The sequence below is a fragment of the Bos mutus genome, chromosome 19 (genome assembly GCF_027580195.1).
Source record: "Bos mutus isolate GX-2022 chromosome 19, NWIPB_WYAK_1.1, whole genome shotgun sequence".
NCBI lineage: Eukaryota > Metazoa > Chordata > Mammalia > Artiodactyla > Bovidae > Bos > Bos mutus.
In genome coordinates, this window is record NC_091635.1 from 6,100,802 (window position 1) to 6,221,806 (window position 121,005).

General features: G+C 54.5%; 3 protein-coding genes and 1 long non-coding RNA gene across 11 annotated transcripts; 3 read left to right on the forward strand and 1 right to left on the reverse strand.

Annotated features, from left to right (window-relative positions):
- Nucleotides 1-35,040: 35,040 nt before the first annotated feature.
- RPL38 (ribosomal protein L38) lies at nucleotides 35,041-39,110 on the forward strand. Of its 3 annotated transcripts, none has more exons than XM_005889632.3 (5): nucleotides 35,041-35,124; nucleotides 35,339-35,372; nucleotides 35,522-35,582; nucleotides 38,275-38,397; nucleotides 39,036-39,110. In XM_005889632.3, exons 2-5 carry the CDS (start codon nucleotides 35,370-35,372, stop codon nucleotides 39,059-39,061), a joined length of 213 nt encoding a protein of 70 aa, XP_005889694.1. In that variant the 5' UTR covers nucleotides 35,041-35,124; nucleotides 35,339-35,369; the 3' UTR covers nucleotides 39,062-39,110. The 3 variants fall into 3 exon arrangements, with proteins under 3 accessions (XP_005889694.1, XP_014331841.1, XP_014331840.1); XM_014476355.2 differs by having other exon boundaries at nucleotides 35,102-35,140; XM_014476354.2 differs by having other exon boundaries at nucleotides 35,121-35,216.
- A 3,278-nt stretch (nucleotides 39,111-42,388) lies between these two features.
- On the reverse strand, nucleotides 42,389-48,528 carry LOC138992055 (uncharacterized). 2 transcript variants are annotated; one of them, XR_011467860.1, is made up of 4 exons: nucleotides 48,370-48,528; nucleotides 47,325-47,462; nucleotides 45,331-45,453; nucleotides 42,389-42,826 (listed from the first exon to the last, which is right to left on the reverse strand). It is a non-coding gene; the product is annotated as an uncharacterized lncRNA (long non-coding RNA). The 2 variants fall into 2 exon arrangements; XR_011467861.1 differs by having other exon boundaries at nucleotides 46,861-47,462.
- Nucleotides 44,825-80,481, forward strand: TTYH2 (tweety family member 2). Of its 2 annotated transcripts, none has more exons than XM_070389020.1 (14): nucleotides 44,825-45,004; nucleotides 53,288-53,460; nucleotides 57,079-57,190; nucleotides 62,365-62,585; nucleotides 66,725-66,820; nucleotides 67,356-67,428; nucleotides 71,126-71,195; nucleotides 71,693-71,748; nucleotides 72,195-72,287; nucleotides 72,489-72,581; nucleotides 74,089-74,231; nucleotides 74,886-75,068; nucleotides 75,520-75,624; nucleotides 78,691-80,481. In XM_070389020.1, exons 1-14 carry the CDS (start codon nucleotides 44,876-44,878, stop codon nucleotides 78,815-78,817), a joined length of 1,674 nt encoding a protein of 557 aa, XP_070245121.1. In that variant the 5' UTR covers nucleotides 44,825-44,875; the 3' UTR covers nucleotides 78,818-80,481. The 2 variants fall into 2 exon arrangements, with proteins under 2 accessions (XP_070245121.1, XP_070245122.1); XM_070389021.1 differs by having other exon boundaries at nucleotides 44,827-45,004; nucleotides 75,520-75,598.
- Nucleotides 80,482-85,264: 4,783 nt separating this feature from the next.
- On the forward strand, nucleotides 85,265-115,968 carry DNAI2 (dynein axonemal intermediate chain 2). 4 transcript variants are annotated; one of them, XM_014476352.2, is made up of 13 exons: nucleotides 85,265-85,421; nucleotides 89,516-89,709; nucleotides 92,172-92,333; nucleotides 93,936-94,057; nucleotides 98,862-99,004; nucleotides 99,968-100,081; nucleotides 104,886-105,025; nucleotides 106,276-106,398; nucleotides 110,012-110,235; nucleotides 111,557-111,692; nucleotides 112,275-112,421; nucleotides 113,235-113,462; nucleotides 115,291-115,968. In XM_014476352.2, the coding sequence occupies exons 2-13, from the start codon at nucleotides 89,527-89,529 to the stop codon at nucleotides 115,417-115,419; spliced, it is 1,851 nt and encodes a 616-aa protein (XP_014331838.1). In that variant the 5' UTR covers nucleotides 85,265-85,421; nucleotides 89,516-89,526; the 3' UTR covers nucleotides 115,420-115,968. The 4 variants fall into 4 exon arrangements, with proteins under 4 accessions (XP_014331838.1, XP_070245124.1, XP_070245123.1 ...); XM_070389023.1 differs by having other exon boundaries at nucleotides 89,519-89,709; XM_070389022.1 differs by having other exon boundaries at nucleotides 85,265-85,408.
- Nucleotides 115,969-121,005: the final 5,037 nt, after the last annotated feature.

The window sequence follows — 121,005 nt, forward strand, 5'->3', positions numbered from 1 at the left end:
CCGCCACCTTCTTTTCTCTTTGCTCCCACGAACCTCTCACCTCTCAGTCTGCCTCCCCAGCTTTCCCCTTAGTTAACGAGACAGTGAAGAAAGGAGCAAAAATGCGAGGCGGTGGAGCGATAGCGACTGGAATTTCTGAGCTCCTTCAGGGCAAAGGTCTGAGAAACTCAAGAGCACTGGCGGGGTGACGGGGCAACATTTGAAACTGGGGCTGTAGGGAGAGTTCTGAGATGCATGTTGGCCATGATTGCATCATGAAGCCAAATTGCAAGAGTCCGACAAAGAAGGAATCCCTGTCTCTGGGTGTGGGGACAAGGATTCAGGGAGAAGCAACAGGGAGAGACAGCTTTGCAGCCAACACGCCTGGCTTCTCTCTAACCTCCCCTCCAAGTGACCACAGGCAAGTTACTCGGCATCTCTAAAACTCAGACCCCTCATTTAGGAAAATGGAACAACAATACAAAACTCACATGACCGAGGACTCTTGGCCGCAAGTAACAGAAACACTCAGACTAGTTGAAAACCCAGAGGGAAATCAACTCTCCTAGAACACAAGGAGGGAGGTTTGGTAGTTTCCAGGAAGAACAGACTGGGGGCCTTTGCACCAACGGTTTCCTGTGCCTGGACCACTCCCCTCCCACCCTGCCCTGCACCATACCCTCCAAACTTGATTCAAGTGACTGCTCCTCCTGTCTCCCAACTCATAGCTGAAAAGTCACCTTCTCTAGGACAATCCACCCACTGCTCTATCTAAAGAAGCTCTTCAGTTGCTCCATACCCATCACTTACTTATTTTTCTGCAAAGAACTTATTATAATCAGTACTTTTAAAATTTGTTTACTTGTTTATAGTCTAATGCTCACCAAAATTTAACCAACTCTACGCCCAGCCAAACTACCTACGGAGGAAAAATAGCACCTGGGGCATCCGAAAATTCAGAAACTTCACCTCTTTTTCTAAAGAAATGACTAGAGGAAGTCCTCTAACACAGTGAACAGGATACTGAGGAAGAGAGAAAAAGCAAAACTCCCAGTAAAGGAAACCCCCAGATTCTGGTGGTGGATGTCACCCACAAAATCTTTAAGAAGAGCTCAATGTTGTCTAAGCAATTGAGAGACTTAATAAGAAACCAAAAGATATTTATGAAATGATGAGGAAGGTAACTTTTCTCCCCAAAAGAACTTAAAGTGTACACTTAAATACTCCAAAAACTAAATTGTGTTAATACCAAACAATCATGACCTCAATCTAAGCATGATTTCAAAGAATTGATGGAGAATACAAAAAGATACCCTATTTGATTTCTTGCGTTTACTTCATTTGTTACTTATTTATCTTGGCTGCGCTGGGGCTTAGCTGTGGCTCTCGGGACCTTCGTTGCGGCATACGGTCTTCTTAGTCGTGGCTCTAGTTCCCTGACCAGCGTTCAAAGCCAGTCCGCTTGCATTGAGAGCTTGGAGTCTGAGCCACTCGACCAGCAGGGAAGTCCCCGGTCTATTTGATTTCATTGTGCGTTTCCTTTACGTTTGTGCACATTGGTTGTGATATAAGAGGGAGAGAAAAGAAAACACAACCCCTCTGTATTTCCTAGTTCACTGGGGAAAACAATATTTACTTCATCACCAACACACAAAGGCTGTTGATTAGATTCCAACTTTGAAGACGAATCTGTAGATAAAACCAGGGTGACAGATGTGGTTAAAGAACAGAATGTAAATGTCATCAATTTTGACAACATAAAAGTAAAGATAAAGCTGGCAGAAGTTGGGACGTTAAAAGGAGTGGGGAGGAAAGGAGATAGGAAGGATAGGAAACAAAATAATATCCTCCCCTTGGGACTTCCCTGGAGTCCAGTGGTCAAGACTCCGAGGTTCCAGTGCAGGGGACGCAGGTTCGATCCCTGGTCCAGGAACTAAGATCCCACATGCTGCACGTGACCAAAAAGTAAAAAATAAAATAAATAAATAAAATTCTCATCTCACAGAGTAAGCACTCAAGAATTACCATCTCATGTTAAGAGAATAAGAACTGGGTATTTTAAGTGTGTACTTTAAAATTGTGAAGGTAACTAGTGTGAGAAATAAATATAATTACCAAAAATAAAAGGAAATGGGTGGGAAGAGAAAACTACTACATCTTTCACAGTAGGGAATCAGTACAGGTTTGAAATTAACAAAAACAAAAAAGGAGAAATATTACTGTATTAGAGATCAATCAAGACAACAAAAAAAAATAGTGGTTGCCTTTGAAAGATTAAACTACACATGCGGATTCCTAGGAAGTTCTTTACGATCAGTTGACTGAAAAGAAAAGAAATCGGATCTACTTACAGATGGTTCTGCGTGATACACTGGCACCAACCAGAAGTGAACAGGGCATGCCCGATTGACAGTAACTCTGAAAGGGATGCCCCTGGCGGTCCAGTGGCTGAGAGTCCAAGCTTAACACAGGGGTTCCAGGTTCAACCCCTGGTCAGGAAACTAGACCCCACACATGGCAACTGAGAGTTCACACAACCCAGCTAAAGACCTCTCGTGCCACAAGACCGAAGAGCGTGTCCTGCTGGGCATGAAGAATCTAGTTCCCTGAAGCGAAAGTGAAAGTCCCTCAGTCGTGTCTGACTCTTTGGGACCCCGTGGACTATTCAGTCCCTGGAATTCTCCAGGCCAGAATACTGGAGTGGATAGCTGCTCCCTTCTCCAGGGAATCTTCCCAACCCAGGGATCAAACCCAGGTCTTCCACATGGCAGGCAGATTCTTTACCAGCTGAGCCACCAGGGAAGCCCAGAAATACTGGAGTAGGTAGCCTATCCCTTCTCCAGGGGATCTTTCCGACCCAGGAATCGAACCAGGGTCTCCTGCATTGCAGGCAGATCCTTTACCAGCTGAGCCACCAGGAGAGTTCCTTGACCAGGGATGAAACCTGGGCCACAAGCATTGGGAGTGCAGAGTCTCAACCACTGGACCACAGGGGAAGGCCCTCCCTCACCATTAGAGCTCACAACTCTCATGGAACTTTTACTTCCTGTCCCCTCAACTTCAGACTCTACAGATTTCAAGGCCCTTGGATCCAAGAAAGAAATGCTCCCACGAGAACAGAATAAAGATTCCTATGAATTAGAAGTTGAGACTGACACACGATCATTCGCTTTTAAATAAACAAAACAAGAAGTTTCTCTCTCTCTTTTTCTTTTCCAACCAGGGATTGAACCCGTGGCCCCTGCAGTGGAAGTGCAGGGTCTTAACTGCTGGACCTTCAGGGACGTCCCCAGAGAGCCACTCTTCTAATCACCAAGGAGAACGGAGGTTTCTGCTACATGAGGAGGACCAGGAACCCAGGAAATTCTCCGGGTTCCGAGTAGGCTACCCACTCCAGTAGTCTTGGGCTTCCCTGGTGGCTCAGCTGGTAAAGCATCTACCTAGTACTCCCATGTCTAAGAGAAGTACCATGAATACGGAACGGGCGGTGGGAAACAGGTTACAAATATCAACTACGGCCTCACAGAGACAAGAACTGTAGAAACCATGAATCTCTTCTTCCTTGATTGTTACCTATCGACCTGTTATGTATTTGTGAATATTAACTAATTTCTTTTCTCTCTCCTTCCTCTTTTTGATTTTCTAAGAAAGATGGTGATTCACTTTTTGTTTGGTCTTTTTTTTAATTATTTTTTCTTGAAGTATAGTTGAATTACAAAGTTGTGTTAATTACTGCTATACAGCAAAGTGACTCAGCCATACATGCATATTCATCCTTTTTCACATTCTTTTCCATTATGGCTCATCACAGGATAGTGAATATAGTTCCCTGTGCTATTCAGTAGGACCTTGATGTTTACCCACGCTGTATATGATTTTTGTATCTGAAAATCCCAAGCTTCGAATCCAGCCTTCTCTCGTCTCCCTCCCCCTTGGCAATTACCAGTCTCTATGTCCCTGATTCTGTTTCTGTTCCATAGGCTTATTTGTGTCTTATTTGGTCTTTAAGTTATAGAATATTCAGATAGGATTTTGACCATATTTGAAGGGTAATCAACCTCACTCAGAAATGATACCATGACTGTCACCCAAAGGTGGATATAATGGCTGTTAGGGTTTTGTATCTCCTGTTTTCGAGAGCAGGCTTCCCAGGTGGTTCAGCGGTAAAGAATCTGCCTGCCAATGCTGGAGACACAGGAGATGCAAGTTCCATCCTTGGGTCGGGACGATCCCCTGGAGTAGGAAATGGCAAACCACTCCAGCATTTTTGCCTGAAAAATCCCAAGGACAGAGGAGCCTGGTGGGCTACAGTCCATGGGGTCACAAAGAGTTGGACACAACTGAGCAACTGAGCACGTTTTTGAGGACAAGTTGAGGGTCTTTGTAAAAAGATAGCTGCACATGGCAAGGAAAAGGCATAAATCTCGTGTTGTCATCATTCGATGGATTCACATGTGTGTGGAAGGCTGTGGATGCTATGTAGCCAAAGGGATGGACTGCATAGGTCATTAGGCTATTGTCTCTCAACTCCAAGTTCATCCTTCTAGACTCGGCGTTGGGATGGGACTCGGGCTGGGACTTTGCACCTGCTCTGCCAGCTGACTCCCTGTTGGTTTCTGCCAAGAAAAGAACCAGAGAGCAGCCGGAGGGCGGGAGCGGGGAGAAGGGACGCACTCTGCCTATCTTCTCGTTCTTCTTGTCTGCATCCCTCTGTCAACAGATCTCCACCCCAGCAGGAGCAGTTCACGCCAGTATCCAGTTTTTTATGCCATGAGCCTCATCAAAGGGCCCTTCAAACACTTCAGTACCAGTCAGCCAGTGCCCCTGCGCAGAAAAGTCTGAGCCCAGCTCCGTGCTACGCCTTCTTCAAGCTTCTGGGGTCAGATAAGCCCAGCCTCCCGCCTGTGTTCCGCAAGCTGTAGGACCGACAGCTTCTTTCTGCAGCTACTATATCCATGTTTTCTTTTTATCTTTTCAGTCTTACAATTCATGTTGAGTTAATTCTCTATATTAAATCTCTGTTAAAATAACTAAGGAGGTTTCAATTTTCCTGATCAGACCTTGACTGGTAGGGGCCGACAACTGGAACTTTCGATTATAAGCCTCCTCCACAACCAGAAATTTTTAAAATTCTGAATAGGTACTACTTCTGAGTAATCTGTTAAATTCAGTGCTATAACTGTTGTGAGAATGCAGCAACAGAAGATCATCTGAAAGGAAAACCACCTCAACCTCAGATGGGTTATGGAGGACTCCCTGGAGGAAGTGACATCCAAGCTGAATGTAAATAGTGAACTGGGATTAACCAGATAGAGTGTGGGATAGTGAATCAGGCGTAGAGAACAAAAGGCACATTCAAAGGGAGGACGCAACACGGGCATCGTGTTACCTTCATGGAAGAGTTTGGCTGAAGTTCCTAGAATGACGAGACCACAGAAAGACAAATATCATTTATATGTGAAATCTAAGAAAAGTTATACAACTGACCTTTACAAAATAGAAACAGATTCACATATATAGAAGACAAACTTATGGCTTTTCCTTATGGAAAAGGGGGTAGGAAGGGATAAATTAGGAGTTTGGGATTAACATATACACACAATTATATCTAAAAATAGATAACCCACAAGGCCCCACTGTATAGCACAGGGAACTGTCTCCAATACCTTGTAATAAACTACAGTGGGAAAGAATCTGATAAAGAATAGATCTGTGTGTGTGTGTGTGTGTGTGATCACTGTGCTGTACACCTGAAATTAACACAACATGGCAAATCAACTATACGTCAATTTTAAATAAATAAATACAGGTTCTTAAAAAATAGAATGTCAAGACCTCTGGCTGGAAGGGTGAGAGGGGGTCCAGTCAGGAGGGTCTCTATACGTATCCCTGGTGATGAGTTGGGACATTTTCCTGAGGAGAGCATTAAAGAGCTGTCAGAGGAGGGGCATGATCACATCTGTGGGCCACAGGCATCTCCAGTGTCCTTGCACTGACCTTGAGCCCCTGGCCCTTGCTCTTAGCCTCGTCACAGCCGGACTCAGGACTGAGCTCCAGATGGCCCTGTCCCCCCAGGCAGGCCCTCAGAACACATCTGCTCTGGGCCTCTGCCCCGAGAAGCCTGGTGAGAGCGCTAGTTAGCTGATAAACTGATTCACAGTGAAGTGTTAGCAAATGCGCAACCGGTTGATCCCTCCTCGGGGATATTTCCATTTTAATGGAGGCTCAGTTGACAAATATTTACTGAATGGTCTATTACAAGCAAGAAACCATGGGAAGCTCCTAGGGGGAGTCAGGGCTTGACCTAAATAAATCAGTCTCTAATGATAAAACTTGAGTTCATAGGAAACATACTGGAGGCAGCAGATAACCTTCCTTATCTCTGGTTAAACCACAGCAGTACCCATCTTGGTCTGCCCCAAAATGCCCCAGTCACCCTAACTCCAACTCCTTCTTCCACTTGGGGCGGCAGAGGTTGTTTAACTACCGCCACCCTAAGTGGGGCTCAGAATCCAACCCTGCTTTATACTCTGGGATCTCCAGGTCTCCCGAGTGCTAGGCTCCAGCCCCCTCCATTGCTCAGTCTCTGCAAACCTCTCCCCGCCCCACCCCACCCCTCCTTGGGCACACCGATGGAGGGCATCCTGGGCTCCCAGCGCTACACCAGGGCTGCAGGACAGGAAGCAGGGGGTGTGGAAGGATGAACTCCAAAGAGGGCTGACACGCAGCCTGCGCTTCAGTTCAGTGTCAGAAGGGTCTCCTTTGAGAAGTGGAGCCTCTCGGCCTGGCCCTCGTCCGCCGACTTCTCGGACAGCAGACCAAAATCAGAAAGGAGGATGGGAAACCGGATGAGAGGAGGAACGCCAGGAACGGTGAGCGGGCCTTTCCCAGCTGCGGCGCTCCAAGTCCTCTCTCTCACCCCCGCTCACGGTCAGGCCGCCCTCACGTGTCCCCGGGTTCATCCTCCCGTACCTGCCCCCCTCCCCAACCCCACACCTGCACTCTCACCTGTCTGCAGCTCTTGTCCTGGGGACACCAGGGAACTGGGAGTCAGGACCCCGGGGGTCTTTCGACCAGTTCACTATGTCTCACCCAGGGGAATCCCTGCCTAAGCCTTGGCTCTGTTCCCTGGAGTCTTCCTCCCTGTCTCTAAAACAGGAACAATCCAGGCACCTTAATCTTGGCTCCATCACCCCCGCTCGAGACCCCAGTTTCCACCCATTAAGAAACACTGACATCTAGTGGTCATAGAAGGAACCTGCAGCACAGACTCACCCTCCAAGGAGAGGGATGGTAGAAGTATCTAGAAACAGAAAGACCACCCTGTCCATCCCACGTTTCCCACTGCAACTTCCCTCCCTCTCCCCTCAACGTGCTCCCAAGGTCTCCAAGACAGCCTGAGCTTCAAGAACCAGCGCTGAAATGACCACAGGGTGCCTGGTTCTTGCTAGAGACGACCCGGAAGCATCCTGGGTGGCAAGGGGAGAGAGACCTTGGATAAAACACGCCGTGGATTATCCACTCAGCGAGTCAGAGGAGCTGGGTACTAGCCAGATTCCAGGGGCCAGTCACACACCCCGACCCCCCACTGCCACATCGGTGAGGGCCCCGACAGCAAGATGGATAGAGGCAGCTTTCTGCCAATCATTCACCTGCCAGCCACTCCATCATGTGGACCACAGATGCTTACTCAGCTCTCCGAGGTGCCTGGCGTCATACCTGGCAGCTGACTCTGTGTGTGTGTGTGTGTGTGTGTGTGCGCGCGTGCATGCATGGGCTGGAGGGCAGGTGTGCAAACGAAGGAGAGGATGTACACAGCATGAATCACACAGACAAGCAGGTGAACCATCAAATAATCCAAACTCAGTTATTCAACAAACGCTTCCTAAATTCCTGCAGTGCACCAAGCACAGGGAGCCCCCAGGACTGCAGGGGGCGCCCCCATGGACCACCCGGCAGCTACCGGAGCCTCGCTGTCCCCTCACCCCCAGCATCTCATTGAGGCAGCCCCCCTGCTCTTTGTCAATGCAAGACAACTTCGCCACTGTCCTTCACCTCTGCCTGCAGTGCTTAGCACACAGGAGGTGCCTAATACATGCTTATCAAAACCATTCATCCAGTCCAAGCCCCTGCCCAAAGCAGTTGTTGTTGTTTAGTCGCTAAGTTGCTAAGACTCTGCGACCCCATGGACTGTAGCCCACCAGGCTCCTCTGTTCACGGGATTTCCCAGGCAAGAATACTGGAGTGGGTTGCCATTTCCTCCTCTGGGGGATCTTCCTGACCCAGGGGTTGAACCAGACTCTCCTGCATTGGCTGGCAGTTTCTTTACCACTGAGTCATGTGGGAAGCTGCCCAAAACGGAGCTCCCTCCTAACAGCATCGCTGATGGTTGCTCACACAGCCCTCCTCAATACCTCTGCTAATGGTTATTCATCCTTTAATATGTGTTGTGTTAGGGCTTTGTGGCAGGTGGCAGAAACGCAGCTCAGACTCACTTGAGCAGAGATGGGATGGGGAGGGCCTTGCTCTGTCCTTCTGCAGCTAAGCTTGCTTTGCTCCACGCAGTGGGGTGGAGATGGCCAAGGCCCTTCCACACACGTGCGTTCCTAGCTCAGGGGCTCCCTCTCCCTCTCCTGCTGATGCTGAGGAACATCTGAATCTCTGGGATGACTGACAGCTCAGATCCTCTTGTTCCCTGGATCCATTCCCAGAGCCCGGGAGACAGGAGTGATTTCCTCGGGGGTTCAGGTCTGCCTCTGGAGCCAGGCAGACGTGAGTTCAGGAGGGGGTGACAGGAGAGTTTCCCAAACAGAGGAGGGTGTGTTACCAGGGAAAGGAAGCGGGAGGAGCTGTAGGGGTGTAGTTTATTGAACAGTGTCTCCCAAAACCTTTGGTTCCACCCAGAACCTCAGAATGTGACCTCGTTTGGAAATAGAATCTTTGCAGATGTAGTGAAGGTGAGGACTTGAGATGGTACTGGATTAGGGTGGGCCCTGAATCCCACAAGACTGTCCTGTATGAGACAGAAAAGGACCCCCACGGACACAGAGGGATGAGGCCAGGGAAAGACAGAGGCAAAGACTGGAGTCACGCGGCCACAAGCCAAGGAACACCAGAGCCCCCAGAAGCCGGAAGAGGTAATGAAAGATTCTCCCCCAGAGCTTTCAGCAGGAGCCCAGCCTCTGGTCTCTAGATCTGCAGGAGAAGCTATTTCTGTTGTTCTAAGCTGCCCAATTTGTGGTCATTTGTTAGTGCAGCTCTAGGAAATAATATGGGCTTCCCAGGTGGCACTGGCAGTAAAGAACCCACCTGCCAATGCAGGAGAGGTAAGAAACACAGGTTCAATCCCTGAGTCGGGAACAGCCCCTGGAGGAGGGCATGGCAACCCACTCCAGTATTCCTGCCTGGAGAATCCCATGGACAGAGGAGCCTGGAGGGCTACAGTCCACGGGGTCGCAAAGAGTTGAATATGACTGAAGTGACTGAGCATGCAGGAAATAATACAGGAAGAGACGCCAAGAGATGCCCATCGCCAGCCACTGGGTGGGGGGTGGAGCAGAGCGCAGATCACTTCCCAAACCCACAGCCACTGATTATGGTTCTGCTGCAGGAGCCACGGGTCATGCGACCCCATCCTCAGGCGTGTGTCCAGGGTGAGAACATGCAGAGGCTCCTAGAGGTGTTCTGGTGTGATGCCCCCATCACCACCCCGCCTGGACGTGTGAACAGACCCAAGATGCTGAGCGAGCCTGCCCGTTCCGGTTGCTTAAAGCAGGGGTCCCCAACCTTCGGCATCTAATGCCTGATGATCCAAAGTGGAGCTGATGTGCTAATAACAGAAATAGGGACTTCATTGGAAGGACTGGTGCTGAAGTTGAAGCTCCAATACTTTGGCTGATCTGATTCAAAGGGCCTATTCATCGGAAAAGATCCTGATGCTGGGAAAGATTGAGGGCCATAGGAGACAGAGGTAACAGAGGATGAGATGGTTGGATGGCATCACTGACCCAGTGGACATGAGTCTGAGCAAACTCTGGGAGACAGTGAAGGACAGGGAAGCCTAGCGTGCTGTAGTCCATGGGGTCACAAAGAGTCGGACATGACCTAGTGACTAAATAACACCAAGGACTTCCCTGGTGGCCAGTGGTTGGGACTCTGCCTTCCAATGCAGGTGAAGGTTCAGTTCCTGTGGGAGAGCTAGATCCCGCCTGCCTCGTGGCAAAAAAAACCAGAACACAAAACAGAAGCAATATTGGAATGCATAAGACTTTAAAGATGGTCCACATAAAAAATACCTTTTAAAAAATAATAGAAATAAACTGCACAATAAAAGTAATGCACTTGAATCATCCTAAAACATCCGCCGCCCCATTCCTGGTCTGTGGAAAAGTTGCCTTCAATGAAACCAATCAGTTAGTTCAGTTCAGTCGTTCAGTTGTGTCCAACTCTTTGCAATCCCATGGACCGCAGCACACCAGGCCTCCCCCGTCCATCACCAACTCCCAGAGTTTGCTCAAACTCATATCCATTGAGTCAGTGATGCCATCCAACCACCTCATCCTCTATTGTCCCCTTCTCCTCCCACTTTCAATCTTTCCCAGCATCGGGGTCTTTTCAAATGAGTCAGTTCTTTGCATCAGGTGGCCAAAGTATTAGACTTTCAGCTTCAGCATCAGTCCTTCCAATGAATATTCAGGACTGATTTCCTTTAGGATGGACTGGTTGGATCTCCTTGCAGTCCAAAGGACTCTCAAGAGTCTTCTCCAACACCACAGTTCAAAACCACCAATTCTTCAGCCCTCAGCTTTCATTATAGTCCAACTCTCACATCCATACATGACCACTGGAAAAACCATAGCCTTAACTAGATGGACCTTTGTTGGCAAAGTAATGTCTCTGCTTTTTAATATGCTGTCTAGGTTGGTCATAACTTTTCTTCCAAGGAGCAAGCAGCTTTTAGTTTCATGGCTGCAGTCACCATCTGCAGTGATTTTGGAGCCCAAGAAAATAAAAGTCTGTCACTGTTTCTATTGTTTCCCCATCTATTTGCCATGAAGTGATGGGATCAGATGCCATAATCTTAGTTTTCTGAATGCTGAGTTCTAAGCCAACTTCACTGTCCTCTTTCACTTTCATCAAGAGATTTAGTTCTTCTTCATTTTCTGCCGTAAGGGTCGTGTCATCTGCATATCTGAAGTTATTGATATTTCTCCTGACAATCTTGATTCCAGCTCGTGCTTCATACAGCCCACCGTTTCGCATGATGTACTCTGTATATAAGTTAAATAAGCAGGGTGACAATATACAGCCTTGATGTACTCCTTTCCCGATTTGGAACCAGTCTGTTATTCCATGTCCAGTTCTAACTGTTGCCTCCTGACCTGCATACAGATTTCTCAAGAGGCAGGTCAGGTGGTCTGGTATTCCCATCTCTTTCAGAATTTTCCACAGTTTATTGTGATCCACACAGTCAAAGGCTTTGTCATAGTCAATAAAGCAGAAATAAATGTTTTTCTGGAACTCTCTTGCTTTTTTGATGATCCAATGGATGTTGGCAATTTGATCTTTGGTTCTTCTGCCTTTTCTAAAACCAGCTTCAACATCTGGAAGTTCAAGGTTCATGTACTGTTGAAGCCTGGCTTGGAGAATTTTGAGCATTACTTTATTAGCGTGTGAGATGAGTGCAATTGTGCAGTAGTTTGAGCATTCTTTGGCATTGCCTTTCTTTGGGATTGGAATGAAACCAGTCCTTGGTGCCAAGAAGTTTGGGGCCTCCTGGTTTACAGGATTTCTGAATAAGGGGAGGATCCTTCAGTACAACTGATACACGATCTACCTCTTTTTTAAAAAACAATCTGATTAGGAAAACCTGGAGCTTCAGTAGTTATTGCCGAGAACACTGGAATTATCAAGAAATTGGATGATTCTGGGTACATGCAAAGCCTTGGAGACACAGCTGTCAGGGTTTCGGCCTCAAATTCTGACAGGGTCAAGAGGATGTAAAACCCCTACAAGGCCTGTTCACCCTCCTCCTTGGTTAATTGTCTGAAAGTTAGAAAACGCAGTCACCCTCGGGCTTTTTCTTCTCCGGCCTGAAATGTCCATTCCTTGAAACATCTTTCTTTCCCTGCTAAGATTTCCGGGACCTTCAAAGGCTAGTTGGCAATGTGCTCATCCTCCCTGTGGGCGGCAGGGCAGGACCGCCCTCCAAGGCATGGGGGAGGGGTGTGCTGGGTCAGACCCTCCCTCCACCTTCTCCAGCAGCCCCCAGCTGCAGGAGCTGAAGTGACCGTTGCTCAGGCAAGCCCAGCCTCAGCTCTCAAGCCTCTAGAACCTCCTCCCAGCCCTCCCAGCGTCCTGCTGGATAGAAATTCAAAACCACCAGCAGGAGTGGTTTGCTTGAGGCCCTGTGATCTGCACCAGGTCCCCTGTTCCTGGGACTTTGATGTGCGGACTCCTGGCCCCCACCTGGGAAGCTGGGAGGAGGGAAGCTCCGCGGAGCTGTCCCCGTCCTTGTTCTCAGCCCTGGCAGAGTCCAGTCTGCTTCTCAGATGATTCGGGGGCCTCCCAGCAAACGCTTTGAAGCCTCTTCAAAGGCGGCGGCATTGTGTACAGTCACCGAGTGGCAGAAAGGCCTTGCACCCCCGGGCCACGTCCAATTACCGAGCCCCGCACAGGAGCGGCCGCCGCTCTCCCCGCTCTAACCCAAGTTAGAGGGTTCGGTGTCTCGGGAACTGAGCCAGGGCTGGGAGCCCTCAGTCTCTGGAAAGCCCCCTTCTGCGCCCAAGCTCCCCATCGCCGCCCCCACCCCACCCCACCCCCACCCCCAACCCTCCAGGACAGGAGAAAGGGAGAGGCCGGTGCCGGGAACTTTTTCCAAATAACAGCGAGCTTTAGAAGGATCGGGTCCCGAGGAGTTCCGGTCCGGAGTTCAGGGCCAAGCAAACCAAGGCGGCGGATCTGATATTTATAAAGCGCCTGCGGTGACCACGTGCTGCCCGAGCTGGCACTGCCCGGGATGCGAACATGCCCAGCACAACTTCCGCTCTCCCAGCTTCTCTCCTCTACGCTGCAGGCTCCGGGCCCCTGCGCCCCCTCCCCTGGCACCCCCGGGTTCCGCGCCCTGGGGGAGGGGCACAGCTCAGTGCTTCCCCGCAGCCCCGCTCAGCTCTTTCCCCGCCCTGCCTGCTGTCTAGGCTGCATTCCCCCAGATTCTTAGTTAAAAAGATGCTAATGCTTTTCTTCCATCATTTCAACTTCTCCCATCATTTCAACAGATGCCTGCAGGGCAAAGGCCCCCAAGCCTCCCTCCCCCCATCCACCCCCTAACCACCCCGCAGGTTTTATTCTGCCTCCCACCCCACTCCCCACCCGTGACAGCAAAGGCTGGTGTGAGACTACTGGGCCAGCGAGAAGCCCTGAAGCGATCGCTGGCCCACCCACCCCTTTAAGAACGCGAGCCCCCTTCCCCAACTTCTAGCCTGGTGACTTCAGACCAGGGGCTGAATCTCATCAACAAGAAATTTGAAGCCATTAAAATACAATAAAATAGAAATTAAATATAATCGCTCCGTAAATTATAACTAATTGAAACATCAATTGTAATTTTTATGATCCGCATTCTGAGTGAGTGATGCCTGGAGTTACAAAATGAAAGTTAAATGACGGTGACGGTGGAGGTGTCCTGGAATGCCCCCCGCCCCCCAGATTCCACCCCCTCCATCAGCCGACATCCTTCCCTTCTCTGCCAGACTCCACCCCAAAGTGCTATCTTCTCGAAGCTTCCCCCAGGGAGCCTCAAGCTCTCACATCCATGGAGGTCTCAGCTTGCTCTTGTTGGCAGTGTTTTCTGTATACGGCCCCTGTATGCTCTTTTGTTTCCCTGAAACCCAAGAAGACCTGGGTCTCCTCCATCTTTCCTGCTCCCCCATGGTTGGACCAGAATGTCAGGTCCACCCAACACACGTCTGGCAGTCAGATCGCAAGCATGAGAGTGCCAGAAAGCCCAGATTCTGTGATGCTCCCAGACCTTCCTCATGTCAGCCACACTATGTTAGACTCATCTGTCCATTCCCCTGCCTGTCTGTCAGCTGGGCACTGGGTTCCACAGCACCAGGGCCAGCTTTCCAACTGCTGATCTACCCAAGCAGTGCTGTGATGGGGAAAATCACACCAGCGAGGGGGCCCTGCTACGCTCGGTGTCTCCTCCCGCCTCCCTCTTTGCCTCCACAGGTTCATCCCTCTCCATCTGCTGCTCCATCCACTCCATCCAGGCACCTGGAGGGCACAGTGGGTGCAGGGTGAAGACAAGCAGATCTGCATTCAAAGCTCCTCCACAAAGTAGCAATGAGGCCGCGGACAAGCCACCTTGCTTCTCTCAAAGGCTCCTTTTGTTCAATAGTAACTTCAAGACAATAACAATACCTACAAAAGAGCTCTGAGGGACTTCTCTGGTGGGCCAGTGGCCAAGACTCCACACTCCCAGTGCCGGGGGCCCAGGTTCCATCCCTGGTCAGGGAACTAGATACCATGTGATGCAACCAAGAGTTCAAGTGTTGCAACTAAAGATCCCGCACGCCACAGTGAAGATCAGAGATCTCCAGTGCAGAAACCAAGACCCAGAGCAGCCAGGGACACACGTGTGTGTGTGCGTGTGCTTAGTCACTTCAGTCGTGTCCGATTCTCTGTGACCCTATGGACCACGGCCCGCCAAGCTCCTCTGTCCATGGGATTCTCCAGGCAAGAATACTGGAGTGGGTTGCCATGCCCTCCTCCAGGGGATCTTCTGGACCCAGGGATACAACCTGACTCCCCTGCATCGGCAGGCAAGTTCTTCACCACTGTGCCACCTGGGAAGGCATATATTGTTGTTGTTCAGTCGCCCAGTCGTGTCTGACTCTGTGACCCCATGGACTGCAGCACGCCAGGCCTCCTTGCCCCTCACCATCTCCTGAAGTCTGACCATGTTCATGTCCATTTCATACGGGAAGCCATGTATGTATATATACCCTGAATTGCTGGATCATATAGGGTAGCTTTAAACATAGGGGCCATATGTTTAATTTTTTGTTAATTTTTTGGCCAAGCCACACAACATGCAAGATCTTAGTTCCTTGACCAGGGATCGAACCCATGCCTCCTACAGGGGAGGCACAGAGCCTTAACCACTGGACCACTTGGGAAGTCCCAATGTTTAACTTTTTTAGAAACTGCCAACCTCTTTTCCCAAATGGCTGCACCATTAACACTCTGTAAAAGTAATATAAAAAGGAATTATTAGAAAAATGAAATTTAAATAACTCACCAAAAGAAATCTAATTTCTATTACTATTAAATCATCAGCCATAAAATGTCTTTGTCAACGGCTATGAAAGTTTCTACACGCATCCTCTCGAGGTCTGCACTTACTTGCTGGTGGACAAGTAAGGTGCTGTTCTCAAACTGGCACCAGCCACAGACTACCCTTGTCTCGTGGCCACACTGTCCCCAGGGGTCCTCACGGCCCCCTCCCATGTCCTAAGCCAGAACATCTCTTAGCATGAAAAGAAGAGCCTTTAATTATCATGCCAGGACACGAGGCACCCACCTGGACAATGAGGATGTGTGGTCCCTCAAACAAAGGACCTCGGAGGTTCTACAGAAAGGAGGTTCTACAGAAGGGACATGAGAAAACGGAGACAAGAAGATGGTGAGCACTAGAGAGGTCTGAGCAATGGGCCCCCTCCCTGGGGGCCAGCTGCTCCTCTGCTGGCCCTCAGCCTGTCACCCTCCTGGGAAGGCACATTGCGGCCACTTTCTTTAAGGGGAGAAGGCGTCACCCAGCTGAGCAGAGCCACCTCCTGGGCAGGTGACCCTCCTCAAGTCTCATCTATACGGCTGTTTGGGATGTTGGCCCCACCAGGTTCCAACAGCCTTGGCCAAGTTTTCAGGACCATGGACAGCACAATGCTAGTAAAGAGGGGCCCCCTGGAGGCCCCTCACTTCAGATGGGGACAGGATCAGACCATGTCCTTTAAGAGTCCTGCAGACTCTCTACCCGAACTGAGTTACTCTCTGTACCCCCAGTGCCCAACCTGGCAAACACTCCATGAGCCAAAGCTTCGTGGCTTCTCAGGGGCTGGCGGGAGCCAGGAAGGCAGCCAGGGAGTAATCTTTCCCTTTCCCTGATAAAAACTAGAGAAAGGAACCATGAGAAGCAAAACCTGTAAAGCCGGTGGCTCCCCGTGTTCCTAGGCTATGGAGCAGCAGGGTCGCTCTGGGACTGAGATTTGTGATTCCTGGTTAAATGCCAGGTTTAATGGGCTTGCTAGGGTTTGTGAGTCCTGGTTAAATGCCAGGTTTGATGGGCTTTAGGGGAAAATGTTTTTTTGTGAGCAGTATACGTCTCCCTGGTGTCTGCAGTGGTAATTTCTTCTGTGGGACAATCTCTCCTTTACATGCTCCTGGCCAGTGGTGAGAGGGGCTCTGGACAGGGGTCTGATGAGTAGATAGACCACCACAAGTTATTTTAGGGTAAGGGTCCAACAGGCATCTTGCATTTCTGGTAGATGGGCTGGGTGACTTCATCAGGTCAAAAGGTCAGACTCCAGCCAGGCTGAGACATGCATAAGTCACACTTCCTGCACGGCCTCCCCAATCCATTTCCGAGAGCTCTCTTAGCAATGCTGACTGCATGTTTATTTTTCCTTTCCCAGCCTTCACACTATTTGCTGACATTTGGGGCCAGATCACCCGGAGTCCATCCTGTGCACTGGAGGGGGTCGAACAGCATCCCCGGTCCCTACTCACTCTCCTCCCAGGTTGTAACCCCCAAGATATCTCCAGTCACTGCCCAGTATCCCTGGGGGAGGGGAGAACCAGTGGGTTAGCCCGCTGATAAGGTGAACTGCCCGGTGGCCAACAAAGCAGAGAATGGAGGATTCAGTGTGCTGGCCCAGGGATCCTGGCAGAGATGCTTAAATCGTACCAGAGACAGGGGGATAAAGTTTAGCTCAGGAGACCCCAGCACCTGTCAGCCTCACCCAGGATTAAACAGGAACTCAGGAATTCACAGGAGGTCAGCCACAGGAAGCAGATGGCCCTGAGTGGCCTCAAACCAGGGGCAGAATTCACCCCCTGCCCCACGGAGATAAGAGGAAGACACCACTTGCTGGAGCCTTCCTATGGCAGGGATAGGATTTCAATTAAAGTGATTAGCACTGTTTGTTTAGACTCCACAGCTGCCTGCAACCCACCTGGCCTTACTGTGAGTTCAGAGAAATCAAGGAGCGGCGTGGGGGGAGGGGAGGCAATTCAGCCCAAATTGAAAATGTCCTCCTGTAATTACGAGATTGGAGAATATCCACTGAGGGGATCAATAATGGGAAATCTAAGTACTACTGTGCGCCAAGATTACAGTTTTCCAATCGCTCCATCTTGGATTTTAATTTTCTCTCTCATCATCACGTCGCCATAAGCGGAGATCCCACATAGCCTAACATCCCAGCTTGAGAGAGGTGGGCCAGGAGGCAGGACCAAAGCAGGGTTAGTCCAGACACGCTGGCCTCTCTGCGTGAAATCTTTATGGCTGCATAACAAATTACTCCAAATGTAGTGGCTTCAAACAAGACACATTTATGACACTAAAGCTTCTGTGGGTTGGGAGTCTGATCACAGTCTAGCTGAGGCCTCTGCCGGGGTCTCACCAGGCTGCACTAGAAGTGTGGCTGGGACTGGGGTCTCCTCTGAGGCTTGGAGTCCCCTGACAAACACACATGATGCTTGGTAGGATCCATTTTTCCTGACAGCAATAGAATTCCTAGCAGCTTGCTTCTTTAAAGTCCAGCAGGAAAGGGGGGGCCTCTGATTTCTGGTCCCTCTCCCTGATTAGATCAGGCCCACCAGGATAATCTCCATTGTGATGAACTCAACGTTAACTGTTTAGGGACCTTAATGACACCTGCAAAAGTCCTTTGCCTTTGCCATATTCTGTGGGTGAGAAGCAAGTTAGAGGCCCCACCTGCAGTCAAGGGAGGGGAATTTTGAAGGGTGTGGGTCACTGGAGGTCATCTGAGAATCCTGCCCCTCACATCTCCCGTTGGAGTGCCTCGCCAAGCTCTCCTCCCCCAAAGGCATAGAATCAGGCCATGGGAGGGTGGCACAGCCTGGTGGACCCAGCAGCCAGCCATGATTGAGAGCCTCCCCACTTGGGAGAGGAAATGGAGAAAGCAATCAAAGATCTGACACAATCTGATGCCAGTGCTTGTCTCCTGGTCTCTGGTCTTCTCGGTATCCCAAGCCCCTGCCAGGATTCCTGGCTGCCCTGACCTGGGAGCCCTGACTAGCTACCTTCCTTCTTCCCAGGATGCTGAGCACAGGAAGAGATGCAGGGAGCTCCTCCAGGCTGGATGGGGACAGGGACCTGAGATTTGGGAGCCCAGTCAGCATTCTAACAATTTCCCCACATTTCTGCTCCTCATGTGCCCCCTTCCTCCTTCAGCGCCCAGCTTAGACATCACCCTGGGTGAGTCTCGACAACCCTGCTCAGGACCAGCGTCCATAATTTCACCGTACTGATCTGCCCTTGACCCTTATGCTTGAGTCTGTCTTTCATGGTGGCACATATATGACTTAGGATTAGTTTCAGCTAAGTAGGAAAAAAAAAGTAGGAAGTCAAGAAACACCTGGAGTAACAAGCAAATTTGGCCTTGGAGTACGGAATGAAGCAGGGCAAAGGCTAATAGAGTTTTGCCAAGAAAATGCACTGGTCATAACAAACACCCTCTTCCAACAACACAAGAGACGACTCTACACACGGACATCACCAGATGGTCAGTACTGAAATCAGGTTGATTATATTCTTTGCAGCCAAAGATGGAGAAGCTGTATACAGTCAGCAAAAACAAGACCAGGAGCTGACTGTGGCTCAGACCATGAACTCCTTATTGCCAAATTCAGACTGAAATTGAAGAAAGTAGGGAAAACCACTAGACCATTCAGGTATGACCTAAATCAAATCCCTTATGATTATACAGTGGAAGTGAGAATTAGATTTAAGGGACTAGATCTGATAGACAGAGTGCCTGACGAACTATGGACGGAGCTTCATGACATTGTACAGGAGACAGGGATCAAGACCATCCCCATGGAAAAGAAATGCCAAAAAGCAAAATGGCTGTCTGAGGAGGCCTTACAAATAGCTGTGAAAAGAAGAGAAGCAAAAAGCAAAGGAGAAAAGGAAAGATATAAGCACCTGAAAGATATAAACAGAGTTCCAAAGAATAGCAAGGAGAGATAAGAAAGCCTTCCTCAGTAATCAATGCAAAGAAATAGAGGAAAACAACAGAATAGGAAGGACTAGAGATCTCTTCAAGAAAATTAGAGATACCAAGAGAACATTTCATGCAAAGATGGGCTCAATAAAGGACAGAAATGGTATGGACCTAACAGAAGCAGAAGATATTAAGAAGAGGTCGCAAGAATACACAGAAGAACTATTCAAAAAAGATCTTCACGACCCAGATAATCATGATGGTGTGACCACTGACCTAGAGCCAGACATCCTGGAATGTGAAGTCAAGTGGGCCTTAGAAAGCATCACTATGAACAAAGCTAGCAGAGGTGATGGAATTCCAGTTGACCTATTTCAAATCCTGAAAGATGATGCTGTGAAAGTGCTGCACTCAATATGCCAGCAAATTTGGAAAACTCAGCAGTGGCCACAGGACTGGAAAAGGTCAGTTTTCATTCCAATCCCAAAGAAAGGCAATGCCAAAGAATGCTCAAACTACCCCACAATTGCACTCATCTCACATGCTAGTAAAGTAATGCTCAAAATTCTCCAAGCCAGGCTTCAGCAATATGTGAACCGTGAACTTCCAGATGTTCAAGCTGGTTTTAGAAAAGGCAGAGGAACCAGAGATCAAATTGCCAACATCCGCTGGCTCATGGAAAAAGCAAGAGAGTTCCAGAAAAACATCTATTTCTGCTTTATTGACTGTGCCAAAGCCTTTGACTGTGTGGATCACAATAAACTGTGGAAAATTCTGAAAGAGATGGGAATACCAGACCACCTGACCTGCCTCTTGAGAAACCTATATGCAGGTCAGGAAGCAACAGTTAGAACTGGACATGGAACAACAGACTGGTTCCAAATAGGAAAAGGAGTACGTCAAGCCTGTATATTGTCACCCTGCTTATTTAACTTATACGCAGAATACATCATGAGAAACGCTGGGCTGGAAGAAGCACAAGCTGGTATCAAGATTGCCAGGAGAAACATCAATAACCTCAGATATGCAGATGACACTACCTTTATGGCAGAAAGTGAAGAGGAGCTAAAAAGCCTCTTGATGAAAGTGAAAGAGGAGAGTGAAAAAGTTGGCTTAAAGCTCAACATTCAGAAAACTAAGATCATGGCATCTGGTCCCATCATTTCATGGGAAATAGATGGGGAAACAGTGGAAACAGTGTCAGACTTTATTTTTCTGGGCTCCAAAATCACTGCAGATGGTGACTGCAGCCATGAAATTAAAAGACACTTACTCCTTGGAAGGAAAGTTATGACCAACCTAGACAGCATATTCAAAAGCAGAGACATTACTTTGCCAACAAAGGTCCGTCTAGTCAAAGCTATGGTTTTCCAGTGGTCATGTATGGATGTGAGAGTTGGACTGTGAAGAAAGCTGAGCGCCGAAGAATTGATGCTTTTGAACTGTGGTGTTGGAGAAGACTCTTGAGAGTCCCTTGGACTGCAAGGAGATCCAACCAGTCCATTCTAGAGGAGACCAGTCCTGGGTGTTCTTTAGAAGGGCTGGTGCTGAAGCTGAAACTCCAATACTTTGGCCACCTCATGCGAAGAGTTGACTCATTGGAAAAGACTCTGATGCTGGGAGGGATTGGGGGCGACAGAGGATGAGATGGCTGGATGGCATCACCGACTCGATGGACATTAGTTTGAGTGAACTCTGGGAGTTGGTGACGGACAGGGAGGCCTGGCGTGCTGCGATTCATGGGGTCGCAAAGAGTCGGACACGACTGAGCAACTGAACTGAACTGAACTGAGGCACTGAAGCCTAAAATAACAGGATAAAATGTTAGAGATTCATTTCCGTCTCCCACTGCAATCTAGATGTTAGCAACCCAGGACTAGACCAGAAGCTCTGTTCTGCAGAGTCCTCAGAAGCCTCAGTCTATCATGTTGCTCCTAACTGGCTGGATGCAAAGTCTGAGACAGCTGCTCCAGCTCCAGCCAACAGCCCTACAGTCCAGCCAATCCGAAGGAGGGAGGGAAGAAGCGCATGCCCCCTCCCCTTACACTATTTCTCCTTACACCCTGTTGGCTATAAATTAGTCACATGGCCACAGATAACTGTATAGAATGCTGAAATGTGATGTTTTTATCTGACTAGCTCTGTATCAAGGAAGAATGGTGAAGGGATGGATAAGAAGATTTCTGGAAATCTCTGTTCTAACTTTCCTGTCCCTCTTGTGCAGTCTCAAGCATGGGATGTTTCTTTTTGTATCTGAATCTTTACCCACCCCTTCAATAGCTTAGCCAGTATTCTATACCCATTGATTCTTTCATTGAACACACTGTCCATCTAAGCATTTATTCACCAGTTCATTCATTCATTCCCCAACAAATTCTCTCCCTGAGTACTGGGCACATGGTCAGGACTCAGGAATATGGAGACGGAAACACACACCCTGCATTCAAGGTGGTTTACAAATGAGCAGGGAAAACAGCCAAGGAAATGAAGCATTTTAACACCCTGTCATAGGTGCTACGAGATTGTGCAAAGATTGCCCTGCAGACAGCATCTGGGGCTGCACTCAAGATTTCCAAAGGGGGATGACACCCCATCTGAAGCTTAGGAAAAACAAACTTTATCAGGGAGCAGAAGCAGCTGGCATGCCAGACCAAGGGAAGGCAGATCGAAGCTGTGCCCTGTCCGTGGTGCTGACCCCCAGGCCCAGCCAGGAGCCCCCAAAGTGAGGCAAGCCAGTCCCTGCTTCCCATGGCTCAGCCACTCTGGTGGGAAGGTGGATGGCAGTGGCGTGCCACTTAGCTCCACACTTCATTTCTGTAACGACCTTCCCGTCTCCCCTCTCAGTCTCCCTTGTCAGCCTGTGACCATTAAAATCCTCATTAGCAAACGAGATTTGGATAGACTCATTAAAATGAGGGATGGGCCCGCGGCACAGCTGGCTGGGGCAGTCAGAACTCCCCTTCTCCCCCTCTGCTGGGAAAGTGCACCTCACATTCTATGCACCCCTCCCCAGATCCAGTACCAGGCTAGAACAGACCCCCCTGGGGTTATTCGAAGGACCAGCCTAAGGGGAGGCCAGGCCTCAGCAGACCACAAAGAGCCTAGAGCTGCTGACTCACCCGCCCACCCAAAGCACCCAATCAAGCCTGGGCTTCTGCCAGTTGAGACTGAAGCTCAGCCTCCCGAACACACGACATTCGAAACCCCTCCCAGGGACTTCCCTGGTGGTTATGAATCCGCCTGCCAATGAAGGGGACACAGGTTCTATACCTGGTCTGGGAAGATCCCACAAGCTGCAGGGCAGCTAAGTCCGTGTACCACAACTGCTGAAGCCTGTGGGCCCTGGAGTCCGTGCTCTGCCCCAGGAGAAGCCACCGCAGTGAGAAGCCCACATACCGCAACCAGAGAAACCCAGGCACAGCAACGAAGACCCAGCACAGCCAAAAAATACAAAGAGGTAAAATAAAGTTCAAAAAACCCTCCCAACCCCATCTTGCTCCTCCTCTCCTGTCCTCTCCATGTGGCCCCTGCGTTTAGGTGATGACCTGCTGACCTGATGGGTGGTCTCCTAGAACCGGCTCTGACCAGTTCATGGGAACCACTCTCTCCACATTCAAAAACTGACATCACGTCAACAGCCTGAAATTGACCATGGCAGGAGGACTGACACCGTGGGAATCAGCACATGCTACAAATGAATGACTGATTTCGTAATTTAGGTCAGAAAGCCAGATTTCAATCATTTGCCAGCACACCCCTGTAGGAAGGCTCCAGAGCATGTCGGCCACTTGCACATCTGCCCATCTCGGTGTGGGCTGTTCCCTCTGCCAGGCTGCCCCCTACTCCCTGGGACGCCCCTTCTGTCTCTCCTCTCTGCCTGGGGTGAGACCCCAGTCATTTGCTGAGGCCCCAGGAAGATTCCCAACCCCCTTCCTCCAGGCCCCTCCAGCACAGGGATCCTCCACCCAACCTGGATTTCTCACCTTGTCTTCTATCCTAGGGGTCATCTGGTTCCCAAAATGCAAACCAATTCAAAGCAGCTTCAAGAAAAGGTAGAAATCTGTGTGCAGGGGAGGGGTGAGCTTCACAGGACCTGGAAGAGAACGTTTAGCTGCTGTCACAGCCGCGAGGAAGGTGTCCACCAGCTCCTCTTTCTCCGAAGCTCCTGTCCCTGACTCCAGCGTTCATGCACCCACCTTGGCTTCTCCCGAAGAGGCTCCCCGGGCCCCCGGTTTGGATGAAACCCCAGACAATCAGCCACAAAACAAACCAGAGGCTCTAAGCTCTGGCTCCAAACCCAGGATTGTCCCAGCTTGGCCCAATCATCCGAGGCCTTGGGGCAGGGTCACATTGTCATGGGGAAGAGGGAGTCACGTGGCTGCTGTCTCTTTAGCTGGGAGCTGTGGGGCCAACTCAGAGCCGAGAAACTGGCCCACCTCACAGACTAGCGGCCAAGGCCGTGAGGACAGGAGATGTGTTGATTCATCTCGAGACCCCCCAGTCCCAGCACAGAGCAGGGGCCCAATACATATTTGTAAATTCAAGCAATCACCTCAATTTGAATCCTTCTCTCAGCAACCTGTGACCCACTTGGTCCCTGGAGAGGGAGGCAAAGGGCTTTGAGGAATTCAATGGGGAAATGCTCCAAGCTCAAGTAACGAGGCGTCCTTTTCCTTCAGTTTCTGGCTGTGTGACCTTGAGCAAGTGGCTTAACATCTCTGTGCTTCAAGGACCTCGCTTGCAACACAAGGACTGTGATCTTGCCTAATGCGTGGCTGTGGTGAGGATGGTGGGACATGGTGGTCCCACAGCAGCTGGTGTGCCACCTGACACTGTGTGTGTGTTAGTCGCTCAGTCGTGTCTGACTCTTTGCAACGCCCCGGACTGTAGCCCGCCAGGCTCCTCTGTCCATGGGATTCTCCAGGCAAGAATACTGGAGTGGGTTGCCATGCCCTCCTCCAGGGGATCTTCCCAGCCCAGGGATCAAACCCTGTCTCCTGCATTGCAGGCGGATTCTTTACCACTGAGCCACCGGGGAGCCCCTGGAGCTTCTGTCCTGTTCTACCCTGAACCCACAGAACAGGGTCCCCCACTGCTCTCCCATTAGGCTTCCTCTCCAGGTCTGATGTGACTCCAGTCAGCCGCACACAGCGCCTCTTCCAACCCCACCAGGGCCCTGCTCCCAGAGGGGTAAGTCCGCATGGACACCCAAGGGCAGCCACTCCCCCCTACTCCCGCCCTGCCCCCAGATCTCCCCCAAAGACCTCACCTGCTGTCCTTCACAAGCCGGCTGCATCTGCCTTCCTCCACCAACAGGAGAGCAGTCTGCCCTGCAAGGGCTGAGGGGGAAACTCTGAACAGGAAAGAAGGAGGCAGAGTTGGGAGGACCCAACTGCCCTTCGGCCTTCCCCCCACTTCCTATCACCCCCGTCTGGGAGGTTAACTTTCCAGAGACCACAGGCTACTTCTCGGGGAGGGATGTGCCGTGCTCAGTCATGTCTGACTCTGCAGCCCCACCCCATGGACTGTAGCCCACGAGGCTCCTCTCTCCATGGGATTCTCCAGGCAAGATACTGGAGTGGGTAACCTTCTCCAGGGGATCTTCCCCGACCCAGGGATCGAACCTGCATCTCCTGAGTCTCCGGCATTGGCAGGTGGGTTCTTTACCACTGGAGCCACCTGGGAAGCCCATGGGGAGGATGAGAGCAGAGCAAAGGGAACAGCCCGTGTTACCTTATAGGCGATCCAGAGAGCAGGTAGAGGTGGAAGGAAGGCAGGGCGGACAGGGTCGTGTCTTGGAGCTGGAGAACTGGAGAACGTGACGAGCAGCCAGGGCCGCCCTTCCCCAGGCCTCAGCCAGGAAGGAGGCTGGTTGGGGCCACTTCTGACTCCATCCTTCCTGCTCCAAAGGTGCTGTGATTTTCGCCACGTGGGAGGCCTCTGGCGGCTCCCCAGCCTTTGCAAGGAAGCCGAGGAGACCCCGGGAAAGGTTTCTCACCGCAGAGACCCAGGTCAGTTTGCTCCTCCTTGCTCCCAAGCAGGCAGTGCGCCTCCCTGACCCCTGGGATGGAGTCTGCTGCTGCTGCTGTTGCTGCTAAGTCGCTTCAGTCGTTTCCGACCCTGTGCGACCCCAGAGACGGCAGCCCACCAGGCTCCCCCGTCCCTGGGATTCTCCAGGCAAGAACACTGGAGTGGGTTGCCATTTCCTTCTCCAATGCAGGAAAGTGAAAAGTGAAAGTGAAGTCGCTCAGTCCTCTGACTCTTCGTGACCCCATGGACTGCAGCCTACCAGGCTCCTCCGTCCATGGGATTTTCTAGGCAAGAGTACTGGAGTGGGGTGCCATCGCCTTCTCCGGGGATGGAGTCTAGATTCGCACAAATCTTGTTTCTAAACTGGCACACACCAGAGGAGACAGGAAGGACAGGGGCACAGAGACCCAGTTCTGGCTCTGAAGCGTGGGGTGCGGGCCCCCCGGCCGCTTCCAGCTTCCTCTCCTTCCTCCCAACTCCGGCTTCCTGCGCAGGACCCTCTCCGCTGGCGCACACTCCGGCGCCCTCGCGTCCCCGTGGTCCCCTGACCCCTCGGGCCGGCTTCCAGCCGCAGGGCGGCCTTGAGCGCTCTCCTTAATCGCCTCACCTTGGGAGGCAGTGCAGCTCTCCGCAATTGCTTCTGGAAACGCGGTCACCAGTTTAATTGGCAGAACGTGTCCTGGGCGATGGTACCCGGAGAAGCAGCCTCGGGCCTGCCTGTTTCTCGGGTGGGCGGCTATGCATGCGCGCGGCTCACCCGCACGCGGGAGGCTCACCGGCCAGGGTGCGTCTGCGCCTGTGGATGCCAACCTGAGCCTGCAGACGTGGCCGGGCTTCCGGGGACCAGGGAGTGCGGGGGACGCTGGGATGATGGGCGGGACAGACGGGAGCAGGCTGAGCCCCAGGGACTCCTCTGCCTCGGGGCCACGGAGGAGCCGGACGGGGAGGCGGCCACACTGGATCACTGGGCCCCCGGAGGCCTGCCGCCCACGGACTCCCGGTACCGTGAAGACAGGCCATCTGGTCCCTCCAGGTCGGAACTCCACCCTGCTCCGGTCCCGTGGGTGACCATGACCTTGTGGGGTTCGGCTAGTGGGGTGCTCTGGGGGTAGATGGGAGGGAGGAGAAGAGGGAGATGTGGAGAGAAGGCAGGACAGCAGGGGGAGGAGGGACGGGCAACCAGTCATTGCTGTGTTGCTTCCGGTCAGGGTCTGGAAGCATCCAGAGGGCTCCTGAGTTCTACGCCTGAGACAGCTAGTTCTGGGAAGGATACACAGACTGCCCAGGCTCCTACAGGGGTCACCTCCAAGGAGGGGGTGATGCAGGCAGCCCTTGGGGCTCCTGGGAGGAGGGGTAGGAGGTCAGAGACTCTGAGGTTGAGGGGAAAGCAGGCATCCAGCAGGCAGGTCCATGGAGATCCCCCACCAACCCAAAGGACCCCCACAACCCCCCGAGGCTCAAAGGTTATCATTCACTGCATCTGGCTTCCCCTACCCCCACACCCCAGTCTAGCCCAGCCTCCACCGCCCTGTCACTAACACCGCTAATACTAGAGGGCCCCGTGCTCACCCCTCTCCCCCACCACGAAACCCACCTTGCAGAGGGGGCCAAGGCCCTGCCACCCCTGATGATAAGGGTCTCCAGTCAGTCACACCCAGGATGCTCTCCCAGCCTGGTGATTTATGGACTTTAATTTTCGCAGCACCTCAGTCATGCCCCCTCTTTCCCTCTGGTCTGTCAGGGCGTTTGTCTCCCACCCCTGCAGTCCTTCTCCCCCTCCCCCCTTTTTTTAATCTGAAGCATCTGTCTGGAGCATCCTGAGATGGGACTGTCTGCAATGCTGAATGCATTACACCGCTGACAGCTCTATTGATTTTCTCTCTCCCGCTGCATAATGCAAGATATATACAAGCCGATCGGCCGGGGCCCTGTCCCTTACTCTGAAGGGACTGTGCCCTTTTTTCTTCCTCTGTCTCATGTGCCCCTCACCCCTGGCACCCGCTGATGTATAGGAGGGGCGCTCGTCCCTTACGCTCAAGATGGATTCTCCTCTGCCCTGATATTATTTTCCTCACTGCTGGTGGACGCTGTCTAATCTATCCTTTTTACGGTAGCAGGTTGGACACCGTGGAAGCCGTTCACAGTGTAAAGTGGAGGGTGGAGGCAGGGGAATTGAGGAGGCGGCATCTGTCAAACTGGCTGGGTCCCCTCTGGGCACCAAGCGGGTTTCCCCAGGGGTCCTGCCTCACCCAGATCCGGGGCCGCCCCAGCCCACCTCCTCTTCTCCGGGTTGTGGGGCTCCAAATCCACTGACAACTCTGATTTGTTGGCTGTGCTGGATCTTCCTTGCTGCGGGGTCTTTCCTCTCGTTGTGGTGAGCGGGGCTACCCTCGAGTTGCGGTGCGTAGGTTTCTCACTGTGGTGGCTTCTCTGCTTGCAGAGCACGGGGTCTAGGGCACGCCGGCTTCAGTAGTTGTGGCTCCTGGGCTCCGGGGCACAGGCTCAGTAGTTGTGGCATACGGGCTTGGTAGCTCCATGGCACGTGGGATCTTCCCAGACCAGGGATCGAACCCGTGTCTTCTGCATTGGCAGGTGGATTCTCTACCACTGAGCCACCCAGGAAGCCCCATTGGCAACTCTTGACTCACACTCAGCTCACAGGCCCAGAGCCAGCTGCTGGGCTAAGCACATGCTGGTATGGTTTCCTCTGCCGACAGTTGTGTGGACTCCACCCGTTCGGCACAGGGACTGGGAAGTCTTGGAAGGATTCATATCCCTCCTCAACAGAGACTGAGGCTCAGAGATGCCAGGAGACTGGTTCAAGGTCTCTCAGTCAGACATAGGATTTCAATCCAAGACTGTCCGTCTCCAGGGACTGCTAAGTCGCTTCAGTCGTGTCTGACTCTGTGCAACCTCATAGACGGCAGCCCACATACTATCACAGCACTTCGTCCAGGAAGACCTCCTGGATTGAGGCCACCCAGTCTCATTGTTTCTTTTGCTATTATTGCTCATTGCTGTTCTTGTCCCCCCCCCCTTCCCCCGGAACATATTAGCAGTGAGAGTTTGCTCTTGCTGGCAGGCTGCTGAGCGTGTTGGGTGGGTTCTCTCAGCTGTGAATGGGCACCATTGTAACTTCCTCCGGGAGGGTTTCCCTGAGCCCAGCCTGTCCCCAGCCTGGATCAGACTCCCACAGTCCCCATCTGGTCCCACCGTGAACGAGAAGCACTGACTGCCTTATCTGTGCCTCTCCTGCTAGTCTGTGAGTTTCTAGAGATGGAGACAGAGAGGCAGGCTGGATCTTATTTCTGTGTCTTCACCACCCGCCTGAAGGAGCTGACAGAAGGAGCTCTCTAAAAATGGGTTGAATCCATTTAGTCAGTCAATGAGCTGTCTGGGCAGGTGGGCGTCTGCTCCCTTAAAGGCCCCTTAACAACAAGCTCCTTTTCTGCCTTTTCTGCCTCCTGCCTCCCCCACTCCCTCACCAGACCCCGTCCCCACACGAGGACTCCCACTGGAAATGGCCCTCCGGCTGCCGAAGAAGTGAGCGCCATTCCTAAGGGTCAGGGCTTCCGGCCGATGGGCCTGCACGCGTTCTTGTGAGTGACTACATGCCCACACCCGTCCTTGCCAGCTGGCCAGAGACCCACAAAGAAGCAGTAGAAGAAGATGCTGGACCTTCGAGCATCCCAGGGCAAGGACCGGGTACCTACAGTGGCAGTGGCCACTGGGTGCAAAGACAGCGGCCTGAGCACAGGGGTACCTGGCCACAGGTGCAGGACAGACATCACTACAATAAAGAACATCCTCTCGGTTTTGTCCTTCTGGTCCAGGGGCTCTGAATGTGCAGCGATGTTTCTTGCTCCCCAGGGACGCGGGACAGTGTCTGGAGATGCTCTTGTCTGTCACAGTGGTGAGGGTGCGGCATCTGGCAGGTAGAGGTCAGGGAGAACCGAGCAGGCTACCTATTCAGAACTGCTCCCCACCCCCACCCCACCCCCAGCAAAACCAGAACGATCTGGTCCGAAAGTCGGCAGTCTGAGTTTGAGAAACCCGGTGCCAGTCTGACCGGCCATGCCTTATGACTTTTAGCACAGCAGCGGGGAGAATATTAAACCTACATCCCGGGGCGGGGGTGAGGGGGTTGGGGGCGGGAGGACCGGAGGTTACCCTGGACTCTTTGAGGGTGGAGGAAGGGAGAACCCTGCATTCCTTTAGCCATCTCTGGTCCACAGCTGCCCCCACCCCCCATAAACGCACCAGCCCCGTGCCCACACCCTGCCTCTTTCCCTCCCTCCGCGTCCTTTCCCCAAGCAACCAAATTCAGCCAGAGGCACCCTACGCTCTCCCCCCGGGGCTGAAAACCTTTCAGGTTTAATAAACAAACCCCAGCCAGGATGGTTTAAAGGCCAGCCCTGCCGGCAGCAGACGGCATGGTCCTCTTGGGGGCCTCTTGGAAATTATATGAGATGGTAGATATGAGAGCACCCCGTCAGGTATGAAATACCATACAAATATTACCTCTAATTTATGTAAGTGCTCTCAGCCGGAGGTTTTAGGATTCGAGGCAGAAAACGCCCGGTTCCCTCCCTTTCCATTTCCAGTCACGGCCTCAGCACCCTCGTGCGGCCACTGGTGGGAACTACACCCAGGGCTGGGCGGCGATTTTCCGATGGAGGGAGGCAAGCAAGATGGTTCTGATTCTCACTGAGCCACTGGGGCTTCACAGCAGCCCCGTGAGAGAGTAGAGGGAGGTAGTGATTCCGACCCCCTCTCCCCGCTCCCCCCCCCCCCCACTCCTTGCTTTAGAACAAGCGAAGGAGACGAGACTGGAAGCAGGCACGGGTTTTTGCAGCATGATGTCTGCCGTGGACAAGCCCAGCCTTGCAGAGCAGCACCGAGTGGGAACGGCCTTTTGGGGAGCGCCCCCCCCACCTCCTCCTGTCTCCCGGCTCTAACAGAAACCATGAACTACCCCACGGGCACCCCCAGGAGGACCGTCGTGCCTGCGGGCACAGCCCTTGCTGTTCGGGACTCAGGTTGAATGAAACACCAAACCCCAACAGCCTGGTTATTCCAGAGCCTGGCGCGGAAAAAGAGTTCGCGCATGCGTGCTCAGTTGCTCAGTCGTGTCCAACTCTTTGAGATCCCATGGACTGTAGTCCCCCCAGGCTCCTCTGTCCATGGGATTTCCCAGGCAAGAATACTGGAGTGAGTTGTCATTCCCTTCTCCGGGGGATCTTCCCAACCCAGGAATTGAACCCATGCCTCCTACGGCTTCTGCATTGACAGGCAGATTCTTTATCACTGAGCTACCAGGGGAGCCCCATTAAACGCAATTTGAATGAACGGAATGAATTGAAGGAGAGAAAACGTGGAGGCCTGGGAAGGTCTTTCAGGCCTTCAGATCACACCATGTGTCATAAGGGCCTCTGCCCACCGTGCAGTCTGTGCTGATTTCTTGGCCAGTCCAGATCTCCTTCCGATGTGCCCTGGAAGCTGCACAGGCATCTAAATTGGGCAGCCCTCAGGGGTGGCCAGACCCCACTAGGGGTGGAAGCTGTGTGCCTGGCCCGCTGGGGCAGGGTCGAGGAGCCCTGAGGCTGGCAGGATGATTGGGGCGGCGGTGGCGTGTGGCGGCAAGGGGAGAAGTGAAGGCTTCCTGCAGCTCTGGACGCGCCCTCCGTCCACCTCCAGCCTTCCGACCAAACGGCCACCCCCCTGGCTGAGACCCTCCTCCCTGGGCCTTGGACACTGACAGTAGCCCTCCTCATTCTCACGGCCACCGTCTTGGTCGTTCCAACCCATCCTCCACGCTTCATGACCAGAGTGACTCGGTAACAGCAACCTGGGCCAGGCTCTTAAATCCAGGGGCCTTCATCTCCTCCGAGGTCCTCCCTGGGCCCCTCGCAGAGTTCAGAGTATCGGCATCACCAGGCAGGTGTCTGTCGAATGCAGCATCCCGGGCTCCACCCAGCGACACAGGCCGTCTCCCAAGACCGGGGCTTTGGCTCTCGTTTCCACTGTTTCCCGTGGGGCCCACCCTCTCGTGAACGAGGGAGCCTTCCCTCCGGGCTCCCAGCTTCTACTTTCAGCGGTGGCAGCTGATGTCACTATTTGTACCCCTTGGGAAGCTGGAAAAAGCCTTTGGTCCTTGAATACAGGTGTCTGTGTGTTACTGGACATTTATGGTCTTTTCTTAGGCAATTCAAGAGGCTGAACATCTGTCTCTGAGGTTGCTGCCAACAGGGAGGTTCAGGGACTTCCCTGGTGGTCCAGCGGTTAGGAACCTGCCTGCCAGTGCAGGGGACACGGGTCCGGGAAGATCCCACGTGCCGCGGGGCAACTAAGTCCAAGGGCCACAACTACTGAGCCCACACTCTAGACCTTGTGCTCCACAGCAGAGAAGCCGCCCAGTGAGCAGCCTGAGCATCGCAGCTAGAGGACAGCCCTGCTCACCGCAGCTAGAGAAAAGCCCAAGCAGCAACGAAGACCCAGTGCAGCCAAAAATAGAATTAGTTACATTTAATTTTAAAAAGACCATGGGCTCAAGTCCCAATCTGAATTGCGCAGTTTCACTGCGATATTTATTATTTAAAAAGTGTGAGGGTGGGGTAGCGGGGTTCAGCCCCTCTCCCTGCCCCCATGCCTGTCCTGCAGGTCCTGTGGAGGGGAGCAGCACCAGGCATTCATCCAACAAATATTCCATGGACCTACTATGTGCTGGGCTTTGCTTTGTCCACATTGATGCTCCCTTCTGTCCTCCCTTTTCCCCTTCCCTAGCTCTCCATCCCTCTCGACATCCCATCATTCATTCATCCAACCACCCCCATCAATCCACCCACCCTTCATATAGTGAGTGATCTAGATGGATGCTGCGTCCGTCTTAAGGATCATCCATGGCAGCTCTGAGCAACTCTGTAGCTTTATGAGCACTGCCTTTGGAGAGTTATCGGCAGCACGCAGAACCTCATTCTCGCCTTTATTAAAAATTTTTGAAAATTGGTGCAGATGTATGAAAAGTTTAACACTGCCGCACAGTCTATGCAGAGGCGCGTGGGAGTATCTACCACACGAGTGACGGGTGACAGGAGGCAGAGATGCAGGGTCCCGCCCGGAGGAGGGGGAGAGCTGAGCGCTGAGGATGAGCAGGACTTAGTATCAGAGGGGAGGACCCAGGCAGACGCCTGGACTCGGGAAGTGCGCATGGGAAACCCGCTGGCTGGGCTGAAAAGGCCGGTGCTTCTGCCCGAGTAGTAGGGGAGAAAAGCCCAGAAAGGCAGCAGTGCGAGACGGAGGGGGCTGTCAGGTCAGCCTGGTGGATCTGAGAGTGTCTTTCTCGGGTCCCTGGCGGCTCAGACAGAAAAGAATCTGCCTGCAATGAGGGATATCTGGGTTGGATCCCTGGGTCAGGAAGGTCCCCTGGAGGAGGAAATGGCAACCCACTCCAGTATTCTTGCTGGAGAATCCCATGAACAGAGGAGCCTGGGGCGCTACAGTCCATGGGGTCGAACAGAGGCGGACACGACACTGAGCAACTAACAGTTTCACCTTCTCAGTTCAGACCTGAGGCATCCTGACCTTCAGATAATCTCAAATTAAGCCCCTACCAATTAGCCTTTCGAGTGGTTAACACCCAGATGCATCTGTAGTCACAGAAATACAGTCTGGCTTCTTTTAAAAGGCTCTCCAGCACAATTAGAGGATCTCGCGATCTCCCAGGGGCAAGAACTGCAGGTTTATCTTTCCTTGTATCTCCAGCATCTCTAGGAAGATGCTCAACCTGGGCTCGTCTAATGGGAGGAAAGCGAGGAGGGAGGGAGGTGAGTTCAAAGTGAGGTTCATGGTAAAGGACTCCTTCTCTTCAGGTGGGTTGCTCTGTAATAAGGCCCACAGGGCAATTACATTCTGATGTGCAGTTATTAAATGGGAGGGGAGAAACAAATATAATAAAATGTAGACATTTGTAAGGAGGTTAAAAATAAAATTAAAGTGGAGGATAAAAATAAAATCGATAACCTCAGGCTTCCCGGAGCCTGCCACTTCTCTAAGAGCTGAGGGTAAATTTGTGCCGAGAAAATAAACTGCCAAGGATGGGATGGAGGCTGTGAGGGAGCAAAGGGGCAGAGAGAATGCTGCCTTCCCAGAGCTGCCAGTGTTTTGCAGGTGCACACACAGCCTCCGGAGGAAGCGGTCAGGAGTCTGGGAGTGTGTGTTCGAGTCTTGATGTCACCTCTCCCAGCAACTGACAAGCCTTCATTCTCCCCTGGGTAAGACTGGGGTAAATGACCAGGCCACCCCTCACCAGCACACCCGAGGGTCACAGAGGCCCTGTGGGTGAAGTGCTTAAGGCAGGGGCTGCCCAAGGAGTATTCCACAGAGGTCAGCTATTCTAGGTTTTAACTTGCTTTTGTAGTTCCAATTATTCATTTATTGCTGCTCCACCAGCAAGTGGGATCGTAGTTCCTTGACCAGGGGCGTCTAACCCACATCCCCTGCAGTGGAAGTGCAGTCTTAACCACTGGACCACCAGGGAATTCCCAATGGTACCAGTTCTTAAATGGACTTCCCAGGCAGTTCAGTGGTAAAGAACCAGCCTACCAATGCAGGAGCTGTGAGTTCAATTCCTAGGTCAGGAAGATCTCCTGGAGAAGGAAATGGCAATCCACTCCAGTATTCTTGCCTGGGAAATTCCATGGACAGAAGGAGCCTGGCAGGCTACAGTCCATGGGGTCACAAAGAGTCAGACTCAACTGAGTGACTTCACTTTCACTTTCCTAGAAAGAGTTTCTAAAATATACACAGGAGAGTCCCTTCAACCTGAATATTCATTGGAAGGTGATGCTGAAGCTGAAGCTCCAATACTTTGGCCACCTGATGTGAAGAGCTGAGTCATTGGAAAAGATCCTGATGCTGCGACAGATTGAAGGCAAAAGGAGGAGGCAGCAGAGGATGAGATGGTTAGATAGATAGCATCACCGACTTAATAGACATGAATTTGCCCAAACTCTGGAGAAGGCAATGGCACCCCACTCCAATACTCTTGCCTGGAAAACTCCATGGACGGAGGAGCCTGGTAGGCTGCAGTCCATGGGGTCGCTAAGAATCGGACACGACTGAGCGACTTCACTTTCACTTTCCTGCATTGGAGAAGGAAATGGCAACCCACTCCAGTGTTCTTGCCTGGAGAATCCCAGGGACGGGGGAGGCTGGTGGGCTGCCGTCTATGGCGTCGCACAGAGTCGGACACAACTGAAGCGACTTAGCAGCAGCAGCAGCAGCCGGGAGATAGTCGAGGACAGCAGAGCCTGGTGTGCATGCTCATGAGGTTGCAAAAAGTCGGACATGACAGGAGAACAACAACCCTTCATTTAAATGAAAAACATCTCTGCCTAGATGCCCAAGTGCTGCTGCTGCTGCTAAGTCGCTTCAGTAGTGTCTGACTCTGTGCGACCCCATAGACGGCAGCCCACCAGGCTCCCCCGTCCCTGGGATTCTCCAGGTAAGAACACTGGAGTGGGTTGCCATTTAACACAGAGGCCTAATGAAAGTAGTTGATAATAAGTCCTAACACAGGTCTTCAAACTGGGTCTGAAATAAAACCTAACAAAGGCAAGGAGGGATTTGGGCGGAGGAATAGAGTCAGTCAAGAGTCGGGGCAGGGAGGCGGCCCGCTGCGTTCAGGAAGCTGCACTGTTAATCTAGGCCAGAAGAGGGCAGAGAAGCAGTCATGTGAAGGGCAAACGCCTGTGTGGTTTATTGACCCTCTGCAGACACCGTATCCAGCTTCCTCTGGGGCACGGTTTAATTGCCCGGAAGCGGAAGTCTCTTCCTTTTCCGCTCTCTTCGCTTCTCGCCCTTTGACGTGAGTCTCTAGTGCCGTACGTGGGGAATGGGGTAGTAATCTGTGGTCATCCTCGCCGGGTGTTATCTGAGGACCCCAGTCCTGGGTTGAAGGTGTTGCGGGGGGAGGGTGGGGTGCGATGGGGCCGGCATTTCGGGGGCACGGGGCGGGGAGGCAGGGCCGCCGCCAGTGCCCGCGCCCCCGTTGACGCCGCCAACGCTTGTCTTCCCTGCAGGTTCCGGTCGCGCGCCCCGCGCCTCGTCGCTATGGTGAGTACGACCCCCACTTGGGGCTCTCCCCGGGGGGCGCAGGCAGGACGGTCTCTGCGAGGGTCTTCAGGGGCCTCAAAGGGGCTGCCGGGGTTGGGCACCCCAGCAGATGCGTCTCAGCGGCTGATTGCCTTCGCTCTCTGTTGCAGCCTCGCAAAATTGAGGAAATCAAGGACTTTCTGCTCACAGCCCGCCGCAAGGACGCCAAGTGTAAGTGGGCGCCCTGGACGGGAGGCGGCGATCGCGGGCTCCCGGAAGCCCCCGGAATGGCTGGCGGGCGCCGGGCGGCCGCTTCTGCCCTCGTCTGCTGTCGAGGTTCGGGGGTCTCAGCCTGTCTCCCATAAGACAAGGCGCTTGGTCCGGGGTGTGTTCTCTTCCTTCCTTGAGGAGGGTCCCCAGGGGTTTTTTGTATCCTGGTGTGTGTTGGGTACTGTGAACGGATGTGAAGAGCTGACTCGTTGGAAAAGACCCCGGTTCTGGGAAAGACTGAAGGCAAAAGGAGGCGACGGCAGAGGATGAGAGGGTTAGATAGCATCACCGACCTAGTAGACAGGAGTTTGCGCAAACTCCGGGGGACAGTGGAGGTTCCTGCTGGGGGGACGTCGGGAAACTCAGGTTTCACAAACTCGGAGTCAGTGCGGGTGTTGGGTTCTGGGCCGAGGACAAGCTCTGTCACAATGAACTACATCATTTTTCTTCTCCGTGTATTGGTGTCCAGGTTTATAAGCGAAGGGGAAGGGTCACTGATAGGAGACACACAAAGCGGCAAGGCTTTGATCGACACGTGCCAGCCCCAGCTGCCCGCGTGTTCTCTCTTTACCCTGACTGTGAGAGGGAGTTCTCTCATCTCTTTGGAGGGGGTTTGGGGAGCTGGTGGTCAGCACTGGGTTTGGACTGGGGTGTGGTGCAGCTTTAACACGTCTCTTTTGGGCTGCTGCTTGCAGTTTCCCTCCCTTCCCAGATGCGTCCTAAAGGGAGCTGGGTAACTTGTGCAAGCAGAGTGCTCTTGGCCGGACAGATTCAGGTGGGCTACGGCCCTGAGGTCTCTGATGCCCTGTCTCAGTGGTGGGGCGCAGCGCTGGCTCACTGCAGAGCCTTTTGGGGATTTGTGGGGGGCGAGGAGAATTGTAGTTGTGTCCCCGTTACCTGTAACAGGTACTGTGGGAGCTGCAGGTGACCACGTGCTTGTATTTTTTTATTTCCAGTCACGTGCAAAGAGAAACTTTATCAGGTCAGCTTTAGTCCAGACCAGGGAATTTGCGGTCACTTACTGGGTTCAGAGGCCAGCTCTCCAAGTGGGTAACTCTGACCCCACCATTTCCTCTGTAGAAGAGGGGGTGGTCATTCCTGTCTCACAGGATTGGTGTCAGGATCAGATCAGATGACCTGGTAGAGAATTTTAGCACAGTGAAGAGATGACACCAGATCCATCAGACTGCTTTGCATTGCTGTTAAAATGTGACCTGTGAAAGGAGGGGTCAGGTTCCCCTGGATATTATAAGGTGCCCAGGAAGTCTTTTTTGGATAAACTTAAATTGTCTTCATGGCTGTAATTGTAACATAAACAACGCAGAGTTCACCATTTGGGGGTGTGCAGTGCATGTACTGGGTTTGTATTCACACTGTAGGGCAGCCATGCTTTGTGAGAAATTCTCATCTTGCAAAACTAAAACCCTGTAACCCATTAACCAAGAGCCCCCAGCCATTTTACACCAGGGACCGGTTTTTCCACGGGCTTGGGGAGATGGGTTCCACCCATCGCCCACCTCCTCCCGGGCAGCCTGGCTCCTCACAGGCCTTGGGCCAGTGCTGGCCTGTGACTCTCCCTGCAGCCCCTGGCAACCACCGTCCTTGTATCTCTACTGCTGTCTCTTCTGCTCTGACCACTGTCAGTACCTCACATAAGTGAGATCGTGCAATACTTGTCCTTTCATGACCACCTTAGTTCATTTAGCGTAACGTGGACATTTGGGTGGTTTCTGCCTTTGGCTCTTGTGAATAATGTTGCTGTGAGTTTTGATGTAAAATCTCTCTTGTTGCTTTCAGTTCTTTTGAGTATATTCCTGTAAATACAATTACTGAATCATATGTTGTTGAGTAAACATTTTAAGAGTTGCTTAGTCTGACCTTGTGAGAGTTCAGTTTATAGGTGTACGGCAGCTGCTAGGGACAGCAGTCTATTCAGCTTTGAGAGGAATGTTAAGATAGCAGGATAGGTTGGTTTGAATAAACATCCACAGTTCTGATTAATATATTAGAGTGTGAGCCGAGGCAGCCGGTGCCTTGGGCAGGTTCGGGCACAGTTTTGCTTCCTGTGACATGCCCGACCCCTTCAGCAGTTACTGGCAGAGATGGAGTTGCGTGTCATGTGGCTAGGTCAGCCTGCGCCATGGGAGTCAGAACGAGCAGTTTGATGGGTGCCAGACATGAGTCACCTGGAAGGGGCTGTCTTCCCGCCTGCAGAGTAGCTCCTGGCCTCATAGAAACGCATTGACGCTTGTACATAATCAGATTGTTGGCTAAATTTCAAACTGCACGCTGTTGAGCTTGGGGCACACTTGGGGCTCTTTATTGTCCAAGCTGTGGTCCTGATAGAGAATTTTAAAGCCATATAAGGTGGATACTGGATGGTCTGGAGTGTATCACTGTGCCAGATGCTACTTGTGTTACAAATACAGACCTTAACTCAGGTTCTAGAGTATTGATACAAGGGAAATGTAGATTTCTGACAGTGAGGTCAGAGGACGGTGGGGGATCTTATTTTCTGCTTGATCAGAGGGACCGCGAGGGAGGGGAGCACAGCGGTCACGGGTGCTGCTTTGTGCAGAAGCAGCAGACAGCAGGTGGACTGTGCGACGTCTCTCCTGTGACACAGTCTTACTACTGCTCTGGTCTCTGGTAGCCGTCAAGATCAAGAAAAACAAGGATAATGTGAAGTTTAAAGTTCGATGCAGCAGATACCTTTACACCTTGGTCATCACAGACAAAGAGAAGGCAGAGAAGCTGAAGCAGTCCCTGCCCCCCGGTGAGTAGCTGGAAGCCACGGAGGAGGGTGCGGACGGCCCGCGGGGGGGGCCGTGTCAGCGGGCATGTTTCCCGACTTCTCTCCAGAATTAGGAGAGTCCCTTCTGTGGTTTGTCTAACTGTCTGCTCCTGCCGGTGGTGTCACGTAGGCGGTTCTCAGAAGTCAGACCCAGAGGGAGCCATGCCTTTCTAATACAGCATTGTGCCAGCTGGCGCTCACTCCCTGGGCCACTCATTTCATCCTCACCATGGCCCTGCAGGGTAGGGAGCTGCTGGGATTGATGGCCCCCCTTCTCACTGATTGAGAAACTTACTGAATACAGCAGACGATGCGGGTGGATTAAGCAGAGGGGCCATCCTGGTGGTGGAAGGCTCAGCAGAGCAGCTGGGCGCTCAGAGCCCAGCCAGGGTTCCACGGGCCACGTCCTCACAGTACAGGTCACCAGCGCCGCTGCCTGGGTGAGAGTTACCTGCGTTTTTATTATCAAACACTGACTTAATGTTTGACGCAGACCTTCCTGGTGGGCTTAATTTCTGAGCTCTGTGAGCCCTCTTTAGCCCAAGTGCCAGATCCAGACAGGCAGCAGTGACTCGGACGAGTCGTTTGATTGGCTCACGTTTCTGTGTCTTTGCCTCTAGGTTTGGCGGTGAAGGAGCTGAAATGAACCACGCATGCTGCTTTGAACTGTATTAAAATTTTTAAAATTCTCAGAATGGCCTTTGTCTTTGAGAACAGGGGTGGGTGGGTGCTAACTTGCTGATGGCTTCTGGCGGGAATAGCACAGGGGTCGTGGCTGCTGCCTCGTTACCTCCCCAATCTTGGGCTGTGATCCCTCCCAGGGGTCAGTTAAGCCATCTGTTTTTTTAAGTCTTAATTTTGAAAGTAAGGAGTAATAGGCAGTTAAAGAAGTCAGATACTGATGGAAATAAAGCCAGTCTCCACTCCTGAGATTTAAAAGTCACTAAAGTAAAATAAGCTCCCCGGTGATGAAAATGATAATTCAAAGGAGTTGATCAGCCTTCTCAGAAGTGGCAGTAAATGAAGCCGGCTTTTCCTCAGAATCCTCGGGATGTGGACGGCTTTTGTTTCTGCCATGTTGAAATGTGGCGCCACTGGAGGAGGGGCCCTTCCCTTAGACTGATGGGAATGGAGGCAGAGTGCTGGGAAGGCAGGCTGGCGACCGCCACTCGGCAGCCCGAGAGTGGGCTGTGGTGGGGATGCCTCTGTGCCAAGGGCTGGAGGCTGAGGCGTCCCACAGGACCTGTGCCGGGCACCTGTGGAATAGTATCAGACTCTGTTTTCTGCTTAAAATGTGTGCTTGAAGCACGTGGCCCCCCTCCTCTGGGGGGAAAGGATGGGGTCCTGTCACTGAGGCAGGAGGGGGTGTGGAGGCGAACTGCCCTGCCAACTGGCAGACACCCACTAACCACATGCACAGGTGGGTGTGTGGAATTTTTTATTCCTCCTCCAGACCTGGGTTCTCAGGCACAGAAAAGAAAAGTCATTCCTGTGTGTTTACTAAGTAGAGCTCAGGAGTGGTGCCAGCTGGTCACCAGATGAGCGCAGCTGGAAGGACTGTTTAGGTGAGAGTTTCCAAGAAGGAGCTGAGAATGGAGGTGAGCGGGTGTCAGCCCAGCGACAGAAGCCCTGGGAGCCAAGAGACCGATGTGAAGTCCAGAAGACGCTTAAAGGGAGGAGCCGGAAATCGGACCCCGGACCCCAGGCAGTGGAGCAGTGGCTGTGAGGGTGGAACATGCCTGCTGGCTCCGGCGTGTGAAGGTCCAGGTCGTGTGGCAGCTGAGGTCCCAGCCAGGCCTGGCTCCACTCCCTGCTGGCTTGCTGGTCCTGATTTTTCACGTGCTTTTTCCATGCGTGGCAAGTTGAGTCAGTTGTGTCCAGCTCTGCGACCACATGGACCGTAGCCTGCTGATGGTGGTCCCATCCTTGTCAAACTTTGATTACGTTTCAGAGGTTTATTTTTGAGTTCTGTCACTGCCTCACCTCACCTGCACGGTTCCCAGTCCCTGTGAGGGCTCCGTACGCATCTGTCTGCGCATCTTGGTGTCAGAGTCGCCAGGGGAACAGTCAAGCACAGAAGGGACTCAGGCAGGATCGCCTTCAGCAAGGGCTGTGGGTCCCCTGTGGTTGGTGGGTGTCTGCCAGTTGGCAGGGCAGTTCACCTCCACACCCCCTCCTGCCTCAATGAGAGGACCCTCATCCTCTGCCCCCAGAGGAGGAGGGCCACATGCTTCAGGCACACGTTTTAAGCAGAGAAAACACTGAGCCTGATAAGATTCTGCAGGTGCCCTCATGGGTCCTGTGGACGCCTCAGCCGTTGGCAAGGAGGTATTCCCGCCACAGGCGCCGTCTCGGGCTGCCGAGTGGTGGTTGCCGGCCTGCTTTCCCCAGCACTCTGCCCCAGTTCCCGTCAGTTTATGGCAAGAGCCCCTTCTCCAGTGGTTTTAGAGTCCTGAGCTAAAATAAAACTGAGGGCCTTTCTTGGCGTGGTGTTCCGGGCGGGCCACAAGGTGGCGCCAGAGTCCGGCAAGTGAGGGCAGGAGGCCAGAGACAATCTGGACCGGGTTTACGTTGATAACATCTAAGGGGCCAAGTGCCTGAGATGCCTGGCGGTTTCTCTCCTGGGAATTCTGCAGCATGTGAGGTAGTGAAGCGTGTGTTTTGTGTTCTTCTGGGAGAAGTGCCCTCCGGGGCTCTGGTTGTGACCAAACCCAGATGGGGCGCCTTCAGCGGCTCCCGGTCTTGCCAGCCCTTTCACCATCCCAGCTTCCCAGGAAGAGGGCGGGTTTACCGCTTGGGCTCCCTTTGTCCCCGCGCATTGTGCAGAGACCAGCCCCAGCTCCTAGGATACAAGCCCCGCCGGCATTTGTCTAGAGAAGGCATCCTTTCACGCTGTGGGTCCCAGCCCTGGCCTCTGCCTCCCAGCCACTTGGGGTCCTCTGTAAAAATTCACTCCGAGGTGGCCAGGGCTGAATCCAGAGATTCTGTGTGAGTTGGCTTGAGGCATCGCTGTGTGCTGGAGCCCTCGGGTGCCCAGGGCCCACCACTGCCCTGCTGAGGTCAGCCCACAGCTTGGGTGAGCTGGTTCTGGCCACACTAGGTAAATGGGGAGTGGGGTGGGCAGGAGGGCTGGTCAACCCAGGAACGAGTCCCCGGGTGGGCTCACGCTTCCTTTCTGCAGTGCCGCTTCTCTGGAGGCCTCTGGTCTGCTGGTGCAGACTGGCCAAGCAGGTTTGTGTTCAGGATGCACCCCGAGGCTGTGGTGATGGCCTGAGGGCCAGCTTCTGCTGTCAGCACCAAGGGTGGGGTGCAGGCCCCCCTTCCACCGCCCGCCCCCGCTCTGGGCCCAGCCCCCGCTCAGGACAGGTGGGCTCACTCTCTGCCACTCACAGGGAGGCAGACCCCTCCCCCACCCCTCTCCCCTACGGCACTTGGAGTTCACAGTTGCGACTCTAATCTTCTACAGGAACAGCAAATCCTCCTAACTTCCGGGTCAGGGAGGCCAGGAGCAGCAGCTGCAGCCCGGGGAGGGGGGGACCGTGTCTGTGGCACCAGGCAGTGCCTATCCCGGAGGTCCCGGCCTGTGAGGTCACGCTGCTGAGTGCCAAGGGCCCTCCAAAATCGCTCCAGGTGTCCGCCTTCCTCAGCGGCCAGCATGGCTGGTTCAAGACCAGATCCCTTGCTAGGGTCCATGGGGCCGTACTGGCCCACCTTGCCAGCTTCTTTCTCTTTTTTTAAAAAAACTATAAAGCAAGGCTAGCTGAGATGCAATTTACAGTGAAATTCACCCTTCTTGGTATCCAGTTCTGTGTTTTGTACCGCTATGGAACCACCACTGCAGTCCAGAGAAAAGATTCTCAGCCCCCCAACCCCAGTTCCCTCTTGCACCCCAGTCCTTGGCAGCAGCCATGGGAGTTTTCCAGCATCTCCTTGTCACTCCCCTGGTTGAGTTTGGACTCACTGATTGATCCCTCTGTGCCCTGCGGTCCTTGGGCCCTGATCTCACCATGTACTGTCCCCGTGCTCAAGAGTCCAGCCTTCTTCCCAGGATGCCCTGAGTTAACTCCTTCACATCCTTCAGCTCTCACCTCCTGTCATTTTTCAGGAAATGTCCTTGCACCCCAGATTTAGTCCCATTTTACAAACCAATGCTGGGCTCTGGAGGGCACTTGGGGGTGGGGTGCGGTTTGTAATTAATCACTGTGTGGGATAAAGGCTGCCTCCCCTCACGTTTAAACCAGACCCCATGCAGGCAGGAATGTGTGTTTTGCTCATCAGTGTATCCCCTAGAGCAGAGAAGGTGCTCAAAGTTTGTTGAATTAATGAAAGGAAATCCCAATGACAGGAACGGTGCTCCCCAGCATCGAAGATGGATGGCTGCAGTTCTGGGAACCTTGACCAGGACTGTGACCTGGAGGAGAGAGAAGTCTCAACTACTAAACAGGGCTCCGTCTCCCAGTCCTGGATCTCTAATAAGGGAAGGGGTGTGTACTGTACTCCCCTAGCAGTCAGTGCGGGTCACCCATGGAGTTTCACCTTCATCCACTGGTTCCCCAAGCCAGAAACCTAGAGGTCTCCCCACCTCAAACACCTCACCCCACCCCACACTACCACTGATCAGACTGCCAGCAACTCAAGCCTGATCTCAGGACCCCCCCTTCACTCCCCTACTTCACTGACCTCAGACAGCCCTTACCCAGCCTTGGACCCTGTCCCAAGACTTACCCTCTCCTTCTGGCCCCGTGCATCCTGCAATCACAGAACGCTGTTTGGGTCCTGGGACCGCAGCCCATTTCTGCCTGCGAGGCTCTGTTGGACCTGGGACTGCACACCCCCACCCACCCCCAGCCCCACCCCGGCATCCCGATGCTCTGACCCTGCTCTGCCTTCCTCCAGAGCACCGCTGAGCTAGCGCCTGTTCTTCTGTGGGCACCGCTACCACCTGCTGCTAAACCACAATCCCCGCCCAGCCAGACTTTCCATCAGCTTTTGTTCTCAGACAGAACAACGTCTGGCACCTAGTAGGCCCTTGGTTAATTTGTGTCTCCCTGGGAGGTCTAGCCCATCCTGGCGCTCCCAGGCTCCCTCCCCTCCCCCAGGCTCCAGGTTCTCTCCCCCGGGAGGTCAGGGCCCTCCAACTAGCTCCTTCTTTCAGCTGGGACCCGTTAATCATTTGGGCAGATGACCTGGGCGCTCCCAGGGCAAGACCATGTTTACAGAGTGGACACTCAATCCCGGATGAGAGTGAATTTAGAACTAGTGACCCAGGGACTGGGTCCCTTCAGTCCAGTCCGCAATCTGTCAGTTCATGCTAAGTCACTTCAGTCGTGTCCAACTCTTTGGGACCCCATGGACTGTAGCCCGCCAGGCTCCTCTGTCCATGGGATTTTCCAGGCAAGAATACTGGAGTGGGTACCATTTCCTTCTCCAGGGGATCCTCCCGACCCAGGGATCGAACCTACTTCTCCTGTGTGCCTCCTGCATTGGCAGACGGGTTTACCACTAGCGCCACCTCTACCCTCTAAAAGCGCCAGTAACGGTCAGCCTCGCCTTTCTCATGCCGTGACTGCCGGTGCATTCAGACAGTCTATATACTTGATTTGATGATGTGACCAAAACCCTAGGGACCCAGTTCAGTTCAGTTGCTCAGTCGTGTCCGACTCTTTGCGACCCCATGGACTGCAGCATGTGAAACCCTGTCCATCACCAACTGCCAGAGCTTGCTCAAACTCATGTCCATAGAGTCGGTGATGCCATCCAACCATCTCATCCTCAGTCATCCCCTTCTCCTTCTGCCTTCAATCTTTCCCAGCATCAGGGTCTTTTCCAATGAGTCAGTTCTTCCCATCAGGTGGCCAAAGTATTGAAGTTTCAGCTTCAGCATCAGCCCTTCCAATGAATATTCAGGACTGATCTTTAGGATGGACTGGTTGAATCTCCTTGCAGTCCAAGGGACTCTCAAGAGTCTTCTCCAACATCACAGTTCAAAAGCATCAATTCTTCAGCGCTCAGCTTTCTTTATAGTCCCAACTCTCACATCCATACATGACTCCTGGAAAAACCGTAGCTTTAACTAGACAGACCTTTGTTGGCAAAGTAATGTCTCTGCTTTTTAATATGCTGTCTACCTTGGTCATAACTTTTCTTTCAAGGAGCAAGCGGGGACCCAGAGACTGTTGTTAAGAGACAGATTCAGAAGCCTTCTGGGGGCTGTTTTCGTTTCTTCCACCTCTTTCTCCCAGACTTGGGCCAGGACAAATTCCAGATCAAAGAAATGCTTCGGGTTCTGGGGCGTGAGCCCTGGTGGCCCCAGGGTGAGCCCGGGGCAAGGGGCCGCCCTGGAAGGGGTGGGGTGGGCCCGCGCTCGGGGGGGCGGGGCCTTATCCTCGGCTGGGCGGGGCCGGGCGGGGCGGGCGCGCGTCCCGGACCGACCGGCAGGCGGGCGCACTCGGGCTGAGCCATGCCGGCGGCGCGCGTGGAGTACATCGCGCCCTGGTGGGTGGTGTGGCTGCACAGCGTCCCGCACCTCGGCCTGCGCTTGCAGCCGGTGGACAGCACCTTCAGGCCCCGCGATGAGAGTTACCAGGAGGTGAGTCCGCGACCCGGCGCCCCAAGTCCCCGCACCGCCCTTTCCCGCCTCCCAGCGCGCCTCGCTCCGCGCGCCTCCAGACCCCACACCCCACCCACCCCACACTCTCTCCGCAGCCTCTTCCCGCGTCGCCCTTTCCCCCGCGGGTCCTTGGCCCACAGCCCTCCCGTCTGGGAACTTCACGGGCCTGGACAACTGGAAAGATGGGAGTTAAGCCGGTCAACGGCACGGGGGGAAGGGCGCTTCCTGCGGGGCGGGGGTTGGGGCTGAGCGCCCAGGGAGAGGGCAGCGCCGCTCAGGGGTCGGGGCTGGGGGTGCATTGGTACCTGAACCCGGTGATTCTCGCGCGCCAGCTGCGGGGGGCGGGGGCGGGACGGCGGGGCGCTCCCCGGGGTTTCTCTCCTCCTGCCGGGAACCAGACGCGCTCTCGCTTTCCGGGTCTGTGCGACCTGGGAGAAGTTTGGGCAGAAACTAACTGGAGTCTGCGGGTTCGTCCCCGCGGCAGCCCTCCTCCCCAGCCCCTTCCAGCCCCTCCGCCTGGGCCCCTCCTGGAAGGCGACAGACCCAGAGGAGAGGGGCGTGGACCCGCAGCCTCATGTGGATAAGCGGGGGAAAGAAAGTGCCCCCTCCCCAGCACCCCAACCCCTCCTCTGTACAGACACACCTTCTGAGCCCTGGATTTCTGGGGTCTGGGCGGCTTGGCCAGCCTCTTACCCCATCCCCGCAACTCTGCCCTCGTCCCGCTCTGCTGGCTCGTCCCTCCCCGGTTTCTGCACCCCTAGGGGGAAGGGGGTGCTCCCCTAGGCTTCCCCGCCCAGACCGAGTGCAGAATCTCCCAGCCTGGTCAGGTCTGGCCCAGCCCAGTTCAGCCCCCGAGGCCAGGCTGAGTCAGTTTTCTGTCGGGTCAGAGAATCCGCGGCTGGGAAACCCAAGATGGGGCCCGTTTGTTTAGACCTGTGCGCCAATCTGGGGACTTTGACCCCCGGCGGGCAGTTTCTCCACAATGTACGCGTGTGGGGCGGGTCCGGGCGGAGCCGGGCCGCGGAGGTCAAGCTGGCAGTCAACCGTTCGCCTCTCCCCCACCAGGACTTTCTCCTGCAGGGTCCCGGGGATCCTGGTCCAGTGCGGTGTGCAGGGCACCGCTGACGGGGGAGTCTAATAATAACCCCTAGCGTCCTGTCACCCTGGGCCCCAGGTCGATGGTGGCTGCCCTTCCAGAAGCGGGAGTGAACCCGGCCCCCCTTCCTGCTGCTGGACGGGGAGCAGTCGGCCAGTTTGGCTTCCCCAGCTTGCACCCTTCCTGGTCTGCGCGCCCCCCTCCCACCCCCTCCCTGAGCCCTGCCTGGGGAAGGCCCCTGGCTCCCTGAGAATGTGGTCGCCTGGGGAGAACTCCAGGGAATCTTCCGCTCCCAGTGAATGCATGGAAAGAGGCGGATATGATTTCAGAGACAGCTGTGTTGCTTGCAGATTGTGTGTGTCTGTATGTGTGTGTCTGTGTGTGTGTCTTTATGTGTGTGTGTGTGTGTGTGTGTGTGTGACCCCATATCTGCTTGTCCCAAACCCCGCGCCCCAGATCCTGCCCTGGGGTCTCCCACCATAGCTTTCTCCTTTCCCCTGGAGGAAAAGTAAGCTTCTGCCTGGGTGGAGATGACCTTCAGGTGTGGGGAGGGGGCTGGACGGGACAGACAGCTGCCGTCTGGCTGTCCTGGTGGGCCTGAGCCTGCCCCACCCCGCTTGGTCCCCTGGAGAGGCAACACCCAAGCCAAAGGGACCGACTCACAGTCCCTGTCCCTCTCCTCCCCGTGTCAGACCCTGGCACTCCAAGGGGCATCCCCTTCCCCCAGCCTCACCCCCACCTTCCTCGCCCTGCTTGGGCAGCCAGAGGGCCCTGCCTGGGATCCGAGAGCGGTGGGGCTGGACAGGACTGGACGGGAAGTCTGGCTCTGGGTGTTTATTTCCGCCGGCTCCCGTTCTGGTAAGTTCCCCTGGTGTCTGACCACAAGTCTCTTCTGGAAGTCCCCTTCCTCCTGAGCAGCAGTCACTGCCCACGTCATTTAGCACCATCGATTGGGCACCTCCTGCTGTCGATCACTCAGCACTCAGCAGACTCCTGACCCCTGTGCCAGACGTGGGGTCACGTGCTAACCGTGCCGCCAAGGCCTCCGGGGCTCAGCAGCTGCGTAGCTGGGAGGGGGCTGTGCGTTGGAATCCACAGTTTTGCCCCTTACTGTGTGACTACGCAGGTGTCTGTACTTCCCGGAGCCTCCCTTCCCTCTTCTGCAAGTAGTAAATAAGTTGTCCTTTGAAACATGGTTAGTACCTAGAGGGTTCCCTCGCACATGGTGGACCCAGTGACGCAAATCATTACGGACTGGCCTTGATGTTCAACATCGTGTCCAAGTACAGTGACGCGTGGAGGATGCAGACAAGGATCCTCTGCTGTCACGATCAGGAAGGCCTGAAAGACACGTGCAAAGGGGGCTGCCGCTCATGCCCCGGAGGGCCAAGTGAAGAGTGCCGGCTTGTGGTACAGCGTGTGTGTGTGCTCGCGTGTGGGCACCCACACACGTGTGTACACACCAAGGAGTAAGTGGAGCTGGGAGCAGGCAGTCAAGATGAAGGACAGCTCGGGGGAGGAGGCGGGCTGTGCTGGGGATCTGGACGAGCAGGTCGCCTGGTGACGACCCGGACATCCTGAGCAAAGTCAGCCCCAGAACTTCCTTGAGGAAGCAGGTCCCCCCGACCCCACTCACTTTTTGGGGTCTTGGGAGCTGCCATGGAAGCCCGCTGGTGGGTTGATATTTCTACCCCTCCCTGCCAGTGGACCAGACCCTGAATCCTCACCCAGATCGCCTGGGCCCCATCCACCAGGCTCCTGGGGAGGTGGCAAGCCCCAGGCCGAAGGGGCCCGGCTGGGCCTCCAGCTCCAGGTGGGGAAGCTGCCGAGACCCTCCTCACCGGGTGAGACGGCGTGGGGATGGAGCAGATCCCGGCGTCAAAGAGCTAGTGAAAGGACCTCGTTTAGTGGGTATAAAGCCTGTGGCCAGTGCCGGGTGCTTCGTAAGTTGCCACAAGCCCCGCTTGGCATAGAGGAGGCCCCCGCCGGCCAGGTGTCGCATGGGCAGAGTTGGGGAAAGGGCCCTGACACTGCCCCCAGCTGTGTCTCCCCAAACCAGCCACCCCGGTTTCCCCCTTCAGCGGCCCCTTCACCATCCATCCCAGAGAGATGGGAGAGCAGACACTGAGGACCCGGCGCCTTTGCGAGGCTCACTGCGCCCCTGCCGCCCAGCAGGACCCCCCTGCCTGTTCCCTCTCCCACCTCTGCTCTCCCGCTTCCGCTGGCTGGCCATTGTCCAGGGACTTACGTGAGGAAGCAGAGGAGACATTCTTCACTTTTTACACGTATCTCCACGTGTTAACTCTGGGCAGTCCTGTTCATAGGCTCCGCAGAGTCTCACACACTCCCAGGGGAGGGTTGGATCCAGAGCTATGGGGCTCCCCCAACTTGGGGGCCTTTCTCAGGAGGAAAGACCTCCTGAGCCCTCTCCACCCTACCCCCCCCCCCCCACAGTATTTGAGAGGAGCCAAAGGATGTGGAAGCCCCATTCATCCAGCGTGAACCTTGAGTCATGGTCAGCAGACACTCACGCTGCCCCCACCAGCCCAGGAGGTGGGGGAGCTTAACCCTTTCCAGTCAGGGCCTCGCCCTGCAGCTCCCCGCCCTCTGGCCTCACCCCTGGGCTGGCACACTCTTCATCTCCTGGGGTCTCCAGGTGAGGGGTGCTCAGGATGTTGCCCCCTCCCTCCCCTGCCCAAGTGCAGAAGCCCCTGGGGGCTCAGCTGCCACCTCGGCCTACCCAGAAGGCCCGTCGGTCACTGCTGCCCCCAGCTGGGGTCCTGGGTTCGTGCTCTGGTTTCTCGTTACAAAGTGACAAACCAGAACGAGTGGTTGCTTGGTTGATAGGGCGAGGCCTGAGCCCTGATGCGGGGGCCGTGGGGCCGTGGGCTGGCTGTTGGGCAGCTCAGGGAGGTGGTGGCCACAGGGGCTGGGAACCTGTCCTTTCTTGGCTCCCTCAGCGCAGGAGGGCGTGTGAGTCGACTTCCTGGCTTCCTGCAGACAGGACATCCTCCCTGTAACACCCGGAGGTGTGTAACAGAGACCTGCAGAGTCTGTTAGGAGCAGAACTGTTGCCTGTTAAAGGGTGGCAGGTGATGGGGGGAGAAGGTTCTGCCGGCTTCTCTTCCCTCCCTCCTTCAGCCCCTCCTGCCTCCAACCTTAACCCTAACCCTGGGCTTCCCAGGTGGCTTAGCAATAAAGAACCTGCCTGCCAATGCAGGAGACTCGGCTTTGATCCCCGGGACAGGAAGATCCCCTGGAGAAGGAAACGGCACCCCACTCCGGTATTCTTGCCTGGGAAATCCCAGGGACAGGGGAGCCTGGCGGGCCACAGTCCATATGGTCGCAAAGAGTCGGACACGACTGAGTTGCTAAACAGCCCAAACCCTGATGCTAGCTCCTCTGCCCCTGCCCTTGTGCTCCCAGTGCCCGAAGAAAGTTCTGGAAGAGAGCTGCTAACAGAAGGGCCTCCAAGTTTGGATTTCCCAGGCATGGCCTCCCCGGGCTGGGCCAAAGCAGGAGTAAAAGAATTGAGGCCAGACGCCCAGCTTGGAGAGGCCCCTCCGCCTGAGAATCCCAGGGCCCTGCCCACAGTACGGAGCTTGCAACAGGTCAGGGGGCCCCAGTGTGTTGTGAGGGGTGAAATGGGGGAGCAAACCCAGGGGTAGGGACGGGCTGTGGTTTGGAGACACTCAGGTGGCACCGCCCCAAGTCGTGATTACTTCCCGGAGGTCCTGCTGTGCCGGATGGGGGCCCGTGGTAGAGTCCGTGGGTTTTCCTGTTTGTGGGGAGATCGAGGGTGAGATTGTCTAGGGAAGCTGGGAGGAGGTCTGACTGTTTGCGGGTCTCTGATTTATGGAAAAGGTTTATCCGGGTTTTGTTTTGTTTTCATTAGGAATAACTTATAGAGAAGTGTGTTGTCTTAGTAAGTGTACACTTCAGTACCTGTATGTGCACGTGTGTGAGTGTGGTATGAGACACCACCCCAGGCCACGTATATCCCTGACCCCCCGGGAAGCTCCGTCTCCCTTGATTCCCTCCCAGAGGCAGCTGCGTCTCGGGCCCCTGTCCCTGCAGATGAGCCTCTCCTACTTCGCGTCTTACGTCAGTTAACCCGCACAGCCCCTGCTGTTCCGTGTCCCTCGTTTCTTCTGTGTCGCGTCTGTCACGTCCACCCGATCACTGGCTGTCGCTGCCACTTCCTTTTCACGGCTGCACAGTATTCCATTTTGTGGCTCTAGCACCTGTTAGGTGTCAGGTCTCTTGTTGGTCAGCATTTGGGTTGCTTCCGATGCTTGACTCTTACTGCAGTGTTAGGCTGCGGTGAACAGTTGTAGGGGGGCGGCGGGGACACAGGCCCTCCTTTCTGCCAGGGGAAGGAGAAGGGTTGCCGGCTCGAGGGGTTTGCACACTGCATAGCAGTCTGGAACTTGTGATGGGGATCCTGGGCTCTAGCAGAGGGACCCCGGGCCTGCAAGGGGGTGGCCAGGACAAAGCGTGGCATTTACATCCACCCCTCATTCAGGGGACGCTCTGTATATCGGTGCTCTGCTAAGTGAGTCTGAAGGAAAGGGTCGGCTGTCGTAAGCAGTTCGAGAAAGTCTGTGGACACTACTCGGTGCTTCCCAGACTTGAACGGGATACAGCCCCGCCGGTCATCTCTTGGCGCACTTCTGATTCACTGGGGCCAGGGTGGAGCTGGAGATGGTGCATTCTGCATCTCAGAAGAGGTCAGTGCTGCAGTGTTGGTGAACTCCACTTTGAACAACAAGGCTCTGAACCTCTGTATTTTCTTGGGCTCCAAAATCACTGCAGATGGTGACTGTAGCCGTGAAATTAAAAGACGCTTGCTCCTTTGAAGAAAAGCTATGACCAAGCTAGAGAGCATATTAAAAAGCAGAGACGTTACTTCGCCAACAAAGGTCCATCTAGTCAAAGCTATAGTTTTTCCAGTGGTCATGCATGAATGTGACAGTTGGACTATAAAGAAAGCTGAGCACCGAAGAACCGATGCTTTTGAACTGTGGTGTTGGAAAAGACTCCTGAGAGTCCCTTGGACAGCAAGGAGATCCAATCAGTCCATCCTAAAGGAGATCAGTCCTAAATATTCATTGGAAGGGCTGATGCTGAAGCTGAAACTCCAGTCCTTTGGCCACTGATGTGAAGAACTGACTCATTGAATAGACCCTGATGCTGGGAAAAATTGAAGGTAGGAGGAGGGGACAGCAGAGGATGAGATGGTGGGATGGCATCAGCGACTCAATGGACATGAGTTTGAGCAAACTCCAAGAGTTGGTGATGGACAGGGAGGCCTGGCATGCTGCAGTTCATGGGGTCACAAAAAGTTGGACACGACTGAGCAACTGAACTGAGCTGAAACCCGTGTCTGTCCTTGACCTTCTTCCCCATGGCCCGGGGCCATAGGGCCTCCAGTGAGCAAGCGGCTTGCCTGGGGGCTTGTGCTGGGGGCCAGCAGTGTCAGTTGCCAGTTGCATCCAGTTCTTCTGCGACCCTGTGGACTGTAGTCCGCCAGGCTCTTCTGTCCATGGAATTCTCCAGGCAAGAATACTGGAGTGTGTAGACATTTCCTCCTCTGGGGGATCTTCCTGACCCTGAGATCGAGCCCCGGTCTCTGCACTGCAGGCGGGTTCTTTACAGTCTGAGCCACCAGGGGCCCGGCAGGGGCGGTCCTTCCCACAGCCTCCCGAGGCCAGCCTCCCGGCTCCGTGCATGGGACAAGCCTAATGGTCCAGGCTCAGGGGCCCCTGCCCCTGCCACCCCAGGAGGACTTCTGCAGGGGGACGCATGTATTCAGGTCCACTGGGCCTTCCCAACTGCCTGGAGGAGGAGGGCTCGCCCTCCATGCTGCTGAGTCGGGAGGGTGGCAGGGCAGGTTCCTGGCAGTGTCTGTGATGCATTTACGCCAGGTGGAGGTGAGAGCCACGCTTTGTCACAGCCACCTGTCCCACATCCAAGTGGGCCGTCTCCCCTGTCCACTTCTGGGCTGTCCCCATCACTATGGCCATTTGTCTGTGATGCTCGGGAGCCTGTCGGTCCAGGTGACCAGCAGAGCAGGTGCCCCTTCTCCCTTTTGAGGCTCCGCCCCTTCCTGCCAAGATGACCTCAGAATGCAGGCCTCAGCCTCCAGGTGTGTGCATGCTCCAGCCTGAGACCTGTCTCCTCCTCAGACCGGAAGGATCCCAGTGTCTCCCCCAATCTGCCCATCTCCTCACCGCGACAGCCCAGACTGGAGTGCTGGAGATTCCCAGCTGGGAGCGACGCGGGGGCACGTATGCAGCAGGATGAGGCCGTCGGCTCAGGAACCTGACTTAGAGCCAGGTCCAGCCCTGGGGCCATCTGGTGTCCATCTGGCTGAGTCAGGAGACTGGAGGGCAAGGAGTAGGGGGCTCCGGGCCTCCTGGCCGACAGCAGCCCCCTTTGTAGGACCCTGAGGTGTTCGGTGGGCCTGAGACAGCGTCTTCTCCCGTTCAGGATTCTGGGCTTGGCTGCCACCCTTGGCATCTGGGGGTCGCTGTCCCTTTCGGGGTGCGGTAGAAGGGACCTCCACAGGCACATCTCCTGACATCTCCCACTCCCCCCGCATGGAGTTAGCCTCTGGTTGGGAAGGGACTCCAACTCCTAAAGCGAGACTCAGAGGGGGCATACGCCAGGACGTCTGCCCCAGGCCCCCGCTCAGCTTCTGAGACACCCCGCCCAAGCCCCTGCCTCCTCAGGAGGCCTCGGATGCTCCGGTGTGTGGACGTCTTTCCCCTTGTCTCCCTCGGTCATACCAAGCATCGCCCCCAGACCTCAGGGTCTGGGGACAATTCCTTCTTGTCTCTTGAGTGACTCAGAGCATCCATTAGGCAGGGTCTGGTCCTTACCTTTATCCAGGTATGCATGCCCCAGATGGGGGGCCAGCCTCGAGCCACGCCTCCTGCCTCCTCTTGTCTGGGGTCCTCTGCCCCCTCCCACACCTGAGCTCCATCTCCCCCCAACTCCTGGTGCCCGAGGGCAGGGCGCTTTATACAGAGTGGGAGCGTCAGTCCTGGGAGGAGGGCGTCGGATGTACAGCTCAGTCGCGGTTTCCGCAGCCCCGCTGAGCTCGGGGCCCTTCCCCGCACCCCCCGGGACCCAGCGCTGACGCCCGGCCTCTCCCTCCTCAGTCGCTGCTGTTCCTGGGGCTGGTGGCTGCCGTCGGCTTGGGCCTGAACCTCGTCCTCCTCGCAGCCTACCTGGTCTGCGTGTGTTGCTGCCGGCAGGACGACGCGGTGCAGACCAAGCGCCCCCGCTCCTGCTGCGTCACCTGGACGGCCGTGGTGGCTGCGCTCATCTGCTGGTGAGTGTCCGTCTGCTCTGGGCCAGGCGGGGGCACGGAGGTGGGAGGTGGACACAGCGGACGAAAAGTGGCCCTGACCATCTGGGTCTCGCCCCTGGTCAGCCCCTTGACCAGGACACCCCTTCCTCACCTTCCACCTCCAGCCCCACCCCATCATAACAGACCCTGGGTGGCTCATCAGCTGTCTGCCCACGTGGTCGTGCCTGAGCTCCGGGAACCTGGGTGGGAGAGCCTGTCTCTGGGGTGCATGCTGTCCGCTTCCTCGCCAAGTGGTGGGAATCAGATATCCCGGGTGGTTATGGGAAGCTCCCTAGCATCCCAGGCCGCCACCCCTGGTGTGAGCCTCTCCAGCCCAGCAGGGAGCTCCCTGGGCAGTTGACCGGTGGCAACTCCGCTCTCTGCATCCCATCCCCTCCCAGCTGCCGCCCTGGATCTGCAATCAGAGTCTGACTCCAGCCCAGATCAATTCCACCTTCTACAAGATCAATAGCTCTTAGCACCCTCAGCCAGGTCTTCTCTGCTCCAATAGTGAGAATCTCTGACTTTGTGTCAGAGTCAAGCTACTGCTCAAGAAGTGACCCCACACACGCGGGCCTTGTTTTCTCATGAGTTGTATTTTTCGTGTTTTCTTTCTTTTTTAAAAAAAAATTTTCATTTATTTATTTGGCTCCACTAGTTTTTAGCTGAGGCATGTGGGGTCTAGTTCCCTGACCAGGGATCGAACCTGGGCCTCCTGCACTGGGAGCACGGAGTCCCAGCTCCTGGACCACGAGGGAAGTCCCAGGAGTTGTTTTTCCTTGTTTTTGTATCTACAGAGATTTTCCCCAAAGCCTCAGGCCCACCTGAAGCACTCTGGGGGATGGTCCTGCTGGATTTGACCCACTGTCTCCGGACGGGGGAGGCAGACACGGTCCAGTGAGCCTGGGCCATGAGGATGCCTGGGGGCTCGTCCCCGGCAGCTCACAGCCCCCCAGGGCTGTCTTCTCTCCGTTAGATCATGGCCACCGTCTGTCCTGCCCGCAGTGTGGGGCTGCAGGGCGGAGGGATCTGGGGTGAGTGCAGTGGAAGTCAACAGTCTCTGGAGATCAGAGCCAGGTCGGAGTGAGTTGAGGGAGAAAGGCAGGAAAGCGAGTCAACGAGAGCAGGACGGGGAAGGATCCAGAGTGAGGCTGGGGGGATGAGGAGGGAGCGGTCTCGAGCTCTGACGCCGGGCTAGTGCCGTTAAGGGGGTTCAAAGCTGGGTGAACAGTTCTGGGTGAATGCAGAGTATCGATTTACGCGCTGGTTCACCAAAGTATAGCACGGGTGCATGCGTGTGTCAGACCCACGAAGCAGATGGGAACCGTGTTTCAAAGTGCACATTGCAGACCACACTGATAACAATGGGTGCAGCGTGGACCGCCCCCCTTCCCCTCCAGGTGATTGTGCCCTGCGGGCCGTGGACCATTTCCTGAGACACTGAATTAGCGGCCAAGGGCTCCCTGGAAGGAGGATTCCGTAACAGCCTCCCAGGGGTTCCTTCGCAGGTCCTGTCTCTTTCAAAGAAAAAGGATAAGTGTAAACACATGTAGCTTCACCCCCACCCCCGAAACCAGTGTTGCGGATGAAAACTCAAGGAGGCTGTTGGATGACGCTTCGGAGGACCCCCAGTGGTGTGAGTCAGATAAAATACAATCTGTGACAGAAGCAAGATTCGAGATGATTTGCTCAGGCTGGAATGTTGGACCAAAACCAACCAGATGAAATTTCACGGAGATGGATTTAGAGTTCTGCCTTTGGTTAAAACAAAATAAAAGTCAGTACAGCACTAGAGCAAGGAGGAGCACCTGGGCTTCGCAGCGGTCCTTGGGGAGAAATCCAGGGGTGTTTGTGGACCACAGGGTCAGTGGCAGGGAGGCAGGCCCCTGGGGCATTAGCCCCAAGCTCGGAGCTGGAGGGACCGCCTGGGCTTGGGAGCGCCACTCAGAGCACCAGCCGACCAGATGAGTTGAACCAGATGTCGACCAGGGTCTGGAGGACACGCTTGACTGGAAGAGTGATGAGGAGGGTGATACAGAGCCCCATTCAGATGTCCAGCAGGTCATCTTGCAGAATTGGAGGCTTGTTCCAGGCTGACCCCGAGGACAGCCAGAAATCAGTGGGTGTGTGGTTTTAAGAAGGGACTTTCTGGATCCCTGGTGTTCCAGTAGTAAAGAATCCGCCTACCGACGCGGGGGAGATGGGTTCCATCCCTGATCCAGGGAGATCCCGCCTGCTGCAGGGCAGCTATGCCTGTGCGCCACCAGAAAGAGAGGCAAGGAGTAGGACTTTCTAGAAGCCAGAACTTTTCAGTAGGATGGGCAGCTTTGGAGGGGGTGGGGGGCGGGGAAAGGATAGAGAACGGAGGGGAGTCCCCAACGCTAAGAGGATTTCGGAGAGGCAGGTGTGATTTCACGAGACTTCAGTGGTCCCATAGCCATGTGTGTCAGAGTCCCCTGGGGAGCCTGAAAGATACGGATTCCTGAGCCCCTCCCTGACTTGTTGCCAGCATCAGAATCCCTGGGGCCCAGCCAGCAAAATCTTCCACCCTTTGGAGCCCCAGGATAGAGAACGGGAGTGTTTTCCCTTGGGCTAAACAAAACGTGCTGTAAGACTAGTCGGTCAGGCCAGGGCCCACTGGCCCAGAGCCTTTCCCTCATCTCCTGGCCAGCACACTTGCCAGAAGTTTAAACCACCCCTTCTCCCCTACCCCCAGGAAAGAGTCCCTCAGTTGAAGTCAAACACCCGCTCTAATGGATGCTTAGAGCCTCTTGCATCATAATTGCCAAGACCTAGTGATGCTGGGAAAAACTGAGGGCAGGAGAAGAGGGCAGCAGAGGATGAGATGGTTGGATGGCATCACCAACTCAGTGGATATGAATCTGAGCAAACTCTGGGAGATAGTGAAGGACGGGGAAGCCTGGCGTGCTGCAGTCCACGGGGTTGCAGAGAGTCGGACATGACTTGGCGACTGAACAACACCAGTAAAAGCAACCAAGATGCCCTTCGGGAGGTGAACGGCTAAACTGTTTTCATTCAAACAATGGGTTATTATTCAGCTCTCAAAGAAAAATGAGCTATCAAGCCACGAAAGGACATGGAGGAACCTTAAATGCCTATGAAAAGGCTGCATACTGTATGATTCCAAGCATATGACGTTTTGGAAAAGGCAGAACTTATGGGAACGGTGAACACGTGAATGGTTGCCAGGGTTTGGGGGTAGGGGAGGATTAGAAGGTAGAGCACAGAGGATTTTGAGGGCCGTGGAACCACCCCGTGTGATGCTATAATGGCAAACACATGTCCTTATACTTCTGTTCAAACACATGAGACTCTACGGCACCAGGAGTGACCCAAACGCCAACTGCGGACTTGGTGACAGTGGCTTGTCCTCATAGGTTCATCCGTTGTCACAGTCGTTCCGTTCTGGTGGGGGCTGTGGACGTCAGGGAGTCTGTGTGAGTGAGGGGCCGGACCACGGGGACTTCCATATACTTTCCATTCACGTTCACTGCGCAGTTAAAACGGCACTAAAAAATGGTGTCCTGGAAAAAACCATCTCCTCCGGGGTCGCCTCTAACTTTGGGGTCTCGCCCACAGCGCTGCGGTGGGCGTGGGTTTCTATGGAAACAGCGAGGCCAACGACGGGGTGTACCAGCTGCTCTATGCCCTGGACAACGCCAACCACACCTTCTCCGGGATCGATGTGCTGGTAAGGTCCTGGCAGCCAGGCGCGGCCCGCGAGGTCAGCCTGGTCCCCACAGACGCCCCGGTCAGATCTGGCCAGCTCGGCTCCAAGGGGGTTGGACGCCCCTTGGGGCTGCCACTTGATCCCGCCAGGAGCAAACAGGCCATTTCTGCTCCCCAGGCAGGGGTGGGGGTGAGGAACCAAGGAGAAAGGCGGATGGGGCCTGGGGGCGCGGGATCGAATCCTACCCACCTTTAGGAGACCTGTGCCCAAGAGGTTCTTGAATGTAGATCAGCCCCGGCCCCCCGACACACACACAGTGGTTTTTATCTGCTTATTTATTTTTGGCTGCGCTGGGTCTTTGTTGCTGCACGGGCTTTCCTCCAGCTGCTGTGAGTGGGTTTCTCTCTTGCGGTGTCTTTGCTGGTTGCAGAGCATGGACTCCAGGGCCCACGGGCTTTGTTCAGTAGCTACAGCTCCCGGGCCCTGGAGGGCCAGCTCAGCGGTTGTGACGCTCCGGCTTACTTGCTCTGCAGCATGTGGGGTCTTCCCAACCCAGGGATCGAGGGACTGCGCGACCGCGTCCCCGGCCTCGGCAGGCGGCCCCGTTCCCACTGAGCCCCCAGGGAAGCCCCCCACGGTGTTTTCTGTGTTCACTCTCAGCGCTGAGTACAGAGCGCTGTGGGTCGGGTCCAGGAGACGTCAAGGGGAACACGCTTCAAAACCAAGTGCAGAGCCCTCAAGGCCAGCACAGTGCGCTCCGGGCTCTGCTTTCCAGGCGCCGTGACTGCAGCTGGGGGCTCAGGGTGAAGGACATGCCGGAGGAGAGGTGGGATTTTTAGCACAAGGCAGAGGTCCACTTGTGAGCCTCTGGGCGGGGAGGCAGGGTCTTCCGAAAACACAGCCCTTGGCCCCCTTGCGTCACGTTCACGCACCAGGTCTCTCCAGCTGATTTCCCAGCAGCCCCAGTGTCCCAGGAGCCAGACTCTGGAGCAGTTTTCAGAAACGCCAGCCGCTCTACATCCACCCTGGGCCAGGTCCCCAGCAGAGGGGTGACCTCAGCCAATGGCCGACTGTGTCCGGCGGCCTGAGCCACACAATCTGACCCCGACTGGAGCGTGTGGACTTCATCCCAGTGCTGCTGGAAGAGGATTCTGGAGGAGGGACTCGACCCCATCGCACCCCCCTCCCTTAAGCTCCGCTAAGGCCTTAATCCCCCAGCCCTCCCGGGACAAGCTCCCTTAAAGAGACAGCTGTGCTGGCCCTCGGCTGGGGTGGCTGGCTGCTGGCTGCCCTGGCTTTGGCCTCAGATAAAGTCCTTCTGGGAAGCCAAGGGCCACAGGCCAGACCAGGGGCCCTACTCTCCTGCCCCATTCCTTGTGTCTGCTGGGACCCATCCCTGGGGACCAGGAGCTAGCTGTCTGGACCCTGGGCTGGGGCAGCTGTAACAGGCCAAGAGTGCGGTGGGGTGGAGAAGCTGGCGGGCCGAACGCAGGCTGACCAGCACAGGGGGCCCTAGGCACGCCCTGGCCTGGGGCGGGGCTCACTCCCTGGGGCCCCCACCCTCACTTCTGCCCCGGTGTGGAAGAGGCTTCACCCACCAGCACCAGAACCCCGGGGGGAAGAACTCACCCTCCAAAGGAGAATCTCTGGGGAAGCCCCGGAGCCATGCCCTTCACTGTCTGACCTGTGACCATGGGAAGAATGGCCTGTGGCTCCCCAGGGACCGAGGAAGAAAGTCCCTGAGCCATCCTGATGGGAAAACTCAAATTCTTCATGTCTTTATCGCCCAGAGATGAGCTGGGACCGGGACCTCCAGGCTGGGCCCCTCGCCCCATGCCGAGAGTGCCCCAGGGCCGGGGACACTGCCTGGAGAGGCAGCCCCCTGTGCTGGGCCTCCAGGGCTGGTTTTGCCCTTGGGGTGGGCTCCCAGGACCCCTAGTCCCAAGGCTCCGTGGAGACAGCAGATCTTAGCGGGCCCCCAGATCTGAGAGGTGAAGGCCAAATATCAGATGAGTGACGGCTGATGAGATGATGCCTGTGAAAATGCCTGGTTATCTGCAAAGAACTCTCCAAGTGTTGGTGGGGGAGCTATGCTAATGATGCTATTATTATAATTACTGTAATAATATGTATCACTGTCATTACCTTGGAAGAGTGGGAGCTTTGATGGGGGCTGGGGGTGGGGTACTCAGGAGAGACAGGTCAGGCAACTCAGACCTGGGCCAGAGCAAGGTGGGCCCTGCCAGGCTCCCCTTGCTGGAGCAGGAGCCCCAGATGTGCACCCTCCCAGCCTGAGGGAGCCCTGCGCCACGGCTGGCAGCAGGGTCCTGAGTCAGCCGCACATACTGATTTGGGGGGTCAGAAAGGGTCGCTAGGGATGCCTTGGGTGGATCCTTTCTCTGGATGCAGTGACCCCATCTGGACCTCACCCAGGGCACCTGGCATGCCTCTAACCCATTGCTGCTCAGTCACTCAGTCGTGTCTGATTCTTTGTGACCCTGTGGACTCCAGCCCACCAGGTTCCTCTGTCCATGGGATTCTTCAGGCAAGAATACTGGAGTGGGTTGACATGCCCTCCTCCAGGGTATCTTCCTGACCCAGGGATCGAACCCTCATCTCCTGGGTATCCTGCATAGCACTTCATTACCATCAGGGAAGCCCACTGGGATCTCAGCTTAAAACCGCGGCCCGGGACTCTACCGCTCTGGGAGCTCAGCTGGCTCGGGTTTGAGCTGGCAGCCAGCCTGTGGGCATGCGTTTGGGTGAAGGAACTGAGCACAGGGAGGTGCTATGGCTGCCCCAGGGTGGGGAGCTGGCACATTTCAGAACCCAATACTGGAGCCCAGGGGTCTGGTCTCAGCCCTTCCCCTCCAGGCTCTGAGATGCGGGCCCTGCCCCCAGCCTGCCTAGGCTCCACCCCTTCACCTCCTTCTCTGAAAAGGAGCTTCCTCTCAGTCAGAGATTTTCCAACTTGAGCTTGAATCAGAATCCCCTGGAGGGCTTGACAGACACAGATGGCGGGCCCTCCCCCCTCCCCAGACTCTCCGCTGAGAATCTGCATTGAGAATTGGTTCCCAGCTGATGATGCGAGGCCACTGGTTCAGGGTCCGCAGCTGGAGAATGCCTGCTCCATCCTCCAGGGTAACAGCTTCCTCCACCTGCTAGCTTGCCCCTGATTTCGCCCCAACTTGGGGAGCTGAGCCAGCCCCCTTGATCTGAAGAGTGTCTCTTCCCCGTGGGAGCGCCTGTGCCATCTCTGAGTGTCCCCCACCCCTGTCTCCCTTCTGGGAGCTCTGGGATGAACCTCTAAGGACTGGGGGCAGAATGGGGAAGGGGTAGATGTAAGTGGGTCAGCGCTGTAATTTTAATTTTTTTCTGTTTTGTTTGGTTTCCTGTGGGAAGACATCAGGAGGAAAAGAAGGCCTGGCAGATGTTTGCTGGCTTGTGTGTGTATGCGTTGTTTTTTTTTTTTTCCAAGGAGGAATTTAAGAAGTAGAGAAGTGAAACATTTTAGAGCTACGGAAGGGGAAAGAAGTGATCTTACAGGAAAAGTTTACAGAGCATTTTTAACAGCCTTGTGGTCTAAAGTGAGTTAGGCTTCATAGAGGAACATGGAAACATCACGCAGAGCGGGTTTTGCTGCCGGCATTAACGTTTATGAAGACTGCCTTTGGATCAGTGGCTGCAGAGCGCTTGTCCGGTGACCTTACTGAACTGAAAAGGAGCGCTGATCCGGGTGAGGGTCAGCTGCTGGATTTACTAACGCGTGTGCCCGGCATCTCTGCACTTTGGCATCTCGTAGCTGTTAACCAGGTTGTAAGGACCAGGAGCAGGCCAGAAAAGGGAATAAGCTGCTGACGCTGGAAGAAGCAAAATGCAACAAAGGCGGCCATTCTCTTTTGTGAACCAGGAACTCCCAGCACAGCACAGATGTGAAAGGCCCTGGAGTTGCTGTCCAGCCCCTCTAACGCCCAGAAATAGCGTTTGCTGCCAGGAGTGAGGTCTAATCGTCTCTCCGTGCAGCTCTCACCCTGGGAAGTTTCTAAACATTCTTCTGGGTCCTTTTGTTTTGTTGTTTGTTTTTTTGGCCCCACCGCAGAGCTTGCAGGATCTTAGTTCCCCAATCAGGGGTTGAACCCATGCCCTCAGCAGTGAAAGTGCAGGGCCCTGACCACTGGACCTCCAGGGAATTCCCGCTCTGAGTCATTTTCCTCTTCCTTGCAGACCTGGGGAGCTGAAGGCTGCCTGGACGATTAGCACACGCTCCCCGTTTCCAGCCAGTTGTGCTTGTTGGTGAAACGTGACAGTTTCAGAGCCACCAAGCCCTTCCTCCCCTCTTGCCAACACCCAGGCTCAGAGCAGGATTGGGGGGAAGGTGCTTGGAATTCTTTGGCTGGGTCTCAGGGCCCTGCCAGGACCCTATATCTGGGCTGTTGAGAAGCATCTTTCCAATCCTTGTGGTCTTTGTTTGCAAGCCCAGGACAGTCACCGCCATTGACCTTCCTCTCTACTTCTGAGCAGAGAGATGCTTCCTTCAAGGTCTGCTCAACTCCACGCAGGGCAGACGTGGGGGCCCAGGCGGGTGGTGAGCACAGAGAAGGCACCGGTTTCCTCCTCCTGTCACGTGCGTGTCCCGGCAGCATCAGATCTGCCTGTATCATTTCAAAGTCCCATTGTTACGAACTCGGGTTCAGGACACTGTGAGCTGTCGCTCGCTGTACAACAAAGCCTTTCTCTTGTGAGATGCTGAGAAAGCCTATTGTGGGAACCAAAGGTCAGGTAGCAACGGAGGGCTTCTTTGGTTTAAACGTTTTATTCCTCACCCTCAACAAGAATTCATCGTCCAAAATGTTTAAACTTGGAAGAGAATCTTCAAGGAAGAAAAATGGCTTCTCTTGTTTCTTTCCCCATCTGGGTCTGTCTTCCTAGGAAGGCACTGGGTCTCGGAGGCCGGGTCCTGGTTAGGACTAGATCGGGCCTGTGCCCCTGATGGAGGGACCCTTGGGCTGGGTGGGTAGGGGAGGCTCTGCCATCCATTCTCCACCTGGACCGCAGCCTCATGACTTCAGGACTGGCGGTACCTGTGGAGCACTCATTGAAGGCCAAGTTCTTCCCCTCCAGTTTGAATCAGGCCGTGTACCCACTCCAGCTTCCTCCCCACCAAGGTCAGACTCTCAAGCTCCGCCCCTCCACAGGTGTCGGGAACCACCCAGAAGATGAAGGTGGACCTGGAGCAGCACCTCGCCCGCCTGGGTGAGATCTTCGCCACCCGGGGCGATTACCTCCAGACGCTGAAGTTCTTACAGCAGACGGCGGGCAGCATCATCGCCCAGATAGCAGGGGTGCCCGTGTGGACGGAGGTCACCGAGGAACTGACCGAACTGGCCAACCAGACCAGCTCTGTGGAGTACTACAGGTAAGGGCCCCCGGGAGGGGCACCCCAGCTCCCTTCAGCAGAGTCAGCATCTTGGGCTCCAGCAGGGAAGTGCCCCCGGAAGGGCTCACTAAGCCACTGTCTGAAATCAGAGGACACGAGAGCTTGTGGAGGCAGGGAGTGCAGCCAACCTGTACACGCAGGCACTGAGCCCCCCGGAGGGACGGTGACGAGCCAAGATCTCAGGCTCCACCTGGCCACCCACCCAGCGCATAGCAGGAGCTCTTCCAGGACCAGCATCCTCAGGGCTGAGTGAAGTGCAGCTGGTTTACGGGTTCCTCGCCTTCTCGGATTGAGGGGCCAGGGCTCCTTGCACCTGCAGACCCAGCCCCCGAGGAGCGAGGGGTCGGGGGCATGGCAGCGCCTTTGGCAGCACAGAGCCTTGCCCGATGGCAACTGCTTAGCAAGCTCAGAGATGCCCCCAGCCTCAGAGATGCCCAAAAGCGGAGCGACAGGGGCTGCAGGGAACCACCCCACCTTTGCCATATCAGGTATGCAGACTCACTCCTGCGTCCTCAGACCTTTGGGGTTTCGTTTACATCTCCCCTGCCTCCCCATCACCCGAACCCCATCCCAGGTGAAGGCAGTGGACACAGGCCAGCTGAGTGGGGATCGGCTGCCCTCCGTCCGCACGGAGGGTCTGGGGAAGGTCACTCTGGGAACAACCAAGAAAGGCGGCGGAGTCCAGATTTAGGGGGCTCCCAGCGGAGGGGTGACGCGCACGCACGGCGTACACATCCTTGTGCATCAGGGCAGAGCGCCTGGCTCAGGGGCGCGGGGGATGCAGGAGCCCTGGGAGCAAACATCTGTCCTTTGGATGCCCCTCGCCCTCCCCAGTTTCTTGCCTCTGCTTCAAGCCACCGGCAAAGGTCACAGTCTCCACCACAATGCTGCACAATTTACTCTGAATTCACTTCCGCTTTCTGAGAAAGCCCCACTCCAGGCTGAGCTAACACTGACCCAGAGAACATGCCCCTGGTGGCCTCTGGACCTCCCCATCCAGGGCTCTCTGTTCCCTGGGGTAAGAGATGGCCAGGCCTTGACCAGAGGGAGCTCAGGAGGCCCCCAGTTCTGGACAGTGCTCTGCGTCCCTCCCCTGCCTGCCCATCCAGCCCCCGCCCTCCCAGACGTCACCCAGATTTTTATTCTCTTGTGTTTTTTTTGGCTCGTGTGTCCCAAGTAACCGAAAGGAAACTGCTGACTCTAAGGACTAGCTGTGACCTCTGACTCCAAACAGTGGCATCTGATTAGTCCCATGACACGAGGGACAGTCAGTGCCTGAGCCTCCAAAACCTTTTTATTGTGGAAAGTGGTGTCCGTTTCGACCCTGCCGCTCTCCCTGAATGGACCTAGCCTGGTCCGTGTGTGAGCACTGCACTGCGTGTGTGCTCTGTCGTGTCCGACTCTTTGCCACCCCATGGCCTATAGCCCGCCAGGCTCCTCTCTCCATGGAGTTTCCCAGGCAAGAATCCTGGAGTGGGGTGCCATTTCCTTCTCCAGGGAATCTTCCCGACCCAGAGATCGAACCCGGGTCCCCTGCTTGGCAGGCAGATTCTTTACCACTGTATCACCGGGGCAGCCCTGAAAGGAACCAGGCTCCCTTGGAAAAATGTCTGACTCCAGGTTTGGGTAGGGACTGTACCCAATGAGTCTGGACCAAACTCTCATACCAGAAGGTACAATTAAGACCAAAAAAAGTCATCCAGAAGGGACTCACACAGGCTCTTGCCTCTCCTGCATTGGCAGGTGGATTCTTTATCACTGAGAAGAAGTATACCTTGGAAGCCTTGTATACTGAAGGGCTTAATTTGGGCATTTTGAGAATGACCTTGGTAAAATAAGCCAGAACATAAGCATCAAAAGGGCTTACTTTTTCAGATGATTTTATAAAACCTTGGGGTAAGGTGGTGCTAGCTGTACAGTGTCTGTCTCAGTGAGGGTGATAGAGAGGGCCTCCTGGAACCTCGTCCCCAAATTCTTCCCCTCGCTCAGGGCTGCTTCACGGTGGGCACCTGTGGCTCCGGAGCGCTGCTGACGTTCTGTCCCTTCCCCTCATCTGCCATTTGTTTCCTCCTCTCGAATGAGCCGCCCTGGCACAAAAGCCTCGTTTTATTCTTCATGAGCTCACCAGCCCCAGGGCCCCGGTCTCCTTGGGACCAGCCTCCCCACCTTTGCTTTCCGGATGGTGCTGGAGCCCAGCCACTCAGCTGAGCAAATTCTTCTTAATACTTTTATACAAGTCCTGGCTACGTGTTAGAGGCAATTAAAAACCCAGAGACTGCTCTCCAGAGGTTTCAAAGGGTGTAACAGAGCCAGCGCATCCACGCCGGATGTGGGAGGAGCCGTGGCCGCAGGGGCCCTTGTGGCTCCTGGGAGAGCCGAGTTCTTGCTTAGAAACTCATCCCCATGTCAGCAGCCAGCTCCTCTAGGGAAGCGCATCCGCCTTGCAGAGCTGTTTCCAGGAAACTTTTATAACGCGAGGAGGCGGGGATGCCGAGCAGGCTGAAACATAATCTTAGAGCTTCGTGATCGTGGAGCTTCGACTCAGTCCTACCTCGATTTCCTGTCAGTGTGCCGAGTAGGAGAGAGAAGGGCAACAAGAAAACTTCAGCTGTGAAATGGGAAGCCAGGATTTTGAGGGGCTCCAAGTGGCTGGCCCTATCTCTTGTGGGAAGACTCGGAGAGTCTGGAATCCCTGGGCCAGCCTCTTTTCCCCCTGACCTTGGTTTTCCAATCTGTAGAATGGGATTCCAGCGCTCGATGGCCCCAAGGTTCTTTTTATCTATTTAATTTTTGCCTGCACTGGGTCTTCCTTGCTGGGCTTGGACTTTCCTCTCTTTGTGAAGAACGGGAGCTACTCTTCATTGCGGGGCGCCATCGTTAAAGATGCGGGCCTCTTAGCTCTCTTAGATCCGTGGCTGTGATCCATCATAGCTACGATCCGTGGCATAGATCTGTCAGACCTCGCCTGGGCTGACTCTGTGTGTGCCTTCTAGAAGCAACAGGAACCAGGGTCCAAATACATGCCTCCCAGAGATGGTTTAGACCTGCTCTGTCCATGGCGTGGCCACTGGTCACGAGTGGCTGTTGGAACAAAGGCTATGAGGAGCTTCCCTGGCGTCCAGTGGTTCGGACTCCACGTTTGCTGCAGGGGGTGCGGGTTCAATCCCTGGTTGAGGAAGATCCCGCATGGCCCACAGCCAAAAAAAAGGAAACGAGAGGGTAGGTGCATGTATGTGTATATATGAATTACTTTACTGTACACCAGAAACTATCACATCATTGTAAATCAGCTACACTCCCATATAAAGTACAAGTTAAATTAAAAAAATAAGATAAAAGATATATATTGTACAACATGAGGAGTATAGCCAATATTTTTATAGTAACTATAGATGGAGTATAAGCTTTAAAAATTGTGAGTCATATGTTGTACCCTGGAGAAGGAATAGGCTACCCACTCCAGTATTTTAGGGCTTCCCTTGTGGCTCAGCTGGTAAAGAATCCATCTGCAATGTGGGAGACCTGGGTTCAATCCCTGGGTTGAGAAGATCCCCTGGAGAAGGGAACAGCTACCCACTCCAGTATTCTGGCCTGGAGAACTCCATGGACTGAATAGTCCATGGGATCGCAAAGAGTCAGACGCGACTGAGCGACTTTCAAAAAAATTAATACATAGTACACCTGTAACTTACATAATATTGTATAGCAACTATACTTCAATTCTGAAAAAAAGAAGAAAAAGTAAATGAAAGGTGAAATTCGTTTCCTCGGTTGTATCGGCCACGTTCTCAGCCACACATAGGCAGCCACAGAGAGTGGTCAGTGTGTAGGTGGTCCGTGTCCATCACTGCAGAAAGTTCTAGGAGACAGTGCTGGTTCAGACACTCAGCCGGGGGAGGGAGGGTGACTCCTTTGTCCAAGCACAGGCCGGGATGCAGCCTCCGGAGCCCCAAGGGCTGTCCACCACACACACTGGCTTCGTGCTGTCCGGGGCAGGGCTGGCCCCCGGGCTCATCAGCTTAGCCGCCGGCTATGGGCAGTTTGTCCTGTGAACAGTCCAACGGGCCAGGGGCCCCGGTGGGCAGCTCTTCCCTGACTGCCCCTCCCGCCCCGCCCAGGTGGCTCTCCTACCTCCTGCTGTTCGTCTTGGACCTGGTCCTCTGCCTCCTGGCCTGCCTGGGTCTGGCCAAGCGCTCCAGGTGCCTCCTGGCCTCGTGAGTAGCCTGCCTCTGGGTCTGGGGGAAGAGCTGGCCAAGCGTGGGGAGTGACGGTGCCGCCGTCCAGAGGGATGAGGGCCTGGGGGGCCGGGGGCGTGTGGGCAGCAGGGGCAGCCTGATGCCGCCTCCCTCCCCCCTTCTCAGCAGCCGGCCCGGGGCCGGGTGGGGGCGGCAGCCACCATCCTGCCGTCTGGACACCAAGCCAGGGGTGGGCTTTCCCCGCTCCCAGCCCTTGCTTGCCTCCAGGGCCTGACTGTTCCGCAGCTGAGCCGTTAGAGCCGCTCAGCTCACGCCCTTGCTGCTATCTCTTCCCTTGGGGACCTGTGCCCCGGGCATCGGTCCATATCCCTCTGCCAGCAGTTAGGGCTCAGGCTGGGGCTGCCCTTGGGGCCGCCAAGGGAGTCTAGAGGGCCAGGGGAACAAGGTCGTAGCCAAGAGGAAGGGTCCCGAAGGCTGGGGGGTGGGCAGCCACCAAGGGACCCCCACCTGCCAGCCTCTGCCGGGACCCCACTGGTGGCTGCTTCTCCTCTAGGATGCTCTGCTGCGGGGTGCTGGCCCTGCTCTTCAGCTGGACATCGCTGGCTGCTGACGCTGCCGCGGCCGTGGTGAGTTGGGGGCCATGAGGGTGCCGGTGGTCCGCCCGGGTGGTCTTCAGTCTGGTGGTGTGTCGATGTGTGCCGCCCAGCGTCCCCATGGCAGGGCCAGCTTCTGGTCTCAGTCCCTAACCAAGAATCCGAGAGTCTGGGAACTAAAGGGGCTTGGCCCATCCCTTTTGATGGGGACACAGGCCCTGGGAAAGGAAGAGGCTTGCCCCAGGGTCATGAGCCGTTTGAGGGCAGAGCAAGATAAGAGGCCTGAAGCCTGATCCTTTACCCACCTGCCACAGCCTGTGCGGCCGGGCACGGGGGACCAGGTGCCTCTTCTGGATGTGAAGAGCTGAGCCCAGCTGGTGGGGCTGGGCAGGGCTTGAACCCCATTCTGGAAGCACCCTCGGGCTTCAGCGCGCACTCCTCCCCAGCGTCCAGAAAGCAGAAGGTGGCCTCCCATCCACTGCGCTTGGACTCACACAGACCGTCCGATTTGTGTTTCCATTTGTGGTACCTTGAAATGTGAAAAAAAAAAACAACAAAAAACAGACACACACGCAAGGTGTCAGGAGTGTGGGCGGGAAGCCAGCTAGGCAGGTACGCTTGGTCTCTGGTGGACTGAGCACTCCAGAGGAGCTGTGTGCACGGCGTTCATTCATTCATTCAACGTTCGGCTACGTGGCTCTCAGGGGCGTGCGTGTCTGGAGATGCAGGAACCAGAAGAACGGGACGTTTCCTCTTAAGTTTCAGCTCATAGGCAGATCATCACAGCCCCATGTGGATCGACACAGTGGTGGTACAGGCTGCGTGTCTGTGTGTGTGTGTGTGTGTGTGACAGAGGGGCAGATTTATGGGGATTTCAGAGAACCCCTTAGCTCACTTAAGAGCCACAGAGCAAACTTGTGACCTGCATCCATTCTGCCCTTTCGATCCAGGAGAAAAAAAAAGAGGGGAGGGCTCACACAGGAACTCCTTTACCCAAACGCATGCCTGGCGCAGTGACGGGGGCCGGCTGGTGACCCTGGCCTTGGCCGGTGGGCCTCCACGATGCCCCCAGAGTGCATGGACCCTGGTGCTGCTTGTCTGAGTAGCTCTGGGCAGAGCTTGTCCGGAAGGGGGAGGAGGTGGGCCTCTCCTGCTTTGTCCCCCCTCCCCACATCACACAGTGTCCACTTGGGACCGCGGAGGGAGCCCTGGGCAGCAGGAGCCTATGTCCCCAGGGCTGGGGCCCCTCCAGGTACAGAGAAGAGCAGAGTAGGAGGGCCCAAGTGAAAGTCTCTCAGTCGTGTCCGACTCTTTGCAACCCCATGGACTGTGTAGCCTGCCAGGTTCCTCTGTCCATGGGATTCTCCAGGCCAGAATACTGGAGTGGGTAGCCATTCCCTTCTCCAGGGGCTCTTCCCAACCCAGGGATTGAATCCAGGTCTCCCTCATTGCAGGCGGATTCTTTACCATCTGAGCCACCGGGAGGGCCCAGGTCACAGTCAAACGCATCCTGATGTCATCTGGAGCTTGGCGGGCTGAACAGGGTCCAGGGAGGGTGGCTGCTGGCCGAGGCCACACGCACAGCTGCCTGGCAGAGAGCCGCTTCTCCGGGGACAAGAGTGGGCACAGGGAAGCTTGCACACAGCGGGCCCTCCCCCGGGCGCCTCCAGCTGGCCACCATGGGCACCCCTTCAAGAGCCAGCTCCTTCCCAGCAGGGTCTCCTCCCTCTCACCAGGCTTCTGTGTTCACAGCGACCAGAGGCGACTGCAGCTCCCAGCCGAGGGCCCCCCGGGCAGCCAGGGAGCTGCAGAGAAAGGCCATCTCCCTAATTCGATTAATCAGGCCCTTGTGTGAGAGAGGCCAAGGGTGAGGCAGTGAATGGGCCTTTGACGGGGCTGCGGCTCCTGCTGCATGTTAATAGGAAGTGGGGCAGAAGGAGCCAGGCCCTCCGAGGCTGTTGTGGGGAGCTTTTGTGCGGCCACTGCCCCTGCCCGCGCAGCCTGTTTTTCTGGGGCTGCTCTTGTTTTTGTTTTTGAGAGCTGTGGGGCAGAGCGCCAACACTGGGGCCTCACCCTCTCCCTCCCCTGTCCCCCCAGAAAGGGTCTCCAGGAAGGAGCACTGCCCCCCAAGAACGTGCCAGGGGCTTCCCTGGTGGTCCAGTGGCTGAGACTCCGAGCTCCCGGTGCAGGGGACCTGGGTTCCGTCCCTGGTCAGGGAACTAGAACCCACACACCGCAACTTCGAGTTACCGAGCCCCAACTAAAGATCCCGCAAGCCACAACTGAGACACCCCACACAGTCAAATGAATATTTTTTAAAAAGAACGTGATGAGGAGGCAGATGGGAGCCAGGGAACTGAGCCCCGCCTGCTCGACCACCCCGCTGTACAGTCCGGAGTGTTAGGCAGGAGTGAGGGGCAGAGAGGAGAGACAGCGCCAAGGAGAAGGAGCGGGGAGAAGTGGCCTCTGGGAGAGGCTGGAGGGGAGGGTCACCCAGGTGCTCTGGCCACTGAGCACTCCCCTTCCCCGGCAGGGAACCCCAGGAGCATTCCTGAAGTTCCCCAGGCCTCGTTTCCTCCTGTAGGATGGGCAGAAGAGCGGCACTTTCTGCGAAGGCTTGTTGATGAGGGCGAGATGGGTTGGTGGACCCCTGGGAGGCATGTGGTCAGTGTCCATCAGTTATTGTTCAGTCGCTCAGTCGTGTCTGACTCTGCAACCCCATGGACTGCAGCACACCAGGCCTCCCTGTCCCTCACCAACTACCAGAGTTTGCCCAAGTTCACGTCCATTGAGTCGGTGATGCTATCCAACCGTCCCACCCTCTGCCGCCCTCTTCTCCTTTTGCCTTCAACCTTTCCCACCAGTCCATTGGTTTCCTACACATTTATTCCCTTTCTGGGAGGGTCACGGGGTGACCTGAAAGGGGGGAGCGCCCCTCTACCCAGTGCCCGCTGCACCCCCCAGGCCAGACCTGTGGAGGGCCTGGCTCAGAGGGTGGCGTCCTTGCAGCCGCCTCTTTGAGGGCCCGGACCTGCCGCGGCTTGGCCCCCGGGGCCCTCGGTGGTCCCCCAGCCAGGCCGGGCCAGGCGGCAGGGTCTGGGTCCCCCGGTGTGGCCACAGCAGAGCCTGCAGCCCGTGTCCCTCTCAGCCCTGTGCTCTTGTTGACCTCCCATCTTATCATGACAAGACCTGGACCCAAAAGCTCAGAGAGGGATTTAGCACCTCTGTAACTCTTTAGGAAGACATCCTGGGGCAGGCTTCATAGATGGACACCCCCCGGAGTCGGGGCGGACTTGGTAACAGCAAGACAAAGAATAAAATAGAGATAGGCAAACCAGGCCGTGGTGCAAATAACTCTCCAAAATGTGTCCTGTAGCACCCCCGTGCCTCACCCAGGTCCCTCCCAGGAGAGGCATTCAGAAATCAGAGGTAAGAGCAGAGTGCATGCTGTCTGTCTGCCGTCACTTTTCTGAGTACGCTGCGTGGATTGATTTATTAGGTGAAGAGCATCTCTCTCCTGTGCGATTGATGAAGACGCTGAGACCCAGGCTAAGCCCTTGTCTCTAAAGTTAAGAGAGCCAGGCAGGGGCAAAGCCAGGACCCAGGGAAGCCCAGGGAAGCTGGCCATTGATGGTTCTTGCCCAGCTGAGTCTGAGCCGCGGGGTCCCCGTGCCTGAACTCCTTGGAGTGTGTGACTTTCCTCCACCCTCTCTGTTTCTCCCTGGCTCAGGGCACCAGCGACTTCTGTGCGGCTCCAGACACCTTCATCCTAAACATCACAGAGGGCCAGGTCCGCCCCGGTAAGGATCTCAGCTGCTGTTGTCAGAGCCGCCTGGGATGCTCAGTCCAGGCCCGCAGTCAGCCAGACTGTGCCCCTGAAAAAAAGTGAAAGCGTTAGTTGCTCAGTCGTGTCCGATTCTTTGGGACCCTGTAGCCCTCCAGACTCCTCTGTCCATGGGATTCTCCAGGCAGGAATATTGGTGTGGGTAGCCATTCCCTCCTCCGGGGCGTCTTCCCGACCAAGGTGTCTCCCACGTTGCAGGAGAGACTTTGCACGTTGCAGAGAGATTCGTTGCCGTCTGAGCCAGGGAGGCCCCAGGCGGTGCCCTTCTTTCCCTTTCAGCCCTGTAGTCACCCAGAGCTGCCCCATCACGGTCCTTCAGGACCAGCCGAACCAATGGGCCAGGTCTTAGAAGCTGTCTCCTTCGGGAACTCAGGGACGGGCCTGGCCACGGAGGATGGATGAGCGCGGGTCACGTGTGAGCTCCTACCTGACTCCAGTGTCTTTTCCTTGCAGAGGTGACCCAATACTACCTGTACTGCAGTCAGAGCGCAAGCAGCCCCTTCCAGCAGGTACGGCTCCCCCGGTCCAGCCCTCACCCTGCCCCCAGCGCCCCCACGTGGTCAGCCGTAGCACTGACCTGTAAGGTGGAGGTGCCTGGCTGTTCTTTGCTTCTCTGGGGTCCTCTGCAGGGGCCTCTGGGTCAGCTCCATCACCCTAGGTGCTGGTTTCCATGCAGAGGTTGTGCTTAAGTCTGGGGCGGGCCCCAGATTCTACATTTCTCACAAGCTCCCCGACCAGGCTGTCCCAGCAGGACACTTGGAGTAGCAGGAAGCAGGTGGACGGGGCGGCTCTAGGGAAGGCTGAGGGCTGAGGGGAAGACCTGCCAGCAGGAAGGCCCGTCCCCGATCAGGGATGTGACTGCTGCTGCAGACGATCGGGGGGGCTGCAGGGGAAGAGGCAGCGGGGGGCTCCTGGGAGTAAACCTCACGCGGGGCTGTGGTCTCTCCCGGCGCAGGCCCTGACCGTCTTCCAGCGCTCGCTGACCGCCATGCAGATCCAGGTAGCAGGACTGCTGCAGTTCGCCGTGCCCCGCTTCCCCACCGCAGAGGTGAGGCAGCCGGCCCTCCCCTGGGGACCCGGGCCGGGGAAAGAAAGCGTGTCCCCTCCCTGTGCATCTAGCCCCTTGCTGTGGCTTTAAAGGCCTCTCTGCCGAAGCTGCCGTCTGCGGGTTTATCCCCAACCCTCCCTGCTGCCCACGTTCACTCTCTGCCTCTCGGTCTGTCTGCATGTCCACCTCTTCCTGCTTCAGAAAGATCTGCTTGGAATCCAGCTCCTGCTGAACTCGTCCGAGTCCGGCCTCCACCAGCTGACCGCCTTGTTGGACTGCCGGGGGCTGCACAAGGTGCGGGGTGGCCCTGGGGGGCAGGCGGAGGGCGGTGGGGGGGGGCACCCCAGCAGGCCACATCGTCCCAGGGAGAAGCCAGCAGAGGCTGGGAGAGTAATTGCCTGACTCAGGGAATGGGGTGGAAGAGTGCCTGGCTTCTAGATTCTCTCCAGGAGCTGAGACGGGGAGACGCAGAGAAAGGTACCAGGGGGTGGGGGTACGGAGAGTTGGATCTGCTTCGGGGCACCCTGAGCTACATGAGGAAGGCTGTTCCCTAGTGCACAGACCCCCAGCCATCTGGTCAACCCATCCAGTTCCTGTGTTGCAAGTGGACACCCCATTCTCATTGCCAGGGTCATCTCTAGGAATCTGCAATGTCAGGCATCCATGCAGGGATGCATGTGAGCCCCTCCTCTCCTCCAAAGCAGGAAGCCAGTGTATGTTGACAAGCTCTCACATCCCACATGGATTTTGGGCGAACAGTCATGATAATGATCATGGCTGCAATTTACTGAGTCCCTGTCTTCCACCTTGTTCTATACACCGTATATCTGATGTATCATTTAGTCCTCACTGTTAAACTAAGAAATACCTGATATTTCATGAGAAATGTTATAGATAGCAATTTGTGTGTGAATATAGATGGATGGATAGGTAGACATATAGATGGACAGATGTATATATCTCTATCTATAAAGTAGCTTACGGAAGATTCCAGAGCTGTCGAGTCAAGGCCGTGGGTTTCCAACCCTGGCAGCCTGACTTGAGAGCTGAGAACAGGGGGTGGCCCCAGTACCCTTCCTCCCCTACCTCCACACCCCATCCCTCAGCAAGTGCTCACCACTGTACCCTCGGATCTACCCTGCTCCATCCACTTCTGTCCCCCCCGCAGCCCCCGCCTTGGTCCAAGCACCGCCCTGCTCCCCTGGGTGACAGCCGTGGCCTCCTAACCGGTCCCCACTTTCTCCCACCCCCTTACCTTTAATATACGGCAGCCAGAGCAGCCTTTTAAAAACCGAATTGGATCACAGCCTTCCGTCCCCAAACCCGCCCGTGCCTTCCCATCACCTTGCGTTACATTCAAGCTCCTCCTCGCCTGCCATGCGAGGTCCAGCAAGAGCTGGTGCCATCTCGCATGTCCTCAGCTGACCTCTGCCTCCTCCCTGAACACGCCGAGCCTGGCCCCTTTGCCTCAGAGGCTACAGGCTCGCTCTGCTTCCCTGCTGTCCTGGCCTCAGATTAAATGTCCTCTGCCCTCCGGCTCCCCCACCCGCAAGCTCATCATCTGTCCTGTTCCAAGCCCAGCACGCAGTTTGTCAGCAAACGCGTCGAGAGAGAACCAAGAAGCGCCCTGTCGTGTCGGGGTCCTGAACATGGACTCTTCGTGGGTGTACACTGTGCCTGGGATGGGGGAGGGGAGGTGATCCCAGGTCCAGGCTGGGAGAGAGGGGCTTCCAGAGACCAGCTGGGACCCCCGGCAGTGCCGCTCTCCCCCTGCAGCTACGTGCCCCTCTTCCTCCTCCAGGACTATCTGGACGCCCTCGCCGGCATCTGCTACGACGGCCTCGAGGGCCTGCTGTACCTCGGCCTCTTCTCCCTCCTGGCCGCCCTGGCCTTTTCCATCATGATCTGCCTGGGGCCAGGGGCTTGGAAGCACTGTGCCACCAGGTGGGCTTCCTGGGGAAGGGGGCGGGAGGCTCTGCTCTCTGGCTGAGCTGAGAACTGATAACCTGGGGTGGGGAGGGGCAGCAAGGGGACCGGGCATTCAGCCCCAACAGGCTGGCTGGATTTCTGAGGCAGCGTCCCTGAAAGTCCAGGCAGGACCCCAGAAGGAGGTTGGAGGGGGCCAGAGCAGGGCCAAGGATGATGAGGGCATCGTGCCACAGGCTGGCCTCCTTAGCTTGTCCCCTGTTCCTCTGCAGGACTTTGCGGGGTGATGCTGCTGCTGGGAGGGGTGCCCCCAGAATGCCGGAAGGAACAGATTGTAGCACTGATACCAGGGCATCTATAGTCTCATGGAGGAGACAGACAAGATAGCATTTCAGTGTCTCGAGAGTAATCAGAAAAGGAGGCAGGGTAGGGAGGATCAGCGTGCAGGTGGTCAGCAGGGTGGGCTGCCTGGAGGAGGTGGGTGTGCAGTTGGGAATGGAGCAGAGTAATATGTATAAGGCGGGGCTGAAGACCATACTTTCAGAGAACCTCAAGGAGACACCTGCAGCCAGAGGGGGAGTCCTGGGAGGAAAGATTGGGAAGTGGGCCGGGACCCCACTGCCTGGCGCCCCTCCCCTGCCCCTCACGGCCGTGTCCTGCGTGTCATCCTAGGGACAGGGACTATGACGACATTGATGACGACGACCCCTTCAACCCCCAGGCCCGGCGCATCGCCACCCACAACCCACCTCGGGGGCAGCTTCGCAGCTTCTGTAGCTACAGCAGCGGCCTGGGCAGCCAGGGCAGCCTGCACCCAGCCCAGACCATCTCCAATGCCCCCGTCTCGGAGTACATGTACGGCGGGGCTCCCGGGGCCTCCCCCCAACATGCCGGGCTGGGGCTGTGGCGCTTTTCCTGGCCTTGGGGGAGCTGGATCTGCAGGCGGGGGCATGTTTGGGTCCAGGGGGCCAGGGAGGGGGAGGAAGGCATCTGAAGCCAGCTGAGCCCCTGGCCGCAGCTGGGACGCCTGAGTGGGGCCCCCCCACCCACCCCGAGAGCATCTGCTCGAGGAAGAGCCGCTGCAGGTGTCAGTGTTTTGCCTCAAGCCTGCAGGGCAGCTCGAAGGCCTGAGAAGCCGCGTCTCCCCTGGCCCTATCACCCGCTCCCTGCTGCTTCTCCCTCCCCTCTGTCTGTGGTCCAATTCTATCTCCCTTACGCAAACCCAAACCCCCGGGACCCTCCTGCAGAAGTCCGGGCACACACCTGTGTCCCCGCCCTGAGCGCTCCTCGCCCCTCGGCCCCACAGGAACCAAGCCGCGCTGTTCGGCGGGAACCCACGCTACGAGAACGTGCCGCTCATCGGAAGAGGCTCCCCTCCACCCACGGTAAGCTGGGCTCCCCTCCACCCACGGTAAGCTGGGCTCCCCAGCAAACGCACAAACCCTGCTGGGGAGGGGGGCGCCGTTAAAGAGAAAACCTCCTGGGGACCCAGTGAATCCCTCCCACAGAGGTAGAAAAGAACAAAACGGTTTTGTTATTGGATAAGCATTAAAGCAGACTGCCGGGACGTCCCTGTAGGTCCAGGGGTTAAGACTCCGAGCTCCCACTGCAGAGGGTGCACTGAGATCCTGATGTCGCGTGGTGCAGCCAAAAAAAAAAGCAAACAAAAATCAGCCTGGCACTGATAAGAAAGAAAGGGGTCTGAGACAAGGTTGGACGTCTGCGTTCTTGAGCCAGGTGTCTGTCGGGGAAGGAGCCGTCCCCTTCACTGGGCTGGGCGAGGCGTTTCACCCGCCCCATCCTGGTAGTTTGGAAGAAGCCATTCAGGTGGTGAACCTGGAGCCCTGGCGCCCCTAGGACATGAGACCCATGACGTAGGCTTGGCTTTGAGAAGCAGCTCAGGGTGTCCAGTGAGTGCTCTTAGTGAAAAGCACAGCTCTGGACCCAGGAAAGAGAGCGGGGGACCCAGCCCTCTTCAGGAAGTGGATAATCCGCAGCAGGGAGACTCAGAAAGCTGCTGTAATAAGTGCCGTACGGTGCGATGGGCCCTAGAGGGAGGAGCTGTTCTTCGGGGCCTGAGGAGGTGACCTTTCTGCCTTACCGTGGAGCACTGGGTCTCCCCCAGGACGCTCGAGTTTGTTTCCCTAGAGGACGCTTGGCCACGTCTCAAGGCATCTTTGGGCTTCCCCCATGGCTCAGGTGGCAAATATCCCGCCTGGCAAGGCAGGAGACATCAGAGACACAGGTTCGATCCCTGTTCAATCCCTGGGTGGGGAAGATCCCCTGGAGAAGGAAATGGCTACCCACTCCAGTATTCTTGCCTGGAGAATCCCATGGACAGAGGAGCCTTGCGGGTTACAGTCTATGGGGTCCCACAGATTCAGACACGACTGAGCGACTGACACTTTACTTTACACTTAAAGGTACCTTTGGTTGTCACACCTGGCGGGGGGTGTTGGCTGCTCCCGGCCTCTAGCGGGTGGAGGCCAGGGGTGCTGCTGGGCACAGGCCAGCCCCCCGCACGCAGGACGATCGGCCCCAAGTGTCCTCAGTGCCCTGCTCAAGCCGACCCTCCGGCTCTCCTTGCCCGGCCCCGCCTTGCTGCTGTCCTGCCCAGAGCGCCTCCCCGCTGTCCTTTACAGACCATGCTCGACCCGGGCCTTGCTCTGCCTCCTGGGGGCCCCGAGCAGGGACAATGGCCCTTCCAGGCCTACTTCCACAGTTGGCCCCTTTGAAATCCCAAGCTGGCTTCTCTGTGAACCAGAAGAAGCCTCTCGGTTCCTGCTTCTTCCCGCCGGCTGCTGTGGCCCCAGGAATTCAGATTGATTTTCATGTTAATCTCAGTACAACATGTTTAGGAGAAATCCGATGCTGTGACACATGAATTACTCAAGGCCATGGAATGCCAACTGTAGATGAATTTCAGATTGCCTTCTGTTTTGAAAGATCCAGGCCACTCTCTGCCTTCAGCAGAGATAATCAGAAAACTGACCTTATTTGCCAGGCTCAAGGGCAGAATAAACCTTCCCCCAGGAAAGACTGAAGGCAACAGAAGAAGAGGCAGAGGATGAGATGGTTAGATAGCATCACCAACTCAGTGGAGATGAATTTGAGCAAAGTTCAGGAGATGGCGAAGTCTGGGGATCCTGGCGTGCTGCAGTCTATGGGGTCAAAAAGAGTGGGACACGACTTACCAACTGAAGAAGAACTCCAAGTGCCTCTAGGTGTCCCTGGGAAGGCAGAGTTGAGACCCAATCAATTTTAAGGGGTTAAGGAGTCTCGGGCCCCCACCACCTGCCCAGCTGGAAGCCTTTGTCCAGCTCTGGTGTGAGTGGTTCAGACCTGAACCCCTGGGGCCAGAGGACAGTCAGGGTCCTGTGGATCATTGCTCCTCAGAGTCCACAGACCAGCAGCACCTGGAGCTTGTTAGACGTTCAGACTCTCAGGTTGTACGTTTGATGGGAGATGCGATAACGTAAGAAGCCGCATCCTTAACTTCCGAGCAGTAGCTGGCTAACATCTCCTGCAAACACTCAAACTTTGTGTTTCTCTGACTTGGCTGCACTGGAAAGAACTTATTATAAAAATATTAGAGGTGGCACTTTCAAAAAGCTTAACTTACTTATTCATTCACTTATGGCCACGCTGGGCCTGCACTGCTGGGTGCAGACATTCCTCTAGTTGCAGCGAGAGGGGCCCTACTCTTCGTTGCGGTGTGTGGGCCTCTCATGGCGGTGGCTTCTCTTACTGTGGAGCACCGTCCCTAGGGCGCACAGGCTTAGTTGCTCCATGGCATGTGGGATCTTCCCAGACCAGGGATCGAACCCCTGTTCCCTACATTGGCTGGTGGATTCTTAACCACTGGACCCGCAGGGAAGTCCCAAAAGGCTTTATTTTATGTATATTTTATCTCTTTAAAAAAATACTGCTGGCTACGGCCTGGGTATCCGGATGTTTTTAGAACCCTCCCAAGCCCCACCCCTGCAGTGTCTCTAATGCACAGCCAGGTTTGAGAAGCCCTGGGTTAGGGATCTTCTGGCTTTATATTAATCCATCCTTTTGATGTAAGAGATGAGTCCTCTTAGGTCCATTGTGCAGATGGGGAGACTGAGGCTGGAGCAATTGGAGAACCTCCTCCAAGGTCATAGGATGAGTAAGGTGCGCAGCTGGGGTTTGAACCTGGCTCTCGGAGTCAGTGGGCCTGTGCCATCAGCTTGCTCGCTCAGCAGGCTCCTAAGCGCACGGGTGCGTTAGGGAGGCAGATGTCCTGATGGCCCCAGGGTTGGAAGCATCAGCAGACATGAAGCCTGCCCAGGCCACGCCCACTGTCCTCAAGTAACCCCCACGAGGCCCTGACGTTGAAACTCGGTGGCCAGCCCAGCACCCCAGAAGAGCCGGCGCTTCTGCTAGCACGGTGTCCGGTGTGACGGGCGACGCGTGACCTTGTCCTGACTACTCCCTCCCCTCTCTCCCACAGTACTCGCCCAGCATGCGGGCCACCTACCTGTCCGTGGCAGATGAGCACCTGCGGCACTACGGGAATGAGTTTCCAGGCTAACACGCTTTCCGGAGTTCCTGCCTCCTTGCTCCGTTTTGGTTTTTAACTAAGGCAAATGCAAGTGTGTTTCTTTAACAGAAACCAAAGGCATATATAGAGACTGCAGGTCGGAAGGCTCCAGCTGGCGCCAGGGAGTGACTGGAGATTCAGGGAGAGTCAGCCTGGGGTTGGCTGACATTCCTGGGCAGACAAGCCCCGTGAGCTGGACCAGCCCTCTCCCTCCGCTGACTCCCTTTCCACACCGGAAACGCCCCCAAGTGCTTGGCTGTCCCTAAGCTAGGAGCCTGGCTCAGCTCACCCCTGACTTCCCGCTCACCAGGTGGGGAAGGGCAGTGATGAGGGGCTGGGTGAGGCTCTAGGGCCCCCTTGCCGGGACTCTGCCTCCTGCAGACACAGCCGGGAGCCCAGGTGACCATTCTCGGGGTCACCTCTCTCCTCCTGGCTGCTCAGATGGGTACCATTTGCCCACAGGTAAAGGCAGGTGGGCTGATCAGGAGATGCTTTTTAAGGTGACATCCCTGATGAGACCAGACACTGTCCAACTCAGTCTCCCGGGGCCCAGTGGACTCTTCCCGGCCACGGAGGGAAGGCCTTGGCAGGTTCTGCCTGTGAGGCCAGGAGCTCCAGGGCCTTGCAGCCTGCTGGGCTTCCAGGTAGCGGTGGTGGGCCTGTCTTCTCTGCAACCTCTGTCGCCTCCCCTCCATTCCAGAATCTCCGCTGTGAGATTGCTCATGGCGGGAAGGGCGGTCTCAGGTATTCACAGACACTTTGAAAAAGCGACTCTCTTTCTTACCAGTGTTCTAAAGATTCTTGATTATCCAAAGAATTACAACTCATCCCACAAGCCAGTTTTTACAGCAGATGTGGGGCTGATCCCTCCCACCTGATTTGTCGACCAAAACAGAGGTCAGTGAGACACCCTATCCCCAGATGCTGGTTGGTGGGGATATCTGTTCATCCCACCTGGATGGACGCATCTTGAGAGAATAAAGTCTCTGGGAGGGAAGTCTGAACGTGAACAGTCTGGTCCCGGAGACCGGCTGCTTGGCCACATCAGCTCTCCCTGCTTCTATCTCCAAGTAGGTCCTAAAGGTTTTAGCAAAACGGTGTCCTGATGTACAGACGGGCATCTTCCCTACCTCTCCCTCCACCCTGTCCCCACCCCCGACCGGTACCTGCTGGGTGAGGGAGGAGCCTGGGGACCAGGAGGAAGTAATGACTCACCACCTCTCTGCTGAGGATCCAGCGTTAGCGACTTTGGTGCTTCCAACCTCCTGCCGACAAAGAGTGCCCGGCCCGGGAGGCCCACAGTGTCTCACGCCGAAGCAGGGGCGTGGGGTAGCGTGGCTGTGGACCGGGCACCGCTTCTGGTCAAAAGGCTGAACAGCAGAGTGGTTCTCAGGCCCCAGCCAAGCCTCCCCGACCGCAGGGCCACCGGGCCGCCGGGACTCTCTGTCTCCCTCATTCCCCTGTACATACGTGTACCATGACCCCACCTTCGTGAGGCCGTGTCGCGTGCAGACAGGAACTCTGCAACGTCAAGGTGGTGCTTCTTAACATTCCTCGTTGGCCACTAGAGTTGTTTTTAATGCATGTAAACTAAACTAGAATCCCTTGGGTGGTTCCTGGAGGAGCCGAGTAGGCACACCTCTGCTTAATACAGGTGCGCCCTCACCTGGGGAAGAAATAAACCACTGGTACTAAAGTGCATCCCGTGTCTGACTTCCTGGGCTTCGGGGATGATGACCGGAACCGATAGCACCTACTGGCTGGGTTACACTCAGGGAGGGGATCAGAGCGGGTTTCAGTGTTGAGGATTTAAAGACAGGGCTGTTGGAAGAAAACAAAAAAGAAAACGAAATAGAGACAGGGCCTCACCTTGCTGCTCTTCGGGATCAAAGTCAGGCCTCCTTTCTGCCTGAGTCTCCAAAGCTCCCCTTCGAGGTGATTGCTTTTAGGGTTACTGATAACAAGTGGCATTTATTGAGTAACCTCCAAAGTGCCAGGAACTGCCCCAAGTCATTTTGTATACTAACGCATATATATGGAATTTAGAAAGATGGTAACAATAACCCTGTATACGAGACGGCAAAAGAAACACTTATGTATAGAACAGTCTTTTGGACTCTGTGGGAGAGGGAGAGGGTGGGATGATTTGGGAGAATGGCATTGAAATACGTATAATATCATATATGGAACGAGTCGCCAGTCCAGGTTCGATGCACGATACTGGATGCTTGGGGCTGGTGCACTGGGACGACCCAGAAGGATGGTATGGGGAGGGAGGAGGGAGGAGGGTTCAGAATGGGGAACACATGTATACCTGTGGCGGATTCATTTCGATATTTGGCAAAACCAATACAATATTGTAAAGTTTAAAAATAAAATTAAAAAAAAAAGCCAGAGGTGTACAGAGAAAGGACTTAGTTGGTGCACGTGTCAGAGCCAGGAGTGTGTAACTCACAGCCCAGGTGGGCACCTCTGGGCAGTGACACAGGCTTGTGGCGGGGTCACAGGGCGGACCGCCTCTCCCAGCTTGGCGGCAGGTCCTTGCTGCATCCTCTTCCAAAACTCTCCACCTGCATGGGTCACCTGCCTGCGCCCGGGCTCCCGAGACACATGAGCCCTTCAGTCCTGCCGTGCAGTGTCTCGTGTGTCTGGCGAACACCTGAGCCAGCCTGGGAGGGCCCCCCTCCTGAGGCTGTCGTTTACGCTGATTCCTCTGGAGCAACTGACGGAGTTGTGCACTGTTGTGGGAATGAGGGATGGTACGGCTGCTTCGGATAACAGTATTCAGTTCAGTTCAGTCGCTCAGTCGTGTCTGACTCTTTGCGACCCCATGAATCACAGCACGCCAGGCCTCCCTGTCCATCACCAACTCCCGGAGTTTACCCAAACTCATGTCCATTGAGTCAGTGATGCCATCCAGCCATCTCACCCTCTGTCATCCCCTTCTCCTGCCCCAGTTCCTCCCAGCATCAGAGTCTTTTCCAGTGAGTCAGCTCTTCACATGAAGTGGCCAAAGTATTGGAGTTTCAGCTTCAGCATCAGTCCTTCCAAAGAACACCCAGGACTGATCTCCTTTAGGATGGACTGGTTGGATCTCCTTGCAGTCCAAGGGACTCTCAAGAGTCTTCTCTGACACCACAGTTCAAAAGCATCAATTCTTCAGCACTCAGCCTTCTTCACAGTCCAACTCTCACATCCATACATGACTACTGGAAAAATCATAGCTTTTTTTTTTTTTTTTGAAAAATCATAGCCTTGACTAGACGAACCTTTGTTGGCAAAGTAATGTCTCTGCTTTTGAATATGCTATCTAGGTTGGTCATAACTTTCCTTCCAAGGAGTAAGCGTCTTAATTTCATGGCTGCAGTCACCATCTGCAGTGATTTTGGAGCCCCCCAAAATAAAGTCTGACACTGTTTGCACTGTTTCCCCATCTATTTCCCATGAAGTGATGGGACCAGATGATCTTCGTTTTCTGAATGTTGAGCTTTAAGCCAACTTTTTCACTCTCCACTTTCACTTTCATCAACAAGGTACTTAGAGTAGTCAATCATAGAGACAGAAAGTAGGATTGTGCTGGCCAGGAATTCCGGGAGAGGGAGTAGGGCCTTATTGTTTAATGGGAATAGAGTTTTGATTTGCAAAATTAAAAGAGCTCTGGGATAGATGGTGGTGATGGTTGTATAACAGTATGAAGGTTCTTAGCAGCACTGAACTGAGCAGTTAAAAATAGTTAAAGTGGTAGATTTTATGTGTACTTTATCACGATACAACACTGGATAAAAAGGTTGGCGGGACAACACTGCAGTGCACTGTGGACTGGCCTTGGGGATGGCCAGGGCCAGGGGCTGCTCTCGGCAGAGAACTTCAGTTGCCAGGACTTCACTGGTGATCCAGTGGCTAAGAGTCCAAGCCCCCAGTGCAGGGGGCCCGTGTTCGATCCCTGGTCGGGGAACTAGATCCCACACGCTGCAACTGAAGATCCCACCGGCCACAATAAGGACGCAACACACCCAAATAAGAATCTGGATGGTGATTAAAGTCACTGGGTCATTTAACAACAAAAATAAAAGCCGCCAGATGTGCTGTGATTGAGTGGAGATCTGGAAGACGCTGCAGTTTTTAAAACCTGGACCCTTGTGCTTACTTCTAATTATACGCTCTTGCTGGCTTCCCAGGGTGACCGAGACGGGCCCGCCCATGGGTGCTGCCTGTGTTTCCAGTGAGCGGAGCTGCCCGCTGGCAGCTGGCAGCAAGCAGGCTTTCTGAGTGATAGTGGGTGAGAAGCCTGTAATAAGTCATCGCAATGATACGGGAAGGGAGGCTGCAGTTTTCCTCTCGACTTTTCTATTTCTCCTCTCCGCCCACTCCCCCTCACCTCTGTGTGTGCAAGGAGCCTCAGCGGCCCAGAGCTGGGGGAGGGGTGAGGAGTGAATCTGTGATCACAGCCCCAACCAGCCAGTGCTCCAGGGTGGAGCCGATCCGATTCTGGATGCTTTGTGTCTGAGTCGCCTCTGACCACACAAAGCCGGTTCCGCGGGGCTTTCAGACGCTCCTGCGCCCAGCTCCCATCACTCGGAGGGACTCCTCGGCTCAGAGAAACCGGTGGCGGGAGCCCAGGGGCAGCTGATGGCAGCGGCCACCATGGGCTTGCCTTTGGTCAGTGCCGTTGGGCAAAACGCCATCTCGAGGGGCCAGGCAGTAGTGGAACATTTATGGAGAAGCTGGGGCCCCCGAGGAAGGGACGTTTGCTTTCCTCCTGTCCTTTCACAGAATCCCCAGAAGCTGGCCAGGAGCCTACCATGCCTCTCAGATCCCCACAAACTAGCCCCAGCTGACTTCTGTAAACTCGTCTCTCACTGGCCCCCAGCAGGGACCCCCCCAAAATGCCTTTCTTCCGTGACAACCGCGTCTCCTTCAATCTGGAATCATCTCCCCTCTCCTTCCCCCCTGCAGCTCATAACCATTTGTCAAGGCTCCATTCCAACCCCAAATCCCACTTCTTGTATGACACATGGTCCGCCCAGGTCCAGATCTCCAACAGCCATCTCTAAACTCAAGTTAGATCCCCAGACGTGGGAGGCACAGAGCTGGCCTCCGGTGCAGGTTCTGTGGTCAGCTCCAGCCTGGGCACACTGCCATGTCAGCTCAGCTGAGCCTCCCAGTTATCCTGAGTACTGCAACTGCCCCCTCCCTTGGCCAATGGGAATTGTTGAGTCTGTTGGCTCAGACGGTAAAGAATCCACGTGCAGTGCAGGAGACCCTGGGCCAGGAAGATCCCTGGGTCGGGAAGATCCCCTGGAGAAGGGAATGGCTACCCACTCCACTATTCTTCCCTGGAGAATCCCAAGGACAGAGGAGCCTGGCGGGCTACAGTACATGGAGTCGCAGAGTCAGAGACGACTAAGCAGCTAAGCGGGGCTTCTCTGGTGACACAGGGTAAAGAATCCGCCTGCAATGCAGAAGACCTGGGTTCCATCCCTGGGTCAGGAAGATCCCCCGGAGGAGGGCATGGCAGCCCACCCCAATATTCTTGCCTGGAGAATTCCACGGACAGAGGAGACTGGCGGGCTACAGTCCGTGGGGTAACAAAGAGTTGGACACAACCAAGCGACCAACACACACACACAGGCGACTAAGCATGAGTCAGAGAAGGAAAGCAACTTGCCCAACATCACTCGGTTAGTAAACAGTCAAATGAGTGAGCGAACGTCGCTCAGTCGTGTCCAACTCTTTGCGACACCAGGGATCGTAGTCCACCAGACTCCTCTGTCCATGGAATTTTCCAGGCAAGAATACGGGAGCGGTTTGCCATTCCCTTCTCCAGGGGATCTTCCTGTCACAGGGATGGAACCCAAGTCTCCTGCATTGTAGGCAGATTCTTTACCATCTGAAGCACCTGTCTGGGATTCAAACCCATGTTTTCCAACCCCACATCGGGTTCTTTTGGTTTACATTATTTCACCTCATTGTCTTAACTAAGGAGAAATTTCATTTTATTCGTTCATTCATCCGCAACCAAGAGCTAAGCTGTGGAAACACCCAGCCCCTACCTTATAGGAGTTTCCTTCCTGGTCGAGTGGTTCAGACTTAAGCTTACTATTCAATATGCAGGGACTATGGTAACAGAGAGGAAGCTGGGGGTTCTAATTCCCATTTAGCAGACAAGGAAACTGAAGAAAGGGGTGGAATTGACCTTCTGGATCATGAGCAAATCAATAACAGAGCCTCACCCAGGGCTCAGGACTCCTAGGAGCGCTGAGTAGTACATTTTGCATTTTCTAAGAATCTTGCCAAATGCATATTTGTGGACTTGGATAAGCGCCTTGGCAAAGATCCTACATACGTTTATCGTTACCGGTGCTTGACTAATTTAGGAGGGACCGGAGACGTGGCTTAATGGGATGGGGGGGTCACGTGCTCCAGGTTTCCTTCCGCGCTGCGCAGCCCCGCGTCCTGGGCCCGGCCAGGGTTGCTAGGCAACGAGTAAACTCCGGAGCCGTTTGAGAAGCGCTGGAGCCAGATCCTCGACTCGGGGGCTTCCCTAGCGGCAGCAGGAACCGACCGAGGTTGAGGGGCGGACGCGGGGAGGATGTCCGCGGCTGAAGAGAAGACTGGAGAGTGAAAGGTAGCCCCAGAGGGTGAGAAACACCTCTAGTGCAAGAAGCTCCTCGTGGGGCGTCCTTCCGGGCCAGCTCTGCCGGATGATGGACCCCGGGGACCAGTGCTCCTGGGGTCCCCCGCCAATCGGTCCTCGCTGCCCCCGATGTTCCCGGAGTCCCAGGACCCAGCAAGTTCCAAACACCCTGCCTCCTGCACCTCTTGCGGCCAGTCCGGTCCTGATGCGATCAGTCTCCTGGTGGGGGGATGGGAGACCTAAGGGTTTACAGCGCCGCCCCGCCCCGTATCGAAAATACAGCCTGGGGCTGGGGTGGTGGGCGGCCGGCCCGGTGAAGAGGAGAGCTTTCTGGTAAGAATGGAGGGAAGGGCGTTAGAGTTACTGAGCCCCTCTGCAGGGGTGGTCCTCTGCAGCATTTCACCTATTCCTCAGCCCCGGAGTGGGTCTCCATCAGGATGCCCTGAGGGTATCGTGCTGAAGGTCACACGCAGGGTTAGTTCCTTCTTCCTGCAACAAGTTCACAGTTTATGTCTCTTGAACCACACAAGTGCATTCTTCTCCCAGCTTTCAGACCCAGTGTTTCCGTCTTACATCGTTAGCTTGCTGGACTTTTTCACATCAGAAGAGGAGGAGTAGGGGAGAGACCTCTAGGGGAGCGTCCTGGCGGATTGGGGTCACATCGCACGTTCAGCGTGTGACGAAGGGAGGAGGGGGCCCCCCTCTGTGCCAGGCACTGGGGATGGGAGTGAACAGAGGACCACAGTCTTCTAATTAGGAACCATTACTCTCGTGGACTGTCATTATTAATGAATATTCATTGCTGTTGTTGTTGTTGTTTAGTCACTAAATTGTGTCTGACTCTTTTGTGACCCCATGGACTGTAGCCCGCCATACTCCTCTGTCCGTGAGATTTTCCAGGCAAGAATACTGGAGTTGCCTTTTCCTTCTCCAGGGGATCGTCCTCACCCAGGGATCAAACCCACGTCCCTTGCATTGGCAGGTGGATTCTTTACCACTGAGTCTCTAGGGAAGCCCGATGACTATTAGCACTACATCAAAAAAAAAAAAAAAAAAAACCATAGTCTTGGCTCAAGGGGACAGTGCTGTAGTGGGCAGAGCAGGGAAACACAGGCCCACATCACCCTCCGGGTCTGGGGACCTCCGCCCACGTCTGGCTGTCTTCATCCTCCACCTCTTGGAGCTCATCCCAGGTTGACCCCAGTGTGGAGCAGAGGAAGGAATTCCCAGGGAGATCAGCCACTTTTGAAGGCGAGTGAGTCCTTTATGACCACAAGTTCCAGAAGGTGCATAGACAGAAGAAAGAGGGCAGGAAGTCCCTCCCCCTACAGTCCTGTGTCCAGCCAGACACAGCACAAAGACTGGAGACTGCCCAGGGACAAGAAGGAGAGGCCTTGTCACCATTGTGACACCAGGGAGTCCAGTGGTGCGGAAGGTGGCCACCTCCACTTGCCTGCCCGTGAAGCTCCTACACTGAACTTCTCAGCCACCCCCACCAGTCCCTCATCTCTCCCTTTCTCTGAAGCCAAAGGAGGTTCTTTCCAGGAATCACTTCCCTCATTATCATTGCACAAGCCAAGTCTTGTTTTTATGTTTGGTGAAGGTTCTGATATGACTGCCCCAGGATGTCGGAGGCGGTTGCATATTTGGCATTCAGATCAGCATGTCTCTAATTCCACATGGTCTTGTGTTTGAGATGCTTGTGGGGCTGAGGTTCCCACGGGTGGCATCTCCTCCCCCAAAGTCCCAGAGGGCAGCGAGGCGGTTCCTGCCTCCCCTGGAAGCCCCCTTTGCAGACAGCCTTACTCAGGCGCTGCTTGGCGCAGCCCAGCCTGTGAGACTTGTCTCACCAGGGTGGGGAGAGACCTTCTGAGACCACCCCCCAGCTCTGACCTCACCATTCATCTTCATGCTCCACCAGCTTGTGAGAAAGAGCCTGCTCTGGGTCCTTGAATGAGCTGTCTTCCCATCACCCAGCCAGCCTTTAAATGTCTCCTCTGTCTGCCTCCAGATAGAAAACAATGCCTCTGTTCTCGCTCCTGGCTTGGCTTTGGGAAACACCAAGAAGGAAAGCAAAGCTGTTAACAATATGATCTGGGCTAAAGAGGCTATTTTGTCTTCCTAGGCTTACCTCGTGCTCTTAAGACCCCTTGTGTCCCCTAGGAGCTGGCCGTCTCGTGGCAGTTGTCTCTTAACAGAGGGAGGGATAAGCAGCCTGTAGTTACCAGAGTCTGCAGTCCTTGGGGGCGAGCGCTGGGAGGTGGAGGGGCGGGGGCGCAGGCGCAGCCCTGCTGTGTAGTTCAGCGATGTGCTGGCGGCCAGGGTGATGCTCACTGGGTGTGCACCCTTTTCCACGAGGCTCACTCTTGTCCATGAAAAATAAACCCTTAGGGCAACCTGCTGTCATCCGTGCCTCTGTCCCCATCCTCTGTTCTCCAAGCCATTGCTCCTACCCTTCCTGGGTGTAGAAAAGTTGCCAAACCACAGGAAAGAGTGAAAAATACTGCTCCCTGCAAGTCTGATGCAGAATGAGCTTTAGTGGGGCTGAGAAGTAGGCGGTTGGGACAGTGGTACCGTCTCCAACAAACACCACCTGCGGATGCAAAGTGGCCTCGTAGTTAACCTTAACCTCATCGCCCTCACCCCCGTCCCAGCTGCTCCAGGGCCCGAGGCCACCCAGGCACATGCTTCTAGGCTGCCACAGAGCTCTTGGCCCTAAATCTCGGGGGACAGCAGCCTGGACCCACCTGTCTGGTTCCTTAAAGCCCTGGAGTTGGGGGAGGAAGGACAGATGCATATCTGGTCCTAATAGTCATCTGGAGTGACCGTACTAATGTCTAAGCCTCGTCTCAGACATGTAGATCAGTGTTTACAGGAGGGGGGCTGGGAGTCTCTATGTTTTGAAGGGACATTCCAGATTTGAGAAATGTTGGTTGTGAGATTAAGAGCCCTCACTTTAAGTTGGTGGTTCTCATCCTTGGCTGCATGCTGAGAGATTATGATTTAATTAGTCTGCAGTTCAGCCTGAGCATCATGGTTTTTTCCAGAGCCCTCCAGGTGTTTCTAAGTGTGTAGCCAAGGTTGAGAAGCACTACTGTATTTTCGTTTGTTTGTTTTGGCTGTGGGATCTCAGATCAGGGACTGAATCCTGCCCACCCTGCTGCGATCCATTTTGAGTCATCTTTTTGTATGGCTCGAGGTAGAACCTGGGGTCATGCTTTTGCCTGTGAATGTACAGCATCCCCAGCATCATCTTTTAAAAAGATCATCCTCTCCGCATTGTGTTCTTAGCACCTTCATTGAAAATCAATTGACCATAGATATAAAGGTTTATTTCTGAGCTCTCAATTCCATTCCATTGATCTAAGTGTCTGTCCTTATGCCAGCATATCACTCTGTCTTGACTATTCAGGTTTTTTTTTTTTTTTTTAATGTGGACCATTCTTAAAGTCTTTATTGAATGTGTTACACTATTGCTTGTCTTATGTTTTGGGGTTTTGGCCCGTGGGATCTTAGCTCCCCGACCAGGTATCAAACCCACACCCCCTGCACTGGAAGGCAAAGTCTTAACCCCTGGTCCACCGAGGAAGTCCCTATTCATGGTTTTAACAAATGTTTTCTGACAGAGTAAGTGAAGTCATTGTCAGGTCCAGTGTGCTGCAGGGAATTTAATTCAACATAATCACCATCGATATTTCTTCCTTGCCTCTGGATAATCATATGAGCTCAGCAAAACTGTATCATTTGTGAGTTAGAGCTCTGGAGTCGGGTTGACCAGCAGCAACACTTGTTGGCTCTGTGGTCTTGGGCAAGGCATTCTGGGTACCTGTGAATATCAGGTTCCTCCAAAGTGGACTGGTGATCTCATTGTCCACTTTAGAGGGCAACTGTAAGAACCAAGCAAGATAACGCTTAGCCTGTAGTCATCACTCCATAGATTATTCTCTTCAAATGCAGCTCAGCATCTGGACAAATCGCTTAGGAGCCTTCCCCCTACAACCAGAGAGGAAACACGGAGCCGCCCGCAGTGGTGGGGCTCCTGGAGACTGGGGTAGCCAGCTGGAGGCCCTCAGCACACACCCTTCCCCGTCCCTGCAGCAGCCGCTACCATGGAGATTGTGTACGTATATGTGAAGAAACGCAGTGAGTTTGGGAAGCAATGCAACTTCTCCGACCGCCAGGCAGAGCTGAACATCGACATCCCGCCCAACCCCGAGCTGGCCGAGCAGTTTGTGGAGCGGAACCCGGTGGACACGGGCATCCAGTGCTCCACCAGCATGTCGGAACATGAGGTGGGTTCCTGAGCCAAGGGTCAGGCCAGTGGAGGTGTGGTCTGGCAGGGTTGTGGGTCAGGGCTGGTAAGTGGGACTGCGTGACTCCATTCCCATGGGAAGCCAGTGGGCCAGTGCGGATGCGGGATGTGTGAGGGCAGAATCACCCCCAGTCCCAGCTTGGTGCCCAGGGTCAGGACAAGCCCCAGTACCAACCACTCCCTGGGCCAGGCGAATGCAAATCAAGATCTCCTCTCTCTGGCCTCCCCTCTAAGACTCTTGCTAGAGTTGTTTTAGGCATTTGGTGCAGCTTTTGAACTGTGGTGCTGGAAAAGACTCCTGAAAGTCCCTTGGACAGCAAGGAGATCAAACCAGTCAATCTTAAGGGAGATCAACCCTGAATATTCACTGGAAGGACTGATGCTGAAGCTGAAGCTCCAGTATTTTGGTCATCTGATATGAACAGACGACTCACTGGAAAAGTCCCTGACGCTGGGAAAGACTGAGGGCAGGAGAACAGGGCGTCAGAGGATGACATGGCTGGACAGCATCATGGATGCAGTGAATGTGAACTTGGGAAAACTCCGGGAGATGGTGAGGGACAGTGAGGCCTGGCGTGCTGCAGTCCATGGGGTCGCAGAGAGTCAGACACGACTGAGCGACTGAACAACAACAACAGCTGGGAGAGGCATCTGAGGGGGCTAGGGATTCATACCTACAGGACCCGCCCAGCTCGTGAAAAAGAAATGGTCCCATAGAACGTTCTGGTCACAGGTGCCTCTAAGATAAGAGAACTGAGTGTCGTGTTGCTGTTCAAAACCCAAGATTTCTCCTGGTCTGTCCGAAGTAGGTGATCAGCTCCTGATTATGTCAACAACTGCCCGGAGAAGATTAGACTGAGGGGATGACCCTGTTGTCATATTCCTAAATCAGCGGCATGAAAATCACACTGATTTGGCCAAAACACATGATGAGTGTTTCCAATAACTTCCAGTTCAAACACATTGACTGTCCTGCTTTCCCAGGGTGAGCTGCTGTCACTGGGGCCAGAGCAGTCTTGTTCACAGGAACTTCCTAAACAAGACAACAGCCATAAATTCCATGCCACGCTGGGGTCTCCAAGGCCAGTGACTCCGCCCTGTTGAGACATCTAGGTTTCGTGAGAAATGGCTTATAAAGGAAAAGGAAGTGAGAGTGAGAGCTCAGTGAGTGTGGATCTCCATTTGGGGTATTGAGAAATTTCCAGAACTGGATAGTGCTCAGGATTGCACAACATCGTGAATGTTCTTAATGCCACTAACTTGAGCATTTTTTTAATGGTCAGAATGGTAGATTTTCCCTGGTGGCTCAGACGGTAACGTGTCTGCCTACACTGCAGGAGACCCAGGTTCGACCCTTGGGTGGGGAAGAACTTCTGGAGAAGGAAATGGCAACCCACTCCAGTACTCTTGCCTGGAAAATCCCATGGACAGAGGAGCCTGGTAGGCTACAGTCCATGGGGTCGCAAAGAGTCAGACATGCCTGAGCGACTTCACCTCACCTCACTTCATGGTAGATTTTATTTTTAAAAATCTTTGTGTATTAATTTGACTGCACCGGCTCTTAGTTGTGGCACGCAGGATCTAGTTCGCTGACCAGGGGTTGAACCCAGGCCCCCTGCCTGCGTTGGGACTGTGGAGTCTTAGCCACTGGGCCACCAGGCAAGTCCCAAAACGGTAGATGTGATGTTATGTGTATTGTGTGAAAGTGTTAGTTGCTCAGTCGTGTCTGACTCTGTGACCCCAGGAACTGTAGCCCTCCAGGCTCCTCCATCCATGGGATTCTCAAGGCAAGAACACTGGAGTGGGGTAGCCATTCCCTTCTCCAGGGGATCTTCCTGATCCAGGGATCGAACCTGGGTCTCCTGCATCTCCTGCATTGGCAGGCAGATTCTTTACCGTCTGAGCCACCAGGGAAGCACATGTGTGTTTTATCACAGTTGAAAAGATGCAGGGTGAGGGGACTGCAAAGGAGGCAGGAGGTAAGTTTAAAGGGCAAAACTACATCTATGCCTCGCTACAACGGAGAATGAGCAAAGCAAATCCAATCTCTCAAGTGTTCTATGCTTTGATTCCCGTCTCACTGTAAATGGTAGATTAGTCATTTTGTTCTTTGGGGTCTCACAGAGCAGATGGGTGGGTGGGCTTCTCTGGGTTTTTAGTGTTGAGGTTAGGTCAGAACTGGATTTCTCCCGGCCACTGGCATCAACTGCAAAGTGGCTGTTACTAACTCCACAGGCTGGCACGTTCATGGCCGCCTGTGACCACCTGAGGACCAGAAAGTTCCTTGCTGGTACCTGAAGACGTTGTGGCTCTGGTCAAGGGTACCTCACGAGGCCCTCCCTGAACACGCAGAGCCCAGGGACCCGGGAGCCCGGGACTCTGGTTTGTAGAAACACGCTTCCACCAGGGCCAGGCTCTTCTCACCTGTGACTCTCTGTTTAGGCCAACACAGAGCGCTTTGAGATGGAGACCCGGGGGGTTAACCACATCGAGGGAGGCTGGCCCAAGGATGTGAACCCCCTGGAGCTGGAGCAGACGATCCGCTTCCGGAAGAAGGTGGAGAAGGATGAGAACTACATCAATGCCATCATGCAGCTGGGCTCGGTAAGGCTTCCTTGGGTTCGATCAGGGTCTCAGCCACAACTGCTTCCCCAGCTGCATGTCAGGCTCAGCAGCTAGCTCCTTGAGGCAGGGCACCAGGTACCATATGGAACCTTCGGTCTGGGAGCAGGTAGACAGGTCCACACAGCAGACCCAAGGGTAAGGCAAGGAAGTCCAAGGACTGAACAGGTTTTAGGAGGAATCGGGAAAGTGGGAAACCCTCCGGGCAAAGGAGCCCTAGCCAGCAGCTACCTGCCAATAGGGGTCATTCATTCATTCATTCAGTCAGCACATTTGGATGGAGCTTCTAGCCTTTGCCAGGTGCAGTAAAGATTGCAAAAATGAAATTCACATATATCCCACCCTAAGGAGTTTGTGAGCCACTGGAGGCCAAAGACAAAAACAGAGATATCACAGTATTAACAGGGGCTCCCCAGGCAGCTCGAAGGCAATGGCACCCCACTCCAGTACTCTTGCCTGGAAAATCCCATGGACGGAGGAGCCTGGTAGGCTGCAATCTATGGGGTCACAAAGAGTCGGACACTTACTGAGCGACTTCACTTTCACTTTTCACTTTCATGCCTTGGAGAAAGAAATGGCAACCCACTCCAGTGTTCTTGCCTGGAGAACCCCAAGGACAGCGGAGCCTGGTGGGCTGCCGTCTATGGGGTCGCACAGAGTCAGACACGACTGAAGGGACTTAGTAGCAACAGCAGCCCCAGGCAGGTCAGCAGGTAAAGAATCCACCTCCAGTGCAGGAGACACAAGAGATACAGGTTCAATCCCTGAGTTGGGAAGATTCCCCTGAAGTAGGAAATGGCAACACCGTCCAGTATTCTTGCCTGAAAAAATCCCATGGGCAGGGGAGCCTGGTGGGCCACAGTCCGTGGGGTCTCAAAGAGTGGGGCACCACTGAGCACGCACATACCACACAATCTCACACTGAAAGGAAGGCTGTAAGAGAAGAAATGCTTTGCTATTTGCCCCATGAGGAGGGAGAGTTGGTTTCCTGCTGAAGGTATCAGGGGAGCCTTCCTGGAGGAGGAGGCCCTTGAGCTTGGGTTTTTCCCTGTTGGACATTTGGAATAATGGGGGAGGGCCTTCTGGATGGAGGAAACAGGAGATGGATGCCATATACAGAGTGGCTACTAATTCTGTTTGGCTGGAACTGTGTTTCTTCACCTTTTTTTCATTGCTGTCTCTCAATAAGCCTTTTTAGACATTCCCCCACCCCAGTGAAAATGTAATACCAAAGGTGTACTATATGTGTGTCTGGGAGGCCTGGCGTGCTGCAGTCCACGGGGTTGCAAAGAGTCAGACACGACTTAGCAACTGAGCAACAACCAAAAAATGTATGTCTGTGCTTTGTACAAAAAAAAAAAAAAAAGGTGATATTATTTTACCTCCAAGAAGCAATTTGAAAACAATTTGAACCAATTTCTACCCTTTTGTGGGGTAGATGTTGCCCCCATTGAAAATTCGTGGCCTGGAAGGAAGGGAAAAGACTGCGGGATGTCTCTCATCCCTCCCAGACTCCATCTCAGCCCTGGTCAGGCTGAAAGGACCTCCCTTTACCACTAAGGATTCCCGCTGTGTCCCCCGCAGATCATGGAGCACTGTATCAAGCAGAATAACGCCATCGACATCTACCAGGAGTATTTTGACGACGAGGATGCAGTGGAGGTGACGGATGAGGCCCCCTCAGCTAAAACCATCAATGTTTTCAGGTACCTCTGTAGCCAGGCAGGTGCCTGGCCAACCTCTGTCACCCCTGTGGATGGGTGCTTCCAAGGGGACCCCTTACCCATCACTCCATGCCGTGGGGATAATGCCCTCTGTGCTCTGAGCTAAATAAGGGACAGAGCGATCAAATGCCCAGTAGATAAGTGGTCCCTACCTTGGAGGCAGGCCTGGTGGGTGGAAAGGGAGGAGAGAGTCCGTCTCAGGAAAGACTAAAGCAAATTTGCAAAGCTGAGTACACGTGTGGTCGATTCATACTGTGTGGGGAAGGGCCAAAGCACCAGACATCCGTGATCTGAATGCACTGTGAGCAAAAAAGCCCCTTGTCCCAAGCACTTGGGAGTCTGCCTGGAATAACCTCCAAGGACAGCAGTGTGACAGAAGCTTAGCCCAGAGACGTGTGTGAGATCACTGGATATTCACTGCAGCAGAGTGTGCACTAGCCAGAGATTGGGAGCACACTAAACCCATCAGTAGGGTCTGGTTCCGGCAATTCTGCTTTGTCCACACGCTGACTGAACGAATGAGGCAGCTCCTTAGGCGAGAGTTTCTGAGATTGCTGTGTGAAACCAAACCAAATCAAGATGCAGAACCGTGTGTAGAAAGCATTACTTTTTGTTTAAAATACACCTAGGTAAAGCAAGCTAAATGTCCAATGATAGATGAATGGATAAAGAAGATGTGGTACATATATCAGTTCAGTTCAGTTCAGTCACTCAGTCCGACTCTTTGTGACCCCATGAATCACAGCACCTCAGGCCTCCCTGTCCATCACCAACTCCCGGAGTTCACTCAGACTCACGTCCATCGAGTCAGTGATGCCATCCAGCCATCTCATCCTCTGTCGTCCCCTTCTCCTCCTGTCCCCAATCCCTCCCAGCATCAGAGTCTTTTCCAATGAGTCAACTCTTCACATGAGGTGGCCAAAGTATTGGAGTTTCAGCTTCAGCATCATTCCTTCCAAAGAAATCCCAGGGCTGATCTCCTTCAGAATGGACTGGTTGGATCTCCTTGCAGTCCAAGGGACTCTCAAGAGTCTTGGATATTACTCAACCACTAAAAAGAGCGAAATAGGGTCATTCTGTAGAGACGCGGGTGGTCCTAGAGTCTGTCATACAGAGTGAAGTAAATCAGAAAGAGAGAAACAAATATCGTATAGTAACACACGTATGTGGAATCTAGAAAAACGGTAGAGATGAACCTCTTTGCAGGGCAGGAAAGTAGCGATGCAGATGTCAGAGCGGACTTGTGAACACGGTGCGGGAGGGGAGGGCGGTGAAGCGGGAGACTGGGATTGACGTGTGTCCATGATCATGCATAAAGCACAGGAAGCTCGGCTCGGTGCTCTGTGATGGCCTCGAGGGGTGGGAGGGAAGTCCAAAAGGGAGGGGATGTCTGTGTACATGTAGCCGATCAATTCATCATACAGCAGAAACTAACACAATGCTGAAAAGCAATTATGCGCCAAAAAAGAAAATCAAATATACTTATGTATATGTGCATGTCTATATGCATATATGTATATGTACGTATATACGTGCAGGTGTGTGTTCTCGAATATGCAGAGAAAACCTGTGACTTTGGAAGCCACTAACCAGCATCAAATGCCAACTCTAGGGGACTCATTTTGCCACCTGGAAAGTGTCTGACCCAGTCCGAGCACGACCAGCAAGGACTCTTCTGATCCAGGTCTGAGTCATGGTGGGCGCTGCAGACTTCTAGCAGTGGGCATGCAAGAGAGGGACCAGGGCAGGGCAGAGGCCGTCTTCTCTGCTGCCCCAGCCCTGCTGGAATCTGACCTTACGTATGGATACCCGAGAGGGCTGATGCATTAGAAATCATCACATCCAACCTCCACGTTTGACAGACGAGGAACCTGGCCCCAGGGAGGAGACGTGCTCAGGGCTCTCAGTGGGTGGGTGACCCAGCCAAGGACGGGACTCGACCTGTGCTGCTGCTGCTCTAGCCGAGCCCCCACGGAGGAGTGAAGTGGATGAGTCACACGACCAGAAACTTATTTCATTTCCCTCTTTTGTTCATTTCTTCCAATGACTCCCATGACAAAGTGTCAGCTTGGGATCATTACGTCTTTTTCTTTAGTTTCTGCTGCACAATGCAGTGAGTCAGCCATAGGTATGCACAGATCCCCTCCTTCTTGGAGCTCTCTGCCCCCGCCAGTACCATCCCTCTAGGCCATCACCGAGCTCCCTGTGCTGTGCAGCAGGCTCCCACTTGCCAGCTCCTTTACGCATGCTAGTCGAGGTGTGTATGTGTCAATGCTCTTCTCTCAGTTCCCCCCACCTTCCCCCTCTGAGTCCGCATGTGGGGCCATTAAGTCTTTAATCCTTTTTCACTCTTACACATCGTCTCTCCCCTTTCATTTTTTGAAAGTGAAAGTGAAGTCGCTCAGTCGTGTCCGACTCTTTGCGACCCCGTGGACTGTAGCCCACCAGGCTCCTCTGTCCATGGAATTTTCTAGGCAAGAGCACTGGAGTGGGTTGCCATTCCCTTCTCCAGGAGATCTTCCCAACCCAGGGATCGAACCCAGGTCTCCCTCATTGTAGGCAGACGCTTTACCGTCTGAGCCACCAAATTGAGCTAATAATTTTTTGGCAGTTGTTTCTTTTCCCTGAAGAAAGAAAGAATTATTATTTGCAACAAGCAAGGAGAACATCTTGGATCTTTCCCAAAGCAGTCTCTCAAGCAGTTTTAGTCCCCAGAAAAACGGGTCAGGGAGTACAGAGAATTCCCACACGCTCAACCTCCTCCCACCCACAGGGCCTCTCCCCCCAGCAGCGTCTCCTGCCTCCCCCACCCCGTAGGTGGGACGTTTGTCACATCAGAGCGCAACACTGACATCGTTACACCCTGTCCTTAGTCCACTCAGGCTGCCGTCTCAAAATACCATCACTTGGGTGGCCTACGAACAACTGAAACTCATCCCTCATCACTCTGGGGGATGCAAGTCTGAGCGCGGGGTGCCAGCAAGGTCAGAGTCTGTGTCTCGTGAGGACTCTCTTTCTTTTTTTTTTTAACTGCTTCTCGAAACTTGTGCGATCTTAGTTCCCTGATCAGGGATTGAATCCAAGCCTGCAGCAGAGAGAGCACCAAGTCCTGACCACTGGATGTTTCAAAATTCTCACTGCCCGATTTTTATTAATAATTCAGAGACAGCCGCCTTCTTGCTGAGAACTCACAAGACAGAAAGGGTGAGGGTCTCCCTCGACCCTCTTTTGTAAGGGCACTGATCCCATTCAGAGGGGCTCCACCCTCACAGCCTAATCACCTCCCAAAGGCCCCACTTCCGGATACCAGCACACTGGAGATTAGGCTTCAACACAGGAGGTTTGAGGGGATGTGCTCAGCCTCCAGCACACCCCGAGTCTGTAGTTCACATTAGGGTTCCCTCTTGGTGTCATAGATGCCAATACACGGAATAGTTTCGTTGCCCTGAAAGTCCCCTGTGTTGACATAGGAAAAAAAAATGGTTACCAAAAGGGAAAAGGGGGAGGATAAATCAGAAGTCTGGGATTAATAGATACACACAACTATATGTAAATAAATAAATAACAAGGACCTGCTATACAGCACAGGGAATTATATTCACTATCTTGTGCGCTCAGTCGTGTCCAACTCTTTGCAACCCCATGACTGTAGCCCACCAGGCTCCTCTGCCCATGGGATTTCCCAGGCAAGAATACTGGAGTGAGTTGCCATTTCCTACTCCAGGGAATTTTCCTGACCCAGGACTGAACCCGTGTCTCCTTCGTCTCCTGCATTAGCAGTTGGATCCTTTATCACTGAGCCACCTGGGAAGCCCCTGAATATCTTGTAATAACCTAAATGGTAATGAATCTGAAAAAAATATGTGTATATATATTTCCTTTGCTGCACATCTGAAACTAACACTGTAAATCAACATATTTCAATTAAAAAAAAAAAATCCTCTGTGGTCCCAGTGGCTAGGACTCCAAACTCCCAACGCATGGGGCCCAGGTTCAATCCCCGGTCAGGGAACTAGATCCCTTGTATCACAACTTAGACCCAGTGCAGCCAAGTAACAAAAATATATTTTTAAAATCCCCTGTATTTTACCTATTTCTCCCTCCCTGCCCCTAAACCCTTGGCAACAACTGAGCTTTGTATGACTCCGTGGTTGTGCCTTTTCCAGAATGTCGTATAGTTGGAACCACACAGCATATAGCCTTTTCAGATGGGTTTCTTTCTCTCAGCAGTGTGCGTTAAGTTTCCACCATGTCTTTTCATGGCTTGATAGCTCATTTCTTTTCATTTCCTTTTAATGCTGAGTAATAACAATGTTGAATGTACCACAATTTATCCACTTACCTACTGAAGGGCATCTTAGTTGGTTCCAGATTTTGGCAGTTGCAAATACTACTGCTATAAACCTCTGCATGCAGCCTTTTGTGTGAACAGAAGTTTTTGATTCAATTGGGCAAATACCAAAGAGCCAGATTCTTCATCTTCCCTCATAGTTTAATATTAATGAGAGCTCAAGCCTCAGGCTCAGAACTTTCAGCAAATGAAGACATCAGACCGAAATTTAAAATTTTATTTCCATTCTCTCTTTTTTTTATTAGTTTTTCTTTGTGGTTGTGAGATCAGTTTTCCAATTAAGGGAGTCCTGGAGGCTTTGTTTTTAAAGTAAATTTCTCCTAGTGAATATTTAAAGACGTTTGAATTCTTTTAAGAAAAAAAATGAGCAAATATGAATAGGAAGTCTGGGGAGCCAGACACTCTGGTCTTCTGCCCTCTCACCCTCCTCTAAAGGGACCCCCAGGAAATTAAGCGGCCAGCCACACACGTCTCCTGGCATCCCGATGGCAACAGGAAGTTGGCAGTGGCGTATTCTTGCTTGAACTTTCAACGGGCGCCCGAGGGCATGAGCAACGAATCGTACATCTGGGACCTGGGTGAGGCGCAGAGGGGTCTGGGGACCCGGGAAGGAGAGGGAGCCGGGCAGAGGCCAGCGAACGCTCGGGGGGAGGCGGAAGAAGCGGGCCTGTCGGGGGCTGGTCCCGCGCCGGGATCCCAGGAGCCTGGAGGAAGCCAAGATCTTGTCCTGTCCCTGCCTGGGTTCAGATGCAGTCAAGCGAAGCCACAGCAGAAGCAGGAACTCCCTTCATTTCCAGATCCTGAATCAGGGCATTCAAGACCAGACCTGGAGTCCCAATTCTGGGCCCCTGAAGAGCATATCAGAGAGTCCCCAGCAGTCTGAGAAGGGACCCAGGAGGAGGGAAGGGGACCCCCCTGTCCTGCCTGTCCGGGCACTTGTCCCTAATTCCTGGCCAGTAGGGCAGTGTGTCCACCCGGGAGCAGGGACCACTCTGCTCACTGCACCGGCAGAGCCTGGCAGGGGCCAGGTGACGGGGGCTCCACGCTCTCAGATGTCGCTCGTCGCTGTCATCGTGAAAATGAACATTAGCTCTTAGTAGCAGTGTGCGTGCCGAGCACGGAGCTGAGCACTTTCCACTTTTGAGCCGCTCAGCGAACTCTTTCTGCCCGCCGTGGGCTGACATTATTGTCCCTCCATCATTCTCTCTGCTGTACAGACAGGGCAACTGGTTCACAGAAATCATGGGAGAGTCAGCGTTTTGTAAAAGCCTTAGGGTCAAAACCTCATTTTATACCGACCTGGGAGATGGATTAGAATGACAGTCACATACACACACACACACTTGATTCCCAAAAAATAACATCTGTAGAAGAGCCTCTAGGGGTAGAGGCTGGTCACTGAGGACCAGAGGTTGCAGCCTGGAGAGGGGCTTCCTAGCTTTGCCTCACCGCCCCCGACCTGGACAAGGGGTTGAATTGTTTGACTCTGTCCTTTTCTTTCCGGGTCTGGTAGTATATATATTTTTTGTTCTGCCTTATAGAAAACCCCAACAGGCCAGAAATCACCCTAAAGCCGTCTTCTCCTCTTGTCACCTTGGAGTATAACCCCAAAGATTCCCACGTGCTCCTGGCAGGCTGCTACAACGGGCAGATCGGTAAGGAAGGACTTCCCCCACCACCACCCGGGTGCTTAACCAGGTTCCAGCCCAATCTCCCCCGGGCTCTGAGGCAGCCAGGCTCCGCTGCGGTCCAGCCAGGGTCCACCTGCCAGACCAGGCTTGCTGTGGAGGACAAAGTCGGGGTGGGAGGGTACTTCCTGAAGCTTTCCGGCGTCAAGGTGAGACAAGTTTTGCTGCTGCCTCATCAGTGTCTTCCGGAGAAGGCGATGGCACCCCACTCCAGTACTCTTGCCTGGAAAATCCCATGGATGGAGGAGCCTGGTGGGCTGCAGTCCATGGGGTCGCTAAGAGTTGGAAACAACTGAGCAACTACACTTTCACTTTTCACTTTCATGCATTGGAGTAGGAAATGGCAACCCACTCCAGTGTTCTTGCCTGGAGAATCCCAGGGACGGGGGAGCCTGGTGGGCTGCTGTCTATGGGGCCGCGCAGACTGAAGCGACTTAGCAGCAGCAGCATCAGTGTCTTCATTTGTAAAAGTTCAAGTGAGTCTGAAGTTCATTCAAAATTAAAGGTTAAGAAAATATACAGGTCGAGTAAAGTCAAGGAACATTTACTGCACCTACCCTGGACCAGGGCTTCCCTGGTGGCTCAGAAGGTAAAGAATCCACCTGCAATGGGAGAGATGTGGGTTCGATCCCTGGGTGGGGAAGATCCCCTGGAGGAGGGCATGGCCACCCACTCCAGTGTTCTTGCCTGAAGAAGCCCACGGACAGAGGAGCCTGGCGGGCTACGGTCCATGGGGTCGCCAAGAGTCAGACACGACTGAGCGACTAAGCACACAGCATTCCCTGAGCCAGGCTAAGGCAACTAGAGGCAGAGGCTGGTGAGATCACTGGGGAGCTCCATCTCGGGAGAGGCGGTCAGGAGAGCCTACCTGACACGGTGGGTAACGTGTGCTAAGTCGCTCGGTCCTGTCCCTCCGACCTCATGGACTGCAGCTGTTTAGGCTCCTCTGTCCATGGGATTCTCCAGGCAAGAATACTGTAGCGGCTTGCCATTTCCTTCTCCAGGGGATCTTCCCAACCCAGGGTTAGATCCTGCGTCTCTTGTGTCTCCTGCATTGTCAGGTGGGTTCTTTACCACCAGCGCCACCTGGGAAGCCCTTATATATGGTGATGAGTGTGAGTAATACCAGCCGTACAGAGTGACTGGAGAAGTGGTTCTTCCTCTTCTTCTTCTTCTTCTTTTTTTTTTTGAAAGTGTTTGTGAAGAGTTGATATTCATTCTTCCTTAAATATTTGGTAGAGTTCACCAGTGAACTCTATTTCCTTATTGGTGGTTTTAAAAGAGAAAATTCAACCTCTTTATGTGTTACAGGTCTTCTCGTGTTTTCTGTTTCTTCTTGGATCAGTTTTGATAGCTTGTGTTTTTCTAGAATTTTTGTGTTTCGTCCAGGTAATCTCATTTGTTGGGATGTAATTGTTCATTCTCTTATAGTCATTTCATTTCTGTGTGGTTGGCAGTAACGTTTCCTGTTTCTTTCCTGATCTTAGTAATTTGAGTGTTCTGTCTTTTTCACTTGGTTAGTCTAGATAGGGGTTGGTAAAGTTTGTTTTCTTTTCAAAGAACCAACTTTATGTTTTGTTTTATTGATGTTTCCAAGTTGGTTTTTGTTCTCCATTTCATTTATTTCCACCCTAATCATTATTATTTCCTTCCTTATGCTTACTTTGGGTTTAACTTGTTCTTCTTTTTCTAAATTTCTTAAAGTAGAAGGTTAGATTATCGATTTGAGATTTTTAAACATACAGATGTTTAAAGTTATACTTTCCCTCTAAGCACTGTTTTAGCTACACTAAGTTTTCGTATGTTGTGTTTCCATATTCGTGCATTTTGTATTTTCTAATTTCCCTTTGATTTCTCCTTTGACCCACGGGTTATTTAGAAATATGTTGTTTGCTTTCTATATATTTGTAAACTTTGCACTTTTCCTTCAGTTACTGGTGTTCCTAGTTTTATTCTATTATGGTAAGAAAAGATACCTTTTGTGATTTCAGTCTTTAAAAATCTGTTGAGACTTGTTTTATGGGATCTGTCCTGGAGAATATTCCATGTGCACTTGAGACGAATGTTTCCTGCCTGTTGCCATCTACAGCCAAAAACTTTTGCAGACTTTCCTGGAAGCCTCTGTGCGCGTTCGAGCACACTTTGAGCACACAGCCGGGCAGTTGTCAGTTTTGCCTTAGCCGCCCACCGAGCCTGCAGGTCAGCCAGAGGTGAGAGCTGAGGGCCTCCCAGTTCTTCCAGTACCTGGGCCACCTGATGTGAGCATCTGACTCACTGGAAAAGACAGTGATGCTGGGAAAGATTGAGGGCGGGAGGAGAAGGGGGCGACAGAGGGTGAGATGGTTGAATGGCACGGTGATGCCAGTGCCAGACTCAACAGACATGAGTTCAAGCAACCTCTGGGGAACAGTGAAGGGAGTGAATAGTGAGGGAAATAACGAAGCCTGGGTGCTGCAGTTCACGGGGTCACAGAGTCAGACGTGACTGAACAGCAGCAAAGGTGTGCGCACAGCCCCGGGAGCTTCTAGTTTCCCGGGAGCACATCAGAGCTTTTCAAAACCCCTGTGAACCGCTCACTCTCCGGCTTTGCCTTTGAAGCTTTTCGGTTAGCCTACTGTTTGCCCCACCTGTTATCCACCACTTCCGGACGCTGCAGAGTTAATCAGTTGCCTGCAATTTTAACTATTTTCAAGACAGACTTGTTAAAAAGACCCTTTTCCCTGGGCAAGCTCTGAGTCAAGCTGAATACAGACAACTTTGCAAACGGGGAGGGGTCTTCCAGGGAACCCCTAGACAGGTCAAACAGCAACAACTCTTTGAGTAGGAGACTTTGAAAGAGCTCCAGCTCCATTCTGCTCCATCCTGTGGCTGCCAAGATATTGGGTTTTTAACAGGAAGGCAGAGAGTTATTTTTCAAGGCTATCATAGAACCGGAGATTATAGCATCTTAACTGGGGCAAGCCAAAATGCAACAAAACTTACTGTTCTTATCAAGACTCAGCTATTTTTCTTGAATAAACACTCTGATTTGCGGCCAGCCTTTGGCTAATTTCCGGAGTTCTGAAAAAGTTGATTCTGATCATCGATTTTGCCAACATTCTCATGGCTTTTATGGAAGAGAGAATTCTCAGAGGTCCTTGCTCTGCTATTTTTGCTGGTGGGACACCCAGAAAACTGATGTTTAGATCCCATGTGAACTCAGAAGAAACCCGTCTCCATGGCCCTGAAGTTTCCTGCCTTCTGGTCACCCCTGGCCTTGGAATAGCCAAACTCTTAATCCTCCTGTTTGCGCCCCAGGCCGGACTCAACCAGGCATGATGAGGGGTCCCCTTCTGTCCAGGAGTAGGAGCTAGAAGGGCTGGGAAACTTCCCAGAAACTCTACACGGTCAGGATGCCTCCTGGCCTCCTGAGACCTCTGACCTCCCTCTTAGACCTGCTGCCCCCACCTCCAGGGAGCCCCTCTGTGATGAAATAGAAGTGGATTCCCATCAAGTGAAAATGTCAGTCGCTCAGTCGTGTCCGACACTTTGTGACTCCATAGACTGTAGCCCGCCAGGCTTCTCTGTCCATGGGATTCTCCAGGCAAGAATACTTGAGTGGGTTGCCATGCCCTCCTCCAGGGAATCTTCCCCACTCAGGAATCGAACCCGTATCTCTTATATGTCCTGCACTGGCAGGCGGATTCTTTACCTCTAGTGCCACCAGGGAAGCCCATCAATCTCCCTGCAGCTTTATCTGGGTGCTGGCGCTCTGAAAGACAGAAACAGAGTCACTTGGCCGTGGTTTATTCAGGAGCCCTGCCTTGCTCATCACTCCTAACCCCCTTCAGTGGTTTTCTTTGCCAGCCCAGACCAGCCCAGGCTCTTGGGCTCTGCTGTCTATGAGAAAGACACAGTGGGACCTGCCCTCAAGCGCTGCTTTGCCGGAGCAGAGCAAGCTGAGCTAAGAAAACCTATTTCTGGGCCAGACTGGTGCAGGGCCAAATGCCTTAGACTTGGATTCCATAAATCGAGATTTATGGATCATGATTCTGTTGTTGTATTACAAAACCAGCTTTCCTAGAAACAGCTCTGAGTAACAGGGTGGATCCTCACTACACACTCGTGGGAAAATGAAGACAGAATCCATCAGGACAGAAAAATGTATATAGATAAGCGTTGAGTCTTTCTTGGTAAAGCAGAAGAGATGAAGTCCTAATAATGAATCCAGAGAAAGGATAATCTCCCTCTGTGAATTTCTTTTCCGGTCAGCAGCAGCAGAGGTACAGAGGCAAAAAGGGGATGAATGAATCCAACAGGAGAGATTTGCCTAAGTGTTTTTACTTTCCCCAGGATGGAGGTGCTCCTCTCTCTTTCCCTGCCTCCCTCCATCCTGAAGCTCCTCCTCGATCTTAGTTCCTCCTCACTTCCTCCAGGAAGCCTTCCCTGACTGCCTCCCTGTGTCTCCCCCTGGAGCAATCACAGCACAGGCTGTAACTTGGCAGATTTCCCTTCCTGTCTCCTAAGGACTGTGCCTGTCTGAGTCCCAGTGGCTTCCCCAGGGCCCAGCGTGATGCTCACTACATGTTAGGGGCCCTGATGGAATGAATGAAGCGAGCTTCAGGGGCTGGTAGGAAACTCAGGCTGGTTTGAACTTAGCCCTGATTCTTAAAAAAGCCCCGTACCTGTCAAACCAAGACAAGCAGCATCCCCCGATCCCGTGCTCCCTGCGCTAAGACAGGAAGCCTGTATCCCCCAGCACTCACTACCTCCTCGTCTCCTTCCCCACCAGCCTGCTGGGACACGCGGAAGGGCAGCCTGGTGGCAGAGCTGTCCACCATCGAGTTCAGCCACCGAGACCCTGTGTACGGCACCATCTGGCTGCAGTCGAAGACGGGCACAGAGTGTTTCTCGGCATCTACGGACGGGCAGGTACGAGCGCTGGAGGGGCAGGGAGTGGGGAGCAGCAGTGGTCTCACGGTCCCCCATCGGGGTGCTTCCTTTTGCATTTTATTGTAAAACTGAGCAATAGGTAAAGATGAGTGTGGAACACAAGCCTAAAGGTACAGGAGGGCAGGCGGTGAAGCCCGTCCTCCCCCGCTGCCTTCAGCCTCCCAGTCCCCCTTCCTGTGGCGCCCGCTTACATCAGCCTCTCCGTCTGCCTCCAGGCTCGGTGTCCGCATACAAAGCAGACGTGTGCATCTCTGCACTCTTTCTGTGCACCTTGCACATTGATTTGCACTTGATGTTTTTCATTCGGCATGTCTCAAAGATGATTTTATATTTCATAAAGTGCTGCCCCCTGCCTGTTAAGCACTTAATAAATTATGGATATGCTGTAATTTATTAAAGTGGATTTTAATAGTTTGTAGTTACCAAAAATATAGCCAAGAGTGTGTTGGAGGGGTTGAATTTTTTTGTTGGAGTATAATTGCTTTACAATGCTGTGTTAGCTTCTGCTGTACAACAGAGTGGCTCCGCCATATGGATACATATATCCCCTCCCTCTTGAGCCTCCCTCCAGCTCACCCGCCGAAGTCATCACAGCACCAAGCTGTGCGTCCTGTGCTATTTGGCAGGTTCCCACCAGCTATCTAGTTTACACGCGGCAGTGCATTTATCCCAGTTCATCCCATCCTCCCCTTTCCTGCCAATGCCCACACGTTCCTTCTCTACGCCTGCATCTCTGTTCCTGCCCTTCAAATAGGCTCATCTGTACCATTTTCTCCCTAGATTCCACATATATGCGTTAATATACGATACTTGTCTTTCTGCACAGAGTGTATTTGCATATAGATTACCGCATACCCATGAAGCATACGCATACACTCTGCATACACATACGTTCCTGGCAGTGGAATTTATGGGTCAAAGCATATGTGCGTTTTGAATGTTGCTATATATTGCCATATCGTGAGGGGTCTTTAAGGATACAGACTCCAGGGCCCACACCTGGCAGTTTTCACTCAGTAGGTCTGTGGTGAGGCCGCCTGCTTCTGGATTTTAGGGAGCTTGCCCAGGACTGATGATCAGACAGGACTACGGACCAGAAGAGCAATTCTCAAAACACGCCTGTTCCCTCGGTTGCTGGGTGTCTGACACCCACTGTCTGGCCCCGGGAAGGTGGAGGGGGTAAGAATTGTGGGACTCCAGGCCTCAAAGTTGGCTCCTCCTCCCATCAGGTCATGTGGTGGGACATCCGGAAGTTGAGCGAGCCCACCGAGGTTGTCATCATGGACATCACCAAAAAGGAGCATCTGGAGAATGCCTTGGGGGCCATCTCCCTGGAGTTCGAGTCCACTCTGGTGGGTGTCCCCTGCTCTCCCTTTCCCACCTTCCATGGCCGGGGCAGCCAGAGCCGAGGGCAGGCCCGTGGCTGCTGTGTCAGACGCTCGTGCGCCCCAGGCTGCTTCTTACCTTGTGCTCTCGACGGTCCTCTGTGGGCCTCCTAGACCTGTGTGGTCTTTGCAACCACTTTCCAGCAGGGGGCAGCAGAGTAGAGGCAGAAAGCCCCTTTAATTCACCAAGTTCCCATTTGGCCAGTGTCCCTGCTGATCAGAAGGTGAGCTTTCTGACTGCACGGGATTCCAGAGACGCTCCATGCTGTAAGAAGAGCCCTGTCCAGGATTAGCATCCAGACCCCAGGCTCTGTCTCTGTCCCTGACTCATGTCCTCATGTGGGGCCCTGGGCTGGCAGCTCACCCGCTGGGGGGAAAGACGAGATGTTGGAGAGGAAAATGAGATCAGAGGAGGCTCCTGGGCAAACTGATGATGGCATTTAGTAACTGAGGAGGAGCAGCAAAAAAACTGCAAAGCAGAGGGCTTCCCTGGTGATCCAGTGGCAAAGAATCCACCTTCCAATGCAGGAGACGCGGGTTTAATCCCTGGTCCAAGACTAAGATCCAATATGCCACAAGGCAACTAAGCCCACACACCGCAACTCCTGAGCCCGAGTGCTGCACCTAAGACCCAACACAGCCAAATAAATAATCTAAAACAATAGAAGGAAAATAAATAAGAAACAGTGGCTTCCCAGGCGGCTCAGTGGTAAAGAGTCCACCTGCCAATGCAGGAGACTCAGGTTTGATCCCTGATCTGGGATGGTCCCACGTGCCGCAGAGCAGCTAAGCCCGGGTGCCACGATTATTGGGCCTGCGCTCCAGAGCCTGGGAGCTGCTACCGCTGAGCCCACCCGCTGCAACTGCCGAAGCCCGCGTGCCCTGGAGCCCGTGCACCACCACGAGAGACGCCGCTGCAGTGAGAAGCCCACACACCGCAACGAAGAGTGGGCCGCGATCGCCACAACCAGAGAAAGACCCGAGTGACAGCGAAGACTCAGCACAGCCAAAAATAAAACATAATGAGAAGAAACAGCGAAGCAGTCCTGTGGATGTGTCCAAGGAGGGAGGCTTCTGGAAGCTCAAATGAAGATTCCCTCCAAAGCAGTAAAATGACCTTCCCAGATGGCTCCTGGCCTGACCCCCTCCTGGGATCGCCACTGGTTTGCCTCCAGGCCGACGTCATTCCCAGGCCCTTAGGAGGTGGACAGGCTCTGGCCTCACCCTTGCCCTGGGAGCACCTCCCCCACCCCAAGCTGGGGGATGAATGTGGTGGGGGAGGTGGATGACAACTTTCCTGGACATCCCCCACCCCCCAAGCCCCGGGCTCTGTGGGGAGGACTCAGAAAAGGTTCTGTCCTGGAATCAGAGACTTCTAGGCCGAGTGCTAGACGCAGTGACCACACCATCGCTGGTCCCCACTTGCCCCCGCCTTGTCGCTGAGTGGGCACCATGTGCTGGCCCCCTGGCCCCTTGTAACCCTGATGCGATGAGCTTGTGTAATCACCCATGACCGTCTTGTAAGCTAATGGGATTAGCATTATCCCAACTTTGCAGATACACAAAATGAGTCTTAGTGGGGAGGTGAGTCACGTGCTCCAGAGCAGGGAGCAGCTGGGGCTCAAACCCAGGGCTCTGGCTGCAGGGCGGAGCTCTCCACTCTCACCCCCACCGAGGGGCCCCGGAGCTGGCGTTCTCCCTTACTTTTCTGGGCCTCTCAAGCTTTCTCTCTTCACTTTCCTTTAACGCTCCCCCCGACCCCATTTATGGAACTTCCCCGATGGCTCAGCAGATAAAGAATCCTCCACCAATGCAAGGGACACAGTAGACGTGGGTTTGATCCCTGGGTCGGGAAGATCCCCTGGAGGAGGACATGACAACCCACTCTAGTGTTCTTGCCTGGAGAATCCCCCGGACAGAGGAGTCTGGCGAGTACAGTCCATGGGGTCGCAAAGAATCCGACACGACTGAGCAACTAAGCAAGCAAGCCCTCCGTTTGTAGCCCAGCTGTTCTTTTTAATTGTGGTAAAAAAAAAAAAAAAAATTTAAACCACATAATGTAAGATGTACCACCTTAACCGTTCTTTTTTTAAAACTATTTATTTGGCTGCGTCAGGCCTCAGTTGCAGCACGCGGGATCTCCGTTGCGTGGAGTGGGGTCGCTCATCGCAGCGCATCGGCTCTCTAGTTGTGGCTCGTGAGCTCAGTTGCTCCACGGCATGTGGGATCCTAGTTCCCTGACCAGGGCTGAACCCGTGTCCCCTGCACTCAAGGTGAATTCTTAATCCCTGGACCACCAGGAAAGTCTCCACTTTAACCATTCTTAAGTGGACAGTTCAGTAGTGTTAAGTGTATTTACACTGTGGGCTCTCCAGAACTAGAACTTTTTCATCTTGCAAAACAAACTCTGTATCCTTTAATCAACTAACTCCCCATCTTTCCCTTCCCTCAGTCCCTTGGACTTTCTGTCTCTATGAAATTGAGAATTTCATATTCATTCTCTATGAATAGTGAATTCTTTTTGTGACGGGCTCTTTTCACTTAGCACAACGCTCTCAAGGTTTGTCCACAGTGTGGCACATGGCAGAATTTTCCTTTTTTTTTTTTTTGGAGGCCAAATAGTATCACATTGTATGAATAGACTGGGGTTCCCTGGTGGCTCAGATGGTAAAGAATCTGCCTGCAGTGCAGCAGACCCAGGTTCGATCCCTGAGTCAGGAAGACTCCCTGGAGAAGGGAATGGCTACCCACTCCAGTATTCTTGCCTGGAGAATTCCACGGACAGAGGAGCCTGGCTGGTACAGTCCATGGGGTCACAAAGTCGGACGCGACTAACACACGCACACGTGAACAGACCACAGTTTGTTTTTCCATTCATACGGACACTTGGGTGGCTTTTACCTCTGAGCTGTTGTGAGTAAAGATGCTATGGAGGGACTTCCCTGGTGGTGCAGTGACTAAGACTCTGAACTCCCAACGCAGAGCCCAGGCTCAATCCATGGTCAGGGAACTAGATCCTGCATGCCCCAACGAAGACCCAGCACAGCCAAATACATTTTAAAAAACAAAGCAAAGAGCAAACAACCAAAAAAGTCCAGCAACAATCATTAGACATGGATGTACAATGAAGCCGGGTTTGCAGTGAGTAGAAGCCGGAGGCTGGAGGGGGCTCTTCTGGACTCATGGGTCACAGTGTTCATTGAGTCATTAACTTCGTGTGTAAACAGACATTCAGGATCTTTTTTTGGCAAAATGCTTGGTGCACACATGATGCTGCGTGAGGGGCTGGTGATGCAGCTCTAGGGAGCAGATGACTGGGGGGCTTCATCACTCGTGGGGCCCTTGAGCAGGTGCTAAAGAAGGGTGGGATCTGCTCAAGCTGATCAACAGTGGGGGCGGCCCCCCAAAAGGGGCGGGGCACAGCTCAAGCAGAGGCTTAAACCAAAGGCACTTTCATTTCCTTTGGGTCCCCACCCCGCTGGTCCCACCGCTCTGGCCCTGGAAAGCCACTCTCCCTGCCAGCTTAACCCTGAGCTGACGTTTCTTGGAGCCTTCCACTCACACGTCACCCCCTCCACAGCCGACCAAGTTCATGGTGGGCACCGAGCAAGGCGTCGTCATCTCCTGCAACCGCAAGGGCAAGACACCGGCTGAGAAGATCGTGTGCACCTTCTCAGGCCACCATGGCCCCATCTACGCCCTGCAGAGAAACCCATTCTACCCAAAGAACTTCCTGACCGTCGGCGACTGGACCGCCCGCATCTGGTCAGAGGACAGCCGGGAGTCATCCATCATGTGGACCAAGTGAGGGGAAGATTGGGGCAGGAGAGGGGTGCCGGGGCCCGGGGCTGGACGGGACAGGGGGGCTCAGCGATTGTGAATAATGCAGCAGTGAGCACGGAAGGGGGGCAGGTGTCTCTTAAAGACCCTGCCTTCAATTCCTTCGGATAAAGACCCAGAAACGGGGGGGCTTCCCTGGCAGTCCAGAGGTTAAGACTCTGTGCTTTCAGTGTAGGGGATGTGAGTTTGACCCCTGGTCAGGGAACTAAGATCCTACATGCTTCGCAGCCAAAAAAAAAAAAAAAAAGACCCAGAAACAGGATTGAGGACCTTCCATACTGTTTTCCACGGTGGTCGCACCAATTTGCATTCCTACCAACAGTGCACAAGGGTTCTCGTTTCTCCACATCCTCACCCACACTCATCTTTGGCTTTTCTAATAATTTAGCCGTCCTCACAGGTGTGAGGTGATATCTCACTGTGGTTTTGGTTATCTGCCTCCAGTGATTAGTGATGTCGAGCATCTTTTCACGTACCTGTTAGCCGTTTGTTTGTCGTCTTTGAAGAAACGTCTGTCCGTGTCCTTTGCCCGCTTTTTTAATTGGGTTGTTTTATTTTGTTGTGCCATTGAGTTGTATGAGTTCCTCCTCTATTTGGGGTGTTAAACCTTTATTACATATCTGGTTTGCAAATATTTCCCCCCATTCCTTAGGTTGCCTTTTCGTTCTCTTGACTGTTTCCTTGGCTCTGCAGGAGCTTTTTAAGTAGATACAATCCCACATACTTGTTTTTGCTTTTGCTGCTTATGCTTTTGGTGCCAAATCCAAACATTCATTGCCAAGGCCACTGTCAAGGACCTTTTACTCTATGTTTTCTTCTAGAAGCTTTATGGTTTCAGATCATATGTTTAAGTCTTTAGTTCATTGTGAGTTCATTTTTGTATGTAACATAAGGGTCCAGTTTCATTTTTTGCTGTAGAAATCTTTGAAAATCGAGGTTAAATCAAGTAGGCAGTATAGCCCTCTCTTCATCTGAATAGCGTGAACATTTCTGGGCAGATTTTCCTTCCTCCAACTCCTTTTCAAGTGAGTCTCATGGCCGGGGGACCGGGCCCAGGCCTGTGCCCTTGAGTTAGGTATAGAGAAACACCAGAGCCCTTTGCAGTGCAAACTATGAACCATGGCTGGTGAGGCTGGCATGGCCAGAAGTCAGACACCAGGAAGAACTTCCGGGCTGAGACCCAGGAGCCGGGGAGGGGCTGGATGAGCAGGGTCTCAGCTCAGCAGGCTCTCCCTGCATCCCACTCCCTCCGTGGTCCCTGACCGGAGGTCCTGGCTCCCTACAGGTACCACATGGCTTATCTCACTGATGCCGCCTGGAGCCCCGTGAGGCCGGCGGTTTTCTTCACCACCAAGATGGACGGGACCTTGGACATCTGGGACTTTGTGTTCAAGCAGTGCGACCCTGCCCTCAGCCTGAAGGTCATGTGCACCCCCCTCCCGGTGCATCCACGCCCTCAGAAGCCTGGCCTTTCCTCCCGCCAGGCCTGTTCCGGCCAAGCCTGGGCCGAGCCAGCCTCCCAGCTGAGCCAGCCTTATCTTATCAGCAGAGGCGGGGCAGAGACCTGCAGGCTCGGGCCCTGGGAAAGAGCAGGGCTGGGGAAACTGCAGAATGAAAAGGGCTCTGGAAGGCCTTCCCTGGCAGTCCAGTGGTTAAGACTCTGCCCTCCAATGCAGGGGGCACAGGTTCTATCCCTGGTCGGTAAACTAGGGTCCACATGCCTATCTGTGTGGCCATAAAAAAAAAGGAAAGAAGTGAGGCTGGACTGAGGGGGTGGGTGTGGTGGGCGGGGTATGGTGGGAGATGAGGCTGGAGTGTAGGGTGTTGCAACCGACTTGAGGGTGTGGACACCCTCCTGTGGGCTGAGGCTGGGGTCCCCATCGATCGGGGAAGTCCCCAGGGGTGTTTGAATGGGGCTGCCGGCTTAAGCCTCCCCAAGAACCAGATGACCAGATGAGCAGAGGGTGACGTGGCTCCCCCGGGTCTGCCTGGCCCTCCAGCAGGTCTGTGACGAAGCCCTCTTCTGCCTCCGAGTGCAAGACAATGGGTGCTTCATTGCCTGCGGCTCCCAGCTGGGGACGACCACGCTGCTGGAGGTCTCCAACGGGCTGTGCACCCTCCAGAGAAATGAGAAGAACACGGCTTCCTCGGTAGGTGTGGGCCCCCGGCGAGGCGGGCACACTGGCTCCGGTCCTGGCCTGGCCCCCGGCCGAGCGGGCCGGTCAGCGCTTCCACCGCCTCCTGGGAAGTGGGTGGACATTCGGGGGTGGGTCAGGGAACGGGCCTGAGAAATGGGTATTGGCCGTGTCTGAACCCGCCCAGGCTTCACCACTCAGGAAGTCCAGCAGCCCTGAGCAAGTCTCTTGACTTCTCCAGGCTTCAGGTTTCTTCAGCTGCAGATTCAAGCGGTGTGACTCGGTCTTTTTGTCTAGTTGTAAACAGTATACATTTGGGGCAGCCGAGCCTGTCTGAGGAAGGCTTAGCTGATACCAATGGTGAAGCAGCTAGAAGGGACTACTCGGGGGAAGGGGATGCTGGGGCGCTGAGATCCGTCACCCTGGCCAGGAGTCCTGAAGACGCCTCCCCAGAGCCATGGGGTACCCAGAGGGGTTGAAATGCCCTGGTGTTGAGATCCTGGGAGGCCCTCCTGGCTCCGCCTGGGTGTGCGGTCCCACCACTGAGCTGGTCCTCCGGGGGTCCAGGGACACCGCCTTGCACACCCCCAGAGAGCATGCTTCACACCGGCGTCAGGCGCTTGGTACTCCTTGGACCTGCGTGACTTGGCATCCCTGCTCCCCTCCTCCCAGCCCCAGTATTTAGCCCCCGCTTTCTTGCCATCAGCCCGGAGCAGGGCTCTGTGGGGCTGCCTTGAGCAGAGTGATGGGAGCCCGCTGGCCCCCCTGCGCTGGGAGCCAGGGCTGCCCACCCGCCGCTCCCACAGCCTCCCTGTCCCTGTGCCCCAGATATTCGAGCGCGAGACGCGGCGGGAGAAGATCCTGGAGGCGAGGCACCGCGAGATGCGCCTGAAGGAGAAGGGCAAGGCCGAGGGCCGGGACGACGAGCTGAGGGACGAGCCGCCCATCTTGAACCTGGAGGAGCTGGTCACCAAGGCCGAGGAGGAGTTCTTCGACATCATCTTCACGGAGCTGAAGAGGAAGGAGGCGGAAGCCATGAAGAAGCAGCCCAAACCTGTAGGGGCCTCGCGAGGGGGCTCGGGGTGGGCTGGGCGGGAGGGAGCCATGGGGCCCCGGCTGCCTGCCTGCTGACCTCCTGGGCAGCTCCGAGAAAGTGGCCCCACCAGGCGGACCTTCCTTTGTCCATCTGGCAAATGGGGAGAGTGACTTCCTCCCTCCTGGGGAATTCTAAGTCTCCAAACAGGCTTCTGGCTCCCTGAGCTTCTCGGAATCCTCTGCCCATACCCCAGAGGGCACCTTGAACTCCATGCAAGTGACCAACTGGATGAGGCAGGGCTACATGAGCCATGAAAGGAGAGGGGGCCTGGAGGCCTGGAGGGTGCAGAGGGGCCTGTGAGGTCCGTGGTGACCCCACCTAGCATGAGGGGGTGAGACTGGTCCTGAGCTCGGCCATCCACGCAAAAGAGTCGGCCCAACTTACAGTCGACTAGACAGCGGCATCCAGCCATGGCCCTGTGCCAAAGCACTTTCGAGCTGTGTCGCCTGGGCTGGTCACTTCACGTCTTAATTCCTTCATTTCCATCTGGAACAGAAGGAGGCTGAGTGAGGAAGGCGGTGTCTGGTCACCTTCCAGGCCCTTCTGGGTACCAGGGGGCAGAGGAAGGAAAAGATGTGGTCTGCCTAGACCATTACCTTCAGGGGCCCAGGGATAAGATGCTAAGATGCGAAAGAGTAAAAGCCCAGCGTGCCAGGGAGAAGAACAAGTGAGCGTGGAGCAGCATCTGCCCTTGTCGGCAAGATTGGCTGCCTTGTTAGGGGAGGAAGGAAAACGCGCAGAGCAGCTCAAGGGACTTGCCTGGCGGATCCAGTGGTTAAGACTCCACGCTTCCACTGCAGGGGCTGCAGGTTCTATCGCTGGTCAGGGAACTAAGATCCCACATGCCACTCAGCCAAAAAAAAAAAAGTATTGAGAAGTTCGAGACTGTGACAACAGAGCGCGGAAGCAGGGGTGAGGCCATCACCGGCCCATGAAGCCAGCCCCCAGCAGCAAGAGGGGCTGGGTGGCCAGTCCTCAGGCAGTAAGGGAGTGGCCAGGTCTGAAGGTGGGTGAGCATGCGGAGGAGCTGCTGGGTCCATCTCATGACTGCTCCCCGCATCTGTCTCCCTGTCGATGCGTCTCGAGACAGGTAGTGACTTCTGTGGGTGCATTTTGCATCTGGAAATAGTCAGATCTGGGCGGCCTTATTCTCACACCATCTGGTGATCCGGGGCAGGGGTGGGGGGGATCAAGGCGAGGCTGGAGTCTAGGCTTTCTGACCCCATAGCCCGGGCCTCCCCCCAGCCGTCCACGCTGGGTCCTCCAGAAGGTCTGCAGACAAAGTGCAATGCGCCACTGATTCCGTGCCTGCTGTACTCTGAATGTGCTCCCCACAGTGGCTGGAGCACTCTGGATGGAGACACTGACTCTCAGAAGGGCTTACACTTCCCTGAGCCTGGCCCCCTCCCTCTGCTGCTCGCCGCAGGCTTCCTGCGCATCTCTGCGTCTCTGCACTTGGCCAGACGTGCTGGAGTCAGAACAGAGAATCGTCTGCTGGGTCCTCACCTGAATTATTTCTAATCCCAGCCACTGCCCTGAAGGAATCATACCAGGCTTTAGGGCAGGGGGCCAAGGAATCTCGGGGGAGGTAGCTCATGGCCACCCAGGCAGCAAGCAGCAGGTGCCTGCCATCCATGCCTGCTGGAGCCGAGTGCCCTCTCAGCCCCTGAGGCCGTGGTGCTGGCTACATGGCCTCCTGGGTGCCAGGCATTCCCGGGCTCAGAGGTTAACGTCCCGATGCGAGGAAGGCCTGCCCCCCGCCAACGAGTCTCTGCTGTCTTTCCGTAGCCGAAACAGCCAAGCCAGGAGACGGATGAGGAGGTGCAGGGAGAGGAAGAAGCGGAGGAAGAAAGAGGCGACGGTGAAGGGGAGGAAGGAGGCGGTGAAGAGAGTCCAGCACTGGGAGGTCAGCCCTGACTGGAGCCCAGCTCTCACACACGCCTGTATCCCATCTCTGGGCACTGCCCTGGTGTTACAAGTGGGAGCTGACCGCCTTCCTTAAAGGGGATGGGAGGGGCAAAGGGACTCCAACCCGGCCCCTTTGCCCTACAGATCCCTGGTCCCCACCGACTCCCTGAGACCCCTCAGAGGGAGGGAAGGGGCGCAGGTTCATCCCCAAGCTGGTCCCCAGCCAAGTTCAGCCCACTCCCCTAACCCCACCATCCCCGTGGATTCAGCTTCTCGAGGGCTGCCCCGACGAGCATCTCCCTTCACAAGCCTGTGGAGCCTCCCCTGGGGCTGGCCACGGCCTCCGTCAGGGCTTGGGAAGGCCTGTGGGTGGGGAAGGTGGGGGGGTGTCTCATTCTCCCTTACTGAACCTCCCCACCCACATACGTCTGGGGAACACAAAGCCTGTCCACTTCTAAGATGTCTTTCCCAAGCAACTTCCCTGGGAGATGTTTACCTCCAAAAGGGTGAGAGACGACGAATGAAACCAGCCAGGTGAATACAGTGAACTTTCTGCTATCTTTGTGCTCGTAAAGTTCAATTATTAATAATAATAAGGACAGTACTAAGGGTTCGTGCTTATTATGCCTCCTGTACCCAGAGCTTTTCAAGTTATCTCTGTCGTTCTTTTGATAAAGTCGCTGAAGGTTTCTGCTCTGACTGTTCCTCCTCAGCCGAGGGGGGAACGGGTTCTGGGAGACAGGTGGGCATGTGCCAGGTGACCGGGCTCATGAGGGTCGGTGCGGGGACGGGAGTCCAGGCAGCTCACCATGAGCCTGCAGGGCAGGTGACCACAGGCTGGGTGCTATGCAGGGTCCTCTGGGGCTGCAGCAGGGTCAGTGGGCTGCCCTGAAACCACGGCAACGCAGAGCGTTCAGCGACCAGAGACGGTAGGACCAGAGAGCCATTCAGAAGCCGGCATGCGCCAGGAGACGTCCCGGACCACCGTTCAGTCTGCGGGTGGCCGCTGGTCCTGAAGGTGACCGGAAGTGCCCTTTTAAAAACCGCCTGTGTTAAGGATCTCACTGGGGAAGAACCCAGGATTCAGCCACCCCTTGTGCCCAAAGGGGAAAAAAAAAATCCAGTTGCCATGGTAAAACAGTCATCAAGGGGCGTATGGATTGAGCATTTGATCTGTGCAATAGCCCCAGAAGGGGCGATGTTACCACCTTCAATCCCTGAGTCACTACGTGCCTGCCGAGCAAGACCCCAAGGGAGGGGGCTGCCCGAATCTCGTGGGAGCATTGGCACAGAGGGGACCCCAGAGCTTACGCCCTTACTCACCCCATTCCTCGGTCTCCCAGGAGGAGGAAGGGGCCGGCCCACCTGCACCCAGGGAGGGGCCGCTGGCACATCCCACATCCTGCTTTGTGGGGTCTCCTGTGATGGGCCCCTCACTGTGGGAGGACGCAGGGAGCCCCAGAACCGCCTGACGAAGGTCAGCAGTTTCAATGGCTGGGGCAAGGGGGTGATTTTGCCTTCAGTGGGACACTTGGCGATGTCTGGGGACATTTTGATTTTTTTAATTAATTAATTTATTCTTGGCCGCTCTGGGTCTTCGGGGCTGAGCACAGGCTTTCTCTAGTTGCCTAGGGCAGGGGTTCCTCTCTGGCTGCAGTGCTTAGGCTTCTCATCGCTGTGGCTTCTCTCGTCGAGGAGCACGGCCTCTGGGCACTAGGGCTCAGCGGTTGTGGTGCACAGGCTCATTTGCTCCGCAGCATGTGAAATCTTCCTGGGACAGGGGTCAGACTCCTGTCCCCCTGCGTCGGAAGGCAGATTCGTAACCACGGGATCACCAGGGGAGTCCTGGGGACATTTCAGATTGACATGACCACTTGGAGGGCGCTCCTGGCATTCCGTGGACAGAAGCCACAGATGCCGCTAAGTATCCTAGGGCGCGCAAGACAGCCGACACCACAGTGAACCATCCCGCCCGAGATGCCAACAGCGCGGAGGCCGAGAAACCCTCACTTACGGAAAAAAGTCTACCCAATGAAATCTCCTGGAGAAAGTCAGAGCTCCCTGCATTGGCCCCGGGCACACTGACGGACCGCTGCGTGAGATGTTCGGCCGATGAACTCCCGGGGAGAGTATTCCCTCGCTGTATCAGAATCTGGGCCCTTGGCTGGTGCTGGCCAGGATGGGCCACCCCTGGAGTCTCACGCCCTTCACTGTGGTGCAGACGTGCTGCCGTGCCGGATGGCATTTGAGGAATGGGTGTGGGAAAGGAGAGGAGGTCCCCGCAGACACCGCAGGGGAAAGGGCATCGTGGGCTCTGAGAATGTGACACCCATCACCACCCATCCTCACCGATGACCATCCGCCTTCTCATTCCTCAGCCTCCTCTGGAGCCTGTTGCCTAGTCTTCCCCGATGGGAAGCAAGACAAAACCATGATGCATCCCTGGAGACCCAGATGCCACTGGAAAGACCTGGCACGTGGGCGTGAAACGTGGATGACGGGGCCTGGGTGTGGGACCCATCCAAGCAGGACGGGAGGGTGGCGGAAGCAGCGGCCGGACTGCTATGTCCACGGCAGTTAAGGCTCCCCCACCCCGGGTCCATGCACACCCGGGGGAGAGTCTGCTTCCTCCCGGACCTGTGTTCCTCTCTGCCGACCTGATCGATTATGATGCCGCTGGCCAACGATGCACACCTGCCTCCATGGCAGCCCTGGGCGCTCCGGGGGAGTCACAGCCCCACAGTCCCTTCTTCGGGGCAACTGGGTTCTGTGGGCCCCAGGGCGGGACTCTGAAGAAGGATCTCCTTGCCCTTTGTTAGAAACCAAGTGCTTCCCCAGGGTCCAGAGGCCCCTGAAATGGCACTAGCCCCAGGGGAGGCAAAGTGGGGCTGCTAGGAACCCACTTAGGGATGTTCTCTGTCTCCCAGAAACAGAGGCCTGCTTCTGCTTCCAGGTCGGAGCATAGCTTTGAAAAGTGGGGGAGACAGCAGGCAGGGGGCCCAGGAGGCCGTGATGCCGTCCAGGTGAGAACAGGTAAAAGCTGGAGCCCAGGGCATGCAGCCAGGAGATGATGAGGAGGAGATGCACTTGCCGAAGTAGAACTGCCAGGATCAGAGTAGAGTTTGGGTTAGGATTCGGTGCTTCCACTGCCAAGGGCCCAGGCTTGATTCCTGGTCAGCAGACTAAGATCCTGCATGCCACACCGTGTAGTTGAAAGAGAAAGAGAAAAGGACTTCCCTGGTTGTACAGTGGATAAGAATCTGCCTGCCAATGCGGGGGACAGGGGTTCTATCCCTGCTCCGGGAAGATCCCACATGCTGTGGAGCAACTCAGCCCAGGCATCACAACTACTGAGCCCGTGTCTAGAGCCCGGGAGCTGCAACCACTGAGCCCACGGGCCACAACTACTGGAGCCACTGCACGTGGCGTCTGGTCCCCTGACAAGAGAAGAAACCCGAGCACTGCAATGAAGGATGTCCCCCACCCAAAGCGACTAGAGAAAGCCTGTGCAAAGCAATGAAGACCGAGCACAGCCAAAAATAAATACATGTTAAAATATATATTTACGTAAAGAAAGAAAATGAATGGACAGGATGAGAGGAAAGGGGAAATCAAAGATGACTTAGAGGTGCAGGGCTCTCGGAGATGGCAGTGTCGCTGACAGAAATACCAGAGTCAAGCAGGGAATGTCTGAGGATAGAGAGGACTTTGTGATGAGTCAGGATGCAAGTAAGATGGGCTGGAACTGCCTGCTTAGAAGCTCCTCTTATTTTGACCAGCATGGGCCATCCTGGGTGGGATTTATGCATGAGGAGGAACAGAAAAGAAAGAAAAATAGCTATAGTGTAATTAATTAGAGGCCTCTTGTACTGATCCAAACAGATACGATTCAGGGGGTCTGAAATGCAAGCCTAGAGGGTGTTTTGTGTTTTGTTTTTTTTTTTCTTTCAACACATTTTGGATCTTCCTTTTTTTTTTTTTAACCCTCGTCATGCTCTTTGTTCCCAACCAGGGATTGAACCTGGCCCTGGGCAATGAAAGGACAGAGTCCTAGCCACTGGACCACCAGGGAATTCCCTGGAAAGTGTTTTTGATCCAGATGATCCATCTTCAAACGTACTGCTCCTCAGTGCCACTCACCCACTTGCAAACCGGCCAAGTGCTGTGCGCTGTCCCGGGAGCAGCCTGGGCCAGAGAACGGGCCGAACCCTTGGGAGCCCTGCGGAGCGTTTGGTCTCCACCAGGCTATCCTTGGTTTATCTATTTACCAACTCCAAGGCCACGGGCAGGTTCCTGACACTGTTTATTAATAACTGTACCTAACGCAAGCTCCTCGGGGGCAGCCAGGGAAGCCAGTCCCAGAGCACAGGCTGGCATCATGTTCTGGATGTGTGCCAGGCCGTCTGAGACAGTCCCGGGGGATGAGCAGCTCTTCCTTGCCCAGCTCCTTAAAGGGGGGATAAACCTCACTGGATGCCCCTCTCCCAGTCATTGTGGGGGTGCTGCCAGGCTCAACTTCAGGAGAAGACAGGAAAGATGGGGGCTTCTTCCATCAGAAGTGGGTGGAGCTTCACCATCACCCCGGAAACTAAGGCCCCAGGGCACAGGCCTGGCTCCAGGTGGTTCAGCAGGTTGGGTTCGAGGTGGGACCAGAATCCTGTTTTTCCGGGGCCTCCTGAGGCCAGGAATCTTTCCACCGTGCTCCCTGCAACTGCAATCACTGTTGTTCCCATCAAGGATGGGGACGACAGCGTTTGACCTGCATTTCTTGCACGGTATGGTAGCTCTTGGGCTGTCTTGGTGGCTCAGCAGTAAAGAATCCGCCTGCAATGCAGGAGATGCCAGTAGACACAGGTTCGATCCCTGGGTCGGGAAGATCTCCTGGAGAAGGGAAGGGCTACCCACTCCAGTACTTTTGCCTGAAAAATTTCAGGGACAGAGGAGCCTGGCGGGTTACAGTCCATGGGGTCGCAAAAGAGTCCCACACAACTTAGCGACTCAACATCAACACTGTGGGTCTTACAGCAGGCAGGGAGCCAGAAGGCACACAGACCCACCCATCGTGGCCTGCTGCTGCTGCTGCTAAGTCGCTTCAGTCATGTCCGACTCTGTGTGACCCCATAGACGGCAGCCCACCAGGCTCTCCTGTCCCTGGGATTCTCCAGGCAAGAACACTGGAGTGGGTTGCCATTTCCTTCTCCAATGCAGGAAAGTGAAAAGTGAAAGTGAAGTCGCTCAGTCGTGTCCGACTCCTAGCGACCCCATGGACTGCAGCCCACCAGGCTCCTCTGTCCATGGGATTTTCCAGGCAAGAGTACTGGAGTGGGGTGCCATTGCCTTCTCCGCATCTTGGCCCAGACACTGGGTTTACCCATCAGGTCCTGTTAGTTCACAGGGCTCTTCTGTGACAACCCAAGTGATACAGGCGTTCCCCTGCACGTGCGCCGGTGGGCAGCCCGGGCATCCTCCTCACCCGCTCTGTCACTGGACACTTCGTGAAGACACCGCGCCAGCGACACGAGCCTCAGCCACGGTGCCCGCAGCGACCATGGAAACATGAGGCTGCCCACTGCCGCCCGGGAGACGCTGAGAGTC

Coding starts and splice junctions, on each gene's coding strand:
- DNAI2 (XM_014476352.2), top strand. CDS start 89,527: ATGGAGATTGTGTACGTATATGTGAAGAAACGCAGTGAGTTTGGGAAG. Junction 92,334..93,935: donor CCATCATGCAGCTGGGCTCG/GTAAGGCTTCCT, acceptor TGTCCCCCGCAG/ATCATGGAGCACTGTATCAA. Junction 106,399..110,011: donor TGGAGTTCGAGTCCACTCTG/GTGGGTGTCCCC, acceptor CCCCCTCCACAG/CCGACCAAGTTCATGGTGGG.
- RPL38 (XM_005889632.3), top strand. Junction 35,583..38,274: donor CCGCCGCAAGGACGCCAAGT/GTAAGTGGGCGC, acceptor GGTCTCTGGTAG/CCGTCAAGATCAAGAAAAAC. Junction 38,398..39,035: donor GAAGCAGTCCCTGCCCCCCG/GTGAGTAGCTGG, acceptor CTTTGCCTCTAG/GTTTGGCGGTGAAGGAGCTG.
- TTYH2 (XM_070389020.1), top strand. CDS start 44,876: ATGCCGGCGGCGCGCGTGGAGTACATCGCGCCCTGGTGGGTGGTGTGG. Junction 67,429..71,125: donor CTGACGCTGCCGCGGCCGTG/GTGAGTTGGGGG, acceptor TCCCTGGCTCAG/GGCACCAGCGACTTCTGTGC. Junction 75,069..75,519: donor GCCCCCGTCTCGGAGTACAT/GTACGGCGGGGC, acceptor TCGGCCCCACAG/GAACCAAGCCGCGCTGTTCG.